We start from the raw sequence: 144,179 nt of genomic DNA on the forward strand, positions 1-144,179 counted from the left end.
ACTCTGTATGCCCATAGTGTTGAGTGTAGCTATTGATCCCAATCTATTCTTGACTCTGACACTATTTTAGTAAGAACCGTGCATAGTGTTTTATTTGTGGCCTCAGCTTGTCCATTTGCTTGTGGATGGTATGGAGCAGATTTCCTATGTATGACCATGAATTCCTCTAGCAGATGTTCAATGAATTCATTAAGAAAATGTGTCCCACGGTCGCTGACAATTTCTATAGGTAACCCGTACCGTACAAAAACATTCTCATACAAAAATTGTGCAGAGGTCCGTGCATCTGCTTTTTGCGTTGCCTTGGCTTCCACCCATTTTGTGAGATAGTCCGTAGCCACAATGATATATTGGGTATGGGTACGATATGCAGGGGGTGAGATAAGTCCCACAAAATCAATGTCCCATTTTGCAAATGCTCTTGCTCCCATCATTGGCCGTAGTGCACCTCATCTCTCTTTATCGGCACCTTGGTGCGATGACATGCGTCACAAATCTTTACAAACTCTTCAGCACATGTGCAATGTAGGATACCATATACCTGCGATTAAGACTATTTTTGTCGTCTTATCGCCTGTAAAACGGCCTCCACTTATTTCTCTATGTGAATGTTCTAGAATCAGCAGGTATTCGCTTTCACTTGCACAGATTCTAAGTTGATTGTCCTTTCCTCGCTTATAGAGTTGGTTCCCAATTATCTGAAAGTCACGAGCTTCTGGCTCTATAGCTTTTTTCTGTGCTCTTGTGATGTTCTCAGGGAACGTCCTGGTGGTTAAGAAATCAATGATATATTGACTCCATGCAGGTGAAATGTTTACTTGAAACAATGTTGCGTGATCCACTGGTCGTTTGGCACTACATATAGTACAATTGGTAACATAAGAATGTGTGTCCGCATACATAGTTGGCCAATAAACCCCTAACTATTTTAGTCGCCGGTATGTTTTCACTGTTGAACAATGAAATGCACAGTCCTGGACATGTGCTTCTGCAAGGTAGCACTCGAATTCTTCCAGATTTATACATAATCGTAGGATTTGATCCGATCCTAGATGATACAGCCGTCCTGCTATCAACTGGAAGTTTTTTGTTTGTCAAATTGTTTGTTGTTTGGATCTGTATTCAGTATTATTAAACTCACTTCCAAAGGAAAGAATGCTAAAAAATTCCTGAGACTATTTGGGTACCATTTCAACATTGAAAAGATAAGCATCTGGTATGTCATCATCTACTCCTTCAGGAGCTTCAGTATAGGTGCCTTCAGTATAGGTGCTGATATAAGGTTTTCCTTTAGCTTTTGGAATGAAGTTTCACACTCCTTGGTCCAATCGAAACGATACAGAGGTTGTGCGATAACCGCATACATGTATATGAATTTTCGATAATATCCGCAGTGTCCCATGAAGGATTGCACTTGTTTAGTATTAGTAGGCCTAGGTAGGTCCACTATGACTTTGACTTTGTCTAGGTCAGTGGTTATGCCATTTCTTGAGACAATGTGTCCTAAGATGCGGCCTTGCTTAACCATGAATATACACTTTTCCGGGTTAAGACAGATTCGATATGTCCTGCATTTTTCAAAGACCTTTTGCAAATGGTCAATATGTTCCTCTCGTAGAAGAGAGTGTACACAAAGATCATCCATGTAAATTTCTAAGAATATTCTTAGGTATTCTTTGAACGCGTGCGTCATTAACCTTTGGAAGGTAGCTAGGGCATTAGTTAAGCCAAACGGCATAACTCGATACGCATAAATTCCCCATTTTGTGACAAACGCTATTTTGTGTTGATCCTCCCTTGCTATTGCCACTTGGTTGTATCCTGAAAACCCATCCAAAAAAGAATAAGCCCGTTTCCCGGCCACCCGCTCAAGTACATTTTCTATGATTGGCAAGGGATAATTATCCCTTATGGTGGCTGCGTTTACCTTTTTGAGGTTTACACACACTCGTAGTTTTCCATTCTTTTTGGGAACTACCACAATGGGTGACACCCAATCTGTATGTTCGATTTCATAGATGAATTCAGATTCCATCAGTTTATCAATCTCTTCTTTGATTCGTTTAGCAAATGTGTCATTATATGTATAAGGACGTTGTTTGGTAGGTTTTGCATCTTATTTCAAAGGAATTGTATGTTGGCATATCGATGGATCAACTCCTTTGAGGTCTTTATAGGACTATGAAAACACATCCTTATACTTCTTGAGAAGTTGTGTTAGCCGTTCTTCTTCTTCAGGCTCTAAATCGTTTGCTATATAGACCGGCTGAGGCTTTTCACCTAGTTCTGCAAGGTCTATCCTTTTTACATTTTCTGGCCCATCGTAAGATTCTTGGTTGGTTCTTTCCCTGACTGGTGGTGTCATGATGATTTTTCTGTCCTGGATGATAAATTTCCGATAGTGTGATGGTATATTCATGTTTCCCTTTTTGGACTCCCTTTTACCACCCATCACTATCTTCTTCAGTAGTCCATATCTCACGTAAAGACCGTTTTAGTTCTTGGTATTTCTGTTTACGCTCCAATTTGGTCCACTCTTGGTCTTTTGTTGTTTCTTTTTTTTATTTTTGAGATTTTTGTGATTTTGTTTTTGTTTTAGCTTTTCGTTCTTGCTTTATTTCCTCTCGCGTTCTTTCCCTTCGATCTTTTGAGAATCTTCCTGATATTTGATCTTTTACACAATCCTCTGCTTTTACAAGCATCAAATAGTGAGTTTTACCTTTTATGCTGGGCATCAGGTTCTCTCTCACTTTGTTTCCTGCGCGTTTCCTCCTATAGAGTTCCTGGTGTCTAGGGTGTTGATTAGCAAAATCATAAAACTTGATATTCTCGGTTTCCCTTTCACGCTCACTTGAGGTGTCTGAACACTCATTATCTGCATCATCATTTACTTCCAGATGTTCAGAGGAGTTATAAAAATCTTCTTGTTCTGGTGGTTCTATAGTCTCATCTTCTCCTGGTATAATGTTTCCCATGTAGTAGGGTAGCACATCATAGCCATCCTTATCGCAAAATTTTGTTGTTGGACTATCTGTAATGGTACAAACATCCAATGTTGCTAGTATGTGTTTCCATTCTAGAGGTTCCAAGGCATCTTCAGGAATCAAAGCATTTATCTGCTAGAGGTTATCTTAGTAATGATTGGTATAACTGGAGAGTTAATCTCAACCACTACTGTATTTTATAAAATGCTGATGTTCTGGATTAGGTCTACTAATCTGAAACTGTACTTCCCTCGGATGTTGGTCAATTTACGCGAAAAAGTCTGAATTCAGTCTTTGCTCTGTCAATTGGACAAACAAGGTCCAAATTCACTCTGAAAGAAGTTCTGGAACCCTTAAGTCAAATGGAATCTCAATGTCTAAGCCCAGTTAAATTTTCTCTTCAGTAAGCCCCTATAGACATCCTACGCGTAGGATGTCTCCTACTTTGTTTTGCCTGGAGTTTTGCACTATTGTGTCCTCTTGATGTGCTGAGCCCACAACTATTTTTACTTTTTGATTTGGACACCTATAAGCTGATCAATGAGTCAGAAATCTGTTCCGACAGCCTGTTGCTGATCTTGATCACTCTAATCAACTCCAATTTGGACTAAAATTGACTAGGAGGCTTGCCTTAGGCTATACAACACCTTGCTATGCCCACTGTCAATGTCTAGCTTCAATTTCTTGCTTTAGACATCCTACGCGTAGGATGTCTTTTTCATCAGAATGACTTCAAACTCAAAGCACAGGCTCCCCTTGAGTTGCTGATCACTTTGGTATACTCAAAATTTGGTTTGGAGTCCAAAATCACATAGAAGACATCCTACGTGTAGGATGTCTTATTGGCTTGTTTGACCCCAGACTTGACCCACAGCTTCCCCTTGATGTCAGTAACCCAGTGTTATGCTTAGATTTTAGTTTGGATTTCAAAAGTCCCCAATTTTAGATGTTATTACCTTTTTTAGTCAAAAGTGCTAAAGTCCGCTTTGAACCCAATTTTCTCACCCAAATGAGGTGAAATCCCTCTCAGTCACTCAATATATCATGCAAGACATGCTCATGCAGCCATCTTATGGTTTTGGTCTCAAAATAATGTTTTGGCACAATTTGGATAGGATGTCTGGCAATTTCAGTCTATCTGGCCTTATCCTGTCAAGATATGGTCAAATTTCCACTTTCCAGTTGAAATTAGGGTAAACCCCACCTTCTGAACACACTGGTCAACTCAAAATCCCAAAATTCCCACTAGATTAGCCTGTAGACATCCTACCCGTAGGATGTCTCCTGGCTTGAAATTAATTTTTTTTTTTTGACAGAAATGCTCCTGATGCTCTGTAGCTCTATCAGAAACACTCACAGTAACTTTTGGACTTCTCTTAGGCTTCAAACACACTTTTGCGTCCTTTTGCATCCTTTTGCGTCTTTTACAAACTTGTGATGACTTTACCAAGCAAGTATACATGCATGAAGTGCTCTAGATCCTGAATCATGATGTCCTACTTACTCTACTCCCACTCATCATGTGAAATGGTGATAATGGTGTTTTGGTTGCTTTCTGGCCTCTCCGGACTCTCAAGCTCTCCTCTCATCGCTTCTACCACTCCAATTCCTACTTAAGAACTCGACTACTACCTAAAACTATCTTGGTCTACCTAGTCTACCTAAGTCGAAGGATCTAAGCCAGACACACGCTTCCTACACTCCCTCTAAGACCTAGAGAGTCCTCCACCCTCTGATCCTATCTAAATGTAAAACAAGATTTTTGGCAAGCCAAAAATCCCTATCCTCAAGGATTAGTCTCGGTTACCTAAGGTTTTCGTCCCCCGCACCGGCGCCAATGTTGGACGGATACGCCGCGACAGACGTCAGCATAGCGAGAACTCACCTAACATATAAGCTAAGGACGAAGCTCAACCCGCATGCGTGAGCATAAGGTGTCAACCTACACTCGACCGACTAATGAATACTTCCTACAGAGGTCTCTACCAATTTTCTAAGTCACAGCCTTCAAGAGTGCATAAGAGGAAACTTCCTACAACGCTGTCTAGAGCTGAACACCCATCAAACAATCTCGAAACACCATAGAACTTGAAGGAGACCCTACTAACACCAATAGGTCGCTCTCCCTAAGGTCTATGGACCAAAACCCCAACCCAAAACACCCGGTGCAAAATCACGTAGGATGTTTGGCCGAAATCTGCAGGTCTTTGTTTCTGAAGTCTAAAGTGGCTAATGTGTAGTTCTACTCAATGTGAACCTGTGGATATGCTGCAATGCAAAATCGGACAACGTATGCTCACCCAATCACCAGATGAAGCTCGCAAAAGAAGCTCGCAAAATCGGACCCTACGCGCACAATGTAGGTATCGGCGCGTAGCTCTTGTCGTGGGCAACACGCTGCACTTCTCCGCACTCGATTCCGACCACCGGTGCACATGTAGCGTCAAGATGAACTTCACACTCTCTCTCGTACACAGTACGCTCACTCACAGACTTCAAAACTTGTTTTTCAAAAATGACAAAAGGTCCTTCATTAAGGTCAAAAAGTGGTATATATACCTTACAATTCTCAAACCCTAAAGTTCCAAAATCAACCAACTACTCCATCTATCTATCAAAACTGGGATACAATCTGGAAACTTCTGTAAGTCCCAATATTTACAAGGTGAAAAATCAGGTTTCCTCAATAAATGAATAATTACAAAAAATGATAATCCTCCAATTAGTTAATCTCCGTGGGGTGTGTCCAGCTTCTAACAATAGTCCATTTCTGTTACATGGGTATCTGTTGAGCCAGCAGAGGATCACACCCACATTTTTGCTCACACTCATCATTTTTGTAACCATTGATTGTAATAAATGTCTTTCCGACATTGATTTTGAATTGAGCCATTCATTAAGTAACGGGACTCAATTGAGTTTCCAACTTGTAATCCCGAAGTAATTTCACTCGCTGATGTAATTAGTTAGAGATGTTCTCACCTCCAAGGCTGAGGTATATAAGCCAAAGTTTTTGTAACCTAAAGGAGGATTTAGTTTTATTAATTAAAGTGAGTTTTTGGAGCGCCGTGACTGTGTCTGCGAGAGAGAGAGAGAGAGAGAGAGAGAGAGAGAGAGAGAGAGAGAGAGAGAGAGAGAGTCTTATCTACTTGCTACGCGAGCTACGGAGCCGCCATTGGAGAAGCGACACCGCCATTGTGTTAGCAACGGCGAGAGCTACGCACAGATACCAAGAGTGCGCGCTATCGGCTTCTATGTGTGGTAAGTTCCTACGAGCTTCGGTGTGAGTTTTCTTCCAACTCGTGTGTCGGAATGGAGCGTGCAACATATCCATCGAACCACAACGAGTAGAGCTACGCATTAGTACCATTGGGGTCAAGTTTTGGTCACCTGTATTTTTCGGCCTGTCTTCATACGCGTTTAACGCACGGAGTGATTATAGGTTGATTTTGCAGTTCAAGTTTTTAGGGTGTTGTTCTTACCTAGTGTATAGACTTCCCCTTGAGTTTGAGATCGATTCAATGATTCTAGATCCTGTTTCGTATAGCATTCGTTCGTAGTACGGATTTCAGTCACTTGCGTATTTTAGAACTTAGATTTGATTTCCTTAGTAGTGATTGTCATTAGAAGGTCGAGTAGGTGATTTGACACCCACCTAGTTGTTTCCATGCGCCTGCGGGTCAAGCTCCGTCCTCGTCTGACAAATTCTGTTGTTGGTTGAGTTCTCGCTATTTAGCTTCCGCTAGCGGCGTAACCGCCTTAACATTTGGCGCCCTTGCCGGGGACGAGAGCCCTAAGTAGGTGACCTTAGACTAATCCTACGAGGTGAGTCGTATAAACTACTTTGTATACTTTAGTTAGAAAAGATCTAGGAGTGGTGGACTCCGAAGATCTCGAGAGATACTAGGAAGTGGGGTATTCCTGGGTCTTCCGTGTTGACAGTATTTTTAGATTAGCTTAGATTTGTTTGTTGTTTTGTTGGTGTTGAGTAGTTGTTGATAGAAGAAGAATTTGCTAGTCCGTGAGTGGCAGTGGATCTCTTTAAAATCACAATTACCAAACCCATTTTATGATTAGGAATAGCTTAGGTAGGACTTCATTTGATCCTGATCTAGAGCTAGCAATCATTGGAGTATTTTCTTGATATGGTTGATTGCATGTTAGATCACTAAACCGTCAAGTTAGTAGTGAAACTTGCAATAAACAAAAGTCAGAGAAATTTTCTGTGTATCTGGGAGTTGCTGAGCACTTGAGAAAGCTTTAGGAAGGATTCTGTGCCAAAAAATTGGAAATCTGCAACTTTAGACATCATACGCGTATGATGTCTAAATGACCAAACAGAGACCAAAACAGAAATTTTGACTTTACCAGAGTGTTCAAAAGGGGGGTTATACCCTAATTTCAACTTAAAACAAGAGCATTAACACTCAAAGAAACCCAAAAAGACAAGTCGGAGTCCAAGAAACACAAAGAATAGGAAATTTTGGATTCAGATTTTGGAACCGACAAGGGTAACCCATGAAGTCCATGATGCTAGAGAAAGCTTTAGCCAGGACACAGGAGAAATGATATTGGTAGCAGACCATAGACGTATGAGACCATCTCAAGTAGCCAAGTGTATGCCAAAGAAGTATGGTGGTTCAGGAGATCCGTATGCACATGTGTCACTCTTTAAGCAAGTCTTAAGAGCTGAGCAGATAACAGATTTCCATACACAATACGAGGGATTTGGTCTTACTCTAGAAGGTACGGAATTGACATGGTTTCAACCACTGAACATAGGGGGATTCCAGGACATTGACCATTTGCTAAGAGAGTTTGCTGAGGAATTCTCAAAACGAGGGATTAAGCACAATACGGTCTCACAAATATATGCTTTTAAACAGAGAGAACACGAAAAAGTGAAGGAAGCTTCACTTCGCTTCAAACAATACATTGAGAGATGTCCAGTACGTGAACGACCACAAGATGACAGACTATCTGTTCTTTTTATTGAGGGACTGAGAAAGGACACTCTCAAGAAGGACTTGCACTTGAAAGCTTGTACAAGTTTCGAGCAAGTAACGAGAGAGGCATTGTACTTAGTGGATAACTGTACGGTTTATGGAGAGGTGTCAGCGGATACAGATTTTGCATCCAGTAGCTCCTCCTCCGTAGCGAGCGAGACTACCACTAAAAAGAATGTTCAAACAACAACCATGCCAAATGTAGAGCAAATGATAGAAGATGCTCTAAAAAGGATGGCACCATACCAAAAACCATTGCCCAAAACACTGAAATGGTGTGCTATTGAACAAAAATGGACAAACCATCCAACAAAGGAGTGCTATTACAACAAAGGGTATGTAAGGGAGCGTCAGTATGCACCTCCTGCTCAATTAGCACCACCTCAAGTACATCCAGTACCTCGATACCCAACGAGAAATGTACCAAGACCTATGGGGATAGAAAGACCGCAACCGGTATTGGGACAACAACCACCTTTACCAGGAGCAAGACCTGTGGGCATTAGATATGCACCAACCTTAGAGAATCAGGAAGAACAAGCCCTAGTGCCTGTTCAAGCCTATTATGAAGAATCTGGTGCACACATGTCTCCAACTGTGTATTACCCACCAGAAGAACCCAAATAACCAGAACCATGGGGCATGATTGGGAATGTTGGAATACCAACAGTTATAAGTGCTTCTGATGAAGAGAGATACAATTTGGACGCAAGAACATTGATGTTCATAGCTCATGGAGGGTTAACAGGACAAAGACCATCCTATCCACAAAGGACAAATCAAGTGGGACCAAGACCAGCACTAGGACCCTGTTACAAGTGTGGAGGTGACCATCTGATGAATGTTTATCCACATACGGAAATCATTAGAATTAACGCTTATTGCACTGAGTGTGGGGTTACTCACTTCATTGAGGATTGTTCAAAGAATCCAAACAAAGTGCAAAAGACGACATTGAATATGCTAGAAACTATTCCTACCAGCAGTGGGTCTGAAAATGAAACTCTGATACCAACGCAAGTTGTTACTAGAGCTCAAGCTAAGAAAACGACTAGAGAACCTGAGAATGGAAAGTTAGCGACTGAAGTGGTTAGTCAAGGACCGCGGAGTCAGAGAAACACATGGAAAGCTAGAAAAGCATGCATGAAGTTGAGAAAAGAACGTGAAGACACTATTCTAGCTGAGGAACTAAAGCAAACTAAAGATAGATTAGAAAAACTTGAGAGTCAAAATGGGAAACGAGAGATGAGCCCGGAAAGAACGAAACAAAAGAGTATCAAATAAACAACAAGCTTAAGCTCAGGGGGATCAGTGCTAGTCGACAAAGTACACGAACCATTGGACGCACTAATGAAAGCTTACGAAGCTAGGCTAAAGAACAACCAAACACAAGAACAGAGGTGGATGACATACCCAAACACGGAATTGGAAAAGCAGAGACTTGAAATGTGCCAGAGAATGATTGAGACTGCACAAGCCTTATTAGAACCACCAAAAGAAACAGTGAATTGTGGAACGGAAAACCCAATTCAGCAAGAGACTATCGTTTCACGGGTAGCTGAAAAGACTTCCAGTGCACAAAAGCCTGAAAATACACACCAGGATGACTGCATAGTATTGAACACAACCGATCAGGAGATAGAGAGTTTTCATCCAGTCATACAGAGGTCTTACGTAAAAGATGAGGATTACAATGAATTTTGGAAACAAGTGAGAGAGGCAAACTTTGCAAACGAGCTAAGTTGCCAAGCTAATCAGACAAATTGGGAAAAGGACATCAGGAATCCTCCCATAGTGGAATTTGAGGCAGGATCTCAAGTGGACTTGGATCTGCAATCTTACTGGGGAGATGAGGGATCTGTTAGAACAATGGAGAGCAAACCTCACTCACTGAATACCTTACCTTCATACTTAGGAGAGTATGAAGCAAAATCCGAGACTAGAGCACTTCCCTCACGAAGAATCTCATCAGAAAAAGTCATGGACTCACAAGGATTGATAGAGATCTTATCAACACCAGTGACATGCACTATCACTCTAGCTGAGCTTTTGAGGCTAAGACCACATATGTGGACCACTGTAGGAAAATGCTTGGAGAAATTTGGGATAAAAGACCCAACATCGAGACTGCAAGAGGGTATACAAGAGCTGAGTAAGCCACAAAAGAACGCTAAGCCTGTACCCTCAAACAAGGTCGGAGAGTATTGCGAAGGTGAAGAGGGGAATACAACCTTACCAGTTGAATTCCAAGGAGTGAACACGATGGCAATACTGGACATCGGAGCTGGGGTAGCCATTGCTACCAAAGAAATCTGGAAAAAATGGGGGAAACCAGCAATAAGGAAGACTAGGTTGAAACTCCAATTAGCAGATGGACACATGGAGAAACCTATGGGGTTATTAGAGAAAGTCGTAGTGACTTCTTGCAGCATTGAATACGAACATACTTTTGCTATTGTCGATTTTGGCAAGGAGAATAACTATGATATCATATTGGGAAGACCATTCATGAGACAGTTGAAAATGGTCCAAGATTGGGGCTACGATCACATATACCTGAGAAATATGGAAACCACTACACGTGTGAACCTGAGAGAACATAGCTACAAAGATGTGAACCGAACACCGGTAGAGGAGTTTAATTCAGCTACTTTGGCGGGATCCGAATTTCCAGCTTGGTTAGGTAAGCCCAAGGAGTTATGGATGTGTGGAGCCTCGAAATGTGGAAGTCTGAGGCGAGAAGAATATGTTTTAGAAAGGGCCATCGAAGACGAAACTTATATAGGAGAACCCTTTCCAGAGGACACACTTGAACCATTAGAATGGACACACATTCTAGCAACCCTAGATGTTTGTGCAATTCCGGATGGTCCCACAACGAAATTTTGCGACAAGGACGGGTACGACGTGGTTCCGTACTTCATGTTGAGAATTGTACTCGAAAAAGAAACTGAAAAGAACGATACATTGGAAAAGAAAGATGAAGAGGAGGTGTTTCAGGACATTCCCGATCATCCTGAGTGGGGAAATGAAGCAGACAACGAGTCAACGGACAATTCAAGCGGAAACGAAGAAACTATAACGGATGTCCGATTTTATGATTTTCCGAACCAAACTAAACAACGCCAGAAACGCTATAGAGAAAAGAGAAAAACAAAGGGGGTTAGTACCAATCCGATGCTTAGAATAAGAGGAAAAAATCAATTCCTAATGCTAGTAAAGGCGGAAGATTGTGTTAAGGACAAGGTTTCTGGAAGAATGAGAGGCAATGATCAAAAGAGCTTACGAAAAAACAAAAGAGGCTCAAGAAATCGAGTTCAAAGGAATGGATCGAAAACTGAAACTGAAAAATCAGAAACAAACAAGCGCAACAGAGAACACACGGAGTCCAAGCTAGAACGTAGAAACAAGTACAGAGAGCTCAAGAAAACTCTGAAAGAAGTTTGGACGACAGAAATTGAGAGTGGAGAGGACCAAAACGCCAAAATCAAGGAAAACATGGATGTTCCCTCTCACTATAGGAAATTCACAATAGAGGATAGGAAGGTGGTATTAACCCCACCTATTCAAAAGAGAAAGGAGAACGAATCTTATGACGGACCGGAGGATGCAAAAAAAGTTGATTTAGCAGCTCCAGGTGAGCCACCTAGACCGGTGTACACAGCCACAGATTTGTCTCCAGGCGAGGAAGAGAGACTTTTGAGTCTTCTCAGAGAGTATAGGGATGTGTTTGCATGGTCTTATAAGGACTTAAAGGGAGTTGACCCATCGATATGCCAACACACAATCCCACTGAAACAAGACGCAAAGCCTAGCAGACAGAGACCATACATATATAATGATACATTTGCTAAGCGAATCAAAGAAGAGATAGATAAGCTAATGGAAGCTGAATTCATATACGAGATTGAACACACCGATTGGGTATCTCCGATTGTGGTAGTACCCAAGAAGAACGAAAAACTCCGAGTGTGTGTCAAATTAAAGAAAGTGAATGCTGCAACAATCAGGGACAATTATCCCCTGCCGATAACTGATCATGTTCTAGAGCGTGTATCAGGGAAAACAGCATACTCTTTTCTTGATGGTTTTTCAGGATATAACCAGCTAGCCATAACACTGGAAGATAAACATAAAACAGCTTTTGCAACGGAGTGGAGAATTTATGCTTATCTGGTTATGCCTTTTGGTCTAACCAATGCTCCCGCAACCTTCCAGAGGCTGATGACACATGCTTTCAAAGAATACTTAAGGTTGTTTCTAGAAATATACATGGATGACTTATGTGTACATTCTCTTCTGAGAGATGAGCATCTAGAACACCTAAGAAAAGTATTTGAGAAATGTAGGACATATCGCATTTGTCTCAATCTTGAGAAATGTGTGTTTATGGTCCGACAGGGCAGAATTCTGGGACATATTGTCTCACAAAACGGAATATCCGCGGATTAAGAGAAGATAAAAGTTATAGTGGATATGCCTAGACCAACCAATGCGAAACAAGTACAGAGCTTTATGGGACATTGCGGATATTATACACGATTCATTTACATGTACGCTATAATAGGCCAACCACTTTACAGGCTAATAGTGAACTTTGAATGGACAGAGGAGTGTGAGGAATCGTTCCAGAAATTGAAAGAGGCACTCATTAATGCTCCAGTCCTGAAATCACCAGATTGGGAGAAGATATTCCATGTGTATATAGATGCTTCGGCATATGCAATAGGATGCATTCTGGCTCAGCCAGAAGAAGGAAACATGGATTTTCCTATCTGTTACGCCAGTCGACAGCTCAACAATGCAGAGAAGAATTACACCACAACAGAGCGAGAAGGATTAGGAATGATATATGCTGTGAAGAAATTTCGGCATTATCTTCTAGCCAACAAGTTTGTGTTTTTTACGGATCACCAAGCCTTGCTCTACCTAGTGAATAAACCATGCAATACCGGGAGAATAGTGAGATGGTTCATTATCTTACTGGAATTCGACTTCACGGTAGTAGTAAAGAAAGGAAAAACAAATCTTAGAGCTGATCATCTTTCGCGATTGACGAATGGAGAAGACCCTATAGGAGTAGATGACGACATGCCAGACGCGTACTTGTTCAACATAGAAATGATACCGAAGTGGTCTCAAAATGTCGTTAACCTATTAACCTATGGAGGAGAGTTCGATAGAAGAGAATACAACCAGAAACATATTGCTATTCAGCAATCCAAGAATCTTCAATTGGTTGCAGGAAGGTTGTATCAATTGGGAAATGATCATGTTTTACGACTATGCATCAATCCTGAGGAATATAATATGTATCTGCGCGAAGCACATGTTCAGGAATGTGCATTTCATTGTTCAAGAAGGAACACATATAGGAATTTGTTACAATTGGGAGTCTATTGGCCAGGAATGAAAGAAAGCGTACATGAATATGTCACTGTATGTATTGTATGTTCATCAAAACCGCTAGCAGAGTATTCGACATTATATCAGATAATGATCTCTCCGGAATGGAGTCAGTATATTGTTGAATATCTCACAAATAGAACTTTCCCAGAAGGAACGTCAAAAGCTCGTCAGAAATCTGTAGAGACAGAAGCTAGAGATTACGCTTTAATAGGAGATCAACTCTATAAGAGAGGTAAAGACAACCAGCTTAGGATTTGCGCATCAGAGACTGAGTATGTGATAATACTAGAGCAAGCTCATGGAGGAGTAGGTGGAGGCCATTTCTCAGGTGATAAGACAACAAAACTTGTCTTAGGCGCAGGAATATGGTGGCCAACATTACATATGGACGTTGAGGAATACGTTAAACGGTGCAATGACTGTCAGCGGACCAAAGTACCACTTAAAAGAGATGATATGCCGCTTAGACCAATGATGGGGGCAAGAGATTTTGCAAAATGGGGGATTGATTATGTCGGACCCATTTCACCTCCTGCATATAAGACTCATGCACAATACATCGTTGTGGCTATAGACTATCTAACAAAGTGGGTCGAAGCAAAGGCAACTCAAAAAGCAGATGCCAGGACCACGGCACAATTTCTATATGAATACGTCTTTGTACGATATGGATTGCCAATAGAAATTGTGAGTGATCGAGGCACACATTTTATAAATGAAGTGATAGAGATCCTTCTAGATGAATTCATGGTAATCCATAGGAAATCAGCCCCGTATCATCCACAAGCAAACGGACAAGCTGAAGCAACAAACAAAACCATATGCACGGTCCTCAGGAAGATTGTATCTGAGTCGAGAACTGACTGGGACCAGAAGTTGCATTCAACATTATGGGCATATAGGGTAGCATATAAAACATCAATAGGAACGACCCCATATAACATGGTTTTTGGGCTAAATGCTACCTTACCAATAGAATTCTTGATTTCAACCTTAAGGGTGGCTAAGGATCTAGAGTGGACAGGGCACGAGCTTTCTGATAGAATAGATGACCTGGAAAAGCTAGACGAGCTTCGCCTAAAAGCAGTAGCTTCTATCTACGCTCAAAAAAGGCGACAAAAGGAATTTTTTGATAAGCATGTGCGGACTAAAGAGTTTAAGGTTGGGGACTATGTCCTAGTTTACACTCTGAAACAACATGCTAAGAAGCTTAAAAAGCGAGGGATGGGACCTCTGGTGATTAAAGATCTATCACCAAGTGGAGCCGTCAAGCTTGCTACATTAGACGGAGAAGAAATGCCCAATTGGATTAGTGGATGCAGAGTGAAAAAGTATCTTTTGCCGCTAACCCAAGACATGCTTCTCAAAATACATCAAGAAAAGCTACGTGTCCAGAAAAAGAAAAAGATTGTGGAGGAAGCGCAAGCCGAGGCGAAGGAAAGAATGGAGAAAAGAAGACTACTGCGTCAGAAACAGCGCAATGAAGGAGCAATACGAATAAACGCAGTCAGTATAACAAAAATGGATAATGACAAAGAAGAACCCATCATTGAATGCAAAGTAGGAACCAACCAAATCAAAGCTAGAGCACTATTGGATTCAGGAGCTCAAGCTAACCTACTTTCGCTCAGTTTGTATAGACAATTGACAAATGACACTAAACTACAAACTGCGAAGCAAGAGTTAAAGAGTTACTCTGAGAATTCAATCAAAACTGTCGGATGCACAGTTTTACATATACAGATTAACCATTATGTGTATCCTCATATGTTTTACGTGGTTGAAGACCAAGCTACACAACATCCATTATTGCTAGGACAACCATGGCAGAAGCAATACAATGCAATGATTGACTGGAGTTCTGAATCAGTGCTTATCAAATACGAAGGTGAAAGTCAATCAATTAAGTTCACCAAAGGAGCAGAGCCAACTCCAAAGGAAGAATCCACGAACAAGGGCAAACAACAACCAGAGAAAAAGAAGAAGCAATGGCAACCAAAAGTTTCTACACAACTGGATTGCTCTTCGACGAGGAACTCTCAACATTGGATAAGGAATACAAGCAATAATATAACAGCTCAACCTTGGAAAAAAAAGGAATCAAAGTTGATATGGAGACCAAAAAAGGTGGTGCCAGAGAAAACAAAGGTGGAAAATAGAGTCTTCAATACCAGACAACAGAGTGATTCCAGACAATCAAGGACAGTGAAACAGATCTGGATTCCAAAGAAATTCATGACGGCACAAAGCCATAGCAAGCAAATTTCGATCCCAAAGATTTGTAAACAGGAACTCCCTTCAGTACAATCAATGGAAACTCCTAGGTATTTCAAGGCGAGGAAATCAACACAAAAAACAAAGCAGGTTTGGGTCGCAAAGAGTTTGTGGCAAGCACAAGCGAAGCGGAAGCAGATTTGGATTCTAAAAAAAACAACAAGTAAAGAAGAATCCGTATACTGATTCTACTACCGCAGTGCCAAAACCAACCCAAAACCCGACCACCAATCCTTCAATCAAACAAAGAGCAGCTTTATTGGAAAGACTGTTGTATCATCGCTCTACAATTGCATTGGGAACTTATGACCAAAACGACTACAATGCTTCGCCCACAGACACTTCATTGTCATCCGGGAGGACTCAGACTAGGAGGGGGGGAGGTATACAGGTATACAGGAGCTACAAAGCAGCTACAAGCGACAAAAACAAAGAAAAACAGAAATTATATTACAAGGGCAGTGTCTTACATGATTTTTCAATTTTTATGTTTGATTGCGGATATCGATAATATTTATGCCCTTATATACCTTGTTTTGCAACAAGAAGAGATCAAATGATGAATTTGGGTCTCTAGACGTGTAAATATCACTAAATAAGAGTGTGTTTGGAGCTGAAAAGTGGAAAAAAGTGGTAATCCAAGTCCAAAAATCACAAATAAGTGTATATTCATATACACAGGGTTACCAGCTATTTATTGTGTATGTTTGGAATTTTTTGGCTTCAATTTGCTATTTTTCTTTATTTTTTGTGATTTTCTTAATAATAGTAAACGAAAAATAAAAAAAGCAGGTGAAACGAGATCAGAAAAAAGAAAAGAATAGATGGTGACGATCCTAATGACAAGGGCAACCCATGGTAAAAATTGAGTACAATTCGGAAAAAGTTGCGGGAAGCCCGAAATGACAGAATTTTGGCAAAGTGGACAGATTTCTCAGAAACAGGTCAAACGGAGTCCAAATTGAGAAGTTTCAAATCCTAAAGTGCATTTCACGACAAGATAGGAGCACATGTCAAATTTGGTAACAAGTGATCCGGGAAGTCCGAAGTTAAGTATTTTTGACTTCACTTACAGGCTCATTTGCACTATTACCCACTTGGAGAGAGCAAAGAGCACACAGGAGCATCCAACCTTCTACAGCCTTCTACGACTGCTACGAGAGCTCAGAGGACACCAGACATGAGAGGTAGACTCGTTGCCATAAGCTTTTGATGCTTATCATTAACTTTTGTCGTGAAAACTGAGCAAAACCAAGAAACAAGAGCAGACGGGGAATGCGGTAGAATGCTAGGTAGTGGCACAACCGCCTAACCAAACCTTGCAAGAACTTATAGGTGGGTTACCCTAGTATAGAAGATGGGTTTCTAACACTCAAAGCTCGAGAAAGAACGACTGGAAAAACCCTAGGTCAACAAAGCCTACAAGAGGCAAACAGGAAAAAGTTGTCGAAATGACACAAAACTTCTCAGGAAGCTTAACAACATTGAGGGCAATGCAACCATGGAGTATCTCCAGGTTTGGACCACCAAAAGTGGGTCAAAACAACCGATTCGACGACAGACACACAAAGCGTCATTTTGGCATAACGGCTGAAATTGCCGACCGAATGAAATGAAACTTCACAAGCAGCTTCAAGTAACTATTGATGACTTATGTGTGCAAGCAAAACCCAAAAGAAAGCTGATTCACTTACCGATGGTGAAAAAGACGCTTTCGGGCAACCAAAGGGAGAAAGATGGAGAACGGGGAGCCAAAGTCAAGTTCAACCAAATAGATGGCTTCACAACATATCCAATGAGCTGGAAATGCAACTCTCGAGAAGAAAAGTTGAAGAAATTCAACTCCAAGGCAAAAAGACGACTTCGGAGATTGAAATGCCTATAAGGGGGCTTTTTAGCTAAATTGATGACTTTTTAAGTTGAAAACTAGTTAGCAGGGCTTAGGGCACTAGCACAAAGCATTCTTTGCACAAAAGGACCAACATTTCAAGAAAAGACATCATACGCGTATGATGTCTCACAGCATGAATTTCACATACATTTCAACATTTGAGTGCATAGCCTCATTCCACATGTTAATCACATCCTATGAACCAAGTATCATGAGAATCGGAGTTAGAAAACCCAAGGAAAACCAAAAAGACGCAAAGTAGGCCATAAAATTGATTTTTGGTCCTAATTTTGTCAAAATAACTCCAAACTCATTGAAACTTTGTAGGATTGTTGATTAACACATCTACAAGCTATCTGGAACCAAAAAGCACCATTTTGACACAAAAGACATCATACGCGTATGATGTCTATTTGCACTTACAGAGCCAAAACTGCTCATTTGTCATCATACATCCATTATATATATCTAATACATGCTACATATGAAATTTGGAACCATTTGGTCAAGAGGATCACCCCATTAGCCCAATTGAGGGAAAATCCTTCACCTAAAGCCTATTTTTGGCCCAAATCCAACATACTCAAGTCCAAACCAAGATTTGAGTAGATATAGTCCTTCACTAGTACATGGGGAGTCCACAGAACCAATCCCATGCAAAATTGACACAAAAGACATCATACGCGTATAATGTCTCCAGATCCATTTTTAGCCCAAAATCTATCTAAACTTCATAAATCCACTGAATAAGCCTATCTAAAGCCAAATCCAAGCTTATAGAGAAATTTGGTCCAAAAATACACTAAAAGACATCATACGCGTATGATGTCTCACTATGTGATTTTGGCACCTCAGGGCTTCAACCACCAAACAGAAGTGATCTACATGCCATTTGAAGGTGAACCACCAAGTTTTATCCAATTTGGATCATAAAATCCAATTCCCTTTCAAAATTTTTCCAAGAGCCTGAACTGGACTAAACTGGCCAAAACTTGACCAAATGGGATCCAAACTCAAATCCAAGCATATGATACTCATGTATACACTATCAGCTACAAGCACAACCAATATGAAGTCATTTTGACACAAAAGACATCATACGCGTATGATGTCTCTAGCATGATTTTGAGCCCAGTTTGCATATTTTTTCACCTACCCTGCATCCTTAGGCCCTGAATAGCTCATGTTTCATTTTCAAGTCATTTGAATAGTTAAAAGCTTCATTTCGGCTTTCAGTACTAAAAAGACGCTAACTTTTGAAATTGGAGTTACAGGATCCATGGATTCCGCCAAGTCATCAGCAACAAAGAGAAAAACACCGACAATTAAAGATGCTCTTGCACAAGCAGAACCCTTTGAGATTCCAGCAGAAACCCTCAAGCCAACCAAAACATGGGTGGAGGAAGCAGTATTGGAGAAAGAGGGAATAAAGATCTACTAGGGGAATTTCAGAGATCCTCAAGGGAAAGCGGTGGATATACCGATGATCCCACAAGAATTGGTGGATTATAGCAGGTCAGAGAACATCAGCAGGTACCTGGAAAGGGCAGACTTGCACAGATTCTTCACCTCGAAACCATCAGGTGTAGATACAAGAAGAGTGTATGAGTTGGCAACCTCCATTCAGAAGGATGGGAAAGCCACATTGACAGCAATAGATGGAGAGAAAGTAGAGGTACAGATCACTCCACAGCTCATTGCAGATGCATTGAAGCTGCAAAACAAAGGGAGCTCTGTCAGGGAAAGAAGGGAGGCTATAGAGGTTTATGGGTCCAAGAAACAGAATGCAACCTATGGAGATATGGCAGACCAAAGAGCGGCAACCCTTTGCCGACTGTACAACCAGTTTCTCCATATTTGCAGTAAAAGACCGCAAAAGTATACGACACCACCCCATGCCATTGCAACTACCATCACATGGGCATTGAAGAGCAATATGCCAAAAGAGGTGAATTACGCTCAACACATCCACGAGCAAGTAATTGCCATGCACAACGAGAAGCCAAAGTATATAGGAGGAGCTGAAGTTCTGACAAGAATAGCTTATGAAGATATTGGAGCCAGAGATCAATGGCCAAAGGTTCCCTCCCAGAATGAGTGGCTTAGAGAAGCCGATGAGGAGGAAGAACAGCCTAAAGTATCCAAGAGGGCGTCCACAAGAGCACGTAGGAAACTAGAAATAGTTTCAAAACCTGAAGAGGATGTGGATGAGCCGCTTATGAAGAAAGCAAAGAAGAAGGTTGCTCCCAAGCAAACCAAAAGTCAGAAAGCGGCAACAATGGAAAGACTGGTGGAGAAGTTTAGAGCGGAAAGAGCTCTAAAGGGGGACTTTGAAGAAAAGTGGGTGCCAAACCCCACTAAAGTCGGAACTAGCTCAGCCAGGCCACATGTTGATCAATATGATCAATATATTAGAGCTTATGAGGAGTCAGAGGCTATACTGGAGCAGCAACCTGTCGAGCCATACACTGAAGAAGAAGTACAGCTTTTAAAAGCTGAGCTGAAAAAGGACGACAAGGGGAAGAAGAAAGTAGATGAGTCTATTGAACCTCAAGAGAAAGACGGGCAAGCAAACAAAAGAAAGCCAAGATGACTAAGGAAAATCAGCCCTCCTTTATTGATGTACCAAGCCCGAAGAAGACGGAAATCATTGTGGAAGAGACCACAGTAGAGATGGACACGGCTGGTATGGAAAAGCCGGAGGCTGGGACCAAGGAAAAGGAGATAGATCCAATTCAGCAAAAGAAAAACGATTATGAGGATCTGGTAGCGATAGGGTACACTGAAGAAGAGGCCCTTGAGGCAGTCTATGGGATCCCCCTACAAAAACAAGATGATCAGAGAGGGACAGAGGAAAAAATAAAGAGTACAAAAGAGAGTGAAGAGAAACTGGACAAGCAGAACGTACTAGAAGAGCCGAAGCCAGTGGAGGTGGTGGCAGAAAGAGCTTTAGAGTTGACAGATGAAGATGAAAAAGACATGCACATGGTGCATGAACTGCTAGGCAAGATCAAAGAAAGATCCAGGGCAAAGGAAGTAGAGATTGAGACAGCCAAACAAAGGGAAGCAGATTTGCAGAGGAAATTAGAGAATGCTATGACTGAATCTGAAAGTCATAAAGCATCACTCTACGACACGGAAAACAAGAGAGACGGCTTGATACTCCAGCTAGCCGAGGCTTCAAGAGAAGTAACAAGTGCACAGGAAGCAAGGGAGCGGATGGAAGACGACTTGGAGGCGGCTAAAGATGAGCTCATTGAGCTAAGGGAAAGAGTCGAGCTCCAAGAAAGAACAATCACTAGACTCAGGACTACCCCTAGAGCTAGCAGAGCAAGAACCGAACAAGAGGGAGCTCTTGTACCAGCTCTGGAAGACCAGGTCCGAAGCTTACAAAGAGAGCTAAGATTAGAGCAAGTGCAAAGGTTGCACATTGCGGAGGGATCATTGGCAGCAGAGGAGAGGCTCACTTTAGAAAATCAAACACTAAGAACAGAGAATGAGACCCTCCGCAAACAGCTCCAAGATCTACAAGAGCAACAAAGAAGAGAGACAGAGACACCACAAGAAGAATCAGGTGGAGCAGCCATAGAGCTACCAGAAACTGGAGAGGCAACCACAATTGAAGATCCCGCCCCAGTTCAAGAGGTGGCCTCAAATTCAGGAATCTCTGAAGAAGAAGAACAAAGGCTCCATGACCAAATAGAAAAGTCAACAGAGGAGAGTGCCAAGGCGGAAATGGAATGGGAGAGGAGACTCCTAATCTCCATTAGACTTCAAGGACTAGACACAAAAGTGATCCATGAAGAGTGGATGCAACCCAGCCTGCCTTTCCCTTTGATGAAGTTTGAAGTGATAAAAACGAAAAAGAGAATAGAGGAGGAGCAGTATGTCGCTCTTTACGAAGGCGACATCACAAAAGAGGAACAATCAAAGAAGATTGTAGTTTCGCAGCCTAGATGGAGGAAAGGTTGGCTGACAAATACCCAGCCTACCTCATCTACTTGGTAGAGGCACCAAAGGAGATTCGGGAGGATGCAACCTTCTGCCCGGTGCCAAGAGTCAAAAGCTGGAAAGAGCATGGCAGGATTGCAGAAAAGAAGCCAAATTGGCTTAATTACCCCAGGATGCCAGGACCAAAGGCAGGAGAGAGAATAGGTAAAGTCTACATGGTGAAAACCCTAACGGGCACCATCAAGCTCTTTACTGGCTCTCCTGACCTTTCGTGTCAGATGCTCAAGAAAGTTTGCAGGACTCTCTTAGCTTGCATTGAAGTGTTCGCGCCAGATAAAGCCACGACCTTGAGTCTACTATCGACGGCCGACACAGTGACTGATATGATGTATGATCTTTCATTGCAGCCTTCTCCAAAAGTGTTGCACCTCCTATACCAGAGGATTATGTTTTTGCCTAGCTTCCACATGCAAACATTCGAAGAAGCTTTCTACACCGGCTTTTTCACCCACGAAAGTAAAATATTCGGCCCAACCTTGACCATCGGCAACCTACGATACGAATCACATTTGCAGATGCTCAAGACGACAAGACTTTATTGACCAAGCATAAAAGTCATGTCAGGGACGACATGAACGCGGAGGGGGGGGAGTGTTGAGCCAGCAGAGGATCGCACCCACATTTTTGCTCACACTCATCATTTTTGTAACCATTGATTGTAATAAATGTGTTTCCAACATTGATTTTGAATTGAGCCATTCATTAAGTAACGGGACTCAATTGAGTTTCCAACTTGTAATCCCGAAGTAATTTCACTCGCTGATGTAATTAGTTAGAGATGTTCTCACCTCCAAGGCTGAGGTATATAAGCCAAAGTTTTTGTAACCTAAAGGAGGATTCAGTTTTATTAATCAAAGTGAGTTTTTGGAGCGCCGTGACTGTGTCTGCGAGAGAGAGAGAGAGAGAGAGAGAGAGAGAGAGAGAGAGAGAGAGAGAGAGAGAGAGAGAGAGAGAGAGAGAGAGAGAGAGAGAGAGTCTTATCTACTTGCTACGCGAGCTACGGAGCCGCCATTGGAGAAGCGACACCGCCATTGTGTTAGCAACGGCGAGAGCTACGCACAGATACCAAGAGTGCGCGCTATCGGCTTCTATGTGTGGTAAGTTCTTACGAGCTTTGGTGTGAGTTTTCTTCCAACTCGTGTGTCGGAATGGAGCATGCAGCATATCCATAGAACCACAACGAGTAGAGCTACGCATTAGTACCATCGGGGTCAAGTTTTGGTCACCTGTATTTTTCGGCCTGTCTTCATACGCGTTTACCGCACGGAGTGATTATAGGTTGATTTTGCAGTTCAAGTCTTTAGGGTGTTGTTCTTACCTAGTGTATAGACTTCCCCTTGAGTTTGAGATCAATTCAATGATTCTAGATCCTGTTTCGTATAGCATTCGTTCGTAGTACGGATTTCAGTCACTTGCGTATTTTAGAACTTAGATTTGATTTCCTTAGTAGTGATTGTCATTAGAAGGTCGAGTAGGTGATTTGACACCCACCTAGTTGTTTCCATGCGCCTGCGGGTCAAGCTCCGTCCTCGTCTGACAAATTCTGTTGTTGGTTGAGTTCTCGCTATTTAGCTTCCGCTAGCGGCGTAACCGCCTTAAGAGTATCAGAGCTATTGGTTTCTCTTTTCTTGCTTAAGAAGAGAGGTCCTTAAGTTGTCCATGAAAGGTTGGACCTGTTTATTGCAAGAGGGTAAGTAGGACAGGGATCTATTATCTTGGTGGAAAAGGACTTAGTTTGAGGTACACCATTGGGAACTATAGACTTAATAATGGAGTCTCTCGGGGATTGCCTTTGGCTTTATTATTATTAAGCTACTAGCAAACTCAACAGGAACCATAATCAACCGAGCAATATTAGACCCTCTCCACTACTCTTTGCAATCAACAATCTCTAAACCATGGGTGTGGCTGCTTGAGAGCTAATTTTCAAAGGTAAAGAAGAGTAGCAGTTGAGGTTTTTGAGAGTACCAAAGCACAAAGTAGCATATACATAAGTTTAATTAGCATGGATGACAATAATAAAGAGGGTAAGAAGAGAGGTCCTTAAGTCATCCATGAAAGGTTGGACCTGTTTATTGGAAGAGGGTAAGTGGGACAGGGATCTATATTATCTTGGTTGAAAAGGACTTAGTTTGAGGTACACCATTGGAAACTATAGACTTAAGTCTCTCGGGGATTGCCTTTGGCTTTATTATTATTGAGCTACTAGCAAACTCAACAGGAACCATAATCAACCGAGCAATGTTAGACCCTCTCCACTACTCTTTGCAATCAACAATCTCTAAACCATGGGTGTGGCTGCTTGAGAGCTACTTTTCAAAGGTAAAGAAGAGTAGCAGTTGAGGTTTTTGAGAGTACCAAATCACAAAGTAGCATATACATAAGTTTAGTTAGCATGGATGACAATAATAAAGAGAGTAGAATGAATATTTACAACTTTGATTTTGCACATGAAGGTGCTACTGATGATGCCCCAATGTTTGTGAATTATCTTGTTACTAGGTTGCAACAAGCTATGGGCAACCCTGCCCTGCAAGCCAAAGTTACCCAACAACTTCATGCTTATGGGATTTTCCTACTTCTCCAAGAAGAGAGAGAGGTTAGGATGCCTCTTGTTGAGACTTCCAAAAGAAGACTCTCTCTGATAAGAGAAGAGGGGGAATCCAATGAACAAAAAAGAAGTGAATATCCAAATTCCTATGAAGATGTGGCTCCACAAAGATGGAGGTCTCGACGATCCCCAACTCCCCCCAAGAGGAAAAGATCATCGTATAGACCTTCTCCTTGTCACTCCAAAAGGGAAGAGAGGAAACAAAGGAAGAAAAAGGCAAGAAAGAGGTCACCTTCTTCTCCTTCTTCTTCACCTTCCTCCTCTTCGGACAAAAGCAGTGGTTATTCTCCTAGAGAATATAAGAGGAGAGGACATTGCAAATCCTACCCTTCTTGGAGAAGGTCCCACAAGCTATACTCCAAGCTATGTCATGTAGCTATGCAATTTAAAATATATGCTCGTCAATGGTGGGCTAGCCTTCATGGCATTGGCGATGCTCCAAAGACATGGAAAACTCTATGAGTTTCCATCATAAAGAAATTTCTTGCAAGTGATGCTAAAGATGAAGTGCTCACCAAATGGCGGAGTTTGAAGTTACTTTCCAATGAATCTATCCACAAATATGTAGACAAGTTTTGCTATTTACACTCAAAGCTACAATCTTTTAGAAGATAGACATCACCGAGCAAAAGCAACAATTTTGTGCTTGATTAACTGAGAAAATGGTTGAGTGTGTCAACTCCCAACGGACCAATTCTATCACCGAAGTGATCCACTACACTATAGTTGCATCTTGTATCAATTTCCAACAAGGTGCTAAAAGGAACGCCAAGCCCATGGAAAACAAAGATCAAAATGATGCAAAGGGGAAGAACAATGCTTAGAGTTCTTCCCAAGGTAATTCCAACAACAACAACAACAAGACCAAGGAGAAAGGAGTTTACAAAGGTAAAACAAGCTCTCTCCTGAAGAGCTAGAGGATTTTTGTAAAGAACACAAATGATTTAAGTGCGGGAGCAAGGACATGGTTATCGTTCTTACCCCAAAAGAAATGCCCACAATGAGACTCCTAGAGATTCCATGGTTGAAGCTCCAAAAGAGGATGCTCATTGCAAAGGATCATCCCTCTCCTATTTGATCCTGGCTCTAGTCAAAACTTCATATCAACGGAGTTGGACACTAAGTTGGGCATTCAATCTTTTGAGATGGGAGATACTGTAACTACTGATGGAGCTTTCAAGGGACAAAAAGCCTCCGTTACTCCCTTGATTGGGAGGTTGAGGCTTCATGTCCAAAGCTACGTCAACAAAGAATACTTTTTCATCTCTCCTCTCTACCAACACGAGGATGTTGTCCTAGGGGCATGATGGCTCAACCGCATGGCTGCCAATATGAAGTTCCCTAAAAGGAGAATCTACTTCACGTACAGGGAAAAGAGCATGTATATATATGCTAATGAGTCCGGTCATACTATACCACTTGTAAATTCACCTGCTTTTGATAAGTCAATGAAAAGCTTAGTTTCCTCGTACATGATTTTTGTCAAAGAGTCTCTAAATGAGGCTAATATTCTAACAAAACAAAGTGGTAGGAATCAAGAAGAATTAGACTTGTCTAATTTCCTAAATAGATTCCAAGGTGTGTTTATTGATGAAATCCTATGGAGCTACCTCCAAAACGATGGGATGATGCCCATAAGATAGAGCTTCTACCTGGGAACTCACCGCCTAATAAACCTCATTATAGAGTTTCTGAAGCTCAACAAGAGGAGATTATGAGGCAAGTGCATGAGCTGGTAGACAAGGGGATGTGAGTCCTGGCTCCTCTCCCTTTTGTTTATTAGTCCTTTTAGGTCAAAAGAAAGATGACACATACCGAATGTGTGTGGACTATCGAGCACTAAATCGTATTACTATCAAAAATATATTTTCCATACCATAGGTAGAAGATCTGTTTGATAAGCTACAAGGTTAGACCTACTTCAATAGGATTGACTTTAAAAGTGGCTATCATCAAATAAGGATAGTGAATGAAGATATCATAAAGACTGCGTTCCGTACAACGTTTGGACTTTATGAATATCTTGTTATGCCTTTTGTTTTGACAAATGCTCCAGCCATGTTCAACCATCTAATGGAGAAAATATTTAGACCCTACTACAAGTTCAATGGAGTGTTCTTTGACAAAATTATCATCTACTCCAAATCTTTGGAGGAGCATAAGCAACACCTCCAGGCAGTTTTTCAAGCTATGAGGGAGAATAAACTTTTCATTAACCAAAAGAAGAGTGAATTTTTCCTCCAAGCGATTCAATAATTAGGTCATATTATCTCTCAAAATGGTATCAATGTGGATCCAACCATAAATGGACTAAACCCTGTAGTCACATGATTTGAACTATTATAAGCAAATTCCAATATAGACAAGTAGTCTTCCCAATTGGTTTGCTTCTTGCTAACATATGCACGTATCATATAACACTTGATTAACCCTTTTGGTTTGACCATCTGTTTTTGGATGATCAGCCGTACTAAGATTAAGTGTACTTTTCAACTTTTGAAACACAGCTCGCCAGAAGCGATTATCGTACTTTCGATCTCTATCACTAATGATATTAGCTAGAAGACCATAGAGTCTATATATATTCTCTATAAATAGTCGTGCTAATTTTGATGTCTTAATCGTAGTTTTAGTGGGAATGAATCGACACATCTTTGTTAGACGGTCTACAATTACCCATATGGCATCATGGCCACAATTTGTATAGAGAGTCCTACTACAAAATCCATAGAGATACTCTCCCACTTACCTTGTGGAATCTCTAAAGGATGTAAAAGGCCACCTACCTTGAGGCACTTTACCTTATTAACTTGGCACTGCTGGCAGTTTAGTATATACTCTTGAACATCATGATGTAAGCCTCGCCAATAAAATTGATTTCAAACTAAGGCATACGTCTTACGAATACCTGGATGACCAACACTTGAACTATCATGACACTCAAATAATATTTGGCGCCTAGTATTTGAGTCCTTTGGCACACATATTCTACCCTTGTGGAGTAAGTAGCCATCATCAATGGAAAAATTCTTCCATCACTTAAGCTCGTCTTGAGTAGGGGTGGAGCTCTGTGTGTTGGAGTTTTTATCTACGCGTGAAAAAACATGTTGATCTGGCCATGCAGAGACATGTGAGTGTGAGGGATCCCGTCTTAAAACTGCACTCCACACTTTGGCATATAATTGATCTTGTGCACACTTGCCACGTAATGACTCCAAAAAATCACTCTTTATTTTCATGAAAGCAAGTGAATCAATCTGAGGCATCCGACTTGGTGCATCCGCTACTACATTATATCGCCCCTTGCGATATCATAGCTTATTATTGTAATCTTGAAGGATATCTGCCCATCTAGCTTTACGACCATTCAATTCTGTTTGAGTAGTAAACCATTTTATACTCTCATGGTCAAAAACTACTTCAACTTGGCATCATATAAATAGTGTCGCCACTTTCCTAAAGTGTGAACTATGGCATAGAGCTCCCTCTCATAGATAGAATAACTTTGTTGAGATCTATCCAACTTTTTACTTTCAAAGGCTATAGGTCTTCCCTCTTGGAGAAGTACCACACCAATTGCTTCATCACTAGCATCAGTCTCTACCACGAACGGCTTAAGTGGGTCAATGATTGCTAGGATGGGAGCAGTGGCTACAACTACCTTGAGCCGTTCAAAACTGCGTTGTTGGGCTTCTTCCCAAAAAAAGGGCTTACCTTTTGCTTTAAGTTGATCCGTCATAAGAACAACGATTTTGGCATAATCACGGATACATTGTCGATAAAATATATCCATGCCTAAGAAAATTTGAAGCTCCTCAACCATGTTGGGATGTGGCCATCGGAGAATGGCAACGACCTTGTCGGTGTCCATCTTGATGCCAGAATAAGAGATCACATGACAGAGGTAATGTATCTCTATTTTAAAGAAATCACACTTGCTTGGCTTAGCATACCGAGCGTGAGTTCGTAGTTGCTTGAACACTAATTGTAAGTGTTCTATGTATTCATCTTCAGTCTTACTGTAGATGAGAATGTCTGTTGAGCCAGCAGAGGATCACACCCACATTTTTGCTCACACTCATCATTTTGTAACCATTGATTGTAATAAATGTCTTTCCGACATTTATTTTCATTTGAGCCATTCATTAAGTAACGGGACTCAATTGAGTTTCCAGCTTGTAATCCCGAAGTAATTTCACTTGCTGATGTAATTAGTTAGAGATGTTCTCACCTCCAAGGCTGAGGTATATAAGCCAAAGTTTTTGTAACCTAGGGATAATTATTAATCAAAGTGAGTTTTTTGAGCGCCGTGACTGTGTCTGAGAGAGAGAGAGAGAGAGAGAGAGAGAGAGAGAGAGAGTCTTATCTACTTGCTACGCGAGCTACGGAGCCGCCATTGGAGAAGCGACACCGCCATTGTGTTAGCAACGGCGAGAGCTACACACAGATACCAAGAGTGTGCGCTGTCGGCTTCTATGTGTGGTAAGTTCCTACGAGCTTCGGTGTGAGTTTTCTTCGAACTCGTGTGTCGGAATGGAGCGTGCAGCATATCTATAGAACCACAACGAGTAGAGCTACACATTAGTACCATCGGGGTCAAGTTTCGATCACTTGTATTTTTCGGCCTGTCTTCGTACGCGTTTACCGCACGGAGTGGTTACAGGTTGATTTTGCAGTTCATGTCTTTAGGGTGTTGTTCTTACCTAGTGTATAGACTTTCCCTTGAGTTTGAGATCGATTCAATGATTCTAGATCGTGTTTCGTATAGCATTCGTTCGTAGTACGGATTTCAGTCACTTGCGTATTTTAGAACATAGATTTGATTTCCTTAGTAGTGATTGTCATTAGAAGGTCGAGTAGGTGATTTGACACCCACCTAGTTTTTTCCATGCGCCTGCGGGTGAAGCTCCGTCCTCGTCTGACAATTTCTGTTGTTGGTTGAGTTCTCGCTATTTAGCTTCCGCTAGCGGCGTAACCGCCTTAACATTTGGCGCCGCTGCCGGGGACGAGAGCCCTAAGTAGGTGACCTTAGACTAATCCTACGAGGTGAGTCGTATAGACTACTTTGTATACTTTAGTTAGAAAAGATCTAGGAGTGGTGGACTCCGAAGATCTCGAGAGATACTAGGAAGTGGGGTATTCCTGGGTCTTCCGTGTTGACAGTATTTTTAGTTTAGCTTAGATTTGTTTGTTGTTTTGTTGGTGTGAGTAGTTGTTGATAGAAGAAGAATTTGCTAGTCCGTGAGTGGCAGTGGATCTCTTTAAAATCATAATTACCAAACCCATTTTATGATTAGGAATAGCTTAGGTAGGACTTCATTTGATCCTGATCTAGAGCTAGTAATCATTGGAGTATTTGCTTGATATGGTTGATTGCATGTTAGATCACTAAACCGTCGAGTTAGTAGTGAAACTTGCAATAAACAAAAGTCAGAGAAATTTTCTGTGTATCTGGGAGTTGCTGAGCACTTGAGAAAGCTTTAGGAAGGATTCTGTGCCAAAAAATTGGAAATCTGCAACTTTAGACATCATACGCGTATGATGTCTAAATGACCAAACAGAGACCAAAACAGAAATTTTGACTTTACCAGAGTGTTCAAAAGGGGGGTTATACCATAATTTCAACTTAAAACAAGAGCATTAACACTCAAAGAAACCCAAAAAGACAAGTCGGAGTCCAAGAAACACAAAGAATAGGAAATTTTGGATTCAGATTTTGTTTTTACATTCAAACCTGACAAAAACACTTGAAACTCAATTATAAACATTGGAGAAGGCTTAAAACCAAGAATAGTCAAAATCTGGGACAAAAGACATCATACGCGTATAATGTCTTTTAGCACATCCACTGCTTATTTTTGATATCTGACCTGACAAGATTGTTACAAACACTGTAGAAAGCATAAATATCAAGTCTTGACCCAAATTGATGAAAAAGACATCATACGCGTATGATGTCTTTGACCTAATTTTGGACATATTTTGATACTTTGCCAACACAGATCCATTGTAATAGCTGTCTAGAGGTTATATTTCAAGTTTCATCCCATTTGGATCACAATTGACCCAAAACAAGTCAAAAGCGGGAAATTGCCAAGAAAAGCCTAAATTAGCCATAACTTGCTCAAACAGAGTTCAAACTGAATTTTGTGAGTGGACAGAGCATAAGGGGGCTACTGAGAGTGAGCATAACCAAAATAGTCCAAATCTGTGAAAAAAGACATCATACGCGTATAATGTCTTTTTCAACATAACTGCAACAAAATTCTCACTTGATGAAACAGAAGTTGTCCAACTGACAAGATTAAACAATTGACCAAGTATCAATCAGTTTGGATCAATTTTGACCACAAAAACTTGGGAAAACAAATTGCCGAGACGGAAAAGTTAAAGTCCTTTAGGGGAATTGATGAATTTGAGATCGGGAAGGAATCTCCAGAATAACCAACCAAAACAAGGGGAACAAGCAAGTGTCATATCAACCGAGGGAAGTGTAAACCAAAGTTGGGTGCAACCATTAGAGCCGATCTTTGAAGGAAGTGTTTGTGATACTTCTTCAGAGAGATCTTACGAGATTTTCACCGAACACTTGGAACACTTGAACCTGAACAACAGAAAAAATATGGCAGCAGGATCATCAAACCCTTCCGCCACAATGAAGCTATTGTTCATAAAATACCAGTACGACAATGAGCAAGGTGCCAAGATCTACAAAGATGGAATGGACCGCTATTGTGTAAAGATAGAAGATAGACCTAGTGAGTTCAAGGACTTAGTGCCTGTGAGCTATAGCGGAGATAGATATCTAGATGACGAGGGTACCATGTACTTGGTAGTCCTGAACCCTAACATTGTGGACAAGTGGGGATTGATGGGCACCAAAGCCAAAGTAGATGAAGAACTTGAGGAGAAAGCACCAATAATGAACTTCCCTGATGCGAGGTTAAGAAGAGAGAATGAAACTACAAGGATCAACACTGATAACATCTATGTGGGGCAATACAAATATAATAATGGGGAGCAAGATCTCTATTATAGATGTGAAGAACCCTACACTGGAGAGTTGACAGACCAAAAAAGACTTTATGTCTTTACCTACACAGAGGGATCGGAAGTGAAAATTGCCGCTTACGACAAGTATGGGAGGCAATACTCAACAATGGGCAAGAAAGAATTAGAAGGATATACATACTTTGGGGGACCACTACATCAGTATTATGTTACTTCTAGCTCACAAAGACCAGCACTAACAAATGGAGTGCAAAATCCAATGACAATAGGAGGACAAAGAACTCAGGCTGCTGACTCTTTCAGTCAACCTCAGTACTCGAAGCCCGGACCAATGGGATCATTACATTCCAGAGAGTCAATGGATACGAATCGAGGTAGTGTAGTTCCAATCCCCACGTATACCACTCCAGATCCAAGGTTCGAAGCGGAACCATCACATTTACCTCCTAGTAGTAGACTCAGGGCAGGGGAACCGACAAGGGTAACCCATGAAGTCCATGATGCTAGAGAAAGCTTTAGCCAGGACACAGGAGAAATGATATTGGTAGCAGACCATAGACGTATGAGACCATCTCAAGTAGCCAAGTGTATGCCAAAGAAGTATGGTGGTTCAGGAGATCCGTATGCACATGTGTCACTCTTTAAGCAAGTCTTAAGAGCTGAGCAGATAACAGATTTCCATACACAATACGAGGGATTTGGTCTTACTCTAGAAGGTACGGCATTGACATGGTTTCAACCATTGAACAGAGGGGGATTCCATGACATTGACCATTTGCTAAGAGAGTTTGCTGAGGAATTCTCAAAACGAGGGATTAAGCACAATACAGTCTCACAAATATATGCTTTTAAACAGAGAGAACACGAAAAAGGAGGAAGCTTCACTTCGCTTCAAACAATACATTGAGAGATGTCCAGTACATGAACGACCATAAGATGAAAGACTATCTGTTCTCTTTATTGAAGGATTGAGAAACGACACTCTCAAGAAGGACTTGCACTTGAAAGCTTGTACAAGTTTCGAGCAAGTAACGAGAGAAGCATTGTACTTAGTGGATAACTGTACAGTTTATGGAGAGGTGTCAGCGGATACACATTTTCCATCCAACAGCTCTTCCTCCATAGCTAGCGAGACTACCACTAAAAGGAATGTTCAAACAACAACCATGCCAAATCTAGAGAAAATGATAGAAGATGCTCTAAAAAGGATGGCACCATACCAAAAACCATTGCCAAAACCACTAAAATGGTGTGCTATTGAACAAAAATGGACAAACCATCCAACAGAGGAGTGCTATTACAACAAAGGGTATGTAAGGGAGCGTCAGTATGCACCTCCTGCTCAATTATCACCACCTCAGGTACATCCAGTACCTCGATACCCAACGGGAAATGTACCAGGACCTATGGGGATAGAAAAACCGCAACCGGTATTGGGACAACAACCACCTTTACCAGGCCCGCAAGACTAGTGGGCATTAGATATGCACCAACCTTAGAGAATCAGGAAGAACAAGCCTTAGTGCCTGTTCAAGCCTATTATGAAGAATCTGGTGCACACATGTCTCCAACTGTGTATTACCCACTAGAAGAACCCAAACAACCAGAACCATGGGGCATGATTGGGAATGTTGGAACACCAACAGTTACAAGTGCTTCTGATGAAGAGAGATACAATTTGGACGCAAGAACATTGATGTTCATAGCTCATGGAGGGTTAACAGGACAAAGACCATCCTATCCACAAAGGACGAATCAAGTGGGACCAAGACCAGCACTAGGACCCTGTTACAAGTGTAGAGGTGACCATCTGATGAATGTTTGTCCACATACGGAAATCATTAGAATTAACGCTTATTGCACTGAGTGTGAGGTTACTCACTTCATTGAGGATTGTTCAAAGAATCCAAACAAAGTGCAAAAGACGACATTGAATATGCTAGAAACTATTCCTACCAGCAGTGGGTCTGAAAATGAAACTCTGATACCAACGCAAGTTGTTACTAGAGCTCAAGCTAAGAAAACCACTAGAGAACCTGAGAATGGAAAGTTAGTGACTGAAGTGGTTAGTCAAGGACTGCGGAGTCAGAGAAACACATGGAAAGCTAGAAAAGCACGCATGAAGTTGAGAAAAGAACGTGAAGACACTATTCTAGCTGAGGAACTAAAGCAAACTAAAGATAGATTAGAAAAACTTGAGAGTCAAAACGGGAAACGAGAGATGAGCCCGGAAAGAACGAAACAAAAGAGTATCAAAGAGACAACGAGCTTAAGCTCAGGGGGATCAATGCTAGTCGACAAAGTACACGAACCATTGGACGCACTGATGAGAGCTTACGAAGCTAGGTTAAAGAACAACCAAACACAAGAACAGAGGTGGATGACATACCCAAACACGGAATTGGAAAAGCAGAGACTTGAAATGTGCTAGAGAATGATCGAGACTGCACAAGCCTTATTAGAACCACCAAGAGAAACAATGAATTGTGGAACGGAAAACCCAATTCAGCAAGAGACTATCATTTCACGGGTAGCTGAAAAGACTCCCAGTGCACAAAAGCCTGAAAATACACACAAGGATGACCGCATAGTATTGAACACAACCGATCAGGAGATAGAGAGTTTTCACATGTGCTACATTTATTCCTCGAAACACCCATCATCTCTTCTTTCACATTGCATGCTTTTGATGACAAATTTCTCATATGCATATAGAGTGTCCCATAATTGGCACTTGCATCAGGCACTCTTTCCGTGTTTCACCCAAGCACTCACCTTTCATGAACATGTACTTCACGTTCAACTGCTCAACTCCAATAAGAGCGTATACCAAAGGCATTTTTTTCCCACTGGGTTTTTTTCCCTTTGGTCATCTAGGTTTTAGACCCTAATCTAAAGACACGTATCACCATCCTCTTGTACATATTCCTTCTACATCAAAAATAAGGAAATGATACTCAAATCAATTGAAAAATGAATCAGAGCACCAATTTCAGATCATAGCATACTTCTCCTCAATGGCGAGTCGAAGAATGGCCTACAATGACAAAGCTGCAGATAACACTAACAACATGATTGCATAGGAACAAAGAAGTTCCTAATGAAGAAGAGCATACATAAAAGTAATCAAAGGATCTCAAAAGATGAATGGTTATGATGATAGATGTCCGCTCTAATGGATCATAGTTCTTGTTGTGGTTCGACAAATTTACAAGCAGTGCAACAGATGAAGCCAAAACGACATCAAAGACCACATCGCCATCGACAATCCGATCATGTCGGGGACGACATGAACGGGGAAGGGGGGGGTGTTGACCGCTGGGTCAACAACACAACATAACTCAAGCTTCGTACCAAAGTCTTATCTTTTGTGAGTTATGAAATGCTGCGGATTATGGCTATAAACGTCATTTGTAATGAGTAGTTATTCTAGTTTCAGAAGCCGGGGTGAATGGCACTTCCAGATTGTAAATACAAAGCCATTTGACCCTTTCAACCCCATTTTTGGTTAAACCTAAGGTGGCCTTAGTATATAAGGTACCTAGGTCATTTTGTAGAGAGACTTTTATCATAATCAAAACTTTAGCACTGCCGTTTACTGTGTGTGAGAGAGAAAGAGAGTGAGCGTGAGCTTTACCCTTTCGCTACACCCGGCTCGTTCAACACATTGGAGATCTGACTGCACCATTGTTGTAGGCTCGAGGAGAGCTACGCGACAACGCCAAGCATTCCACGCGAGACGAAGCGCACACGCCAACGCATCTACGAGCTATTTGTGGCCGTAAGTGTATCAAACGATGTCTGTTTTCTGCGTGCTAGTAGTCTATAGAATCGTGGCGACATAAGCTATGCATAGGTACTCATAAATTTCAGTTTCGGGCACTTTCAAAATTCTGCTCTGTCATCCTACGCGTTTTCCGCATATCGGTTTAGAGTGAGGGTTTTGAGTGTAGAAGCTTAGGGACATGTGTATCCTAGTGAGGGGATGGTGTTCCTTAAGTTTCCTACGAATCTGGCATGATTAGGTGAGTTACCTTCCGTGTGTGTGTATGTGTCTAGGTGGTGTAGTTGAGAGCAGTGAGGGTCTTGTTTGTGGTTTAGTTGTCCTTCGAGAGTGTTGTATGTGTAGGATGGTCTCAGCCTGACAAGCTAAAGATATTTCCTCCGTGTGCCTATCATGTCATCTGTGTCCTCGATTGACATTATGTTGATCTAGGTAGTGTTTGCATGCACTTCATGGGTGTGTGAGTCGCTCCAAAGATATTTCCTCCGTGTGCCTATCGTGTCATCTGTGTCCTCTATTGACATCATGTTGATCTAGGTAGTGTTTGCATGCACTTCATGGGTGTGTGAGTCGGAGCGACTCACACACCCATGAAGTGCATGCAAACACTACCTAGATCAACATAATGTCAATCGAGGACACAGATGACATGATAGGCACACGGAGGAAATATCTTTAGCTTGTCAGGCAGAGACCATCCTACACATACAACACTTTGGAAGGCCAACTATACCACAATCAAAAACCTCACTGCTCTCAACTACACCACCTAGCCACATACACACATACGGAAGGTAACTCACCTAATCATGCCAGATTCGTAGGAAACTTAAGGAACACCATCCCCTCACTAGGATACACATGTCCCTAAGCTTCTACACTCAAAACCCTCACTCTAAACCGATATGCGGAAAACGCGTAGGATGACAGAGCAGAATTTTGAAAGTGCCCGAAACTGAAATTTATGAGCACCTATGCGTAGCTTATGTCGCCACGATTCTATAGACTACTAGCACGCAAAAAACAGAATCGTTTGATACACTTACGGCCACAAATAGCTCGTAGATGCATTGGCGTGTGCGCTTCGTCTCGCGTGGAATGCTTGGCGTTGTCGCGTAGCTCTCCTCGAGCCTACAACAATGGTGCAGTCAGATCTCCAATGTGTTGAGTGAGCCGGGTGTAGCGAAAGGATAAAGCTCACGCTCACTCTCTTTCTCTCTCACACACAGTAAACGGCAGCGCTAAAGTTTTTATTATGATAAAAAGTCTTCTTTTACAAAATGACCTAGGTACCTTATATACTAAGGCTACCTTAGGTTTAACCAAAAATGGGGTTGAAAGGGTCAAATGGATTTGTATTTACAATCTGGAAGTGCCATTGCACCCCGGCTTCTGAAACTAGAATAACTACTCATTACAAATGACATTTATAGCCATAATCCGCAGCATTTCATAACTCGCAAAAGATAAGACTTTGGTACGAAACTTGAGTTATGTTGTGGTGTTGACCCAGCGGTCAACAATGATCAAGCATGAATACCATCTCAAATAACTATATCGGAAGCTGGGTACTACTGCAAAATAGGAGGAGGAAGAGGAGGCAACACAATGATTTCGTGGAGGCTATTAAGGGACAAGTTAAAGAGTTTAAAGTGTGTGCACAAAGCAAGCGGGTGAAAGAGGTCCTCATACAACATGCTTTCCAGCATGCAGACTTAAGGTTGCAAACATCTCCTCCAAGTTTTCCACGACATCGACCCAACTGTAAGTTATTTTGAGCATCTCACTTAGTGCATGATTATATTTGAAGGTTAAGTGGTGGATATCATCTTTGGTATGTTTCAAATATTTATCCATCGAATAGGACGGATTGGCAACCAGTTGAGAGAATAGTTGGGATTTTTGATGCATTTATTGGTGAGCAAATGTACCGAGGAAGACAACACAAGGAACTTGCAGATAATGGAATATTCTTTTATGATAGGTCATATTTGGAACCGAGAACTTCCTTTGGTTGGGATCGTGTAGCTCCTTTGTCACTTCCATCCTTTGACAGCAAGGATTGGTCTCTGCAAGCTTCGCAAACTAGTGAAAGCTTTAGGAATAGGTTGTTTCAGGATATAAAAAAGTCTCTCAAGTATTCAATTGCCACAAAAATAGTTTTTCTCGCACTATATATGCCTCTTGAAGTGTTTGTAGACTTCTTCTTCGATGAGCAAATAAGAACTACCGCAACAATGTTCATTGCAAGTCTGAGAGCTGTTTGGACTTTTCAGATGATAATTGGGATAGGAAACAGTCACATGGAAAAAATTGTATTTTGCAAAAAAAGTCCATAATTTGCAAGTTCATTATAAGCTCTCAAAATTTCATAGTGTTGTTTTACTATTTTAGATATCATCTTCTTAGTGGGCAGCTTATTCCACTCGACCAAGATACAGAGTTTAGCCTTGAGAACAAACCTTTATCAATGGAGCTCTACTTTCGAGACAACCTACTTACTATGATGGAGGCAATGTCAAGCACAAATCTTGCATAGCTCAGGGTAGATCTTACATGTGAAGAACTTCCACTGGAATTGTATGCATTCAGTCTCAACAATAGAAATGTGCTTACTAAATGGATGAATTTTGATTGTCTTTAATACATTAAGACATAGAATCTAACTCTTTCTTCTCAAATTCCAAGACGCAAGGAGAAAACAACATTGTGCAAGGAGTCCCTCTCAAATACACTTCACTTAATTGCTTCCATCGGAAGCTAGGTCACATACCTTGTGCACGCAATGATCTTTGATGCCATGCAAACCATGATGCACTCTTCAAAATGACTAATACAGAGACATTTTGTGCCGCTCAAAGAATGTTTAAAAAATGTACACTTTTCATTGTCTCAAAACTTTACAAATTGTGTTGTTTCTATCAAGATGTATACAAAGAGAGGTAGTTATTTCTCCCTTCCCCTACTACTGCTCCCCTGTCCTCTCCCCCGGTTGGTGCTACTAGTCCCTGTCCTCTCCTCTGGTTGCTGTCAATGGTCCCCTGTCCTCTCCCCCGGTTGTTGCCACTGCTCTCCTGCCCTCTTCCTCGGTTGCTACTTCTGCCTCAGGGGACGCTGGTCTCGGGCATCCTTTCGTGTCGTTCGAAATCATGGGCCTCTTCCATGGCTTCCCATGCATCTTGCACTATGAAGCTTCCCTCTATTCTTGCTCTTGCTGCTAACGTGTAGCTCATTCCTCTCCTTCTGCTACATCCACATAATATTGATTTATTGATTCTTGCATATTTTGAACCTCCTCTTGAGTTTGATTGTAGCGCTGCATCATTTCGTCAATGCGAGCCTGTTCAAACTCCTCAGCTCTCACCCATTCCTCTCTTGTACGTCTGTTTACCGAGATTATAATATGCTGGATGACCATGACAAAAAAATGTCTCACATTGTTGGGGGTGTAGTTATGTAATTGAAGTTCTTGTAGAAGCGTGATAATAGGAAAGTAAGTAAAGATGTTGCTTCTTTTAATACAAATGTTGTAACAAACAAACAATGAAACAACACGATTACTTACATTTGGTACATCCAAAATTTGAATGAGGAGCAACAAGGCATTCAAACAAGTTCGCTAGCCAAAGCTATAGTCATCAACCTGCGTGGGCACGGTGACTCGTTCGTGCCGGATGGTAGTCCCTAGATCATGTTCTAACAAAACATGCTCTACACAGCATACATTAGGAAAAGTTTGGACTAAAAAATGGGCCTTGTAAGAATTGTTGATGTGGCATAGCTTTCAAAAAGTGGGGATCGGTAATTTTTTTGCAAATAAGATCCAAACTTGTCGGAGATTGGATATTTAGAATCTACTCTTCAAATGCTATCTATTGATATATACCATGCATGTATCGGACATTGCCTTCATGTAGATCTAGAAAAAGGTGATTTTAGATTACCGTAACGGTAACAAAACCTGGCTGATTGAAAAAAAATGGCATAACTTTCATAGAAGTCATCCAAACTTTTCGGACCTTGGCTCTTTAGAATCCATTTTTCAAGAAATTTCCAATGATAGGTCATATCATGGGGTTCTAAGCAATATGTAGAGGGGTCTACTGGGTTGCTTTCTTTTGTACAAATTTGATGATGTGGCACTCTTAAAAGGCCCAAAAATGAGTTCAAAATTTTCCTAATGCAATTTTTTTGCGGCACTACATACGTAACCACTTGATTGAGTAACACATTACAAAGAGATACTACTTCCAAATGTACCCAGATGTGCCTTACGTTTTTACATGACCGTGAAACAATCTGCTTTGCCCGGAGTTTGCGTAGTAGACAATCTTAACAAGGTCAAATAACAACAGACTCCAATGATCACTACACCAAAACTATCAAGTTTGAGGAGAAAGAAGATCCAAAATCCAACGTGGTTTTTACAAGGCAAGAAGAAACTCACAATTGATTGTATGCAGTGACCAGAAAACGCGCTAGATCAAAATTGACTCTGCTAAACCAGCCCAACAGAGCCAAAAAAAAAACTCCGTTGTTCTGAAGCATAGGGGAGATTATCAAATCTATTACGTATATTTTGTTTTGAACATCAGGGGGCAAAAGCGAGATAGCATGCCTAACATGAATCAATGGTAGAGGGTATAATTAAAATGTTTGGCGAGGGTACTGCCTCTAAACTGAGAATGCTTACCTCGGCAAGGATGACAACTTCACTTATGTACATAATTACACCCAAGATTGTGGTTGGTAGATCATACCGCATGGGAATCTGAGCCCATTTATTACTCCCAAACGAGTTTTTCTTGTGAGCACAACCCACGTGCCTTTTTCAAATGACCGTTTAAAGTCAGACGCCGATCGCCATTGCAGTCACCATCTCCATGTCCATCTCCAAGTAGAACAAACAGATCACCCTTGCCTTCGCTTTTTCTGCGCTATTCTCCTTGGCCACCTCTCACAGTCCTGCGTTGAGCGACCTCCACTAGTTTGATTCCTTTGCTCGCGTCACCATCACCCTTGCCTTCGCCTTTACGTCCTCTTCCTCCTGGCCACCTTCAGGTTCTTGCTCTCGCGACCTGCGACATCACCATCCAACTCGGCGCCATTGGATATTGAAGAGACAGATTCTCTCTCTCTCTCTCTCTCTCTCTCTCTCTCTCTCTCTCTCTCTCTCTCTCTCTCTCTCTCTCTCTCTCTCTCTCACCCCCCCCCCGCCTGCTTATGTGTTGTTAACTGTGTGCAAAGCCACTGCGTTATGGGGTTAGAGCACAAGGAGAACAACAATCCAAGGGACAAAAGTGGTTGTTATGGTAAGATAAGAAGTTTTGCACCACATGGTTGGAATAATTACTCCTTATGTGACCGTGCTAACGGGAGCTAAGCGAACCCTGAACCCCGACAGCCTCTAAAACACCGGGGACCGAATGGCGCGCCTCGAGCCTGTCATGGTAAAGCAAACAGGGGGCACCACCTAGCTTCAGCGGCTAGGACGCAAACAACACACCACCATAACAAAGTTTTCATCCAAGAGAGATGGATGCTTGGGAGTAATGATGAAGAGGAAAGGGAATGAGATCAAGTGAGAGAGAGAGAGAGAGAGAGAGAGAGAGAGAGAGAGAGAGAGAGAGAGAGAGAGAGAGAGTGAGGGAGGGGGTATAGCGGCTTAGTACTTAGGCACCACAAAAGGATGGCGAATCCGCACACCCTTTACACATACACAAGCTCACTCCAAACACAAGACTAGGTGGCGATTCCGCACACCTCACATGGGCAAAACATTGCAAGAAAACATACTCACAAAACCTCAAGCTTTATTTAGAGAATAAGGCGATTAAATAGGGAGCATAGGGTAGGGGAATGAGAAGGGAGAGTGTGGTAGAGCACATGGCGGATAGGTGGGAGTTGATGGCGAAGACTCGCACGAGGGTTATGGCCATCATCCTTCATTTAGTTTCCCTTCATCTTCCATAGCCCAAGGGTGTAGAGGTCATGCTCAAGACGAGCATGGTGATTGCGGTGATGGTGATGGTGTGGGTGTGTGTGTGTGCACTAGGCACACACAGTGCATAGTGTACTCTTTGGTGATGGTGTGTGTCCTTAGTGTGATGGTGACCCCTCTTTATATAGTGGAGGAGGGGGGAGAAATTCTAGAATTTAGAAATGAAGAAATCGTTATCTACATAGGCCATGTGACTGTGGGCCCCACTTGTCTGGCTGTGTGTATATGTGCCAGAACAGCAGTCTCATGAGAGAGAGACTAAGAGAGAGGTGGGTTGATGAAAAAAAGTGAGAGGTGACATGGAGAATAAAGTAATTACAAGAGGGGAGAGAGGGGAGTGTGTTCAGAGGTGAATCTGTGTGCAGATGTGTGTGAACACAAGAAAAATCAGGTAACCACCCGGTGGGGATGGGTCTGTGGGCACCTTTTTCAGTGAAACTGAGTGTGTGTGAGTGTGGGGGAGGTTATTTAGCTACAAGAAAAGAGACATGGCGCCCTTTAGAGAGAGAGGGGGGTATTTGGGTCATGGGATATGATAGGAGAGAGAAAGAGGGGGTGGGGTATACTATTTTGGAAGATAGGGTAAGTTGCATGTGAGTTAGGGTGCATTATTGGTGAGTTATAATGCATTATTGGTGAGAGGTGGGGTAGCTTGAGGGGAGAGAGAAAGGAGAAAGGACAAGGGGAAGAGAGAGGGGGTTGACCTTTTGAGTGGAGGAGAGGAAAAGGGACACCCGGCGGGGCAACAGTGAAGAAAAAGGAGGCAAGGTGGGGATGGGCTACCCCGCAAGCATGAGGTGGCCTATTTTACCTTTCTTATATATTTACATAATCATACTTTATTTTTTTCTTACTTTTTCCAATGCCTTTTATCACTTCCTCCATAAGAGGGGGTTTTCATGGGGTGGGGACGAGAGAAGAGGGGTATGGGAGCTTGGCTTGTGAAAAGCCCCCATCATTAGCCCTCCCCTTTTGGCTAGAGGCATTCATGTCTCTAGCTCATCTGTTTGATCATTATTGTCGGAGGTGGCGGCTGATGGTGTGTCCTCATCTAGAATGTCAATTGGTGGAGCCTGGTCAAATCGAAGAAAATAAGGTTTAAGTCGCCAACCATTTACCCTGGTTTTATGAAGTTTTCCATCAGCCTCCATAAGCTGGTAGCTTCCATTGGCATACTTTTTCCAGATGATGAAAGGGATTTCCCATCGGAGCAGGAGTTTCTTATCCTTGCGCGTGTCGAAGCGATTGTCGTAGCGGAGCACCAACATTCCTTTCTTCAATTCTTTTTTCCGGAGATGCTCATTAAAGCTAAGCCGTCTATGCTCTGCTTGTGCTGCATAATAATTTATTGCTTCTTCTCTGTCCAGCTGCAGTCTTTCCAAGTTGATGATGTTATCTCTCAAATGCATGTTGGGCTGTTGAAGCTGGCTTGCCATTACTCTGAGACTTTTTAGTTGCACTTCAATGGGCAAGATTGCTTCCTTACCAAATACTAGATGATACGGTGTGAATCCCAAGGATGTACGAAATGAAGTTCTGTGGGCCCATAAAGCTGGTAGTAGATACTTATCCCAGTCTCCAAGATGATTGTTTACCTGCTTGGTAATCATTTTAGAAACCATTCCATTTACCTTTTCAACTAGGCCATTACATTGAGGGTAATATGGTGAAGAGTGCCTCCTTGTAATGCCCAGTTTCTGCATTAATTGTCCTACCAAGTCTGCTCTGAAACCTGGCCCTCTATCATAGATGATCTCTAAAGGTGTGCCAAACCTACAGCATATGTGCTCGTAGATAAATTTAGCTACCTCTACCGTTGTGATTCTAGTGGTGTTTGTAGCCTCTGCCCATCTAGTCATATAGTCGACCCCCATGATAATATAGAATTTTCGTGAGTTGGCCCTAGGTAATGGCCCAATGGCATCGATACCCCATTTTTCAAATGGGCCATATGAGAGAATAGGTGTCTGTGGTTCAGGCATAAGTGACCTAGTGCCGGCCTTTTGACACAACTTACATGTTTTGCACCAGTGGTGTACATCACGGTTGAGGCTAGGCCATATGAAGCCTGCCTGCAAGATTTTCCTACTTGTTATGTCTAGGGCAAAGTGACCACCACAAACCCCGTCGTGACAGCTAGCAATTACTCCCGTGATTTCGTGAGAGAGAGGGACCTTCCTGAGTATTTGGTCCTTACCCTTACTGTACAAACCATCATTGATGAGTCGATACCTTGTGGCCTTCCACATCAGCCATTGCTTCTGTCCCTTTGTTAAATCTGATGGGCATTCCCCTATTTCCAAAAAATGCATGATGTCAGGCAAGGCATCACTGCCTTGAAATAGAGGGAGCTTTAGTTTTATTGCTCCAACTACCACTTCCTGTAGTCTTTCACTTGCTAGGGCATCTTCTTCTTGGTTTTTAGCCCTTGGGATATGGTGTATTTGAGCTTCTTCAAACTTACCCAACAAGGTTTTTACACCACTTAAGTGAGTCCTTAAACTAGGATTCTTGCATGTCCATGCTCCATTTACTTGCCTTACCAGAAGTAGAGCATCCCCAAATACATTAAGGCATTGTACACCTTGCAAGACGCACCATTGTAGACCCTTGGTTAGTGCTGCATACTCAGCTTCATTGTTAGAATGTGAATCTAACAATTGGCCCAACGAAAATACCTTTGTCCCTTTGTCATCAAAGACCACTATGCCTGCAGCTGCTTTGTCGGATGCTCGCTTGTAGGCTCCATCAAAGTAGAGAGAGTATGCTCCTTCTACCATCGGTGGTACTGGAGGTAATCGGACTTCTCCTTCCTTAGATTGCTTCTCCTTCCTTTCAAAGACTTGGTAGGTCATGAGTCCCCCCAAACTTGCCCTTGTCGTGCTTTCTACTTGTACCGTGTAGTCAAACTCTTGCAGACGAACTAGCCATTTAGTAATTCTAGCAGACACATCCATGTGTTGTACAACATAGGAAAATATTTCATCCGTGGTTATAATCACAAATTGCTTAGGTAGCAAATATGACCTAAACTTTGTAGTTGCAAATCTAAGAGCTAGGACTAAGTGTTCCACATGGGTGAAACCTTTCTCTCCTTCCGTCATCATTCGACTAGAGAAGTAGATTGGCCTCATGAAAGATGTCGTCGTATCCTTTTGGAGTAGCACAGCCCCCAATGAGTCATCACCAACACTTGAGGTGACATAGAATTTTTCATCCCACTTAGGTGGTGAGATAGTTGGCAGAGTGGCTAAGACCTCCTTTACCTTGTTGTAGTGATGTTCACTTTCCTCGTCCCAAGTGAAAGTTGATCTTTGAGTGAGTTGTTGCAGTGGTAGAACAAGTTGTGATAGTAGATGTATGAATCTACTTAAGTACCTCACCTTCTGTAGAAAAGAGACCAGTTGACGTGCGGTCGTTGGTGAAGGTAGGGCTATGAGTGCGGACACCTTACTTGGGTCGGCGTTGATACCTTTTGCTGAAATTTCATGGCCTAGTAGAATGACTTTACTCTCCCCAATGTGGCATTTATCCACATTTAATTGCCCACCTAGGCTCTGCAACCTGGCCAAACCTTCAGTTACCTTTTCTAAATGTGAAATACGGGAGCTATATATACAAAAATCATCAATGAACACTCTTATGGATGTTCCAAAGAACGGTTGAAAAACATATGTGACATATCTTTGGAATGTGGCAGGTGCATTTGTGAGACCAAATGGCATAACCCTGTATGCAAAACAACCCCATGGCATGATAAAAGTGGTTTTTAGCTGATCTTCCAAGGCTATGCGTATTTGAAAGTATCCAGAATAACCATCACAGACGGTATAGCATTCAAAACCCGCTACTTCATTCAGAATTTCATCCAAGAAAGGGAGAGGAAAGTGGTCTCTCTTTGTATCTGCATTTAGTGGTTTGTAGTCAACATAGACCCTCCACTTACCATTCTTTTTAGGCGTCACCACTACGGGTGACACCCATTCTAAGTTTTCTACAGGATAGATGAATCTTGCCTCTAGCAGTTTCCTTACCTCGGCCAAGAGTGCCTTTTCTTGTATGACCCCCAGTCGTCGTAGCTTTTGCACAACTGGTTTTACCCCTTCCTTCAACTTAATATGATGTTCCACCACTGTAATGCCTATGGTTCTTTCATAGTTGTCAATGAACAGGTTAGGAAATCCCATCAACATTTGCAAAAAACTATCTTTCTCCTCAAGTGTTAATTCCGTAGACAACATACCCTTCAACCTACTTCCTCCTAGGCCAGGTGATTTGCTCTCCTCTTCATTGGGTTGCCCTTTTGGTGATGGATCACCAATTGTGCTTACCCTTTGTGGATCCTTCATAATGATACCCATCACATCAATGGAACTGTCACTTTCGTCGGTGGATGTGGTCTCCTCCTCAGAACTGGAAGATTTGCTAGTGGTTTCATCTGCCGATGTTTCCAGATTCATTTGCTTCTGCTTGCCAATCCTCATGTCGTAGTAGATTGTCTCCCCTTTCTTACCGTTCATGCGTAGAAGGCCAGTACCCCAGTCCTGTTTTGCCTTCATGGCCATCAACCATGGCCTTCCCAAAATTAGTGGATAGCCCTCCCCCTTAGTAGGCATTACAAAAACATCTACCTCTACCTCAGTGTTGAAAGCTTTGATTTTCACGGCACTTACCACACCCACACACTTTACTTTTGCGTTGTTTGCCATCTTTGCCTTGCATGGAGAAGGCTTGTCAACCTCGAGCCCTAATCGAAGCATCATAGCTTTGCTCATTACACAGATTTGTGCACCTCCATCAATGTAGGTGTTTCCAACCCTCTTTCCTTTTATGTTTACGTCGACAATTGGAAGGATGTCATCCATGTTGCATCTCGAAATTGCTCCAGCTACCTTTGTTTTGGAGCGTCTTGTACTTACCATTTTAGACCATTGTCGCCTTACTTTAGGTACAAGATGTAGCAGCTGTGGCCATGTAATCTTCGGTCCTTGCTCTGCCACATCCAATGTTAGATCATAGGGCTTTGAACTTTCCCCTAGCTAGAAGTCGGTGATGCCCAATTTCCGTCGTGGCCTGGATGGCCTCTTGCTAGTTTCTCCTCTCATGCTTCTCTCAACATCTAATTGTGTAGCCTTCTCCCTCCTAGCTCTTTTCACAGTCATGGCCTCAAGTGGTTCTAAAAAGGTTACCTTCTCCTTACCCTTGTCCCTCTCCTTTTCTCTGGGTGGATCCACTACTATGGATTTTCCTTTCTCTTCTAGCCTTATGATGTTTACAGGGTGATCGGGTGGTGGGGCTGGTGGAAGAGGTGGAATGGATGCTTGTAGTGGTGTCTGGGGTGGACGTAGAATTTGTGTTGGTGGGGTTGGTGCTCGGGGTGGGGGTGTTCTTTCTCTAGGGGGTGACAATTGGTTCCTCCTACCTCCTCTATTATAGTTTTGTCGTGGTTTGGGACAATAGTACATACCGTGACCATCTTCTCCGCAGTTGTAGCAATGATACTCCCTGTTTTGTCGTCGTGCTCTTCCAGGGTCTTGATCTCTTTCATACTTCTATGGGAAAAGCACCTTTTGAGATCATTAAGGGAAGACCTAAAAGTCCATTGCTACTCAAAGTACAGTATTATTGTAGGCATACTCTACAAGAGGTAAGTACTTTTCCCATTGTGAGCATTGATCTACTTCGGTAACATAAGTCTTGAGTAGATCGAGTATCGTAAGATTAGCTATCTCACTTTGGCCATCCGTTTGTGGGTGATAGGCCGAAGAGAAATTCAATCTTGTTCCTAGATTTTCAAAGAGACCTATCCATAAATTACTGGTCATTCTAGGATCTCTATTTGACACGATGGATGTGGGTAATCCATGGTGCTTGAAAATCTGAGATATGAAGAGAGTTGCCATTTGATGTGCCTTAATAGTCTTTTTGACAGGAATAAAATGTTCTTGCTTGCTAAACCTGTCAACTATTGTCCATATTCCTGTATTCCCATGGATAGACTTGGGTAATCCAAAGATGAAATCCATGGATATACTCTCCCATGGTGAATTTGGGATAGGCAATGGCTGGAGTAATCCAGGTTGCTTCCCTCTATCATACTTGGTCTAAATTACTACACATTTTGAAACATACTCTTGTATGTCCACTTTCATGGTAGGCCAATAGAAGTACGTCTCTACTCCTCGGAGAGTAGATTGAATACCTCTATGCCCCGCATATGGAGGAGCATGGGATTCATACATAACTTTCTCACGAAGGGAATGGGTAACACATAGCCTATTTCCATGGAGAAGATAACCATCCTGCAAGGTGAATGGTTCCTCTTTCTTCCCCAAAGCAAGGGCTGACATTATGTCTCTAAAGTCAGGGTCAGTGGAATACTCATCTATCATAGAGGATAGATCACTGTGAGTAGCTATAGACACCGCATTAACGTTGGGTCATCGTGAAAGTGCATCGGCCACTTGATTGTGCTTACTAGCTATGTGAGCAATATGGAAATTAAATTGCGAAAGAAAATTTGCCCACCTCATTTGTTTGTCGGAAGCGGCTTGGTTTGCGTCATGAAATACTTGAGACTTTGGTGGTCGGTTCGTAGGATAAATGGAGTCCCCAATAGGTAGTGCTTCCATGTGTCTAGGGCATGTAGAACATCTAAAAGCTCTTTCTCATAAATGCCCAAGACTCGTTCATCAATATTGAGCCTTCGGCTCTCATATGCTATGGCATGCCCTTCTTGAATTAAAACTGCTCCAAGGCAATCACCACAAGCATCACATTGGACCTCAAATGGCTTTGAGAGATCCGGAAGCACGAAGAATGGTTGGGAAGTAAGCTTTTCTTTGAGATTTTCAAAAGAATTTTTCTCCTTGGTAGTCCATACAAACTTAACATTCTTCTTAGTTAAGGAGTTGCATGTGAGTTAGGGTGCATTATTGGTGAGTTATAATGCATTATTGGTGAGAGGTGGGGTAGCTTGAGGGGAGAGAGAAAGGAGAAAGGGACAAGGGGAAGAGAGAGGGGGTTGACTTTTTGAGTGGAGGAGAGGAAAAGGGACACCCGGCAGGGCAACAGTGAAGAAAAAGGAGGCAAGGTGGAGATGGGCTACCCCGCAGGCATGAGGTGGCCTATTTTACCTTTCTTATATATTTACATAATCATACTTTATTTTTTTCTTACTTTTTCCAATGCATTTTATCACTTCCTCCATAAGAGGGGGTTTTCATGGGGTGGGGACGAGAGAAGAGGGGTATGGGAGCTTGGCTTGTGAAAAGCCCCCATCAGTGCCTAAGTTGTTATTCAATGCTATGTATGGGCATAGTGAGTGAGTAGGCCTATATACCTTTTACTGATAACATTAAATGATCTGTTCCAATCCACTTGTTCTAAATGGACGTGGGTACAACATAAATTCAACTTGGGTCAGAACCAAGCGAATAGGGCCCTTCAAAGATTATTGGGGCCCTTATTCACCTGGTTCTGACTCTAGTCACGTCACCTATTATGACATTAGCGCATGGGACAGAACCAAGCGAATAGAGACCTTGAGGGATACTCCAGGCCCAATATTCGCTTGGTTATGACACCAAATATAGACCAATTTTGAATAGTAGTTTTGGCTTGCTTTTTCTTTCAGACATGGGAATCATAGTCCTAGAGACAGACGATGTGGGTGAGGATACAGAGCATGTACTAATAACATTAAATGCTCTATTCCAATCCACCTATTCCCAATGGATGGTTCTGACTCAAGTGATATACATATTATGACATTAGTGCACGGGACATAACCAAGCAAATAGAGACCTTGAGGGATACTCCAGGCTCAATATTCGCTTGGTTATGACACCAAATACAGACCAATTTTAAATAGTAGTTTTGGATTTGTTTTTCTTTTAGCCATGGGGATCATAGTCCTGGAGACAGATGATGTGGTCAAGGATACATGTGAAGAAAAACTATTCACGTTCTTATACAACGCCCGTGCTCATCACCGTGCACCAGAACTATCAGGAATGTTTAATGTAGATTTTTCTTTATAGAGGATCATAGATTGCTCATTTGAGTACCTACAATCTCATTTGCAACAGTATGAGGCAGTCATTTGTGACAATTCCATGACAATTGATGGCATGAGATATGTGCACCCAACTGACCTTGACCCTGACAAGAGTGCGGCAAGGAGATTGAATCGTTGTCTAGAAAAGTGTCCCTCCAATGCACTGCTTGTACAAGACAGGTGTATGAAGCACTTAAAAAAGTATTGCTTAGTGGAATTCTACCACAATTTTGTGTGTTACTTGTACTTGCAGATGGATGGTGAGTCAGAGACTTCCCAGTCAACAACTTTTGGTAGTTGTCCATTGGCGCTGGAGGAAGCGGTAGAGGATGTGGAGGTGCAGTTTGACCCAGAAGAAGAGCTAGTAGAGGTATTAAAGGAAACATTTGATGCAGGCTTAAATCTTGCTTCTCTTGCGGATGCAGCATTAGGGTGCAAGCAATAAAGCCCAAATAAGGAAGTGACTTTGCCTCTAAATTGCGCTCCCAGCTTTCCTATGGCGGGCGACACCCACTACATTCTGCTCACAAATATCATGCATGAGCTGAATATACGGGAGGACGACTGCCAAGCTGCAATTGTAAATTTTTATGAGGCAGATATGGGATTTATGGATGATGATGCAGTGGATTAACATCTTAATGCTGACATAGCTGTCCACGACTCACAGTTCTTTTCACGGTGGCAACTGATCAAAGATACAATCAATGAAGCGAAGTCCGAAGAGGCCAATTTACCAATAGATGAGCAGTTTCAATCGACAACAAAACAACTCGGCTTGGAAAACATGGGTAGGCCCGTGGCACCCAGAGCTTAGGTAATGAATAGTCAGTCTATTCACTTGTGGGGAAGGTCAATGCTGGAAATGGACGAGAATCAGATGGTAATTTTTAAGGCATTCATATGGTATTGGAGATGGCCCAATGATAAAATATCATGATCAATCTTTTTGTTGACAGGTGCTAGTGTATGACGGTAGTTTCTTTAGAAGAGTGGGAGGCTCACGGCAAGGGCTTGTCACTGGAGTACAAGGCAAGGATGCGGTGTTGTCTCACTACATCGGGTGTTTCAACCACAAAAAGGTTTGTAGAAACAATTCAAGTACTTGGCAATTGTACTCATCTCACTTACGGCCCATAAATGTTTTACTATTGTTTTGTAGATCATAATATACCACAAGGGATACTTCGAGGACAATGCAAAGTTCCCATTGTTTGCAATGAAAGTTATTACAAGATTGTGTTGTGGGCACCCCCTCCCACTAAATGCAGAAAGACTAATTCTGATTGAGAAACAGTTTGCTCTACGCGTCTTTGGCATTGGGTATGGGTGCCAAGCACTCAGAGCCCCCTATTTCATGTTCTACACAGCTCTGGCTGCAGGGATTGAAGACCCGAAGAGATTAGATCCACACAACAAGCGACTGTCTTTGAGGGAAAGAAGACGCCTGATGCCCGTGGGGATGTTGCCATCAACAGAGGAACGAGCTCGTCTACAGAGCTTGCACATCAAAGAGGTACAAAGTGAGGAAGAAGGAGGTGCATCAAAGAGGATAAACGACGGGCTTAGGTCTATCTTCTCCCTCAGGTCCATCTTCTCCCGCTCTTGACTCGTGACTGTCAGCTCTCACGCATTTGAATTTATCCAAGCCATGTGTTTCTTCTCTTTCGGATGTGTTGTAAATACCGTGTAATTTCTGAACTTTTAAGAAGCTCCTTCTTTACGCTAGTGTAATTGTGGCATAATCAAATGTGTTCCCTCACTAGTTTCACTACTAGTTTTACTTGTGTGTTTATGTTTTTCTGGATTTTGGGTGCGTGTGCATGAAGAAATTTGTTCATAATTCCCTAATGTATCACCGTATCTTGCCAATTGTGTGTTTACACACTCTAATTTCACACTAACCCCTTGCTAATTTGACTAATTTTTGTTAACTTACTAATTTACTATGAAGGATTGGAGCATTCGACCATTCGATTGATCTTCAATGAAAAGGTAATTAATGTGATGTTCTCAACCTCCCTAGAATCTAAGGATGAGTAGAATTGTGTAGAAATCCCACCATGATGCAATGTAATGTTGTTGCAATGTAATGCTATGCTACGTTGATGCAATGCAATGTTGATGTTATGGATCGAAAATTTTGCGATTATTCATTTTCACGCCGTCGTAATGCCGAAAGTTTTAAGATTTGGTGGCGCATGAATTTGACAAGTTTCAATTGCTAATTGGTGATTGTAGGTTGCTAATTGGATGTCTGATTGAGCTAATTTTAGGTGTGTGTGCACTATTTTGCCCATGTTTGTGCACCTATGAATCAATGTGTGCGTTATGATTTTTCAATTGTGATAATTGATTTGTGTTGAGCTCATGCCCAACTATTGATTTGTGAAGTCATATTGCAAATTCCACAAGTTTAACCCTTTTGTGTCGCACCTAAAGATTGGTAAAAACTGCCAAGTGTTTAGTGTGTGTGTGCTTAATAATTTGCATGATTGATTCATATTTTGATTGCATAATTGATGTGTGTAATGATTAATTACTGCGTCTTTGTGCTCAAAACAGGGATTTACACACTCTAATTGCGTCAATTTTTAACCTAATTTTTTCGATAATTTTGCCGATTGAATTGCCTAGTCTTGATTTTATTGATGAAATTGTTTGGCAATTTAATTGACATGATTTTGGAAATTTTATTTGGCTACACTATTTACCCATGTGTGGAGAATTTGTAAAAAAAAAAAGGGTATTTTTCGGATAATTTTTGTAAATTTTTGGCAATGTTTTGCTAATTTTTGCATTAATTTTTGGTTAATTCCATAAATATTGATATTGTGGTGTACACAGGATGAAGACCAAACTAGGCTCGCCTCTTGCATCCGAGAGCAGCTCCTTATATTAAGATGAGCCGGACGGCCCGAGTGTGAACCTACTTGTAACTACCTCTCATCTTAATATAAGGAGCTGCTCTCGGATGCAAGAGGCGAGCCTAGTTTGGTCTTCATCCCGTGTACACCACAATATTTTGAGGTCTTTATGAGCCATTTTGTGTGTGCATATATCATTTTGTTTGCATTCGTGCCCTCCGTGGTCAAGTTTTGAGTGTTTTGCTATTTTCGGCGACCGGGTGGACAATTTTATCGAAATTGGCATTTTCAAAAAAATCTGCTATTTTAGGTGTGCTTTTGCGTGTCAAAAATGCTTGATTGTGAATGACAATGATTTTCTAAGGTTTCTAGAATTTTCATAGAATTTGTGGATTTTTCTGGCAATTTTTGGGATTTTTTGGCTAATTTTTGGAGTTCGGCTAATTTCCGGCCTAATTTTGGCATTTATGGATATTTGAAAATAAAAAATTAATAAAAAATGGGTTTTGGCCTTCGGTACCGTGCCTTATGGTGCATGAAAATTGTCATTGGTGGATATCTTTATGGTCTTGTGCGATAGTTTCCTTCGACATTAAAAACTCTTCTCTCTCTGTTTCTCGCTCCGGTGAACACACCCATCACACACACACACACACACACACACACACTACCATCCACTCACTCTCTCTCTCCCTTATTCTCTCTTTCCAGGGTCCAGAGTATTTTAACCGGCCGAAATCCTAAAATCCCGGTTAAATTTTGAGCTTGCCTTGAAGAAAACCGGAAAATTTTCACAAGTTTTAGTGCACTTACCGGCAAAAGCTTCAAATTTTGACCAAAAAAACTCGAGAGAATTTTGAGTTTGCCCTTATTTTCTTCGATTAGTTCTAGTGGTGATCTCTCTCTCCCATCTCTCCCTCCATCTCTCTCTAAACCTTCTCTCTAAACTCTCTCCCGGATAGTTTCCTAAGACATTAAAATTCTTCTTCTTCTTCTTCTCTCTCTCTCTCTCTCTCTCTCTCTCTCTCTCTCTCTCTCTCTCTCTCTCTCTCTCTCTCTCTCTCTCTCTCTCTCTCTCTCTCTCTCTCTCTCTTAACTCACTCTCCCAGACCCACGAGATCTGTTGTCGGGCCCGCCCTGCTACACGCAAAGCTCGAGACTGCTCTCTCCCCTGCTTGCGCGACACTGTCCCCGCTGCCAACCTACCTGTCTGTTACTCGCACGGAGCTCCAGGCCCGCTTTCAACGCACTGTTCCGTCTCTAGTGCGAATTCGCCAAGTCAACGCCCAGTTAGCTCTAGTTAGTTAGCTTTAGTTAGTTAGTTAGCTTCCTTAGGCTAGGTTAAGTTATTTTTTTAATTTATAAAAAATAAATAAAATAAAAAAGGCCTTTTAAAAATCACAAAAAAGAATAAAAAACCTCATAAAAAGAAATTTAAAAAAAACATAAAAAAACTCATAAAAAATTAAAAACTTCTGAGAAAATTCTAAAAGACATAAAAATAATTCACAAAATTAGGTAAAAAGTCAAAAAAATTCATAAAAATTTAAAAATGGATCTAGAAAAATCCCAATAATTCAAGAAAATCTTTAAAAATCCAATAACTCCACAAATAAATCAAAAATTGACCGAATCAAAAAAATTATAAAAAATTCATAACAACTCGAAAAAAATTCTTAAAAAAATAAAATTCACAAATATTTAAAAAAACTCATAGAAAATCTAAAAAAACCCAAAAATTCCACAGATAAATCACAAAAATAGTAAAAAACTCACAAAAAATCCAAAATGGTTCAAAAAAATTAAACAAAAACATAAATTTCAAAAAATCCTAGAAAATTTGAGAAAAAATCAAAACTTTCTAAAACAAAAATCGCAAAAAATCATTAAAAAACAAAAAAACAAAATTTAAAATTTCACAAAAATTTTAGAAAAATAAAAAGATATTCATCGGAAGTGCAAGAAAAAGAAAGAAAGAGCCTAAAAAATCCAGAACAAGCCCGAAAAGAAGACCTAGAAAAGGAAAAAGCAAAGCCAAAAATTTGTACCGCACATCGAGCGCACCGCAAAAAGAGCAGCAAACTGTGCCGAAGCTAATCCAAATAGCAGAAAAAAGTTGAAAACAGTCAACTAGAAGCCGTGAGGGGCAGACAAATTTTTAAATTTGTCAAAATCAAGCTGAAAATCAACAAATCACGGTGGATTATAGATTAATCTGTTAAAGGTCCAGTTTTTCATCGTTTTAAAAGGTTGCAATTAATTTTGACACAGCCGAGCTAGAGTTATAGCCGAGCTAGAGTTAATCAACTCTTGTGAGATTGAAGAGCAGTCAACTGCAAAAGTACTTTGCCACAGGCAGTTTTATCAAAACTAAGCAGGAGAAATTCTGATAATCAACACCAAATTCTGCCAGTTGACAAATTTTTTTGATTGAGCCAACATGGACTTAAATCAAGCTGAGAGTTCAAGTACAACTGCGCAAGCTAGTCGGAGAGGCAAAACATGTACAACTGCAACAAAGGAGATTTTACAGCTATATGGCTACAACGGAGACAAAGTCTTATATGCAGATACAGAAGGCCATAGATACTTGGTGAGCAGTAAAAGCAGCACAGGATCCAAGATCCTATTAATCAGGGTAAAGCCAGATTCAAGAAACTCCCAGATGTTCACAGACTTCAGTGGAGCCAGGTATTGCAAGATCAAAGATGAGGTGCAAAAAATCAACCCAAGTGTTTATCTAGAACTCTGCACAAGCTACCAAAACATCCATTTAGTGCATATGCAATCAGGGTCATTGTACATGGATTACAGTGGTCAGATCTATAATCGAGAGCCATAATTGCAAGATCCAATAGATCAACTAATAGAAGCCATTCTAATTGGAGAATCCGGTAAAAGACGGTACAAAGGTCAAGATGGAGCAATCTACAACTTGATGCTCAGTGTTTTAAAAAAAGATGCCAACAACTTGGCCAGCATAGAAGCAGAAACTTCTCAACTAGAGTTTGACATGACAGAACAAAATGAAATACCACCAGTCATGGCATATTGCTCATATTGTGGATGAAAAGGTGGACATCTTTTTGAAGATTGTCCAAGAAATCCAAACAACAGGGACATATCAACTTCCAAGCAAGGTACAGGGAAAATTGGAGATGCGAATCTCGATGTAAGTGCATTTAACTTGTCACTTTTAATGCAATCAGATGATTCTACATTACCATTAGAAGCACCAATAAAAGTATTGCATAGACACCCGAAAAGCTTAAAATTGATTCTTTGAGCAACAAATTCTTGCATGATTTTAGTAAAGGTGTCGAGATATCACCGAAGGTTGAAAAGACTGTTAAATTTGCAAATGATTTTGCATCCACTGTCACAAATGTGCAATCATTCACGAGTCAAAGGGACACATCAAACAGAATGATATTAGCATTGTATGGTACACCCATAATTCATACGCACACTATGTAGACCAAAAAGGGAAACTGTACAAAAAGGATCAATCAGTGTTTGAACGGCTCACATACCAGCTCATAGAAGTGCGTCCAGTGATAGATCAGAAAGGATGGTTCATTTCAGAGGAAAGAATCTACTATAGCTCATCCTCTCTAGAGCTAAAGGATATTACCCAAGTGAACCCAAAAATCTGTTCAGAGCCAAACTCTCCTCCATAAAAAATCAAACTTCGATGTTGTGACCAAACGAGCATATACTTTGACCAAAACAGTCGTAGATATAGACGAGAGTCTAACATCTATGATGCATTGGGTCCCAAAACCACGGAAGCTCATATCATAGAAGACCCATGGGATAGACAATATCAGGGCAAAGATAATGCTATTTACAGCTTGACTTGGGGAATAATTTGTCATGTTTCACGGATACATAGGAAACTATGCAGAAGATTTACAAATGCCAAATGCCAACAATGCTACCCAAAGTGTACCTTCACAGTCCCAAAAGGTGAGACTAAACGAGAGCCAAACAATTTTGAACTCTTACAATGAAGCAGGCTATAGTGATCACCCTAGGAAGGGGGAGCTGTGAATCCATCAAGCTCAGCTCTTATACCAGGAAATTCTACACCAGTTAGAAGCCCTAGAGCTTCTAGCCAGCAGAACTCTTCAGAGCAGAAACCATTGAAAGATCATATGGTTGTTGGAAGTTTCCAATTGGCCCATATTCCATCAGAGTCTACAGAAAAATGCTTATATGAAGATTATCACAGACAAAAGTTTCAACTGATCTCCACAAGTTAGAGGCAAAATCCGACAAAGCCCATAGTGTTCAAACAGTTACATGTGATCAAGCTCACATATGCATGTCAAGATGCACATGGTAACGAATATTAGCAAGATCATGACCTTGTACAAACCCATACGGATGGCCCGACTGAAGTCAAAGACTATATGAAGATGTTGCAAAGTCTCAAGATGCCAGAACAAGTAACACAAAAGTCAAAGTCAATGGGAGCTAAAGTCCAGAAAGCTATACAAAGGTCACCACCAAAATCTCCTCCAAAGAGACAGATTCTACCAGACAGTACAATGGATCTTCTAAGATCAAAGGTTACTCAGATGCAGGTAGACAATGCTCAACAATTGCAAAAAAGTGCAATATCACAGTCATACGAGTCAACATCAACTGAAGCAGGTGGTCACAGCAAAGAAAATGCAGATAAAGTTCAACCAAAGGATGTTGCCGTAGCAAAAGCAGTCAATTCACACATGAATCCCAATATGATCAAGTGCAACATTGTTGGTGAAAATGAAGAAAAGTTGTCAAGAGAATTAAAGCTAGATTTTCAACTAGACAAGAACCTCATGTCTTTTCGCACTTGGAGAAAATTTGGCCAACCACAACTAGAAGATGCTCCTAGATTTGTGAGCATATCTGGAGACAAACGAGCAGAATGCTGGGGAATCATCTCCACCACCATTGAAGTAGGTTCACAGATCATCAAAGCTCAATTCCATGTGATCACAACAAAAGATTTTCCAGACAACATCATAGTGGGAATGCCAATGGCCCAGAAAAATGTTAGAGATACAGAATGTAAACAGGATGATGCAGTCATCACAGACACCAAAGAATGAATACCAAGACTGGTCACCCGCGGACGATAGCACAAATTTCTTAAGCACAATTAGAATGGAGACTGATATCAAAGAAAATCTTATGGAAGATGATTCATCTCCATAGAACAACATTTCAGAAGAGTTTAAAGCAAATCAAGCCATAATAAGTGCATATCAAACAGAACAAAAAGCAACCACGAAAACTATTGAGCAGAGAATGCCATCAAAGCCAGAAGTTAAGAAGAACGGGGTTGCAGACAACCAAGAAGCAATAGGAAGTCCAAAGATCAATTACTCATTGCCAGCTAAGTCAGCTGATGTAAGTCAGATTGGAAAACAAAGTCTCAAATCACCCTCCTTGGAGACACAATTAGATCAAGATGAGACCATGGCAAAAGCAGGTCAGAGATCTTCAATAGAACCAACAATGATAATAGGTCAGATTGGAAAACAAAGTCTCAAATCACCCTCCATGGAGACAAAATTAGATCAAGATGAGACCATGGCAAAAGCAGATCAAAGATCTTCAATAGAACCAACAATGAGAATAGCTATAGTTCTCAGTAGTACAAAAGGATCAAGTGTCAGATGTAATGCTCTACTGGATAACAAAGCAAAGTGCAATATGGTTTCAGACAACATCCACAACATTCTAGAGCTTACCTAGGACAAGCCAGGTAACAGAGAAATCATGGGTAAGGCTACAAGTAAAAAAGAAATGGTTGCTACCATTAGCATCCAAAATCATGAAGAGCAAGTAAAGTTTCAGGTGAAGCCTTCAAAAGACATGCATGAAGATGTCATCCTTGGACATCAGTGGTTAGACCAACACAAGGCCTACAAAGAAGATAAAATGCTAATACTCTCTTTTCCAAGAGCTATCAAGCAGCATGTACAGGTACCGTTAATGCTAGATTTAGAGTTGCAAAAGTCACAGGAAGCAAAGAAAAATATTGTAGACAAAGGTAAAGCTAAAGTGGAACATCCACCAACTAACAAAGAAGGTGTGATAGCATATGCCTCTACATCAAAGAACCCTCATGGATCAGCTTCTTCAAGCAAGTCAGGCTTTCAAAAATTCAAGTCAATTGCTGACCCAATTGAAACCTCTAAGGACACCCCTAGAAAAGAAAAGGCATATAAGCCAAATTACTCAAGAAAGCAAAGGAAAGTCAAGCAAGTGTTTGTTCTGAGCAGTTTAGTCAAAGTAAAAGATCCAATTTGGATTAAGGACAAGAAATCAACACAGAAAGACAAACACATGGGATGGATAGCATCACAATAAAGCTTAAAGGAACAGGAATACTATGAAGGTAACATACATATACGGGTGCCAAAACCACAAGTTAGTACATATGAAGTGAAGTCAGGACCCTCCCAAGAAAGAAGGCCCACAAGGTATCAACCTCGACAATATTCTAGGATATCTAATAAGTAGGTATACAACAGAACAACATCAAAAGATGATGAAGTCTAGCACAACTCTCAAGAGGATACAGAACAAAGATGGATCTCAAAGAATGTTCCTCTTCGACAAGGATTTTACACAGGGTATACAAAGATTGGCTACCAATCAATTGCAAGCCAACTAAAACTACACCAGACCTGCATGAAGCTCTCAAGAACTCAACAAGACCTAAAGCTCAACAAAGTCAACAAAGGAGTTACAAAGGTTCTCAAAAAAATTGGATTCCTAAGTCTTCCAATGCTCCTAGTCAAAATCCAAATGCCGACATTGAACAAAGGCCTACAACAACATCAAAGAATCCTATCAACAGGCCCAATTTAAGAATCAAACAGATAATGGAGTCTTCACAGTCAAAGAAGGACAACCCAACCAACGTGAATGCAGACTCGAAGATGATAAAACAGGTATGGCAAAAGAAACCTTCAATGCCAACTTGGTCCTTCACTAATCCTCTTTTTGAGGATTCAAGCTTACGTTTACCTGAAGAAATATTTGTAAGTAAGCATGTAAAAAATCAAGTCTCCAGGGTGCAAAAAACACTCTTTGGCATAGTCAGAGTCGGGTTGTTGTGCCATAAAATGAGCAAAGTATTAGTCCCAAAGCTTCAACTCATATTAAACTCTGTGCTAAGAGTTGTAGTTATTAGGCTTACGCTCAAGCTGGAAGATTTGAGCATATCTAAATTCATTTCACTTATGTTGGATGAGAGGAGCATAAGAGTCAAAGTCTATTAACTTACAATTGGTGGAGTGTCGTAGAGTCCAACACTCACGCACAGTGCACAGTAAGATGAGAGCACATATCCTCATCAAGAAAAACCATTCTTAAAGGGGTGCCAGCTTGCAAAGACATGTCATATGCTTTTATAGCTACACCATCTTTCTGAAGAACCCCTCAAAATATTTCTTGCACAACATATTGTTTTCCATGCATTTTTGTGTATGCATAAATAGGATGTCCCACCATTGGACATATGCATTAGACACTCTTTTTTTCTTCCACCTATGCGCCTTGAGTGGACTACAACAGGCAAACCAATGTTCCATCATGCTACCGTGTCATATTTGCTGCCTATATAATTTCATATCTATCAACAAATAATCCCCTGAGTACTTTATTAATATTTTCCATGCAAATAAGTACTCCAATAATGCGTGTATCCCAAAGTCACTTTTTTCCCACTGGGTTTTTTCCCTTTGGTCATCCAGGTATTAGACCCTAATTTAGGACCTCATCATTCTACTTCGCTTGTACATACCTTTCATAAATAAGCATCAGCCTCATCATTATGCTGGTACAACAGACAAATGCAACATCATCTCTCACATCAGACATATTCGGACCAATGAAGAGGCTGCAAGAAATTGAACCTTATCAACATATCCAACGACAAATGAAGACGATCAGCCCATCAACAACTAATCATAAACCTTCCACAGCCTCCAAGGACACTTTTCAACAGTGCCCGAGGACAGGCACTAAAATCGGAAGGGGGGAATGTTAACTGAGTCAACGCCATTTAACAAAAGCTGCTAAAGACCAAAGATGTACGAATGTACATCAAGGATGAATACAAAGAAGAGGTAAAGATTGGAGTTACACATTTTTCATGTTTTCCCAAAATAGTCACGTATTGTAAATTCCTGATTTTAGTGTGCCTAGGTAGCAGATTCAGTAAGTGGTGGAGCCCTAAAGGCCTTGTGCGCCCGGACATTGCATATTTTTACTCTATGTACATAAGGCAGTGTGTAAATGAAATTAGGGTTCTCAAACTCATTTATTGAGAGCACTCTTTGGTGAGAGATCTTAAGGTGTGTGGCTATGGAGTCCTTGAGCTTCTCCTTGCTCATGAGACTTGATTAACACTAAGCAATGATTCATTCTATGAGATCCCAACCCGCCAATACCAAGATCGGGATGGGATCCTTGACAGATCTCTAGGTCTGATAAAAATTAGAGTCTCTGAACAAGAACAATCCAAGGAATAGACCTTTACAATTGACAATGGCTTGGGTCTATAGCCTTAGAAGAAGACCTAGTCCTGTCTCGCAGCGAAAACAGGATAACGTATTAAAAGTCCAAAAAAACTATTTCAGCCCTATAACTGCCACAAATTGGGCTAAGGTATCCTCAACCAACGCTTTTTTCTCCCTAACAGATGTGAGGGCAAAGCCGCTAGTGGACTCCTCTTCCAAGTGAAGAAGTTTTCTAAATGTTTTAGTGCGTAGGGATAGATAATTACTTGACTAATCAGGTGCACCCGTCCATGATTGACAACCTTAGTTGATCCCCACTTACCACCCCGCACTCACACATGATTCATTTATTTTCTAATTACTATCACATTGTTTTAACATTTAAAATAACGGTTTCTTTTAACGCTCCATCACAGTAATTCCTTCAATCAAGTATTAAAGATAGTATTGAAAAGAATTCTCTTAACAAAGAGACATCTTTAAACTTAAGACAGGGTACTGCCAATCAAAACATTATCCATAATAACCATGACCAATGCTCTTCTTGTCTCAAGATCACCTAAGGGTGAAAAAAAACCACACCCATTCCTTATTCACAATTCGAAGTGGATAAATTCCCACCCAAGGTTCCGGGTGCTCATACACCAAACCAGTTGCCCATACAACTGGGTGGCTCCCCTAGGATAAAAACGGTATCCTAACTTATGTAGAAACATCAAGACATGACACGGAGTACAAACTCATCGTTCATAGGGGTAACCGACTTATCCCTGGTGGCTAGAAAGCCATCATTATCATCAATTTATACCAAGGAGTCGGAGGTGTCTTGAGACAAGCTGTCTTAAGTATGATCAATCATATCTTTCTTAATTCAACCAGTTTTAACCCAAAGAATTCTTTCCTACATTATAAACAAATGCATGTTGGAATTTACCTTTCGTTTTTGGTCAATTATTCCTTTTTTGTCTCTCTCACTCCTTACGTATGCAATGCTAACTTATAATAGAACTTAAACTATTTAAAGACTTAATTGAATAATGGGAAATCCACCTGGGATTGATCAGCCATCTGCTGCTACACTGGCGCCCGAAGACTCTCCTCCGTAGGCCTACTATTAGGCCCAACTTCATCATTGTGTGATGCTCTAGTTCTTTTTAGAGTTTTTCCCTCATCATCAGATGTAGGATTAGGTCGGGTCCTTTTAGGTGGAATAACTTCTTATTCCTTATAAAGGTCAGCGTTTGACAAGTATCATGTATTCGAGCTTTGCCAATCTGAATGCGCTTGGCGTGTTCTTGCCATCTTGAACAATCTGCATTCGGCACAAGCTTCCACTATTGCACCAGAGGTACCCCCTCTGTGCTCTAACCTGGTTGACCAACAATATGTAAAGGGTTTTAAGAAGTATCATACCAAGAGTTCTTTTTGGCTTACTATTAGTTTCATATATTAATACTTTCATATCTAGGTCATTTTTCAAGGAAGGCTATCGTGTGCACAAAGAATGTGAGTTGGTTTCTTAATAACTACCTCAATCTCAAGATTCAAATTCTTTTCATACTATCAAGAACCTCCGTCTCATTTGCTAGATCAACCCTTAATTTCTTGATTGAATGCTAGTTTAACTTTAGATTCCTTAAGTAATTTGGGAAAGAAAATAATGTATACCATTATATACGAAACTCAAAGTTTTACATTATCGACTTATAGTGGTTTACAAAATTGCCTGTTGTTGCTGAGCTCTAGGATTACTAACTGTAGCCAAGGAAGTGGCTCTTTCGTCTTCCTCGTTCATTAAGATTGGTTCTCCCATGATTGCATAATCGCTGGCTCCTCTTGATCTTCCTGTACCTCGTCCTCCATTTCTACCTCCTCTTAGATTATCTCCTTGATTTTGAGGAATGGCTCTAGCAGTAGTTCGAGGGTTTTGCTCTTCAGGACATTTATTTCTATAGTGCCCCATTTGATTGCATCCATAACACCTAACGTTTGGGAAGGTCTGCTCCAAGTTCACTGTTGCAGCTACTCCACGTTGTTGATATCCTTGGTTGAAAGTTCCTCTGGCTCTTCCCCTAAAGTTATTAAATCCATTATAGTTCCTTGTACAGTTGGTTCCTTCGGCTACAAGAGGCTTAGCCCTGAGAAGGGCATCCTATATTGATGTAGGCCTCATGGCTTCGAGACGTGTACTCAGGGGTTTGTTGAGGCCTTGACAGAAATGAGCAATTTGTTGCTCCATGGTCATCTGAGGAGCTTAGCATCGTAAAGACACAAACATGGTGTAGTACTCCTCTAATGAAAGTCCTAGTTGGTGTAGACCAAATAATTCATTCATCTTGATAGCTTGATGTGCAGGAGGGAGATAGCATTCTTTGATTGCCTGCTTCATTTTCTCCCAAGATGGACTACTCGTGGGATTATTTCTACAGTGTTTCTTCCACCAAAGTTTGGCATCTCCGCCGCTGAGACGGAACATACCCAACATTGTTTGGTTTATCTGAGCAGTTCCTGTAGTTTTAAAATAGTTGTCCATAGAATCTAACCATGCTTCGGCATCTCACTCTAAATTGGGTCCCTCTCCCTTGAAAGTAGGGAGTTGAACTTGCTTTAGTAGTAATTTTTTCTCTTGAGCAACAATGTAAAGTCTATTTACACCAGTATTTCCCTGAGATTAAATTAGTGAAATTTAGTACCAAATGAAATCTCTCTTACTTATGCTTTTAACTTATTTGCACACAGGATGAAGACAATTGCCAAGCCATAAACAAAACTTCTTATAGCATACCCATGAGAACCATAGTATGTACAAGAGTTAATACAATCCATGAAGGTCCTACTATGTACAAGGGTGATGAAAATCCTATACTAGAATCTTGTGGACTTTGGGTGGATCAGAAATAGGATCAAAATATACAACATCTTTTGGTCCATTAAAATTAGGGCCTACACCTATGGGTCTAATTCTACCTAGGTAGGTTACTTTAGACACCTGATCAAACACCCACTGCTTTTGTGATACTTGGACATCACCTGTTACAAGGGTTTCCTATGGATTCTCCGTTCCAATGAAAAAGTATACTTCAATCACTTGAAGATCTTCGTCCCATTTGAGTCTCTTCATATTTAGTTCTAAACCTTCTAACTCTCTCTCATCAATGAAGAAAATTCCACCAGATCCTGACCAGCTGATCCTCCAAGTGGAAGGAAAAAATCTCTTATCTAGCCATTTCATCACGCTTTTTCACATTGAATAGTGTCGGGATAGGCAAGCTCTCATGAACCTAATGTTGAAATCCATGGATTTGTAGTACGCATGATGGAAATCTTCCTGCATTCAATTAAATACATCTTTAATTTGAATTTGTCAGAGATCACTTATTTCAACCTTATACCTTAAACTTTTCTCTAGGTCCAAGACTTTAATTAACACACGCTCTGATATCACTTGTGAGATCCCCAACCCGCCAATACCAAGATTGGGATGTGATCTGACAGGTCTCTAGGTCTGATAAAAATCAGAGTCTCTGCACAAGAACAATCCAAGGAATAGACCTTTACCATTGACAATGGCTTGGGTCTATAACCTTAGAAGAAGAACTAGTCCTGTCTCGCAGCGAAAATGGGACGACGTATTAAAAGTCCAAAAAAACTATTTCCGCCCTATAATTACCACAAATTGGGCTAAGGTATCCTCAACCACCAACGCTTTTTTCCCCTAACAGATGTGAGGGCAAAGCCGCTGGTGGACTGCTCTTCCAAGTGAAGAAGTTTTCTAAATGTTTTAGTGCGTAGGGATAGATAATTACTTGACTAATCAGGTCCACCCGTCCATGATTGACAACCTTAGTCGATCCCCACTTACCACCCCGCACTCACACATGATTCATTTATTTTCTAATTACTATCACATTGTTTTAACATTTAAATAACGGTTTCTTTTAACGTTCCATCACAGTAATTCCTTCAATCAAGTATTAAAGATAGTATTGAAAAGCATTCTTTTAACAAAGAGACATCTTTAAACTTAAGACAGGGTACAGCCAATCAAAACATTATCCATAATAACCATGACCAATGCTCTTCTTGTCTCAAGATCACCTAAGGGTGAAAAAAAACCACACCCATTCCTTATTCACAATTAGAAGTGGATAAATTCCCACCCAAGGTTCCGGGTGCTCATACACCAAACCAGTTGCCCATACAACTGGGTGGCTCCCCTAGGATAAAAACGGTATCCTAACTTATGTAGAAACATCAAGACATGACACGGAGTACAAACTCATCGTTCATGGGGGTAACCGACTTATCCCTGGTGGCTAGAAAGCCATCATTATCATCAATTTATACCAAGGAGTCGGAGGTGTTTTGGAGACAAGCTATCTTAAGGATGATCAATCATATCTTTCCTAATTCAACCAGTTTTAACCCAAACAATTCTTTCCTACATTATAAACAAATGCACGTTAGAATTTACCTTCCATTTTTGGTCAATTATTCCTTTTCTGACTCTCTCACTCCTTACGTATGTAATGCTAACTTATAATAGAACTTAAACTATTCAAAGACTTAATTGAATAATAGGAAACCCACCTGGGACTGATCGGCCATCTGCTGCTGCACTGGCGCCTGAAGACTCTCCTACGTAGGCCTACTACTAGGCCCAGCTTCATCGTCGTGTGATGCTCTAGTTCTTTTTAGAGTTCTGCCCTCATCATCAGATGTAGGATTGGCTCGGGTCCTTTTAGGTGCCATAACTTCTTATTCCTTATAAAAAGGACATCTAATCATCAGGTAAATTATCCGAAAGTGAGACTTAACCTTTGTATCCAATTTTACCAAAATCTAAGTTAAATTTATAGTCTTGATTGGTAAATTCTTGACCTAGTAATTTCTTATTTGTCTATATAGGCATGATAACGTTTTCCACAGGTTCCCTAAGGTTTTCTAAGCTATCCTGATTTCCTTATAATTTTTTATCTTTTCCCTAATTTTCCCATCGAAATTTAAGTTTGGAATCTGCTTATTTTGAGCTTAATATATATTCTATTTATTTTCTCTTAGAGATTTCATTTCCTCAACTTTGTATCACAGGTTTACACTTACTATAAGTTTCCTAAAACTTTTGACCGCAAAGTCTATTTATTTTAATTAATCTTTTGCTAAAAATAGGACTTTTGGTCAATTATAACTTTCTAAACTCACTAATTAACTATGGTATAATTATCACGAGTAGATAAGGATGTTTATGACCTCTAGTAATTATCTTCTCATTTTTCAACTCAATTATCTAATTTTTATCTTTAAGTTTTCGCTCAAATTAGTATAGTTTGACTTAGATAAATATCTATACTAATTTTCTAACCTTGACATAATTATCACGGCCTTTTTATCATGTAGTCTAACTCTAATAAATAGCATGTAATCATATAAGATGGTTAACTAATTTTCCCCTTTAGTTTCTAGCTAGAATTAGTATAATTTGACTAAACTAAATATCTATACTAAGTTTCTAACCTTGACATAATTATCACAAATCCTTTATGATGTAATATAGCTCTACAAAAATAGCATGTAATCATCTAACATGATTTAATAATTTTCCCCTTTACGTTTTAACTAAAATTAGTATAATTTGACTTAGATAAATATCTATACTAATTTTCTAACCTTGAAATAATTTTCACGGTCTCTTGATCATATAATCTAACTTTGATAAATAGCATATAATCATCTAGCATGATTTACTAATTTCTCCCTTTACGTTTTATCTAAAATTAGTATAATTTGACTCAAATAAATATCTACACTAAATTTCTAACCTTGACATAATTATCATCATGTATTATAATATTGGTAAATAGCATGTAATCATATAACATGATTTACTAATTTCTCCCTTTAGTTTTTATCTAAAATTAGTATAATTTGACTCAAATACATATCTACACTAATTTTCTAACCTTGACATAATTATCACGGCCTTTTTATCATGTATTCTAACATTGATAAATAGCATGTAATCATATAACACGATTTATGAATTTTCCTCTTTAATTTTCCCTTAAAAACAGTGTTTTTCTACTATGATAATTATCTATTAATAAGAGCAATGGTAATCACCCATTTCCTTCTCCTAAATGTATGAATCTGTTATAAAACTTCTTTTTGGTTAAAAAATTAGATGTTAAAGGTTTGGCACTGTTTTTCCCATGTCCACATTTCATTAGTTTTATTACATTGAATGCATAGTTTTACATGGCGGTGGAAGTGTTTTGACTAATCCCCTTCCCTTTGAATTATTGTGCTCAATAGTAGCATCTTGGAAGGCTCAATATTCCCAGCAGACCAGATTCTGCTTTACCTAACATGACCTATAGGAGGAGTACGATTTAAGTTTGGAAGGAAAGCTGTATCAACGTTTGTTTGATGAGGATGTGACAGATGAGGATTGGATGGCAGTCTTCACAAATAAAAGGGAGAAGGGTTCTAGGATCTTCTTGCATATGGTGTGGCTTGAATATGCAAAAGAATGTAGGTTATTGTTTCACAAAGTATATCACGCCATACCAACCAACAAAGAAATCACGCACAAGTTTTCAACCTTGTTTGTATATGAGAGATGCCAAGCTGCCATGCAAAGTCCGACGGGTCAGCAGAAGGTTGCAAGGGCTGTTTTTGGTGAACAGGTCCTAGATCACTGCAAGAAGCTCCCGAGCAAAATGGACAAGAAGCTCAAGAACTGGACTGGCTGCAATGAGAATGATCAGCATGTGACTCGAACCACACAATCCACTACGAAGGCTCTCTTTGACCATGGGGGGATAAATTTTATTTCTTGCAGTTTGGGCCCTCACTCATTTTTGAATTTTAGCTCTGTTAATCTCCAAATCGTGGCAGAAGTGGAGTATATGTTGGCTGCAAGAAAGAGTACACTAGAGAGTGTGAAAAGCACACTAAATGCAGCCCAAGTGCAACTACAAGAGAAAAGTCAGATCATGTGGAAGATAGAGGGAACATCTTCAATTGCAGCAGTGCTTCAAGGGCAATTAACTGAGCTTCAAACATTGAAGACAACATGGAGGGAGGAGCATGTGGTGCATCTAATTATGTGCTGATGGTAATTGATGCAAAGATCATTGCTCTCTGAAGTGCATTGATAGCTCTAGGGACTGATGCAAACAACTCAAAGATTAGAGACGACATTGACTGTATAGAGGTATGCATCAAGATTGATACATTGTGTATTAAAACTAAACCTTGCATTTAGGCTTTTAAGTGCAATGTAAGTACCATGTGAACTTTCTAAGTGGTTCAAAGAGTTTTGGGATATTACCTGACAAGTACAACTCTCAAGATTCAACACCTAACTCTGACTATGTTTTGCATGGTACTTCCCACAAGTCCCAATGGAGTCTTTTGGTACTTAACAAGGAACAAGTAGATAGAACTACACAAAATCCACCATATAACAAGGATTGAATATGTCATGGTACTTTATATAAATACCAATGGATCCATATGGGTCCTTCTCACAAAGCCCAGGGATGGTAGAAACAAGGCAGAACTCTCAGATTCCACCATGTGATTGTAATTATATACACCATGGTACCTTTTTTAGTTACCAATGAGACATTGTTTGTGCTTCATAGAGCTTATAAATGGTAGCAAATAGGTAGAACTCTCAAAATCCAACATTTGATTATGAATGAGTAGATCATGGTACTTTTTGTAAGTACCAATGCAAGTTTATTGACCAATGGTTCAAAAATCTTAGTGATGGTGGTGGAAATCACAAAGTCCTCCATTAGACTAGGATTAAGGGTACTTTGTGAAGCTAAGTAATATGGTAGCTTTTTATATGGTAGTTCAAATTCAAGGTACAACCAAGAGTACCCACGTAGGCACTTTATACATATTTTTGTATTACTTGGTAGAGTTTATAGTACCTATTATAGGTACATTGATAAAATATATACCTTTATCTTTTAAAGTACCTTTCATAGGGCGATACTTTGACAGTACATATGCCCTGTTTCCAAAGAACCATGCACGTGTTTGTATATTGTGAAAGTACATGTCTTTTTTATGCTAAGTACCATGTATGTGTTTGTACCATGGGAAAGAGGAATCCCAAGCTCCGAGCAAACTTTTTTTAATAAAATTGAGCGAGTTGATGAGAGACACTTATCGAAACACACATAGCCAAGAGTTATTCTAAGTCGCTCATTTATGTAAGTCACTGATTTCTTCACTTGAGAGACTAAATAAATTGGCCCTATACCTTCCTAAAGATGGCGGTAAATATAAGAATGGATATGTTAAGTAGGAGTTAGGTGCTAGCAAGCCTAGCATTGGATAATTTTTTAGCTTGTTCTTTCTTTTATTGTTTGCTAGCAAGTAAAAGAAACCTCCTAGCTTTTCCATTACCCAAAGGAATTTTGTAAATTTATGAAAATCATTTTTCCTGAACACTGGTCTAGAATTACTGACATGCTATCTGCAGGCCTTCCTGTGCATCAACACTCTTAACCCCCCCCCCTCTGCCCCCTCCCCTTTACTTTTGCACTATATTTGAGTATCCTTAAACTATTTGCTTAATTACACCAAACTTTAGTATTTTTCAACTCTTTGCTCATGGGGCAACCTTATTAGCCAACTATCGTGAATATTTTAGGGTGCTGCAAATTGATACTGTCACCTATTTGTTGTTATTTGTTGACCAGTATTAGTATCCTTGTTGAGTTTATCTATCAAGATCCCAGAAGGCAAAATTGAAGGTGGACTGTTTTGCAGGCAAGAAATTTGTGTTGTTGCATCGACTATGGTATGCTTGTCTCCCTGCCTTTCTTGAAAGGGAGAATCTTTAAAAAATATATTAAGATTTTTTCCCCCACTTTTTCTGATCCCCCCCCCCCCCCCCCCCCCCCCCCCCCTCTCTCTCTCTCTCTCTCTCTCTCTCTCTCTCTCTCTCTCTCTCTCTCTCTCTCTCTCTCTCTCTCTCTCTCTCTCTCTCTCTCTCTCAGCGAGCACGCAATCAAACACTCCAGAGTCTAGACCCTCTGTTTGCATCGGCGACCACAGTCCTCAAGTGCAAAGATTGTTGGGGGCAAGGGCTATATATTTTAAGAGGCAACTCTCTCTCTCTCTCTCTCAGCTTGCTTCTAGAAAACCTGTGATGAGTAGGTGGTGGAAAGTGTTCCACCCAACTATGTGTGGCCTTACTAGAGAGGTAAGGCAAGATTGTTGCTCTGTGTGTAACACTATTAGGCCTTGCTAGTCGTGGGCTACTATTGGTGAAAGACCATGTGAGAATCAAAATTTATAATCACAAATTTTTATTGACAATAGATACAATCATTTAGTCTAAATCTCTCTCTCTCTCTCTCTCTCTCTCTCTCTCTCTCTCACACACACACACACACACACACACACACACACACACACACATTGTATAGTAAAAAAAATTCCCTTGAAGGATTCATAACCGACGCAGACTCTTTGAGGGAACTAATTTTTAACAAACGGAAGAGCTTTAAAAAAGAAAAGTGTACTCTTTTTTGCATTTTAGTACAAAGAGAGAGAGATAGTAAAAAGAAAATCTACTCTCTCTACTCGCTCCACTCACTCTTGCTACACAAAATCTCACCAGATTACTTCTAGCACTAGTCTCTCTCAGAGCTACATCAAAACTCCCATACATGCACGGCGATTTGAGTTGAAGATGTCCCACTTAGACTCTAAGTTATTGCCATGAGCGAGCTCACCACAACGGGCTTTGCGTTGACTATATGATAAATTGCATTAAAAAATAAAAACTCATCGCGCTTTCAGCCATTTCATTTCCATTAGGTGGAATCTCCACCAGATTCCATCTCTATTTCTCGTGATGGAGCGCAAATCCTTAATGAATAACTTAAATACTGAATTCAAACCCTCCTCCATTGATAGAATGGCTCTATCCTCTAACCAAATCGCCAATCGCTTCAATATCTCCACAAAATACAAGCAAATAGATGTTAAAAAAATTGCCCTCCCCTCTCACCTGTCTCGCATCCACATCTCGCGACCCTCCTGTGTCACTTGGTGTCTTTGCTTGCCTTATGACATCTAGCAAGGGTAGAAAAGCGAGTGCATGCACTTGATGTGCTTCCCCCTCATGCCTCGTGTAGCCACCTATACCTGTCACCCTCTCCCCTCCTCACATTACCCACCATCTGGTATCTCCTGAGATTCGCAGTAATGAAAACATTGTGTGACCCCTTACTTTGTATTCACTATACAAGAAAGGGAAGAGAGTTTTTTCCTAAAAGAAAGCCTCATTGAAGTCCTAAAGGACTTAAAAAGGAGAGCGTTTTTTTGTTGTGGAATCAATGAGAAGACATAGTTTTTCTTTAGGGGCGGCTTTCTTTTAGAGAGGTTGAGAGGCTTGTTAGGAAATAAGACGTAGCTAAATAGATATTTGAGTAGATTACTTAATGGAGAGAGATAGATTTCACACACAAGAGATTATAGAGTAGAGAGAGAGAGAGTACACACGATATACGTGGTTCACCCAATGTGGGCTACGTCCACGGGAAAGCAGCCACTCAATGGCTTTAGCACTTCAAAAGAAGAAGTAGTTTACAAAGGGATTAAACCCTTAATAGAGCTCCCACCTTGCTTTACTCTCACCACCTCACACTCACCTTGTTTCATCAACTTCACACTATGAAATGTGTGTAAAAATGGCCTCCTTTTATAGGCCAAAAGGGCTGCCCTCTCTTATGAGAGGCGGCCATGTGTAGCCTCCCTTGTGCGAATAAGTCCAAATCGGACCCTCCAATCCGCCCATGTGTGGCCGCCCTTGAGAAGACAAGTCTGCTTTTGAATTCGACCACCGACCACTGGCCATTGACTTCCGACCACCGGCCACCGGCCATTGACTACCGGCGAAAAGGAATATTCCAATGAGGGAAAAAAAAGGTCTCGGGGGCTTCTGCCTCCGAGGCCCCTAATGTTGCCCCTGATTCTTGGCCGTGAAAATTTTGGTTTCCGGTGAGTGATTTTCCTTCACACACGATGGCTTCTCCTCATAATGGGGGCCTTACAAATGTGCACTTTTACCACAGAAAATTACAAGGGTAAATCAGGCTCCATACTTAACAATCTCCCACTTGGAGACTGATCTCCAAACCAAACCTGTGACTGCTTTCCATTCTGGCTTCTTATCCTTGAATGCCGATTGAAGATGAGAAAAAGCTCAACTTCTCCTTGTTGAACACCTTTGTAAACATGTCTGCAGGATTTTCACTTGTATGCACCTTTCCTAGCTTTAGTTGTCCCTCTTCCAAAAGAGTGCGTATGAAGTGATATCTCACCTCAATGTGCTTTGTCCTTGAATGAAAGGCTGAGTTCTTCGCAAGATGGATAGCGCTTTGGCTATCACTGTACAAGACACAATTGTCTTGTTTGAATCCAAGCTCTTCTAAGAATCTGTGAAGCCACAAAATTTCTTTGCTTGCCTCCGTCATTGCTACATACTCTGCTTCCGTGGTAGAAAGTGAAACCACTTTCTGCAGCTTTGAAGCCCAGCTTACTACTGTGCCTCCAACCGTGAACACATAGCCAGTAGTGCTCCTTCGAGTATCTTTGTCACCTGCCATATCTGCATCAGCATACCCTTCTAGAAAAATATCAGTTCCTCCAAAATACAAAGAATTTGTTGTTGTCCCTTTTAGATACCTAAGTATCCACTTAACAGCTTGCCAATGCTCTTTACCCCGCTGCCGATGAGTATAGCCGTGACCTACAAGAATCTTTTCAAAAGATTAAGGAGGCTATATCCGTCTCTCAACAAAGGCAAAAAGTTGTTGCTGATAAGCATTGAAGAGCCTTAATGTTCAAAGAAAATGATTGGGTCTTACTCAAGTTTCCTAAGGCTCGATTAAGGCAAACGACGGGCAAAAATCCTACGGGCCATTAAAAGTATTATGCTAAACTAGCAAAAAGATACTATGGTCCTTTCCAAATCTTGAAGCCCATCAATGAGACGGCTTATCAACTCAAGTTTCCCAACCATTGGCTCATACACAATTGAACCTACTCACAACTCCCACTGCATGTGCAATGTCTGGCCTTGTCCAGACCATAGCATACATTAGAGAACCTACCGCTACAGCATATGGAACTTAGACATATAGGCTATCTCCTCTTGTGTCTTTGGACACATATCCTTCGTTAGTTTAAAATGACCAGCCAAAGGTATAGAAACTGGTTTTGCATTTTGCATTGCAAACCTTTCTAGTACCTTCTTGATGTAATCTTCTTGAGATAGCTTTATTGTCTTCTTCATCCTGTCCCTTGATATTTTCATACCAAGTATCCTCTTTGCAGCACCTAAATCTTTCATTGAAAAAGATTTAGAACAGCTCCTCTTTTAGGTCTTTGATTCCCTGCATGTTAGCACTTGCAATCAGCATGTCATCAACATACAACATTAGGATGATGAACATCCCATCTCCCAAATTCTTCGTGTATATGCAGTGATCCTAGTTGCATCTTGTGAATCCATGATCCAACATCCATCAATCAAACTTCAAGTACCATTGTCTTGATGCTTGATTTAAACCATACAAGCTCTTCTTTAATCTGCAAACCATTTTCTCCTTACCTTTTACTTCATACCCCTTTGGTTGAAGCATGTAGATTTCTTCCTCTAAGTCACCGTGAGGGAATGCCGTATTTACATCCATTTTCTCGAGATTTAGATCATGAGCAGCCACAAGGCTTAAGACAAGCCTAATTGAGTTCATTTTTACAACAGGAGAAAATACTTCATCGAAGTCAATACCTTTCTTTTGAGAAAACCCTTTTACCACAAGCTTAGACTTGTACCTTTTCTTCCCACCTTCTTCTTCCTTCAACTTGTACACCCATTTGTTTTGAAGTGCCCGCTTACCTTTAGGCAACTCAACCAACTCCCATGTTTGGTTGCGATGTAGTGAGTCCATCTCCACTTGCATGCTTTTCGTCCATTCTTCTTTGGATTCATGTTGCATAGCTTCTTCATATGATTCCGGCTCTCCAGAATCTGAGATCAAGAGATGGTTGAAGGAAGGAACAAACCTTTCTGGAGGTCTACTTTCTCTTGTAGATCTTCGGGGAATAGGTTGAGGCTCCTCATTTTGTTGACGTTGTTGCACATTGTCACCGTTTGCAGTCCTTGAGTCTTCACCGTCCTCAAGCTCCATGTACTCATCACCTGTTTCTTTTGTTTGTTTTCTTTCCAAGTAATTTTTGTACATATTTTGTTCGTTAAAAATTACATCCCTACTCCTTAAGATTTTACCATCTTCAGGATTCCATAGGCGATACCCAAAGTCACCTTCTCCATAGCCAATGAAGAAACACTTTTTGGACTTTGCATCTAGCTTTGATCTTAGGCTTCTATCTATGTGCATGAAAGCCTCACACCCAAACACTTTGAGAAATGCATAATTCACCGGTTTACTTGTCTATGCCTCTTCTGGAACTCCCCCATCCAATGCCGTTGAGGGTGACCGATTGATTAAGTACACAGACGTACTTACAGCTTCCGCCCAAAGCTCAAGCGGTAGGCCTGCATGTAGCCGCATGCTTCGTGCTCCCTCCATGATTGTCCTGTTCATCCTTTCCGAAATTCCATTTTGTTGAGGTGTCCTTGGGGTTGTCCTTTGCCTCCGAATGCCATTGCTATCACAAAAGCTTTCAAAAGCTTGGTTGCAATATTCGCCTCCATTGTCGGATCTGAGGCATTTAACCTTGGTACCTGTTTCATTCTCCACAAAGGCTTTCCACCTTTGAAATATGGAAAATACATTGGATTTATTCTTCATGACATAAACCCATGTTTTTCTAGTCGCATCGTCTATGAATGTTACATAGTACAATGAGCCACCAAGTGATGGTGTACTTGCAGGACCCCAAACATCAGAATGAACCAACTCAAGTTTTTTATTTTTTCTTTCATTTCCAAATTTTTGAAATTTTACCCTCTTTTGTTTACCATAAACACAATCTTCACAGAACTCTAAGTCCACTTCTTTCAAACCTGGTAGAAGCTTCTTTGTTTGAAGGATTTGCATTCCTTTGGCACTCATATGCCCAAGTCGGTAGTGCTACACCGCACTGTCAACTTCTGTAGTTGCTGCACAAGCTGAAGGTTGCGTGCTAATAGTACACAAGTAAAGTGTAGGGACTTTTTCTCCCTTGGCAACCACCAAAGATCCCTTTGAGATCTTCCACCTTTTGTTTCCGAATGCAATGTTGTGACCTTCATCATCCAATTGTCCTGTAGAGATCAAATTTTTGCGAAGAGAAGGAACATGCCTAACATCTTTAAGCTTGCACTCATTTCCATTAGCAGTTTTAACAAAAATTGTATCTTTGCCGACAATCTCACAAGCTTCATCATCTCCCAAGTATACATACCCAAAATTACCTTTGGTGTAGTCTTGAAAATGTTGCTTGTGTGGTGTCGCATGGAATGAAGCCCCGGAATCTACTATCCAAGAATTAGACACATTGTCTAATGAGAGAATTAGAGCATCTTGCTCTACTTTACCTGCCACATTGGCCTCCGATGTTGGCTGTTGTCTTGAGACTCTGCCTCCTTCTTCTTCTTGGACCATCAATCCTTCTTGACGTGGCCCTTCTTGCCGCAGTTCCAACATTCATGAACTGACTTTGTGCGTGACTTGCTCTGCCTTGAGCGATCACGACCCTTTTGGTTTTTGAACCTTTCCTTAGGCGTTCCTCTTGTTTCCACTGACAATGCAGCACTTGATGATTCTCTTGTGCTTCTCCTTCGTATTTACTCGCTTAGGAGAACACCCACAACATCATCAAACTTAAGAGTATTTGTGCCAGAAATAGAATTACTTACAGCCATCACAAGGCTGTCCCAACTATCCGATAGAGATGATAGTATAAGGAGAGCTCGCACTTCGTCATCAAAATTGATTTTCACCAATCGAAGTTGACTTATATTTGTGTTAAAGTCATTTAGGTGTTCTGCAACTGAACCATTCTCTGCCATCTTTAGATTGAACAAGCGCTTCATAAGAAATACCTTATTGGATGCTGATGGTTTCTCGTAGAAGTCGTCAAGTGACTTCATCAAGTCCTCCGTGGTCTTCATCTCCGAAACATTGAAGGCCACCGTTGATGCCAAGCTTAACTGGATTGTTCCCAGTGCCTTTCGATCAAGGACAATCGATGCTTCATCTGCCATTGTTGCGGGCTTCTTCACAAGACCGCCTAGTGGCGAATAGAGATCCTTCTGGTAGAGATAGTCTTCAATCTGCATCTTCCAATTTTGGTAGTTTTTGCCGTTGAACTTCTCAATCTTGAACTTCCCTTCCTCCGCCATAACTCCCACTCAATTCAAGGAATCCTTTCCTTGAGATGATTTAGCTACGAGCAAACCTTGCTCTGATACCAGTTGTTAGGAAATAAGACGTAGCTAAATAGATACTTGAGTAGATTACTTAATGGAGAGAGATACATTTCACACACAAGAGATTATAGAGTAGAGAGAGAGAGAGAGAGAGAGAGAGAGAGAGAGAGTGTACACACGATATACGTGGTTCACCCAATGTGGGCTACGTCCACGGGAAAGCAGTTACTCAATGGCTTTAGCACTTCAAAAGAATAAGTAGTTTACAAAGGGATTAAAACCTTAATAGAGCTCCCGCCTTGCTTTACTCTCACCACCTCACACTCACCTTGTTGCATCAACTTCACACTATGAAATGTGTGTAGAAATGGCCTCCTTTTATAGGCCAAAAGGGCTGCCCTCTCTTATGAGAGGCAGCCATGATAAGAGAGGGCAGCCATGTGTAGCCGCCCTTGTGCGAATAAGTCCAAATCGGACCCTCCAATCCGCCCATGTGTGGCCGCCCTTGAGAAGACAAGTCCGCTTTTGAATTCGGCCACCGGCCACTGGCCATTGACTTCCGACCACCGGCCACCGGCCAACCGATGGTTGTTTTCCGACCACTTTTCGGCCGCCGTCCGGCCATAATATTCCGACGAAAAGGAATATTCTGACGAGGGAAAAAAAAAGTCTCGGGGGCCTCCGCCCCCGAGGCCCCTAAAGTTGCCCTTGATTCTTGGCCGTGAACATTTTGGTTTTCGGTGAGTGATTTTCCTTCACGCACGATAGCTTCTCCTCATAATGGGGGCCTTACAAATGTGCGCTTTTACCACAGAAAATTACAAGGGTAAATCAGGCTCCATACTTAACAAGGCTCCATACTTAACAAGGCTTTCTTAGGCTTTCTTTTAGAGAGTCTGAGAAGCTTTCTTTTATAAAGAAAAACTATGTCTTCTCATTGAGTACACAAAAAAAAAAAAATCAACCTCTCTATGGTCGTCCCCCTTTCTCTTTCCTCGTTGTGCATACCCGCCGCCCTTCACTCCTATTTGTAGCTCTTGCAAGGCAAGACACCATGCAACTCTAGCTGATAGCACACCATCATCATTACTAGAAGAGAATTGCCATCTTGGAGGCGGCTTCGATCCTCTTGAGCTTTTCAATGATGTCATCACTAGTGCTCGTAATGAACAATAATGCGAACCAAAGTTGCATCGTGCTAGCTCTAACGATCATCAACTAGTAGCCATGCACACTTTGAGCTTCGACAGCTATCCTCACTGACCATTTCACACAACCCTCGAGCCCCCCTTGTCTTGCCCACTTCATCATCGCCTCCTTTTCGTGTGAATTATCTACGGGCAAGCCAAAACACACATACGTGTGATCCAAGCTTTGGTAAATCCCTCTCGCGTGCAGTAGATACAAAGATCTGCGAGTCCAAATATTCTTCAAAATCAAATACTTCAATTTCTCTCCCACGGCTGCACTAAACAGAACAAAAAGAACTTGCCTTTTACTTTTCCCTCTACTTCCTTTCCCTGCTACACGTGCCCAATCCCTCCTTTTTCCCTTCAAAGCTATGGAAGCATCTCCCAAGATTTTGGTTGAAATAAAATGAATGCAAAATTGGCACCACCTATATTTTCTATAGTGAAGTAGGTGTGCCAAACGAGCTCATGAAGGGTATCTTAATCGATACCATTTGGAAACAAAAGTAAAAGCAAAGGGATGAATCGAAACCAAAATGTATCAGGTGGAGGCATTTGACGCATGGAAGGGCTTATGGGGTTGGAGCGGTAGGGTTGGATGTGCGGTGGGGACAGTGGAGACGCTAGCGTGCCATAGCGTGCCAGGTGTTACCATAGGTGATGGGGGAGCAATAAAACCTTTCTTGTTGTATGGAGGGGTTGGCAAAGACAACATAACATCCTAAAGGTGGCCTAGCTTAACTCGTCACCTTGTTTCTGACTGTGACATCCTGGGTTCAATGGTGAAGGACTACATGTCCAATTCAATGCTTGATGCGAGGCTTTGAACGAGCCTAGAGAGATTCCATGAATACGAAGTGAATAGAGTTTTCTTTTATTTGTCTCTTTTTGTACTAAATACAAAAATGAATACACTTTTCTTTTTGAAAGCTCTTCAATGTGCGTGAAAAAAAATTCTCCCTCAACGATGGCATGGCACGTCAGGCACACCCTTTGAGGAAGATTTTTTTTTTTTACCACAAAAAGAGAGAGGGAGAGAGTAGGGCAAGAAAAATTCATTTTCCCTAATAACCAATCGGTGAAGATGGTGAACGTGGATTTCTCTCGAGTTTTAGGTCAAAATTTGAAGCTTTTGCTGGTACTTACACTAAACTTGTGCAAATTTCTCATTTTTCTTAAAGGCTAGCTCAAAATCTACCCGTGGGAATTTATAATTTCAATCGATTAAAATACATTGGACCCCTGTTAGAGTCTCACTTCTTTATTTTTGGTTTCTATACAAATCCAAGAGTTTTAGAAAAAAGGGTCCATCCACTTTCGTATTTAGAATGGTTTCTACGTCCCTTGTCACACTAGGGCACCTATCCCACCCTCCTTTTGCAAATGGCCATTAACACTATTGTCACACTGGACTTGAAAACAAACGCTATGCATTTTTTGCGGTGAATGGGATTAGCTGAGGTGGTTAAACCTACAGCTTAGACGCGGTCTGTCACGGTTCGATGCCTCTGAATGAACTCCTACATGCACTTTTTGTAGTTGGATGTTGTTGGAGAACTTGTCCGAGGATGCAAGGCCGTCCCTTTAACAAGGGGTGGAAGCAAACTTTTTGACAATTAGGCTTTTGACAAGTTTAAGATTCTTAGAGATGGATAGACACCATCTCAAGGAACATTACCTTTTGTGAATTTTAAAATATAATATTGCTCAACAATTAGGAATCTGACACATGGTGCTTCTCAAACCCTCATTCTCCCTTTTCTCAACGCCCTCATTATCTGTCTCTCTCAATTACAAGAGCTAGATACTATACAAATCATAAAGATTATCTCTCCCTCATTTTTTTGCCTAACTAATAACCCTCACCCACATGTACGCCATCTAGCCTGTGCTTCACTACACCCTGGGGCTTTCCCTACTCCTCTATTAGCTTCCACCTTAGCCTACATTCATGAGCACATGTATAGTATGACACAGAGAGAGAGAGAGAGAGAGAGAGAGAGAGAGAGAGAGAGAGAGAGAGAGAGAGAGAGAGAGAGAGTCTTGTGTGCTATGGTCAAAGAGAGAATAGAGCACATTTGTAGCAAGAGAGAAAGAGTGAGGGGATGCAAGAAGAGAGACACAGAGTATGTGGCATGTCTGTGCCCTAAAACTCTAAGAGTTCAGTGTTGTGTTTCTTGATCATTGCTCTATCAGGCTTTGAAGGTGGTTCTCCATATGTTATGGGGGGGGGGGGGGGGGGGGGGGGGGGGGGGGGGGGGGGGGGGGGGGGGAGAGAGAGAGAGAGAGAGAGAGAGAGAGAGAGAGAGAGAGAGAGAGAGAGAGAATATAGAACAAAATTATAGGCATGGTTCCTAGGTGGATTGCCCCCCTCAGCTTCGTCCTTGATGTTTGAGGATGGGGTTCAAATCGCACCACATAGGACAACATGGGCCCATGTTGTCCTTGATGTTTGAGGATGGGGTTCAAATTACACCACATAGGACAACATGGGCCCATGCTATATAAATATTCGCTCGGATTTTGATTTGCTCGTAAAATGTCGCTCGGTGTATGGTAAGACTCCATGGGAAAGTACATATGCCTTTTTTGCAAAGTGCTTTTTTGACATCTACTAATATTTACTTGTCAAATGTGGTGCAGAAAGAACTAATTAAGCTAGCATCATCAGAAGCTACATGTGATGCTCAAGTCACATTTGGTGAGAGCTTGTTGGATCAAGTGAAGGGAGGTGACTCAATGTTACTACGTCTAACAGTTGGCAAGCATAGGAGTCATCGACAAGCCAAAGTGGCTATTCTAGAAGCATGTGATGCATGTGTTTTAGGTTTTGTGGCTTCCAAAGTTGTGTGTGTGTACACACTAGCATGTGGTGATGCATACCATGCTTTGTGTTTTCCTGGATGGGCCGGGTCAGAGAAAGATTGTGCCAACCCTTCCTATAAGCAGAGTGTTCCGAAATCGGCAAAATTGATGTGTGTTGTGCATAGTGGTTGGTATTCTATTCTCCATGTCTATTGAGATTAATAGAGTTTGTTAAGAATGTAAAAAAAAAAAATTTGATTACACAAGCTACAACTTTTGTGGTGTAGTTGCGGGTTCCAGTCATATGCCATATGTGGAAACATTAACAACCGAGGTGCCAAACCTGAATGTTGATCCAACTCCGAACGCCCACACCATAGACAAAGACTTGCAATTTAATGATCGATCGATCAACTCTAGGTGGTAGGGAACGCTCATCCTTGGCAAGTGATAGAACTCTGGCTTGCACGTGGCAATTGACAAAACCCCAGCTGCTGAGGTGGAGCCCCGGGGCGGTCACTTTCTAGAATGTGTATGCTATCACGTGAGTTAACCGGAGAGGATTATTAAAAGATCAAAATGTATACATATAGAGGGGGGTGAGGGTTTTTTAAATGGGCAGTAGTGTAAATATAGTATATATATTGAGGTATTATCAATAACCTCTTGAACGCACGTGATATAGGAAGCTTTTGATAAGTGACCGCCCCGGGGGTGGAACTCTCTCAGCAGACAGTAGGTGAACCAGAACCACAGGAAATTGAACCAATGGGAGATGTTGATGTTAAGATGAAAAATTTTGTAGCGCAAGAGGGTGGAAGCGGTGCAACACATGGTTCATGGTGATGCAGATCCAAATTCCCCTGTCTTCCTTAGTGATATGGTGAAGAAGTCAAGGAAGAAAAAGAAACATGCTGATGCTAAGTTGTTTTGGCTATCTAGGACTTGGCTCCCTACAGGCATTGAATGATTTTTATTGATGTGTCTCTTTATGGTGCAGTTGGATAGTCCAAAAATACGCAAGCATCAGAGATGAACCATGCAAAGCAGTAAAGTAGCAAGGCTGAGGAAGAGAATGAAAGTGAGACCTCTTTTACTCATGTCTTGTTAAGGAAAAGCATCTCAGCACGTAGATGAATTTTGTAGGGCCAACTTTATTGATAGTTTATCTCTATAGCTCACGTAGATAAAGTTTGTAGGGCCAACCTTATTGATAGTTTTATCTCTATAGCTCATGTTCATGCTCATCAGCGTGTAAGTCACTTGGGTTTTGGTTTTAGGCAGAGATGGAAAAGCGATGAGCGAGGAATTTGCGAAGTCACCACCTCCTGCAAAGAAGTCCCCCAAAAAAAGTACTCCCCTCCAACATCCCAAGGGGGGCTTTGTGACTACTTCAATGACGGATGGGCTGGACAATAGATGTGTGACATAGCCACATTCAAAGTGGTAGGTGGAAAACTAGTCTTTTTCAAGAATTTACAAAATTTTCTAAAGCTGGTACCGCGATATGGTACGAGAAATGTGCTATTGATTGACAACAGTTTTTATAAATGCCATTATAATTTGCATGGTTCCTACATCATTGTACCTAGCCTAGAGGATTGGAGTAGTGAATTCTTGTCTAGGGATTTGTAAAAGGTCCTTGTCAAGTGGCGTGATGCTATAGATCGATCAGCCGAAGCTTTCACCTTCAATGTGAAGCCTACATCGGAGGACAACTATGTTAAAGCTGCACTCAAGCGAGGTGGAAAGATGACCAGTTATGGAGAATACTTGATGGGGCCACATTTGATTCCAATGATCTTTTAGCCCTAGTATCTCATCCTTAAAGAGCTCATGTAATTTTAGGAAGCCAAGCTTTGTAGCAAACCCTTGTACTACAATGTTTTGTCATTACAGCTTAATGCTCTCTACTAACCCATGTATATGCCTACTTCCCATGAGGGATGGTTTTTTTGGATAACACTTTGAATGCCTCTATACTGAGTGATTAACATGTAACTTATCGGCAAAAGGAAATTTGAATTCATAGTTATTCCATTAGGTCAGTTTAACATGCTTTGGACTCTAGTTTTTGTGCTTTGGACTCAATTTATGTTGTGGGTTGTGTATGTTTGGTTGTGGATGTGGGTGGTGATGATGTCCAACATACATAGGAAAATATGGTCCTTCATCGCGACTAATCACTTTCTTCGTCACTGCTGTCCAAGGGTTCGATGGTGATATACTACTAGTTTTTGATATGTGTGTTGTTGAGGCATCACTTCCAACATTGTGACATACAAAATTGACAAAAACATGAGAGAGCTTTGTAGCGAAGTGCACACTTGTCAGCCCTAGAGTGTCCATTAACACAATGCAAATACCGCGACCCTTCCACTCGCTTGCAATTCCATTTCCTCTCCCTCGTCACATTGGCCACTTTGACGTCCCAAAAAAATTGAGTCACCTCTGACCGGAAGTTTTCATCATGAAATTTATGTTTCAAGAAACTAACCACATCCTTGGCACACTTCATGTGCCATGCACCAAGTTTCAATTGCTCATGTGTCAGAGCCTTTTTGACAATTTGCACCGGCCCCATCAGGATCTCCTTTGCCATGACCCGATGCAAAGAAACTCTATAGCATCTCAATGCCAGTCAAAGATAGTACCTAGATCAATGAAACTTCTCAAAGACTAGGAGAAAACAAGAAACTGGATATCATGTTCAAGAGATCAAAGAAGCTAGAATACCTTGACATAAAGAAAAATGGCATGGATGCCTTGAATTGAGCAGCACACTTGTCTCAACAGACCCAATTCCGCTTCAAGGAGTTGAATCCTTTCTCTTGTAGCCACACACTATGCAACTGCATGTAATGCTGCACAAACAATGTGTCATGCTCTTTGTCATCAGAGATGTAAAAATGTATATACTTCAACACCCTATCAGCTTTGTCTCAAACATAGGTGATGTGCACCAAGATTGTGACATGTGAAGAGTACAAATGCATTGATTGGATTTCATTTTGCTCCTTGAAAGAGTAATTCTCAGCAAAGTCTATAACAAAGACTACCACATCTCTAGGAAACCTTTGAATTATTGAGATTTCCACCTAGAAATAATCTTGTGTCTGATGTAGGTGGTTAGATGCTTTTTAAGCAAGGATGTAAAATACATCCCATTTCCTTGACCAATAGATCCTTGTGTTTCTTGCCCTCTTGATAGGCTGATGCAATGTCTTCAAACACCTTTACTGAAATTTGGAATGCACTTTCAGATTCTTCTTTTGGATAGAGCACTACCCCTGTAATCCATATCGATTGCATTCTCCCTTCAAGCAAGAGAGCTTATGAAACATAGACTCATCTTGCTTCGGACATAATACCATCTCAGCCAATTGGTTGATGCTATTGTGCATGTACGCAGTAGCTCCACACTTTCCTAGATCCTTTTTTATGAAACATACTTGACACCTGCAGCCACACCCTTCACTGTGCACTCCTGTCTTGCTTTGTCTCATCTGGTTGAATGCATCCTTACGGTATATCATCTGTATGTGAGCAATGAAACAACAAGTGTACCTATCCTTCAACTTGCAAACAAACCAAGGCTTCAATACCTCAAAACATCTGAGAGAGATCTTGATGTGTGAATATTGCATCTAGAATCTCCTGTGAGGTCCCCAACCTCGGAAGATTGGGGCGACTTGATAGATAGTCTTACTGTATTCTCAAGTTCCGTTGATGACACCCTAATCCATTTCCACGAAGTAGAGATACAAGCAACAGAAGAGAGGAAGTCCTCTATCCATAGTGATCGTGATTGTAAGGGTCATACACCACAAGCTAGGTTGATAAATCAAGGATTCAAATGGAATCTATTTTCTATAACATAAAGATGAAATCCGATTGACATATTAAATTCATAAACAACGCCATTTTTCCCACATTTAAGAGGCACGACTGCCATTCATAAACCCTCACTATGATATGAGACATAGTATAAACTAACTAGTAATCTTGTGAAAGTACCCGACTAATCGGTCCATAGCTTTTAGGGGCACATATATTTGGGACTTCTCAACTCTTGGCACAATGAGTTTCTAATTTTGATTCTCTTAATAAGAGGGAGTGGAGAGTTTCTCGATTAATCGAGACCACCCATCCTTGATTGGCAACCTGAGACAGCTCCCACTTTCCACCCCACACTCACACTTTTTAGTTTGTTTTCTAATTACTACCACATTGTTTTACATATAAAGAAAGTGTTCCTTAGTTAATTTCAGATACAAATTCTTTTATATAAAACCTCTCAAACAAGGCCTAATGAAAACAGTCCTATATTTCAATAACTTTTCTAATTTCTTATGAGTTTGCCGCTACCCGCGGACTTTCTCTGTCTAACCAATAGAGCCTTTGCAAAGGATTTACTCGCTAACTGCGAATTGTGCAACCTTCCCATCCCACTACATGTGAGGTATCCTGCTAACCGTGTGGCATCTTGCTAACAGCCAGGCATCCCGCTACCCGCAAGGAACTAAAAGAAAGCCGATAACCTCAGCTTAATCTCCGCTGACCGTGGAATCATCTCGCTATCCACGAGGAGCAAAATATATTCTTTTGACACCTCTTCTCTTTAATTGATTCTTCAAACATGATCAACCAACTCTTCATATCGACCAGTAACAACTTATCAAACAATAAATAATTTATCAAGTAGTGACAATTTAACAAATAGATTGGCTTCCCAAGCCAACATGAATAGCAATGCAGAATTATAAGTTTGTCTTACTAGATTAGCGACATGCTCAATTACCTCCCGTGTTTGAGGCTGGACGATTTCACCTTCTTTCGGAGTCGATATCTCCGCTTGAGTTATGATTTGAATAGATGATACCTTTTTTTGTACTTTCCTTGGATGCGGAATGACAAGGACATGATTCGAGCTTCAAGTCACTCATTTTGGGGCTATCATATCGAGTAGAGAAAAGGGAAAGAGAACTCAAGAATCCAAAGGGCAACACGACGGTGGTAGAGAAAGAGTTGGAGATGGAGATGGCGTGAAGGTAAGAGCTTGAGGGAGAGAGGTTGAGAGAGAGAGGTTGAGAGAGAGAAGGTAACTCTGATGTTAAGGCAAGAGAGCTTCCGCTTTTAAGAGTGTGTGCACTCAAAGTGAAGGGAGAGGGGTCTTTATGTAAGCTCTCAAGGCCAAAATCACAAGCTAAGAATAGAGAAAAGCAAAGAGAGATAAGCTCGCGCACGTTCGTGACTGTAAAAAGTAAATAAATTTTTGGGCCATGAAGCATTCCGATACGCGATTTTGATTCTCTAATTTTAGAAGAAGCTTGGCTTCCAAAACAAGAACTCTAAATTTGACTCCCTCCTCTTTCTTTTCTAAAAAGACTCCTCCTTTCCTAAAAATACTCCTTCTACTCTTTCTCTTTAAAAAATACTCTTCCTTTCCTCTCTCCTTCTTAAAAATACTCCTTCTTTCTTGAGTGTCAACTCTTATCTTTAGAAATAGACTTGAAGCTTAAGTTTTCCCATTAACTTATTGTTTTCAAGTGAATAAGGGTCATAATTAGTAGTTCTAGAGTCTGATTTTCAATCCGATCGTCCCATTAGAATCCTCTTTGACTTAATAAAATGCGAACCTTAAATATTTGCAATAAAAATGAAATAATTTTATTGAAAAATGTTGGGTACATTACAATCTCCCCAACTTAGGGATTCAAGATGTCCTCATCTCGAGGAAAAGTGAGAGTACTCCTACTCTTATTACTAGCTTGATCATCACTACATCCAAAAGGGTGGTGTCCTTAGTCGGCTTCACTTGCTACTGTTGCTCCGTTACTCAATCGTGGACAAGTGTTTCGATAATATCCCAACTCTCCACATTCAAATCATCAAACATTCACACGTGGAGGATTTTGCACTTTAGCGGCATAAGCTCTTTGTGGTTGTGTATCTCTGAAGCTTTGATTTTGTTCAAATCTTCTTGTAATCCCTTGTTCCTTCATCAAAGGTTTAGCTCGTAAGTAAAACATCTTGTACAGTGGTAGGTTTTATAGCTTCTAATCACGAACTGATTGGTTCTCTTAAACCTTGACAAAAGAGAGCTATATGTTGCTCTATGGTCATTGACGGTGCGTAACGTCTAAGCCTTACAAACTTTGAGTAGTAGTCTTCCAAGGATAAGCTGTATTGTTTCAAGCTAAAGAACTCACTCATATTTATTGCTTCATGGACAGGGGATAAGTATATTTCCTTCATCGCTTGTTTAATTTCCCACCAACTCTGAGAGTTCTCCAACACTCCCATGTCACGACAATGTTGTTTCTACCATAATTTTGCTTCCCCTGAGAGGCGAAACATCCCTAGCATCACTTGATTTGCAGGTGTGGTCCTTACAACAGAGAAGTAATCATCCATAGCTTCAATCCATAATTCTGCATCTTCCTCAATATCAACACCCTCTCCTTTAAAAGAAGGCGGTTGCATTTGTTTGAGAAACAACTTCCTCTCCTAAATCTCCGTATAGATAACATCATTTTGAGGGTTTTCCATTATAGGAGTGATTTGAGGATTCTCCTGAGTGTACACATATATTAACATTAATGTTCATAATAACTCAAAACACTAAGGTAGTTTCCAAACTTAGACTTATCCACTCCACTAAAACTCAATAGTATGACTTAATGTTAGCAACGACTAACACAGGGCTTACCAAATATGCATTAAGCGGGAGATATGCTATGGATTGTGCACAATATTTTCCACTCACTTTGTATAAGGTCTTGGGCTCATTGGGAGTTCCAAAGTTGTATATGCTAGCAAGAGGGCTCAAACTTAAACCCATAGTAGAAGGGATTGTGGTGAAAGCCTTTATAAGGAAGCCTTTATGCAAGGAGGCTTCATTCTTGAGTATCCACTCTTGAGGATCCACTTTTGAGAGCTCTCTCTCTCTCTCTTGAGTGTTCACTCTATGGATGGACTAGCCTTGAGCTCAGCCTTGAGTTCAATGCCCATGCTTAAGAGGCTAGTGCTAATCCATTGTAATTAGAGATTCTTTCTTAATCTAATATCTACTTTCTCATTAGTCTCAATTCTTCTATTCCATTATGTCCTGAAGTAGTTTCACCTTTCTCATTATTCTAAATTTGAGTATGTGTGATGACTTCTTTCTATTAACCACTCTTATCCTTCTATGACCATTCAATTTGCGATATTTAACATCACTAATTAGGTTGATTAAGTTGGTTCTTAATCTTGTAATTAGTGTGTGTGCCCTATTGTTTGCTTGTGTGTGGAGAGATTTTATGAAACTCTAGCTCCATTCACCTTGTGTATAGCTTTTGATGAAGTGCCTTGATAGGCATGTGGTGATTGGAGAGGCCAACACCAATGCAATTAGTGTGTGCTTATCACTAGTGTGCTTTAGGTTTCTAGTCTATGGTAAATTGGAATTCGGTGGGCTTAATGTGTGTAGGAGATGCTTGGTTGATGATGTGATTATAGTTAGTGATTAATGGCTAATCTCTATTGCATTGGATGAGCATACTCTTGAATCCTCTCATTCTATTCATCCGATGCTTGTGCTTCCATGACCTAGCCGGGTTGCCGATCTTAGGATTGATAATTTTGGTGGTCTTGGGTTGATTAGGCTATGCTAAGATTTCCCCTAACATTTGGCGCCATTGTCGGGGATCGATAACCTAAGCTAGTGAGTATACGATGTTTAGAATAGAGTAATTTTCCTATTAATCAATTTTGGTTTGATTTGATGATGTTGTGCAAGAAATTGAAGCTAATTTTTGAGTTATGAATACCCCAAACCCCCAATTTCACTAATTTCATACTAACCCTTGCTAATTTTGCTCTATTTCCATGTTGATTGTACTAATTCCATGCTAATTTTAACTAATTTTTGACTAACTTTGCTAACCTAACCGCTAACATTGAAGTGTAATGTATGCTAAATTCCCTTTTGTAAGAGGTGGAATCATCACTCTAATCAAGTTAATTGTGCTAATTTATGCCTAATTTGATGATTTAAGTGTTTGATTTTTGACCTACAATGGTCAACTTTGGAGCCGATATAATGGTGGTTACACTTGTGTGTGCAATGATGCGTCTTCACGTGGAGCAAAGGAACTTCTTGGAGTGTGATTACAATGTAAGTGCACTCACTTTCTCATATCAATTCTTGATTGATTAATGTGGTTCAATGTGTGCTAATTATTTGCTAAAATTAGGTGTGTAACTCAATTGACCTACACTTTGTACCTAATTTGATTCACTTTTAATGAAATTTATGGTCAAATTTTGACTAATGAACTTTGTGTATGTCAAGATAATGCTTAGTTCTCATCAATAATTCATGTGTGTGCATAAAAATCACTGTGTGTGTGATGCACCAAAGAGGGAAAAAAATGCCAAAAAATTCAAGTGTGTTTGCACCTAATGTTGAGTGTGTGCATGCATAAACATTGATGGAATTGATGATATGTGAGTATGCAATCATGTAATTAATTGTATGCTATGCTAATTCAATCATTGGATAAGCCTAAATCAATCATTGGATAAGCCTAAATGCGAAAAAAATGGGCAAAATTTGAGTGTGTGCCCATTCAAGACCACTTGATTTTCAATGATTGATGGTCAATAGGGACACCCAAATGATTTCTAATTGTGAAATGTGCATGAAAAGTGTGTGCAATCATTAGGTGTAAGCCCTATATGTATTGCCAATTGAGCTAGTTTTTAATTTTTGTGCTTAATTTTTGAGTGTGTGCATTGCTTGATTGTGTCAAAATAGTGCTAATTTTTTTGAAATTGAGCATGCATGCATTCAATTATGCTTGATCGAGCTTGCAATTTGAGCATTACAATGTGAAATTGATGGATTATGTGCATACATTTTTGGCCTAAATTTGGGTGTGTGTGCCAATCAATGGCATGTGAAATCCAATGGGTGAATGAATAATTGGTATTTTTTAACAATTATGATGATTAATTTGGCCAAATAATTGATGTGTGGGTCACAATTGGCTTTGAGAATTGAGATAGATGACTCAATTGGTACTCAATTGTGTAGATTTTTAGTGAATTACCATGCTAATGATGAATCAATTTGATGAACATGGAAAAATGCATTATTGTGTGTGCCTACTCAATGGCATTCGGTATTCAAATTGGGGATGAATAATTGGTAGCAATTACCAATTATGATGATTAGTAGACCTAAATATTGGTGTGTGCATATTGATCGATTTAGGATTTGATATGAATGACTCAATTTGTGCGTAATTGGGGATGATTGAGGTGCAATACCATTACCACATATGCTGAATTGATTAGATATGGTGTACTTTTATTTTTTCATAATCACGTATGAATGACAAATATAAATCGGGTTGAGTGATTAAGGCTATTGGATATGAGAAACTCATGTTGCGATAATTGAAAATCGAGTTTGGAGTGGCCAATAGGAACTTCTTGACTCATTTTGCATGTAAACATTGACCAATTGATGTACTAGAAACCAATTTTTTGCATGAAATTTTCCAACTCAAAATGCAAGTCAAATGATCTTGAATTGGAAGCAATATTAGACAAAAATGAATTTATAATATGCACAAATTGATGAGAACTTAGCTTCATGTTTTTGCGTGTGAGATCTTACATGATGTGGGCATGTTCAAAGGAGCATAAATTGAATCAAAAGTCAAATGAAATGTAACTGATCCGATTTACCTCATATGGAGGAATTTGAGAAAAATTCGTGATATATGTTATATGTTGAGTGTGCCCAGTAATAGCGTGGGTAAAATAGACTCCTGACGGCATGAAGGCTAACATTAAGGAGTGTAAATGGCTTGCCATATTATTCAAATGTACACACTCCGTTTGTCTTGTCTTCACAAGCATGCCTACACGATTTCCTTTGGGGAAAGAACGGTCATCGATAGAATTCGTCCACACAAACACACACAAAATGCTATGTGTGGGAACAATATTTTTGTTTTTTCTATAAAAAATCTATTTCAAATTGGGCCCTCTCTGTCACAGTCATGCCCGGCTTCAATGCTGGGGCCCTACATTGATGCGCTTTGGCTTCACACACGCGCGCCCTTTCTGGCCTACCCGAGATTGACGCTCCTTGCAAGAAGTTACCCCTAGGTTGTCACAGTTTTTTTGAGAACACCAAACTGTTCATTGACCTGGCTCTTACCCACATATGCTCTCTGCACATCATGCCCACCTCAGCTACCCACAACCCTCGGGACCCACTATCTCGCTTGGGATTTCATCACACATACACCAAACCTCACCAAGGTTGATCGTCTGCAATTATGGCGCATCAATTCAACACACACACACACACACACACACACACTCTCTCTCTCTCTCTCTCAACACACATTCCTTGCTCCTGGCCACCCTTTCTTGCTGCTGCTAATATGATCCCGCCAGTGTTCGGAAAAAATGTGTCTCTGCTTAGTATCATGCCGTTTTCAATTTCCAAAATGCCGGTTGAGGGCAAGGGGAAAAGGAGAAACTCCGCCCCAAAATAGTGCAAAAACCGACAAAAACAACGTAATTTTTAAAAATTTCCTCTTGGCAAATTCAAGGAAAGGAATTTTGTATGATTGGTAAAATAAATTTTCCCGAACACTGGATCCCGCTCACCCTCCTCTACTCCTCCCGAGTCTCGTGGCGTGACAACCCCTAGCATCTCGCAGATGACAGAGATTATTTTAAAAATAAAATAAAAAATAAAAAATTAGAAAAACCACTCATAAGCCGTGGTTCCTACTGAGACCTCTCAAATTTGTGGTAAGTTGCCAAGTCTAGGATTGGGACAAGTGTCACCTAGCTTACCCACAAAACCAAGCAGTTTAGACAAAAATGGAATTGAGCTTAACATTGAGTCAAACCAAGTCGCATGGGAGGAATGCTTGGGCTTGGATTGAGCGGATCCGCAACTCAACTTAGGAAGAAAAAGTTTTTTTTTCAAAATTTGCAATATTTTTGAACTTGGAATGATTTGTGCTTCATGAAGCCTCCATATTTTTTGCATTTCCAAGCGGTTGAGTGTGACAATTTATGAACCTGAACCAATTAAGATCTTTCAAGTGTTACCGACTTATGTTTGTAAATGATCATTAAATTGTGGGTTTGCAATTGAGTCTAATGTGGTGTGTGGTTTGATCAAAACTAGGTCATGTATGTACGCTTAACTTTTGAAAGCCACCACCAAATGATGCATTGATGCATGGTCAAGAGTGTGCATTAAAATTTGAATTTGACATTGCTTGTGCTTGAACTGAATGCAGATACCTTCCATAGCGCTAAAATTGAGTTTTTTTAAAACCATGGGAGAGCATAATCATTTTGAGTTTGTGATTGAACAAAATTTTTTTGCTTGAATTAAATGCAAACCGTGCATAGAACCAAAATGGATCTTGTTTGATGGCCAAGAGAGCATTAAACTTTTGGGTTTGTGATTGAGCATGAGTTTTAGTGCTTGTGTTGAATTTTCAAATGCTTAAGAGTACTAATGATTTTAGTTGTTTTGAAGGGATGTGGGCAGGCATCTACTTTCATTGATCCAAGAAGGGGTCATTATTGCAAAATATTGCAAAACTTGGCTATTTAGAGCCATTCCAATTCTTTGGATTAAAAGTTGTATACATGCTTGGTCTAAAGTGAAAATGTTTTCATTTGAGATAGTGTTTACCCAAATTTTTGAGAGCTTTCAAGTACAAAATTTGGCTATTAAGAGTCGGTAACTTTCATTCCATTAAAAGTTGAAGTCATCTCTAGCTCATAGCTTGCTCTAAAAGTGTAAAATTTCATGAGCTAGTCGTTAGCCAACTTTTTTGGAGGGCTTCAAATTGTAAAATTTGGCTTTCAAGAGCCACTTCATTTCTTTAAGTTGCATTATTTCTAGCTCTTAGCTTGTTTTTAATTCCATATTTCATTGAGCTAGAAACTAATCAACTTTGAATCATGAATGAGAGATTGTAAAAGTTTTAAAATTTTCTTATTTAGAAGCATTTTATCTCTCATTGTTGATGTATGTATAAATTTTCTTGCAAAGAGCACAATGTGCATAACCAGAGGCACTTTTTTCCCTTGGGGTTTTTCCCTTTGGCAAATTCGGGTATGCAAGACCCTAGCTTTAGGTTTTCATTAATGTTTTTCTGTGTGTGTTTTTGGCTTTCAATAAAAGGGATTTGGAGCTTGTGTTTACACTTAGCTTCAATTAGCTTGGGTTGTAATAAAAAGATCAAGAGACTTCTCTACCAAGTGGATGATTGCTCAAGGATGCACAAAGAGCATGAATAGGTGTAATCCTTCCCTGACTTTTTTTTTCATCTCTCCATTCTCTATGCTTAGCTTAAGTAATTTTTGCTTCTGAGCTATGGTTCTATCATGTTCAAAAGCTAGACATACTAAAGTTTCAACACTTTGCTTTGTGAATATTAACTCATCAAAAAATTAGGTTTTATGTGTGCTAATCATAGGTAATTGGCCTTGAACTTAGGTTAATGTAGGTTCATTTCTCATTAGTCCTAGACTTTTAGTGATAGTCTTAATATTCCATTCATTTTTAACATGACCTAGGGCTATGATTAGTCTTTAGTCCTTTATTCCATTTGCCATTAGCATCTCATGTTGGAAGCAATAAAAAAGTGCTAAAAAATGAAACAATGAAGCAAAAAAAGAGTCAAGAAAAAGTAGCAAAACTGCTACCTACTAGACACATGAAAATAAAATTTCTATGTTATGTTGTGTCTATGTGAGGCCTAGTGCCTTATTGACACTTGGTAGGCGATGGGAATCATCTTGGTTTGCTTGGTCAAGGCCTTGAACCGATACCCTGGGCTGATAGGGGTTAGCCATTGCCTTGGTAGGCTAGTAGGCTTTTGGAACACCTTCTTGAGGGTTCAAGGAGCTGAAAGTTGTACCTAGACTTGCCTTGGGGTGGTAGCCTTGTATTGTGCTTTACTTTTTTCAATGAATGACAAAAACACAACTTCCATGAGCTTCAAAAAGCTGTGACAATGTACTAATACATTAAGAGCTTTTTTATAGCCCATAGACATGATAGACTTGAATGATTTATTAATATTGGTTACTTAGTTTTTAGGCTAGTAGGTTTATGAACTTGCATTAGCATAGGGTCATAATTGATTGCTTGTGTTTCGTGCATAAAACTAAAATTTCAAGTGGTTTATGTTCATGATAGTTTGAGTGTTTTTTTGCTTTATGTTGTTTAGTGTTTTATTATGATTCACCCATCTTTTAGAAGAAAAAAATTCACTTTGCATGATTGTTCATTGTACTTCATGTTTTGTATCCTTGTTGGCCTTTGATACTCGTTACTTGTTCTTATGATTTGCAGCTCAACATTTCTTCCATGGACTTGCTTTTTACCATGTCTTCGTGTTTTGCTTCACCGGCACGTGAGGACGTGCGCCAAATTAAGAAGGGGGGAATGTTAGCAGCGGAACACAAGCTACACCGAATATGCATCAAGCGGGAGATATGCTATGGATATGCACAATATTTCCCACTCACTTTGTATAAGGTCTTGGGCTCATTGGGAGTTCCAAAGTTATATATGGTAGCTAGAGGTCTCAAACTTAAACCCATAGTAGAAGGGATTGTGGTGAAAGCCTTTATGCAAGGAGGCTTCTGTAGACGGCTGGCGCATCACCGTGTGGGAACGTGTTCTTAGAAGATGGGTAGTGAATCACTTAGTTATTACTACGCTAAACCAGAAGCATATAAATAGGGCCCATTACTTTGATATCGGGTTGGCAATTGTTATCACTTGTATTAGCGCTTTGAGCTATAATTGCATTTGAGCATCAGTGGTAGTATTATCGGCTACATTTTCCCTCTCTATAATCATCAGTGGTAGCATCAGTGGTAGTATTATCGGCTACATTTTCCCTCTCTATAATCATATTCACTGTAATCTCAATCATGATATATATATTCCAGTGATACTGACTTCTCAACAGTCTTCTGAATCTGAATCTGAACTTTACTCCAGTCTTTAAGTCTGATTCTCATTTCAGTATTCATATTTCAGTCTAGTCACTGATTTGTGTCTAGTCTGCTGTCTGAACTCTTCCTACTCTAAGTAGCTGAAATCCTTCAACATTGGAATTAGCTGTCTTAAGAGATCAGCTCCAATTCCATTTTGGCGATCACGGTGGCTTGAGCTGAAGCTCGTTGACTGAAAGACTCTTCTCCCAGTTGAAGTTTTCAGCAATGGCACCAAAATCTAATCGTGGCCGGAAAGCTACCAATCGTATGGACCCCATTCCTGAGGAGTCGGGAAGAGAGTATGATCCCAAGCCAGAGAAATTGACTGACACTAAGGCTCAGGAGGAGCATAGTCAGGCTGATGAGGCGCAGGACTCACAGCATTCCAGTCATTCTCGACGCAGACGAGCAGAATGGGTAGCACGAAAGGCAAAGAGTTCCAAGAGTTCTCAGTCTCGCCAGAACGATGAGCATATCAAAGGCATAAAGGGAAGTCACCGAACTTTTAGCAGACAAAACAGAGAGGATACTGAGACTGAGACTGAAACAGAGGTTGATTGGGATGCTAACACTGACAACTGCAAGAAGGCTCCCAAGCGTCAATCTGAAGCCAACAAGCGAACTGGTGGAATTAGCAGCAATTGACATGATTACTCCGCTTCCCTGAAGATTTCCTTTCCCATGTTCAAAGGAGGGAAAAAGGATGATCTTGATGTTCACATACAAGCCTTTGAGAAGTATTCTGAACTAAAAAACATTGATGAAGATGATTGGGGGGAATACTTTCCACAAACCTTGAAGGAAGCAGCAAGGAAATGGTATTACCATTACCCTGCATGCCAACTAAGATCATATAATAAATTACTTAAGGCCTTCAAGTTGGAATATTCCGACAATCGAGGAGATGAGGATATTCTCTGTGAATTGGATCAGATCAAACAACGGAATTTTTCAATCCGCAGCTATGTAGAAAAGATCAAAGAACTGACCAGACAACTGAAAGAACCACCGTCTGAGAAAAGATTAAGGGCATGGTTTCTGAATGGGTTCAGAAGCAAGAAGCTGAGAGAATAAGAAGTACCAGCTCCTACAAAGAAATTCAATGACCTGGTCCAGTGAGCATTAAAACTGGAACAGCAGGCTAAGAAAGAAAAAAGCCACAAGAAGCGAAGGACCAGTAGCAGTAGTTCGGCTACTGAAGCTTCTGATTCCAGTGCAACGTCCAGTAGTTCCAAGAGCAGTTCCAATGAACGGACAAAGGAAAAATCAAAGAAAGGATCATGGACCAAGAAAATCGAAGAAATGGCTAGGCAAATTGCAGAGATTAGCCACAGAAGACAGCGGGTCCAAAAGATGGAGACTTGGTGTTCAAGATGTAAATCCAAGGACCACATCTCCACGGAATGCCCACAATGTACCTACTGCAAGGCCTTCGGTCACCTATGGAATAATTGGGGCATCCGAATTCACCATTTTAAGAAAGGAAAGGATCTATCAGTGGTTGCCTACACTGAACCTGTGAAGACATAGCCAATCAAAGTAGCCCAAGAAGAAGGACCAGGTACCAGTAGTACTGGTCAAGGACGCGGCAGATACCAACCAGGAATGGACAGAGGAAGAGGAAGAGGAAACTTCCAGACCAGAAGCATGAATTGCTATACCTGTGGAAAGTATGGTCATTTTGCAGTCCAATGTCCAGATGCACCGGTAACAACTGCTACTGAGGCTAAGGCACCAGAGCCAGTCCCAGTCAGAGTAGTTACTAGGAGCAAAGGATTGATCATTGAAGAGATTCCAAACATTTCAGAAGTACTAGCCAACTCTAACAGCAGCAAGTGGGCCCAACAAAGGGAAGTTTGGAAGGCCAAGGGTAAGGAAAAGGTGGTAGATGAGTGGCAAGAGTAGCGGGAACTAGCAGCTAAAATCACAGAGGATTTATCTAAGAAGTTGCCAGAGCAGCCAGAACGTTCCGAGGCTAGAGTCATTCAGAAGATACCAGCCCAATCGACTGATAAAGATCAGTCAGTACCGGCCATGAAAGAGACCTTGCTAGCTGTGGTACATAGACTAGCTGGTGAGATGGAAGAGGAAGGAAAGATTAGTACTGCTAAAGAAGAATGGCAGTCTGAGAACACTAGCTCTTCAAGCTCTGACAATCAGTCTGACCAGGAGCAAGAGGAAATTCAGGTGAAAATTTGTGATAGAATCCAGAAGCTGACTGTAGAGCTGGAGGATATAAGAAAGACCTTACCTGAGGTGGCCAACTTTATCAGGCAGCGTAGGAAGACTAAGGCAGATGCCAGAACAGTAGACCTGACGGCTGTCTGGGATGATGAAGTTCCACTTATTCAGGTAGATTACAAGATCAGGAAGCAATGGGAACCTCTCTCAAGTGTCATACTGGATGGAGGAGCAGGAGTCAATATAATGGGAACCCATCTTCAACAAAGAATGGGTATCACCAACATGAAACCAACACCATTCAAAGTAAGGATGGCAGATCATCAAGTCGTACAAGCGACGGGCATGATTGAAAACATGCAGAAAAGAGTGGGGAGGGAAAAATTCAAAACTAGTTTCCTAGTTTTGGATGTGCAAGGCGCATATGGAATGCTATTAGGCCGCCCATGGTTAAGAACAGCACATGCTGTTCATGACTACGCAAACCAGACTTTAACCATAGAAGGGGCCAGTGGCAGAATCAAAATCCAGACCAACAATACCAGGAGCTGGAAAAAGGAACTGAGGCCGAAGCAGTTGTGTCAGAAATACCGAGCTAAGAAAATTGAGCGAATGCTGGCAGCAATGAACATCTTTCCTTTGGCGGAAATTGATTTGAATGCAGTCCTACTAAACAAAGAGCAAGCTGACAAGCAAAAGAAACAATTCCCTGACCAATTCACTGAAGTCAATACAGGGGAAAGAACTGTTCAGCTAACTGGAAGAATGGAGGAACCAGCTGATACTGATATAATGGAAGAATCAGCATGTTCAGAAGAATATCCACCTGATCAGAATAATGATTCAGAAATGAATGGACCTTCTTGGAACTACGCTGAAGAGTCGACCAAACGAAAAGGAGGAGGACCCAACTGGTTGCTTTCAGATGATTAGGAAGTAGAGGAATGGAACCTGGGATCAGAGGAAAATCCCAGAATGATCAAAGTCAACAAGCACTTGAAACCGGCAATGAAGGAAAAATCACGGATAATGTTCCAGAACTATAGAGATGTATTTGCCTGGGAACATACAGATTTGAAGGGAGTAGATCCTGAAGTCTGTTAGCACCGAATCCCACTAAAACCGGACGCTAGGCCTGTCAGATTACAAAGATACCGGATGAACCCTAACTATGCAAAGAAGGTCAAGGAGGAGATTGATAATCTTCTCAAGGCTGGGTTCATTACGGAAGTAGCAAGGAGTGATTGGTTATTTCCAATAGTTGTCTTTCCTAAGAAGAATGGGAAATTAAGGGTTTGTGTCAACTATAGGAAACTAAATGCCCAGACCATTAAGGATCCATTTCCCTTACCTTTTACTGATATGTTGCTTGATGAGATTGCAGGATACGAGATGTATAGCTTCATGGATGGTTATAGCGGCTATAATCAGTTACAGATTGCTCTAGAAGATAGGACCAAGACCACTTTCATCACTGAGTGGGGAGCATTCATGTATTTGGTGATGCCTTTTGGCCTGTGCAATGCACCAGCTACTTTTCAGCGGTGTATGATGGAGATGTTTAATGAATTTCTTCATCAGTTCCTCGCCATTTTCATGGATGACTTCACTGTCTATTTAGATGAGGAACAGCATCTTCTATTCCTAGAGATGGTTTTGAAACGCTGTCAGGAGAAAAGGATTTGCTTGAATCCATTTAAATCAGTATTTCTGGTTTGGAAGGGATAGGTTTCCCGCAATGGAATAGAAATGGCCAATGACAAAATACAGTGTGTCCAGCAAGCTAAGGCACCCAGAACTGCTTCTGAGCTGAGTTCTTTTTTGGGATATGTAAATTTTTATAGAAGATTTGTACACAAATTTGCTTCTCAAGCAGTGCCACTATATGAGCTTACAAAGAAGACCAATAAGTTCAATTGGACTGTTGAGTGTGAGGAGAGTTTCCAGAATCTGAAAAAAGCCATTACCAGTAAACCAGTCCTCAGGCAGCCGAACTGGGATATCATTTTTCATGTACACGTCGATGCTTCAGGATTGGAAATGGGGGCAATATTAGCTCATCCAGATGGCAGAACAGACTATCCGGTCTATTTTGCTAGTCGGAGATTCAGTCAGGCTGAACAAGGCTATACGACTACTGAAAGAGAAGCCCTCGGAATGTTTTTTAGCGCTACAAAGTTCACGCATTACCTATTGGGGAAGTTATTCCATTTTTATGTGGATCATCAAGCTCTTCTGTTTCTGATTAACAAAGTCATTATTCAAGGCAGGCTGATAAGATGGATGATGTTCCTTATGGAATTTGAGTTTAGAATTTTCCATAAGCCTGGCTGAAACCACTGTGGAGCTGACTTTCTTTCCAGAAGTAAAGAAGGATTTTCAGAATCACCTCTGAGAGATGAACCAGTGGATGTTGATTTATTTCAGCTAGAAGCAGAAGAATCAGTGGATCCTGAATGGTATGATATTTATCAGTTCCTTTCCCAAGGTGCCTTTCCAGAAGATTGGAAACAGAATCAGAAGAAGGCTCTAATCATAAAAAGCCTGAAATTTACCATCATTGGGGGAGTACTTTATCGATTGGGTGTGGATGGTATACTTCGGAAATGTGTTCCAATGGAGGGAAGAATGCAAGTTATCTCGGAGGCACATAGTGGAGAGTCTGGTGGACACTTTTCCAACAAAGTAACCTACAAGAAGATTTTGCAAGCAGGTCTGTGGTGGCAAACAATGATTGTTGATGTCAGAAGCTTTTGTAAAATTTGTGATATATGCCAGAGAATGGGCCGACCAACAGCTGCAGACATGACTCCCTTAATGCCAATACAACCATTGGGAGTATTCATGAAATGGGGATTGGATTTTATGGGACCTTTTAAGAAGGTGACTCCCAGGAAGAAAAAGTACATCGTGATGGTTACTTGTTATGTTACCAAGTGGGTTGAAGCTAAAGCTCTTCCTGACAACACAGCCAAGTCAACTGCACGGTTTTTGTTTGAGAATATTGTCTGCCGATATGGATGTCCAGTGGAAATTGTGACCGATCAAGGGACACACTTTATCAATGATACTATGGAAATCCAATTAGATATGCTTTCAGTCAAGCATCGAAAATCTACTCCTTACTATCCCAGATGCAATGGACAGGCTGAAAGTAGCAATAAGACAATTAAGACTATTCTCACTAAGGTGGTGCAAAATAAACCAGACCAATGGGATTTGAAGCTTCAAACTGCTCTATGGGCTTATAGAACAGCTTATAAGGTAACTACTGGAATGACACCATTCAGAATGGTGTATGGTACTGAAGCAGTGGTTCCTATGGAGTTTGTAATCCCCAGTCTGAGAATGGCTATAAAGTATGGATTAGACTTCAACCATAACCTTAAGAAAAGACTGGATGAACTCATGCAGTTAGATGAACTCAGGCAAAGGGCTATATTAGAATAGGAAATTGTTCAACAAAGAAGGAATCACTGGCATGATCGCCGAATTAAAGTCCGAGAATTCCAGAAAGGAGACTTAGTGCTTCTATATCAGTCAAGAATGGGTCCAAAGAAGCCGAATTTGAAGATTGCCTGGGCAGGACCTTTTGAAGTTGATTGGGTCTTTTCCAATGGCACAGTCAGATTAAAAGACTTATCTGGATTAATGTTGCCAGGAGTATATAATGGAGCAAAGATCAAACTTTATTATTCAGAGACCAGAGAAATTGGATTAGAAGAAGTCACTAAGGAACTGGAGGTTGTTGATCAAGAGATACCAGAATCAGATATTTTTGGTCTTTTCCATGTGCAACCAGTTCCAACTTCAGAACCAGTACCTGAAGAATCAGATCAGGCTGATTTAAGAACCAGTACCAGTATGATCCAGCCAGAGTGGGAATCAGTTCAGAACCAGTATGAACACACTTCCCAAATTTTAAGTGGCCAACGGTCAAATGGTATGCCAGTGATAATTATTACAAGGATGGGTTGCAGTCCTGTCCAATGCATGTTTGCCACGCCAGCAACGGCGCACATAAGTCTAGGAGCGGTGAGTAGTGGAGCTTTTATGGCGCAAACACGTATAACAGTTAGGAGAGTTAACATTTTTCCTCATAAATCTCTTGCGCGACGCTTTCCTCCTGTCAACCATTCTCCATCGCCGAGCTCCGAGGTCTCTTCACTACAACCGCAAATTTCGACCTCCAATGAGACAGTTGACTGTCAGACAACCTTACCAACGACACCATGAAACGGATTTAACACAAGTAAGTCCTCTTCGCCTTCGCATGTTTCATCGTCGTTGACCTCACAGTGTATGGGTAGAAGGAAACGATCAGAGAAGATGGAGGAAACTCTTGCAGAAACCCATGCCTGCTATAGTTACTGAGGCAAAGGAAAGCCTTCCTGTTCTTCCATACAGTAAAATCCAACGATATGTCTTTACTGATCATGCAATGACTCTGCTACAACTCTGGGATCTGCGAGTTGTATTGCAGGCGACAAGGATTGCTTTTGATGCAGGGATCATCAAGCAAGTTCTTGATTCCTTTGATGCAGAAAACAACAGTGCTATGATAAATAATAGGAGGGTGTCAGTGACACCAGAAGCCATTGCATTTGCATTTCCGATGCCTAATGAGCCTAAACCATCGGTGGCAACTGCGCAGCAAATAAGTATGGCCCTTAAGCAGGATGAAGCAACTCAAAAGAAGCGCAAGGCAAGTGCTCAAGGAGTTCCAGTAGCAGGACTGGAAGCCTCTCCTGCTTACAGGTTTGTAGCCGAAGCAGTCAGTCTTAAGAATAACCCAACTTATGTGTCAGAAAAATTATTTGCTATGCTGTTGGCCAAGATACTGGATCCACAAGTCCATATCAACCTGTGCCAAATACTCTCGCATAATGTACTTCAACAGACTGCCAAGTTGAAATCTCAAACTGTTTTCAAGGCATGGTATGTCTGGCAATTTCTGTATTGGGCTACTGCTGCAGACATTAATGAGCAAGTGAAGCTGGCATGGAATGAGTAGCCCATTTCTGAACCGAAGAAAATTGAACTGTCCTCAGATGACGAGGAAAGGGATAGTCAAACAACTTCCAAGGACCTGAAAAGGAAAGCTACTGCAGAGGAAGCTAGTAGTTCAAAGAAACCAAGAATTACACTGACCAAAAGCAGTGAATTCTTGAAGCACATCGAAAGCCAGGTAAAGGCAGCGAGCACTGAGACAACTTTACCTAATCAGACAGTTGTTACTGGATCTGGGAAGGATCAGGTGAAGCCAGTCACTGAGGCGAAGGTACCAGACCAGTCAGGAGACAAAGGCAGGAATCAATTGGATAAAGGGAAAGGTCCAGCATCCTCAACTATGACTGAAACAGTTCCTGTCATTTCTCAAAACCCTCTGCAACTGGTTAAAAAGGATAAGCTACAGGAAATGCAAACTCAGAAATTGAGAGGGCATCTCTCACTCACCAAAACTGATTATGCATCTCTATCTTATGTGGCTCCTGTGGCAATATATGAACAAGTTGATTCTGATCCAACAACGGTCAAAGACAGATGTTCAGTACTAATACAGACCTCTTGGAATACCATTGTCAGCTGTATGGGACAATTGGTGGAAGCTGCTGGATCAGAAGATGAAGTTAAAAAGCTTAAAGCTCAATTGGCAGAAGCACAGCATCAGATTGCCACACTCCAAAAAGCCTAGGAAGCACAAAACATACAACACAGAGTATTGCAAGCTCAGTCAGAGAGAGCTCAGGAGTTGTTGAACAAAAAGTTAGCTAAAGCTGATTCTGAAATTATGATCATAAAAAGTCAAAGGAATGAAGCATCGAGAGCTGCAGAGCGAGCTGAAATGGGGCTCAGAACGAAGCGGGCAGAATTTAGGAAGCTGCTATTACACCATACAGCTCTGAAGCGTTCGCTGACGGACAGATACATCTACAACAGCTTGTCTGAAATTTTGAACCCCACAGGCAATGCTGTTTTTTATTTAGAAAATTTAAAATCCTTGATGGAAAGTCTGCAAAGTGATTTGCAGGACAAGGTGAGTGAATTCAACAATGCTCTGATGAACCAAGCCATCACGGATTAGATTGAGCAGCAGACATCCCCAGAGGAGGATGAAGAAGAAGAAGATGAAGCTGATAAGGAGGAGGATGATCAAGAAGCCGGGCATACACAGGATGATGATGATGCCCCACCACCATCTCCACCTCCAGGACCAAGCAATGATGGGACAGGACCAGATGAAGGAGGCCAGTCACAGCAAGACCAACCTGACCAGACTGAGGAACAACAAGAAAGACAGGAAATAGAACAACAGTCGGGTCATCAGCAGACTGAAGAACGGCAGACCAGCAACACTGGAAATGAGCCACCTGATCAGTCCCATCACAGCAGAGAGTCTAAAGGGAAAATGAAGGCTCAGTATGAAGGACCAGTGAAGGATCATCAGCATTCACTGCAACTCATTATCCTAAATAAGCAGCTGAGACATCAACAGGCCTCCATCACCAGACAGTATCTAGAGGATGATACTTTCTGGACTGATTTAGAAAGGTTCCAGAGGCTATATGTAGGATCCATAGAAATGGTAGAACATTGGAAATCTGTTGCTTTTCATGATAAGGAATCTTGTAGACTACTGGCGCATCCCAGTACAGTTCAGCTATTGGAACGAGTTCTAGAATGGATACTCAATGCTGATGAGAGAGTGGTAAACCCGCACTGGCAAAGACAGTCCACTGCAGATTGTCAGTCTTTGGCTTTAGAACTGGAACTTCTGCTGGGTAACAAACCAACTTACCGCTGTATGAAGGATGTTAGGGTCCAACTTAAGGATGACTTGGTTCAACTGCAAATTGCCAGAGGTGTTTTGGACCAGAGAATGAAATCCATCCTGGAGGACCAGACAGCCACTAGCAGAGGACCTCAAACTCGCATGTCAATCGGAGCACAGGCAACTGCTCTTCGTATCCTATTCTAGCTAGTCAGAATTACTAGGAAGATGATGCAACAAGAGAACCAGGCGGTTCTGAATTTCTTGGAATTTGTGCCTGATTCTCCAGTTCTCTTGTATGTTGTTCCAGCAAGAGAAACTGAGTTGCCAAGATTCTTTCCAGCACTGTATCCTCAATATCAAGAGCCAGTTGATCGACTCACATATTTCAAAATAATTGATGAGCTTCAGGATTGGTATGAGCGATCAACTGTAGAATGGAAGACTTGGCAGACATTGTTCAATGATGTTCTTCAAATCAATGATATCCAGGCAATAAAGGAAGAGCTATAGAGGATTCAGCTGTGTATGGGCCAGTGGAAGATTCAGGTGAGAGGATTGACTAGGATTACTAATCAGTTACTGTAGCTTACAGTCGAATCTTCCAAACTTACAGAGAAAGACATTGCAGCAAAGCCGGGTCTAGCACCGCAGTACAGGGAGATGGCTGAGATTCTGTTCGAAGCGCGCGTCAAAACAAATCAGCCTCTTCCACAAGGATGGATCCATACTGCTTCGCATTGTCATAAACTGGCCAGAACCAGACTGACTAAGGGCAGGCGTACACTCTATGATCCTGACACCAAAACCTATCATTCTCTCACACCTTATGAGGTAGAGATGACCATAGAACAGCGGGATCAGCTGGACCAGGAGGCCATTTACCGAGTGATTCAGAAGGAGGATGCTGATGCTGGAACTTCTCAGGCACCAACACGGTCAAAGAGAAAGGGCAAAAGGAAGACGGTCCAATGGAAGGATACTGAGTAGTGCTATCTCAGAATTCGGGGGCGACTTTCTTTTCAGCAGGCAGAGAGAGATAACCTTGACCTTTTCAGCTGCCTCTCGCAATTTGTGAGCTTTCTAGAGCTCTGCATCCTTCACCATCTTCTGGTGGATTGTCAGAGTCTGACATTCAGAAGATGGATTGTCAACATTAGAACCAGACGATGGATTTTTCAGTTCAACATCAGAACCAGACAATGGATTTTTCAAAAATTTTGGAATCTTTCCAAAATTCAAGAAAGAAGGGAAGGATGTAGACGGTTGGCGCATCACCATGTGGGAACGTGTTCTTAGAAGATGGGCAGTGAATCACTTAGTAATTACTACGGTAAACCCAAAGCATATAAATAGGGCCCATTACTTTGATATCGGGTTGGCAATTGTTATCACTTGTATTAGCGCTTTGAGCTATAATTTCATTTGAGCATCAGTGGTAGTATTATCAGCTATATTTTCCCTCTCTGTAATCATATTCACTGTAATCTCAATCATGATATATATATTCCAGTGATACTGACTTCTCAACAGTCTTCTGAATCTGAATCTGAACTTTACTCCAGTCTTTAAGTCTGATTCTCATTTCAGCATTCATATTTCAGTCTAGTCACTGATTTCTGTCTAGTCTGCTGTTTGAACTCTTCCTACTCTAAGTAGCTGAAATCCTTCAACACTGGAATTAGCTGTCTTAAGAGATCAGCTCCAATTCCAGCTTCATTCTTGAGTATCCACTCTTGAGGATCCACTTTTGAGAGCTCTCTCTCTCTTGAGTGTTCACTCTATGGATGGCCTGGCCTTGAGCTTAATGCTCAATGTGCTTAAGAGGCTAGTGCTAATCCATTGTAATTAGAGATTCTTTCTTAATCTAATATCTACTTTCTCATTAGTCTCAATTCTTCTATTCCATTATGTCCTGAAGTAGTTTCACCTTTCTCATTATTCTAGATTTGAGTATGTGTGATGACTTCTTGCTATTAACCACTCTTATCCTTCTATGACCATTCAATTTGCGATATTTAACATCACTAATTAGGTTGATTAAGTTGGTTCTTAATCTTGTAATTAGTGTGTGTGCCCTATTGTTTGCTTGTGTGTGGAGAGATTTTATGAAACTCTAGCTCCATTCACCTTGTGTATAGCTTTTGATGAAGTGCCTTGATAGGCATGTGGTGATTGGAGAGGCCAACACCAATGCAATTAGTGTGTGCTTATCACTAGTGTGCTTTAGGTTTCTAGTCTATGGTAAATTGGAATTCGGTGGGCTTAATGTGTGTAGGAGATGCTTGGTTGATGATGTGATTATAGTTAGTGATTAATGGCTAATCTCTATTGCATTGGATGAGCATACTCTTGAATCCTCTCATTCTATTCATCCGATGCTTGTGCTTCCATGACCTAGCCGGGTTGCCGATCTTAGGATTGATAATTTTGTTGGTCTTGGGTTGATTAGGCTATGCTAAGATTTCCCCTAACATTTGGCGTCATTGTCGGGGATCGATAACCTAAGCTAGTGAGTATAGGATGTTTAGAATACAGTAATTTTCCTATTAATCAATTTTGGTTTGATTTGATGATGTTGTGCAAGAAATTGAAGCTAATTTTTGAGTTATGAATACCCCAAACCCCCAATTTCACTAATTTCATACTAACCCTTGCTAATTTTGCTCTATTTCCATGTTGATTGTATTAATTTTAACTAATTTTTGACTAACTTTGCTAACCTAACGGCTAACATTGAAGTGTAATGTATGTTAAATTCCCTTTTGTAAGAGGTGGAATCATCACTCTAATCAAGTTAATTGTGCTAATTTATGCCTAATTTGATGATTTGTGCTAATTTATGCCTAATTTGATGATTTGAGTGTTTGATTTTTGGCCTACAATGGTCAACTTTGGAGCCGATCCGAGGATTGATAATTTTGTTTGTCTTGGGTTGATTAGGCTATGCTATGATTGCCCCCAACAGTTAAGCAATCATTACTTATCCAATCCATTAAAACTCAATCACATGACTTAACCAATCTTGACTTATCTAGTCCATCAAAACTTAGTCACATGAATTAACCAATTATGACTTATCTCAATCACATAACTTAACCAATCAAAAGTTATCTCATCACATGATTTAACCAGTCATGGCTCATTCAATCCACCAAAGAAACTCATTTTCATGACTTAACCAGCCAAACAATTTATTTGTAAAAAAACAACTCAATCTTCTATTTATAAAATCATCAAAATTTCATATAGAGGTTTATAAAATATCTCTCTATGAGAGAACATAATAGAGGTTTCAATCATAGCTATGGTACATGTCAATCGGCATAATGTAATATCTCTACGAGTCGGATAATGGGTATAGAAACCATACACATGAGGGAGCTTGAAGTAGCCAATTGAATCTTATTAACCTAGGCTCCGATACCAATTGTGAGGTCCCCAACCCCGAAAGATTGGGGCGACTTGATAGATGGTCTTCCTTTAATCTCAAGTTCCATTGAAGACACCCTACTCTGTTTCCACAAAGTAGAATACAAGCAGCAGAAGAAAGGAAGTCCTCTATCCATAGTAATCGTGGTTGTAAGGGTCATACGCCACTGGCCAGCTCAATAAATCAAGGAATCAAATGGAAGCTATTTTCTATAACATAAAGATAAAATCCCATTGACATATTTAGAATCCATAAACAACGCCTTTTTCTCCATGTTTAAGAGGCATGAACACCATTCATAAACCCTGAATATGATATGAGGCATATTATAAACTAAGTAGTAATCTTGTGAAAAGTACCCAACTAATTGGTCCATAGCTTTCAGGGGCACGTATATTTGGGACTTCTCAACTCTTGGCACAATGAGTTTCTAATTTTGCTTCTCTTAATAAGAGGGAGTGGAGAGTTTCTCGACTAATTGAGACCACCCATCCTTGACTGGCAACCTTAGCGAGCCCCCACTTTTTATCCCACACTCACATTGTTTTACATATACAGACAGTGTTCCTTAATTAATTTCAAATACAGCTTCTTTTCTAATTACTATCACACTGTTTTACATATACAGACAGTATTCCTTAATTAATTTCAAATACAGCTTCTTTTATACAGCCCTACAAACAATACCAAAAAAATTCAAACAAGTCCTAATGAAAATAGTCCTATATTTCAATAACTTTTCCATTTCTTAGGAGTTTGCCGCTACCCACGGACTTTCTCTATCTAACCAACAGAGCCTTTGCAAAGAATTTATTTGCTAACTGTGAAGCGCAACCTTCCCATCTCGCTAACCACGAGGCATCTTACTAACCGTGAGGCATCTTGCTAACCGCCAGGCATCCTGCCAACCGCGAGGCATCTTGCTAACTGAGAGGCATCCTGCTAACCGCAAGGCATCTTGCTAACCACTAGCATCCCACTACCGACGAGAAACCAAAAGAGAGCCAATAACCTCAGCTTAATCTCCGCTAAGCGTGGAATCATCTTGCTCCCTACAAGGAGAAAAAGATATTCTTTCAACAATTCTTCTCTTTAAATGATGCTTCAAACATTATCAACCAACTCTTCATATAGACTAGTAACAACTTATCAAACAAAAGCAATTTATCAAGCAGTGACAATTTAACAAATAGTGATAATTTATCAAACAGTTCTCTCACTAATCTATGAAAACATATGATTGTTTCTTGTGATAGAATCACATTTCTTGGACGGTTTAAGGGATTCCCTATGCTTGACTTCCTAGACCGACATGAATAGCAATGCACGATTATAAATTTGTCTTATCAAATTTTGATTACCTCCCGTGTTTGAGGCTGGACAATTTCACCTTCGTATACCTCCACTTGAGTTATAATTTGAATAGATGATACCTTCTTTTGCACCTTCCTTAGAGGTGAAATGACAGGAGCATGCTTTGAACTTTGAGTCACTCATTTTGGGGCCATCATATCGAGGTAGAGAAAAGGGAAAGAGAGAAAGAGAACTCAAAAATCCGAAGGGCAACACGATGACGGTAGAGAAAGAGTTGGAGATGGAGATGGCTTGAAGGTAAAAGCTTGAGGGTGAGAGGTTAGGGGAGAGAAGGTAACTCCGACGTCAAAGCAAGAGAGCTTCCGTGTTTGAGAGTGTGTGTATTCAAAGTGAAGGGAGAGAGGTCTTAATATAAGCTCTCAAGGACAAAATCACAAGCTAAGAATAAAGGGAAGCAAAGAGAGATAAGTTCGTGCATGTTCACGGATGTTTTTTTTAAAGGTCATGAAGCATTCCGATACGTGATTTTGATTCTCTAATTTTAGAAGAAGCTTGGCTTCCAAGATAATAACTCTAAACTTGACTCCCTCCTCTTTATTTTCTAAAAACACTCGTTCTTTCCTAGTACTTTATGAAGCACCAATTTTTGCAAAGTACCTAAGTCCTTGAAATTAATAATTTAATAAGTACCTCAGAGAGTACATTTAAATTACCTATATACCTAGAGTTTGTATTTAAAGTGTACATGCTCGTGGTCACATGCTAGATTCTACCTAATTTCAAGGTACTTTTGAAGCTTCTAGGTAGCCTAAGAGAGCCTATTGGTATGTACTATCATAGTTGTAAAGGACATATGAGTTCACAAAGGTGGTTTTAAACTACCATTAAATGTACACTCGTTGTCCAAGAGGACCCTAATAGAACTTATGAGTTTACATTGGTGCTTTTGAGCACCAACCCCTTTGACATGGTAGTATTACTAGCATCTACATGTAGGTACTCTAGGTAATCTTCAATGTGATATATTTCTACAAGGTACATGTAGAAAAATTGGTAGTGCTGAAGTACCTAGTCTATGCACTTTGGCCCAATGCACTTTTTTTTGCCTTCATGTATATTTGAAGTACTTGTTTGACCTCATGCTAAGTTCTACCCAGGGTGAAGGTATTCTTCATGGTTCTAAGTATTTTAGGAGATCCATGAGTATATATTGGTGGTTGAAGAGTTTGTATATACTATACATATGGTGCTTGCTATGGTGATAGTAAAATATATTTGAGTTTATATCGGTGCTCCAAGAGTACCAAAAGATTGCCTTTTGGAGCGTACATGCCTCTGGGGCTTCACAGAAACATTATACATGATGTAATACTACCTAAATGAAGTTACTACCTACACGCATGGTACCTATACTAGAGCATGCAAAAGAACAAAATAATTCAAACACTTTTAAAGCATACCTAGGACTTGTCAAGAAAATGTATTGCATGCTTTATGTAAGATTTTTGCCCCAAACACTTTTGACACACATCCTTTTTGTTTGGGGACACTCGCATCTTCGTCTACCAAAAAGAAAACACAATGCCTCTTATCTCTTGCATGATGCAATGAATTTGAGGCTGTTGACATCGATATAATTGCAATGGAAATGATCTTGCTTTAGCCTACTGTAATCATGAATTAGCTACTGCAAAATTTCATCAATGCAACCTTGTGAACTTTTCCATCTTTGAATTGCTTATAGACCTTGATGGATCCCCTTCGCTATTCACCAACATCATGCATAAATCTCTTTTTAGCTCCAGCTCCTCCTCAGACAAGGATGCTTTGTCTTTGGTGATTGTGTTTTGTATGTTGGAGAGTATAGACTTCTCTAATCCACACTGCAACTGTTGAAAATATGGATTCTTTAGAAGCAATCAAAAGGTGTCTTTCTTAGATTTGCAATTCATGCCTTTTGTAGCTTGTTGCTAGCAAAGCACCATTGTTTTGCAAGCTGTACTCATATCTTCAGGTGTTGACAAGCATGATGCATCCCATTCTCTTTCTTTTTTACGATTCTCTTATTTCATCATGGCCCAATACTGTCGCATCCTATGTGTGGAAGAGCTCCTGCAAAAGCTTCCTCATATGGAGGTGTTTTCATTCTTGGTGTAGCCCTCAATTATTCTCTCATATGTATATCTGGCCTTGACCTTTTGGTATGGTGTGGCTTGGATGACCATGTAATGGTCATATAACCACCTCTGATAGACTCTAGTTCTGATAAGCTACCCCTTCTCATCCATGGATTCAAAATTTTTGGTTTTTTTGATCCTATTCTACTAGTGCTCTCTACATGTGGTGGAATCTTAGTGCCCCATAAAACTCACCTCCTTTTCCATTATTTTCCATTGGCTTTTTGCGGGCCATCTGGTTTAAGAAGATAACTGAAAACAATTCTCCCCAATAGGAAAGCTTTTCGATGTCTGCCATGTATGTGTATCTATACTCATGTCCCTTAATATCCACCAAAATAGGTCATTTTTCCGTTTCAAACTGGTAGAGATACATGTACATATGTTTGATGTCTGTAAGCTTCATAGGAATCAGGTTTTCCTTGATGTGATAGTTCTCCTCTTCCTTAGTCATAAATTTGTACACTCCCATCATATGATCATCTACAAGCACACTTCCAATTCTTTCACGGAAATGAATCTAGCTCTTGGGTCATTTTCTTCAGGGGGTCTCTTGATTCCCTTGTAAATTTTATCTTTGGTTCTACTCATCCCATAGCATCAACAAGGTCAGGATTATCCATCCTAAGATAGAAAACCCCTCTCTCATCAATTTGGGACAACCTTTCATGAGAAAAATACAATTGATCCAAGACTAGCAAAATAATTACTTATATTTGAAACAAGTCAAATCAATTACATGAGCGAACCTAAAAGATCACTCTTACAAGGATGTCCTAAAAACACATATCCCAGAGTTTGACTCTGAAACATCAAAGCTAAAACTAAATAAGCATCTTGGTTGAATAAAGACACACCTATCTAGATGTGTGGAACTTTAGAGAATTTTAAGACCGGAAGATTGCATCTTTGATCGAGAAGTAAACGGTGTTGATTATGTACCTGAACCTTTTCTTGAACTGTTGTTCAATCTATTTGAGTGGACTCAAATTTTGGCTACAATGTATGTTTTTGTCAATGAGTCCACGCTTAGCTTATTTTGCAATCAAGAATGCTACAATATTATTCCCATTCAAAGGGTAACCATTGTAACATTGGATGACGAACAAGTTTTCTCTCATCACTATTATGATTCTACTGATGAGATAGAGGAGGAGACTCTTACTACAAAGTAATCTTACTAAAAAAAAATAGCATGTTAGAGCAAAATTATTGCTACAGCAAGGAAGGGAGAAAAAGTTCTTCAAATTTTTCAATCAGCATTGCAGAAAAAGTGAGAGACTAAACAAAAAAGAAACCAAGTTGTGCCAAAAATCAAGGATAAGACACAATTTTTAATAATGGATGATGCCAAGGATTGCATCAAAGGCAAAATCATTGGAAGATACCCCATCTCAAGAAAGAAAAAGAACATGAAATGACAAATTGAAATGAAATGAAGATTGCAAAAAGCCAACAAAACAAAAGAAAAAGAACCATCAATGATGAAAACGAAGGGAAAGGCTAAATACAAGGAGACAAAAAGAACTTTGAAAGGTATGGATCACTAAAATGGAATCCAACAATGACAAGCAAGGGATTATTAGTGTTCCATTTTCACTACAAAAAAGTACACTTTTCAAGATCGGAGGATCATTGTAGAGCAATCCATGAGACAACTTAGGGAACCAGGGAAATCATGTCAAGGCCTAGAAATTGCCAAAAAAAAACGACATAGTGGGTCCTAGGGAAGAATCAAAACCAGCTTACATAGTGACGGATCTGTCTCAAGAAGAAGAGAAATCCTTATCAAAACTTTAAAGGAATATAGGGATCTTTTTGCATGGTCATATAAAGATCTCAAAGGAGTAGATCTTGACATCTATCAACACACTATACCCATGTGAGATGATGCTAAGCCAAGCAGATAGAGACCCTATATCTATAATGAGACATTTGCCAAAAAGATCAAGGAAGAGATTGAAAAACTCAAGGAAGCAGAATTCATGTATGAAATTGAGCACACCAATTGGGTGTCCCAAATTGTGGTGGTACCCAAGAAAAATGGAAAGTTGAGAGTGTGTATGAATCTCAAGAAAGTGAATGTTGCAACTATACGAAGTGATTATCCTCCTCCCATTATTGATCATGTTTTATAGAGATTGGCTAAAAAAGAAGCTTACTCTCTGGTTACAATCGGCCAGTCATTGATCCTAAAGGTCAACCAAAAATGGCTTCTGCCAATATTTGCATATAGATTCATGCCTTTTGGGTTGACAAATTCTCTAGCAACATTGCTAAGGCTAATGAGCCATGCATTCAAAGAATATATGAGAAACTTCTTAGAAGTTTACATGGATGATCTATGTGTGCATTCACCCAAAAGAGAAGACCATTTTGAGCATCTCAAGTGTGTCTTTGAGAAATTCCATCTATATAGGATTTGTTTAAATCTTGAGAAATGTGCATTCATGGTTTGACAAGGAAAAATTCTTACACATATTGTTTCAAAAAATGGCATTGCTACAAATGTGGAAAAAGTGATAGTGATTGAGGAAATGGCTAGGCCTACAAATGTTAGGGAGGTTTAAGCATTCATGGGAATTGTGGATGTTATGAAAGATTTATCCGCATGTATGCTATCATTGCTAAGCCCATTTATAGCCTTATCACTTAATTTGAATGGACTGATGAGTACAAAGAGTCATTCCAAAAGCTCAAAAAATCTTTGTCTTTGGCACGTATCTTGAAGACTCCAGACTTGAATAAAATTTTTCATGTCTATATTGATGCTTTGAATTTTTCTATTGGTAGCATATTGGCACAACAAGAGAGAAAAACATGGACTTTCTTGTCTTTTATGCTAGCAAGAAATTGAATATAGCTGAAAAGAATTATACCACCACTGAGAGAGAAGGACTTGGAATGGTCTATGGCTATCAAAAAGTTGAGGCACTACTCATTGGAAAATAAGTTTTTCTTTGCGGACCACCAAGGTCTACTTTATCTTGTCAACAAACCATATGATAATGGGAGAATTGTAAGATGACTCTTCATCTTAATGGGGTTTGATTATGCAATGGTTGTTAAAAAGGGCACCACACATCAGAGAGCTAATCACTTATCCAAGATCACCTCACGAAAACTTCTGAAGGGAGTTGGTGATGATTTGCTAGATGCATATCTATTCTCAGTTGAGATGATTCCATCTAATTACTCTAATGACATAAGTACAAAAGTAGATTCACAAATCTCACTTCCTATAGCACCGTATTTGATCAAGCGATCCGATATGTATCAGTTGTGGGCACAAAGATTGTATCAAAAGAACAGAGACGGGATTTTACTTTTGTGTATAAGCTCAGAGGAACAAGCTTACTACTTGAATCAAACTCATACCACAAGAGTGGCGATCCATTTTGTAGTAGATCAACATTGAGATGGATTACATGGCTAGGGGTTTACTGGCCAATGAAATGATCTGGTCACTTGCGACAACTATTTGAAGTTGGGTGTTATAATTAGACAGATCAAATCAGATAGACTTTAGATAGCATACAGTTTGAAAAAGACTAAACTAGAAACAAAAGACAAGACTAGAACTAGAATTGATATGTATTTAGATATTGAAAGTGTACAACTGGCATCAATACAACCACAAGAGAGATAAATGATGCTCAAAGAAAATTCTTAGTGAATACAAAAGGGTAACACTAGAATTTAGAATGACTAGCCAAAGGGAGAGAGCCGTCTTGAAAAGAGTAACTTTGGGTCCTACTTATGGGTACCCAACTAGGCTTTGATTGACTATACATTGTGCAGTTTGTATGGACTCTATCTGATAATTGCCAATTTCTAACGACTGCACTAGAATCCAACTATGTTTTGTTCCCACCATCTACAACCAACCACGAAAAGAGATGTTCATTCCTATGTCAACAACTCATCCCATTGCACAAGGAGAGTAGACATACCACACGCTACTTTGTTCCAAATATCTATTGCACCTAGGGGGACCAGATATTTGTTGGAGTACTTGATAAACATAAAATTCCCTCAAGACATGAGTAAAAGTAGATGGTATTGGTCTATTTCTTGAAGCGACACATCCCCAAGTTCAAGGAAAAGGAGCACGATCCATTTGTAATCGAGTATGTTTCACCAAGTGGGGTGGTTAAATTATCCACCTTAGATGAAAAAATAATTGAAAACTAGATTAATGGATATTGTTTATGCAAGTATAACATGCCACTGATGAATGATCTTTGAGAAAAAATGCATGCAACAAAGGAACACAATATCAAGCAATAAAAATTCATTGAAGAAGCTCAAGAGTTATAACGAGAAAAGCGGCAATATGACCAGTCCCTAAAACGGCAATGTGACCAGTCCCTAAACGAGTCATAACGAGTCATTTGAGTTATAACGAGAAAAGAGGCAATGTGACCAGTCCCTAAATGTTACCATATACATGTGGTAGTGATGTGTGTGAACACACTAGGACCGCCGGGGCATTTTTTCCCTCTTTAGGAGGTTTTTTCCCCCATGCATTGTATATACGCCCATCACTCTAGGGCTATCTATCTTTCCATTGCACACTAAGTAACACACTCTCTATTGTGTGCCTTGAGCTTCCTTCGTCTTCTCTAAGCTGTGTGTGTTTCTCTGCAACCCTAATTCCAACAATTGGTATCAGAGCAGGTCACGTCCTCCCGGGCTTAGTCACCAGCTGCTCCAGCACACGCCTACTCATTTTCTCCGATTTCAGTGAGCTTTGGCGAGCATTCGCAAGTCGACAAAAATTTTGGACAAGCTCAAAGAGCTTGATCTGCTCAGAATTTTGATTTGGGCTCATTTCGGCCTCCGTTTCCACTACAAGCAGTACTGCACGGGCTATTTTGTCATTTTGTGCAGAATTTCTGTCAGTGCCGTTTTTTGCATAACAGGTGCTATATAGTCTTCTACGGTTTGTGCTATATAGCACAGGTTGTTCCCGCTCCGTTTCTCCTATTTTCGGGCAGTTTTCACATCAGGTGCAGCATTTACCATGGCTGACAATAACAACACAGATGTGTTCAAGATGTTTGCTACTGAGGACAGGTTGGATGGGGACAACTACCCTATGTGGGCTTATATGATGCAACATGTTCTTGTGTCAAAGGGTGTCTGGAACATTGTGCAGGGCATTGATGTACGTCTTGGTTCTGAGGATGTAGGCGATGTTGAGGATGTTGTAGGTCTTGCTACAAGGATTGCAGCTGTTAGAGTTGTTTTGCCTACGGCAGAACAAGCTCGTTGGGATGTTAAGGATGCGCAGGCTCATGCATTGATTGCGTTGTCTGTGAAGCGCACCATTGTTCCTCACATCCGTTCAGCAAAATCTGTAAAACAGGCTTGGGATATTTTAGCAGGTCTTTATGCAAGCCGCAATGAGGCTAAAATTGCTTTGCTGCATAAAGAGCTGGGGTCGAAGATTATGCATGAGGAAGATGATATGGAAACTTTCCTTGCTAGTGTCAAGGATATCAATGAGCATCTTATTTCTGCAGGTGAAGTCATTTCAGACAGTTCCCTTGTGCAGACTGTTCTTGATGCCTTACCTGATTCCTACCAAACTTTTGCTAGTACTTGGAGACTGATGACCCAAGGAAATCCTGAAGTTGTCAAGTTTGATGCATTATGCACATTGCTGTTGCAAGAGTCACTTTCTAGAAAAAATAGGACTAGGCAGCGTGCAGTTGAACAGGCTTTTATTGCTTCTCAAATAAAGGGTGGTAACAGTAATGCAGCCACTTCTTATGGTTCTGCTGCGAGTGGCAAAAATTCTGTTCCTAATGCTTCTGTTGGCAGTACTTCGTTTGGAAATTTTGGTGATAAGGGCAAAAAGAAGATGCGTTGCCATTATTGTAAAGCCAATGATCACTTGATCAAGTCGTGTCCTAAGTTGAAGGCCAAAGAGGCTAAGAAGAAAGAGGGCGGTTCCACTGCAAATGCTGGTTCCACTACAAATGCAGCCATTGTTGAGTCTTCTGTGAAAGGAGACTATGTTGCTAATGTTGATGCAGAATGGGCTTTTAGCGCAGAGTGCACTTACAATCCTGTTGTCCATGATGCATGCTTGTCAGTTGCTGCAGATTCACATGTGTGGTATTTCGACGTCAGTGACCTGTTTTTCCTCTCAGCAACACCATTTTGCTGAGGTGTATAAGGCACTGTACATTGGTGTTTTATCCCATGACTAGCCAGAACTCCATTAAATTCATGAGACATATACTCCCCCCCTCGATTAGAACGGAGGGTGCCCATAGTACATTTCGAGACATTTTCAGCCATAGCCAGAAATTGTTTGAAGCACATAAAAACTTCGGACTTCTCTTTAAGCGGAAATACCCATGCATGCCTGGAGTAATCATCAATGAAAGTCACGAAGTACATGTAATTGCCCAAGGACGGAGTTTGCATGGGCCCACAAACATCACTATGCACGAGCTGCAACCTGCATGTGGCCCGAACTAAACCATCCTTTGGAAACTTAGAACGCTGCATCTTACCCAAAATACAGCCTTCACAAACATGTTTGACAGGTGCTTCAAGAGGTGGCAAAGAAGCAACCATATCAGATTTCTGAAAACGCATCAAACTGGAAAAATTCAGATGACCAAAACGTGCATGCCAAAGTTTTGCATCTGAAATAGCCCTTGAATCTGCAACAGCATTTGTAAAATTTTGTCCAAACTTGTCATACAAAGTGAGCTTATACAACCCACGGCACAAAAGCGCAGATGCAACAATTTCATCACCAAAAATGAGATCATGAACTGTACATCTGTCATCCACAAATTTGACTACAAGTCTAAGTCTAGCAAGTGCGGATACAGACAAGAGATTCTTCTTGATCCCAGGTACATAAAGTGCATCAACAAGTGTGAAGGAACTGCCATTAGCAGCAGTGAGCACAATCTTTCCAACTCCCTGAACTGGATAAGATGCGTTGTTGGCACAAGTGACTGAATTCCCATGAGGGACAAACTCAAGAGAGGTAAACAATTCACAATGTGAGGTAATGTGCTTTGTAGCACCAGCACGATGTATGGTCAAAAGTCAAGCTTTTCCGCATTCTTTTTGGCTTGAGGCCATTATGTGTGCCACTTATGTACTTAATAGGTGTCCTACGAAAGCTTTGCAGTCTATTACTCCATATGAAGCATGGCATGATAGAAAGCCTTCTATTGAGCACATGCGTGTTTTTGGCTGTTTGGCATATGCTTTGGTGCCACAAGTGCAGCGCAGAAAATTGGATGATAAGGCTGTCAAATGTATTTTTGTTGGTTATAGTGCTGAAAGCAAAGGTTACAGGTTGTATCGTCCGCAAAAAAAACGTATTCTGGTTTCACGGGATGTAGTGTTTGTGGAAGATTCTGTTCAGTCCTTGCTGTCATGTACTAGAGATAGTAATGTAAGCTCACAAGACATTTATGACACTTTGTTGCCTCTTTTCAGTGGTGGAAATACGAATGTAAGTTCCAATGAGGCAAATGTACAGCCTATGGGGGTTTCTGAAAATGTTCTAGATCAGCCTATTATTGATGCAGATGTACATGATGTACTTGATGAGGAAAGGGCTGAAAATGAGCAGGCTAGAGGTATGCCAAAATGGCTGGTGCACACTTTGCGTGACAGTAAATTGGATGCACCTTTGTCTAGTCGTACTCGTTCAGGCTCTTGCCATGCATCTTATGCATCAGATTGTTATGCTTTGGCTGTGTCTAGCTTACATGATGTTGAGGAGCCTCTGACTTTTGATGAAGCACAAAATTCAGAAAATTGGATGGCTGCGATGCAATCAGAATATGATGCACTTATAGAAAATGACACATGGACATTATGTGATTTGCCTCCTGGCAAAAAGGCCATTGGTACGAAGTGGGTTTACAAGTTGAAACGCAAGCCGGATGGTGAGATCGATCGCCATAAGGCTCGACTTGTTGCAAAGGGTTATGCACAACAAAAAGGCATAGATTATGAAGAGACTTTTGCTCCCACTTGTCGTATGACTACTGTGCATTGGCAGCTCATTTTGGTTGGGATGTACATCAATCAGACATTGTTACTGCTTTCTTGAATGGTGACATATTTGAGGAAGTTTATGTAACGCAGCCTTGTGGTTTTGTCATAAAAGGACAAGAGGACAAAGTGTGAAAATGTAACAAGGCTTTGTATGGGTTGAAGCAATCTCCTCATGCTTGGTATGAGAAAGCTGACACTCATTTGGTCAAACAAGGCTTTTGTAACAGTCCAATAGAAAGCACATTGTATGTAAAGCGTGAGGGTGATGTATTTCTCATCGTGGTTCTTTATGTTGATGATTTGCTGATCACTGGACCAAATGAGAGACATATTGCTGAATTTAAGGCTGATTTGAATGCTACTTTCAAGATGAAAGATTTGGGGCTGTTGCATCATTATTTGGGTATACAGTTTAAGCAGTGTGATGGTGGTATTGCCTTGTGTCAGAAAAGTTACATAGAGACATTGCTATGTAAGTTTGGACTTGAGGGTTGCAAACCTATTGCCACTCCCATGGAAACAGGTTTGAAGTTGAGTCTACATGATGCTGGCAATCCTGCTGATGTCACTCTTTACCAAACCGCTATTGGCTGCCTCATTTATGTATGCAACACGAGGCCAGATATTCAGTTTGCAGTCTCACAGGTCAGCAGATTTATGCATAGCCCAGGGTCTAAGCATTGGCAGGCTGTCAAAAGGATTTTCTGCTACCTGAGTGGCACTTTACATCTTGGCTTGTTTTATCCCAAGGGGGGATCATTGCCGCCAGACTTACATGCTTTTTCGGACTCAGATTGGGCTGGTTGTTTTGACACGCGAGTGTCCACAAGTGGTTATTGTTTCATGCTTGGCAGTTCATGTATATCATGGTTGAGCAAGAAGCAACCTACTGTGGCCACTTTGAGTTGTGAGGCTGAGTACAGGGCAGTCTTCACAGCTACGGTTGAGTGTGTATGGCTCAGACGCCTTATGGTTGATTTGGGTGTTGGACAGGACACTGCCAACACTATCTACACTGACAGTTAGAGCGCATTGGCAGTTGCGAGGAACCCAGTTTTTCATGCTCGCACAAAGCACATTGAGGTGCATTACCACTATGTCAGGGAGAGGCTCTAAGCAGGAGAGATCAGCTTGGCTTATGTGCCAACACAGGACAACCTTGCAGATCTTTTCACAAAGGCATTATCTCGTGAGAAGCTTGAAGCTTTCCGCAAAGCTTTGGGCTTACTCCCCTTTGTGGACTGATCCTTTCCTCGCGGCATGGAACTTCCCTTTACTCATGTGCCAGCTCTCGTTCACCACATCACTCCAGGGGGGATTTATTACCATATACATGTGGTAGTGATGTGTGTGAACACACTAGGACCGCCGGGGCATTTTTTCCCTCTTTAGGAGGTTTTTCCCCCCGTGCATTGTATGTACGCCCATCACTCTAGGGCTATCTATCTTTCCATTTCACACTAAGTAACACACTCTCTATTGTGTGCCTTGAGCTTCCTTCGTCTTCTCTAAGCTGTGTGTGTTTCTCTGCAACCCTAATTCCAACACTAAAGTCATGCCAATTGATGCGCTTCAAGATGTCTAAGATTGGGGGGAAAGTTCTATGTTAGCACACAACTAACATCAGAGCCTATACATATCTAGCTTATGATGTAATTTTTCACCTTTTTTTTATATCATTTTGGACATACATAGCCCTATAACGTTTTGATTCTTTTATTTTCAAAATTAATTTGTAACCATTTTGTGATTATGAGCCAGACAGAGTGGGGCTATATGCTTCCAGATTGTATCAAATGGAATCCTAGGTTGCAAAAAGTTAAAATATTTTCTCATTTTTGAACCCTGAACATTTGGCTAAGGTATAAAAGACATTTTTTTGTAATACTTAAGAGACTTTTGGATAATAAGCGTTACAACTACTTCTTGTCAGATGCATACACATGCTATATTAAACAGTTTTTGGGATAGATAGTTATTTTTATGGAAATTCAAGACGGGGTAGATTTTGACGAGACGATCGCGTCGAGGTGAATGTAAGCACCTCAAAATTTTCTATTTTTGGACGAAAATGACAAAAAAGTAAAAATTTCATTTGTGAAAATCTTACAACAATATATTTATCATTAGCTCATCATAGGTGAAAGACTTCCAAAATTAGTAACTTTTTGTATATCACTAGAATGGTCTGATATGTATTCCTTTACATGGGAATCCCCTCTCCAAGGGTGGCAGGGACCTTACATTCTCCCCAACATGAAAGAATTGAGATGTCCTCATCTCAAAGGTAAGTACGGATGATCTTTAAGGAGATTCATTTCGTCTTCCCACGTTGCATCTTCTTCAGGAAAATCTTTCCATTTGACGAGGTGTTTGATGATGCTTCTATTCCTAAGCTTCCTTTCTCAAGTTTCAAGGGTGGAAAATTACTCTCTCATTATCTAGGTCTCCTAATGTTGGCTCTTCCATAATAATGACATGAGTTTGAGCCACAACTCCTCTTCCACGACCTCTTTTTACATTCCTTTTTCCATGACCAACCGATCTACCTATACCCTTTGGTGCTGTAGGAATTGCATTTGCAGTTGTTGCTAAATTTCTTCTAGGACAGTGACTCCTGTAATGACCCAACTCATTACAACCAAAGCAACAAACATTTGGATGATGTGGTTGAGTTATTATAGTTGTTTTTCTACTACAGGGTGAGGTTGATAAGCTTGATTAGCACGCCTAGGGCTCCAATTGTTTGTCATGGCCCTTTGGTTTCTAAAGTTTCCTCTTTCCTGATTCCTAGCCATCTCTTTAGCCAGAGGTGTTTCCCTTAAGAGAGCATCCTGAAGTGACGTGGGTTTCATTGCTTCAAGACGGGTATCCAAGGGATGATTCAATCCTTGACAGAATCTTGTTAGTTGTTGCTCAATGGAAATTTTTGGGGCATATCTTCACAAGGTTACAAATTTGGAGTAGTACTCTCCCACCGATAAGGATAGCTGTTTTAGAGCAAAGAACTCATTCATTTTGACGTCTCAATGAGCGGGTGAAAGATATCGTGTTGTAATCGCTTCTTTAATATCCTCCCAAGACTGAGAAGATCCTGAAACACCCAAGTCCTTGCAATGTTGTTTCCACCATATTTTTGCATCACCAGTAAGACAAAACATTGCAATCATAGTTTGCTTTGAAAGCTGGGTCCCTGCAGCTTCAAAATAGTTTTCCATTGCCTCAATATAGGCTTCAACATCGCGCTCGATATGGGTTTCCTCGCCTTTGAATGTGGGTGGTTGGGCTTGTTTCAGGAGAAGTTTTTTCCCTTGTACGACCGTGTATAAAGTATTTGACGGTACCTATGCAATAGTACGCTTGTCGATGGTTTGATTAAAACTTAACGCAATACCAAGTGCTTTAAACATCCACAAATCAAGACAAAATTTAGAAAACAACGATCTTTATTAATTCAAGATGCCATAAATCAAGATATGTACAAAGTTGAGATCTCATCAAGAAGCTAGATGGGCATCTTTTTATTCCATTATGATTTATACAAAAGCTAGCTTTGCAAAAAAGCTATATGATTCTTAGAGCTGGATTTCCAGGGACATAGTGGTACAATCGATAAGTATTTGTGGATAAGTTTTTACAACCCACTATTTCGTATGTGTAGTAGCTTTTATACACATCTTTGTGGGGCTCATAGAATACAAGACTCTTATTTTGACGAAAGGTATCAAGGATAGAAATGGGTTTAATCCTATAAGTAGGGATCACTTTCACCACTTGATTGAAAACTCATTCATTTGAGGTCATGTTAAGGCCATCTTCAGAGATAACAGTGTATTCATCCCTAGTAGTACCAACAAAATAGTAAAGATGGATAACTCGCACCTCTTTCCCTCACCGAAGCTTCTTTAGATCAGAGGAGAGGCATCTGAGCTTCCTCACATTGATATAGAAGATGCCACCTTCGTAGTCCCATGCAAGTTCCCATCCCCTTTGGATTCTTGTTGATGGAGGAGAGAAAGCCTTCATTAGAATCTTCATCATGCTGCATCAAAAAGCAAAACTTGAAGAACGATAAGCCTCGTAATACATTATCTCAAAGGTCTTGAACTTGCAATACTTAGTGTCAGCATCTTCCTGAAACATCTATGCTGGTAAGTTCTTGAACTTAAGTCTCCAATTAATTTTTCTAAATTTTCAAACAATAACAAGTGTTCCAGTTTCCTAACCTAGGCTCTGATACCACGTGTGAGGTCCCCACCTCGTTACCATATCCATTTGGCAAAAGGAGGGTCCTGACAGGTCGCTAGGCCTTAATCGATTGAGAAAAGCATAGTCAGATAGACAAGATTTCTAGTGGATAGACTCTTGTTACCAAGCAACTTGAGTCCAAGCGATTGAAAAGGGTTTCTAGCCCTGTCTTGCAGGGAAAGCATGAACTAACACAATAATCTAACGTTCCTAATTCTCACCTTCCAAAAGAGAGAAACCCCAAATGCCTTTTTTCCCATACTTTTCAGAGGCACGTAAAATTGGGACTTCTCAACTCTTGGCACAATGAGTCTCTAGTTTTTCTTCTTCTATCAATGAGGAGCAAAGAGTTTCTTGAATAATCGAGACCACCCATCCTTGACTGACAACCTGAGCCAGTCCCCACTTTCCACCCCCACACTCACACTTTGTTTTCCTTGTTATCTGATTACTACAAGATGATTGTTCATACACAAAGTTTCTTTTTAAGATTCCCATCACAAGCTCGTTAAGACAACCCTTCAACCATTATCAAATTGACACCAAGACCAAATTTCCTAGAAGTAAAACAACATATGACTCTTCTTCATTTAAATATCCAAACCACCCCAGAAATTCACTCCTCTTGGTGAGAGTTTATTGCTCCCAGAATCTTTAGTTGCCTATACAACTAAATTGTCTTGCAACCTGGGTACAAACCCATAGTGACTAACTTGCAACCTGGGCACCAACCCGCAAGTATTATCTTGCATTCTGGGCACCAACCCGCAAGATGTGTGCAACCATATGCACTGCTTTAGCGTTCACTCCGCTAAGCTCTCCTCCCTGGAAATCAAAGGGAGTTTTGACTATATCAGTATAGGATTTTTGAATGAAGAAGATTCGAATGTTCTTCTACTAGGCAAACATTTCTTTCCTATGAGCAAACAGACTACTTTTCAAACAATCCTTCCGTATTAATACAACTTAAGAAAATTAACAATTCCAATTGATACGGTTTCGAATTGGGAATGACCCAATGTTTAGGTAGTTTTTTCCCTCCTATTTATTTGTGATGCAAGGAAAAAAATGACATTTCCTACCTGTTCTTGAGCAATAACGTCACTTCGTGGGATAAAATGGCACATCCTCATTCATCGGGGCCTTTCCTTTGCCTTTACCATCACTGGTTCCAGCTTCGTGATCATGTGATCCACCATAGCGAGTTCTCTTGGGTGTCATTTCCACTACTAGATACTTAACTTTGTAATGTACCCAATATTTATCCATATAAGTCATTTCAGTTATTTTGCAAAGTAATTGAGATTCTCAATTTTGTGAGTCATCATGAGTTTATCAGAGCAACCGGATTGAAAATCGGGTTCAGAATCCATTTATTTATGATCTTTCTTTATGTGGGAACCTAATCTATGTGTGAAGAAAAAGCTTAGAGATAGTATTTTTAGGAAAGAAAGAGAGGTGAGTCAAAATTAGGATACTTTTTTCTTTCTCTCTTTCAAAATAGAATGAGAACTTGTAAGTATAGAGATTTTTTAAAATCGCGCATAGGATTCGCGTACCAAAAAAAATTAAAATTAAAATAAAAATAAAAAAAGAGCCGCGACGACGCGCGAGCTTTTTTCTTCTCCTATTCTTGAAACCTCTCAGTATTCTTAGCACCCCCTAAGGCCTATATAAAAGACCCTTCTCCTCTCACTTTGAGCGCACACATCTACGAAAGCGGAAGCTCTCTCGCAACGACGCGTCGGAGAAAGCCTCTCTCCCTTAACCTCTCACCTTCAAGCCATCTCCATCTCCAATCGTCGACGTGCCGTTCCCCTATTTCTGGACACACTCTTTCTCTCTCTCTCTCTCCAACAACACACTTTTCTTTTCTCCATTCCGAAGCTATGGCTCCCAAACGTGTAACGCGAAGTTCTAAGGATGCCCATGCCATTCCACCACCAAGGAAGGTGGAAAGAAAGGTGTCTACTCCGAACATATCTCATGCGGAAGCATCAACCGAAGAAGAAGCCGAAGCCGTCCAACCTCCAGCACAGGAGTTAGCTACATGTGCTCCAAATCCGATAAGACAAATTTATAATTCTGCATTGCTATTCGTGTTTAACTTGGGAAGCTAAGCGTAGGGAACCCCTTAAACTGTCCGAGAAACATGATCTTATCACAAGAAACAAGCATATATTTTCATAGATTAGTGACAGAACTGTTTGATAAATTGTCACTATTTGTTGAATTGTTATGACTTAATAAACTGTTATTATTTGATAAGTGGTTATTGATTGATATGAAGAATTGGTTGATCATGTTTGATGAATCATTTAATGAGAAGAATTGTTTTGTTCTCGCGGTAGTGAGATGATTCTACGGTTAGCGGAGATTAAGATGAGGTTATCGGCTCTCTTTTGTTCCTCGTAGTTAGCGAGATGCCTCGCGGGTAGCGGGATGCCTGACGGTTAACAAGATGCCTCACGGGTAGCGGGATGCCTCGCGGTTAGCAAGATGGGAAGGTTGCGCAATTCGCGGTCAGCGAATAAATCCTTTGCACTGAGGCTCTGTTGGTTAGACAGAGAAAGTCCGTGGGTAGAGGAAAAGTCATGACAAATTGGAAAAGTTGTTTTTGTTGAATAATAGGGTTGCCTTCATTAGCATTGTTTGAATTGTTTTGGTATTGTTTGAAGGGTTGTATAAAAGAACCTGTGTTTGGAATTAATTAAGGAACATTGTTTGTATATGTAAAACAGTGTGGAAAAAAGTGTGTGTGTGGGGTGGAAAGTGGGGACTCGCTAAGGTTGCCAGTCAAGGATGGGTGGACTCGATTAGTCGAGTACTTTTCCCTTTGTCTCAGTTAGTTAGAGATTTATCCCATGTCATATTTTGGATTTAAGGATGGTGGCCGTGCCTCTTAAACGCGGGGAAAAAGGCGTTGTTTTTGGATCCTTAATATGTGAAAGGGATTTTCTTCTCTTATAATGTAAGATCTAAAGTCCATAGAATCTTTAACCTCATCGACCTGGCTTGTGGCGTAGGGTCTTGCAACTACGAACACAATAGGTGAAAGCCTTCTTCTCTTTTGTTGCTCGTATCCTTGCTTCGCATTATGGGAGTAGAGTGTCGTCAACGGATTTAGAGGATAAAGAAGGCTATCTTCCAAGTCTCCCCAATCTTTTAGTAGGGGGACCTTACAAACTTAACGTGAGAAGTTGTAAGCTAAAGTATAAGTAGGATGAATGATTATAAGTGTTTTCATTCCAAAACATATAGGTTATTCCACACATCAAACCAAAAATTGCAGCAATTTTTTGTTGTTTGGTGTGGTTCTTCGAGTGGATCAGAGTTTTGTGATTCCATTTGAGCTATAGAGAGGCAGACTGTTTGTGTTTTGGGTGTGTATCCCTTTCTCCCTATACGTCGCTAGTGCCCCTAGGCAGTTGGAAAATTTTACTTTATTTCTCTCTTTCTCTCATACCCTCTCCCTTGGAGATTCTTGAAATCCTCATTCCCTTGCCTCTTTGACCGGCCTTGACTTGCCTTGGGCTCACACTTGACCTACCTCTTGGAGCTTCTCTCTCTTGCCCCTCCTTCAAACTCATCACCCCTCCCTTTTGCACTAATGACCTCGCTAGTGGGGGGGAGGTTTCCCTTTTTTCCTTCAAAAAAGATTTGGGGCCTTATGAGGCCATAGGAATACCCGACTATCAAGTATGCCATGTCACAACCATCCACCATTGTTGAATAGCCCCGTTGCTACCCCACCCATAAACCACCCCAAGCGTGCGTCAAGGCCACCCACAGTGCTGTGTCGAGCTTTGCCACAGCCAAGCTTGGGAGAGAGATCCCTCTCTCTCAACTTACGCCAACAAAAGGGTCACACCTCCATATAAATACCACAAACTCCTTCTTTATCCCCCTGCATATGGGACTATTTGGAGCCATGTGGCAGCACGTCAATGCTTGCCCTCCTTCGAGTGGTCAAAAAACATTCAAATTTTCTTTTTAATGAAAACCAATTTCCCTCCTCTACATCCAGAGTCTTGCCATCTTCTGCCCACACACCCAATGGTGGTTGAGCCGTGACATCTGACCAAATCTCCACCTTGCCAACTTCAAACTCCCTAGCTTCCTCTACATTCCAAAACTCTCTGGACCACAAATCAAGTCCGCCAAAATGAGCAAAAACCATCTAGAATCGCCCTTTGGGCAACTGTATCCAACTTCAACCTGACATATCTTGCTGCTCGTGATTTCTATTGATGAGCCGTCAAATCCTAATGACTCCACGTGATGCACACTACTTTTTGGAACCCTGGTGAGCTTAAAAAAACTCTGGATGATGGCATGCCTACCAAGGTGGTCAACCTAGCACATAACTAGCCATGGCAAATCTTTAACTAACCATAGGATGAAATCATGTTAACGTGTCACACTTTTTCATGTCCCAAACAATGCTAACTAGCACAATTTTGACATATGCTAACTAGTAAAATAATATGAGCTACATCTCCAAGATCTATAATGTATGATATATCAGTAGAAAGCTCTTGAAACAAGGAATCCAAATGTACAACCTGTGACAAATTTTGATATTATTTCTAAAAAATTTATTGGACGCCCAACTTTTTAAAGATGTGCTAACTTGAAAGTGCTAACTAGCACAAAAAGCACGACACTTTAAAATGCTTTCACCCCATAACTTGCTCGTCCAAGCTCTAATTGATGATCCAAAAAGACCAGCATGCTCCACAACTCGAGCACTTTGAGGCTATCCATTGACATTGGCTTTGACCATTTGTCTCCAATTGCCATGTCCATTGGGAATCTCCAAAGCCTTCACATCGTAGCTCCGTTTGATGAGCCGTCTAGACGGACTTGTAGAGCACTTAAAACACCACATCTCTAAGGTATAATTTGTGTACTTTGGACACTTGGATCCACCAACCTAATTATGCCTTCTTGGAGCCCTTTGAGCCTAGAAAACCACATTGAACATGCATTTTTGCTATCACCTGCCTACTGAGGACCTTCACACCTGCTTAAGCACTTTCCCATGCACCTATATGCACCCTTAGCACTACCTAAAACCGCTCTTAGCCTTGAACAACTTTGGTCGTACCATCATTGCCCAACCTCCTTGTTGAATATTTCTATTCAACCACTTACATACTTATAGAACTTAAAAATTTCCACACCAAACCCACAACCAAACATACTCACAAACCACACATCTCCTCTACACTTCATGTTTCAAGTGGGTTGCCACCCCCCTTGGTTACAATATGATGCACATCAGGCACTAGATTCTTGTCAAATTATAGCTTGAGCCGCACATCGTTCACCCTGTGCATAAGAAGCTTACCATTTGCCCGCACTGGCGGTACACTTCTTCTTGATGTTCTTCTAGAAAGTAAAATCCAAATAACTTTCATACTTCATCATTAGGTCTCCTTCAAGTATCTTCTTGTCCAGCAGGTTTTGATTGAACTTTGCAACCCACTTCTCTCATTGTTTCACATAATTGTTTGCTGCTACCTCCTTGTCCATCTGCAAGGCTTCAAGATTAACAAACTAGTCCTACAAAACCTCTTGTTGAGTGGCATTGACTTGCCACATACCCTTAACATCTCCTAATTTTGCATGCACTGGTAGCACTTCTTCCTTACCATAGACCAACTCAAATAGATCTAGTTTACTTTCTCCTTTTGCACGGCAAAAGCTGACTCGCTTACTCACGGAGTATAGTGATGTATTCTCGAGTGATTTACCATCGGGTTTACCCCCTACACATGATGTGCAACATGGCATAGATGTCCTCTTGGGCACTAAATCAGCGAGTAAACCACCTTATTGTATGAGTGCTAGTGAGGCCAAGGAAGTTGAGCGTCAGTTGGCTAACTACCTTGCCCATGATTTCATTAGACCTAGCACTTTGCCTTGGGCATTGCCAATTCTATTGGTAAAAAATAAAGATGGTACTATGCGCATGTGTGTAGATTATTATGGATTAAACACCATAACCATCAAGAACAAGTATCCTCTATCTCGAGTGGATGAGTTGTTTGATCAACTCCATGGGGCAAGATACTATACAAAGATAGATATTCATTCAGGATACCACCAGATGCATATCGTTTTGAAAGATATCTCTAAGACTTCCTTTAGAACATGGTTGGGGCATTTTGAATTTTTGGTTATTCCTTTTGGTTTAAACAATGCTCCAGCAAAATTTTTTCCTCTCATGGATAGTGTCTTACGTCCCTATCTTGGAAAATTTGTTGTAGTTTTCCTTGATGACATTGTTAAGGCGGTTACGCCGCTAGCGGAAGCTAAATAGCGAGAACTCAACCAACAACAGAATTTGTCAGACGAGGACGGAGCTTGACCCGCAGGCGCATGGAAACAACTAGGTGGGTGTCAAATCACCTACTCGACCTTCTAATGACAATCACTACTAAGGAAATCAAATCTAAGTTCTAAAATATGCAAGTGACTGAAATCCGTACTACGAACGAATGCTATACGAAATAGGATCTAGAATCATTGAATCGATCTCAAACTCAAGGGGAAGTCTATACACTAGGTAAGAACAACACCCTAAAGACTTGAACTGCAAAATCAACCTATAACCACTCCGTGTGGTAAACGCGTATGAAGACAGGCCGAAAAATACAGGTGATCGAAACTTGACCCCGATGGTACTAATGTGTAGCTCTACTCGTTGTGGTTCTATAGATATGTTGAACGCTCCATTCCGACACACGAGTTGGAAGAAAACTCACACCGAAGCTCGTAGGAACTTACCACACATAGAAGCCGATAGCGCGCACTCTTGGTATCTGTGCGTAGCTCTCGCCGTTGCTAACACAATGGCAGTGTCGCTTCTCCAATGGCGGCTCCGTAGCTCGCGTAGCAAGTAGATAAGACTCTCACTCTCTCTCTCTCTCTCTCTCTCTCTCAGACACAGTCACGGCGCTCAAAAAACTCACTTTGATTAATAATCTGTCCTAGGTTACAAAAACTTTGGCTTATATACCTCAGCCTTGGAGGTGAGAACATCTCTAACTAATTACATCAGCAAGTGAAATTACTTCAGGATTACAAGCTGGAAACTCAATTGAGTCCCGTTACTTAATGAATGGCTCAAATCAAAATAAATGCTGGAAAGACATTTATTACAATCAATGGTTACAAAATGATGAGTGTGAGCAAAAATGTGGGTGTGATCCTCTGCTGGCTCAACACTCCCCCCCTCTGCGTTCATGTCGTCCCTGACATGAATTTTATGCTTGGTCAATAAAGTCCTGTCGTCTTGAGCATCTGCAAATGTGATTCGTATCGTAGGTTGCCGATGGTCAAGGTTGGGCCGAATATTTCTCTTTCGTGGGTGAAAAAGCCGGTGTAGAAAGCTTCTTCGAATATTTGCATGTGGAAGCTAGGCAAAAACATAATCCTTTGGTATAGGAGGTGTAACACTTTTGGAGAAGGGTGCAATGAAAGATCGTACATCATATCAGTCACCGTGTCGGCCGTCGATAGTAGACTCGAGGTCGTGGCTTTATCTGGCGCGAACACTTCAATGCAAGCTAAGAGAGTCCTGCAGATTTTCTTGAGCATCTGACATGAAAGGTCAGGAGAGCCAGTAAAGAGCTTGATGGTTCCCGTTAGGGTTTTCACCATGTAGGCTTTACCTATTCTCTCTCCTGCCTTTGGTCCTGGCATCCTAGGATAATTAAGCCAATTTGGCTTCTTTTCTGCAATCCTGCCATGCTCTTTCCAGTTTCTGACTCTTGGCACCGGGCAGAAGGTTGCATCCTCTCGAATCTCCTTTGGTGCCTCCACCAAGTAGATGAGGTAGGCTGGGTATTTGTTTAGCCAACCTTTCCTCCATCTAGGTTGTGAATCTACTATCTTCTTTGATTGTTCCTCCTTTGTGATGTCGCCTTCGTAAAGAGCGACATACTACTCCTCCTCTATTCTCTTTTTCGTCTTTAGCACTTCAAATTTCATCAAAGGGAAAGGCAGGCTGGGTTGCATCCACTATTCATGGAGCACTTTTGTGTCTAGTCCCTGAAGTCTAAATCCTCTCCCATTCCATTTCCGCCTTGGCACTCTCCTCTGCTGACTTTTCTATTTGGTCATGGAGCCTTTGTTCTTCTTCTTCAAAGATTCTTGAAGTCGAGGCCACCTCTTGAGCTGGGGATGGATCTTCAATTGTGGTTGCCTCTCCAGTTTCTGGTAGCTCTATGGCTGCTCCACCTGATTCTTCTTGTGGTGTCTCTGTCTCTCTCCTTTGTTGCTCTTGTAGATCTTGGAGCTGTTTGTGGAGGGCCTCATTCTCTGTCCATAGTGTTTGATTTTCTAATGTGAGCCTCTCCTCTGCGTCCAATGATCCCTCCGCAATGTGCAACCTTTGCACTTGCTCTAATCTTAGCTCTCTTTGTAAGCTTCGGACCTGGTCTTCCAAAACTGGTACGATAGCTCCCTCTTGTTCGGTTCCTGCTCTGCTAGCTGTTAACCCTCACGGATCACGGACACCCATCACCTACGATGGACGCGTATTATGTATTTGGTAGAGTCAGGTACCGGGCTTGTCGGTCCAATAGGGAAAGGTAGAGTGATCGCCGATGAGAGGCGCACTTTAACTTGGACATTCAAGGGATTAGTTGGTTAAGCATGGGCGCCCAAGTGTGAATGGGGTGAGCTCCTATAAAAGCCAACTAAACCTAATTTTTACTCATTCTCTCATTTGTGCAATAGAAGAGTGCTCTTGCTCCATCTCCATCTTCTTCTTCTTCACCTCCTTGTGTGTGTGTGTGTGAGAGAGAGAGAGAGAGAGAGAGAGAGAGAGAGGGAGAGTGTGTGTGCGATCCAGCATTACGAAGGCACGGCGGCGGCGAGGCGGTTGAACGCGGCACGACTGCAGCTTCTTCTTCATCGCGGCGAGGAATCCACCACGAAGGCGAGCGTAGAGCGGTGAGTGACACACCCTTTGTTCTCTTGAGCTTGCTAGTTTAGGCTTGTTGTGTGCTTGGAGCCGTTTGTGGCTCGCACACGGTGTATCGGCAAGTCCCTTGCTTCGACAGTGCGGCAAGGAGCGCACATTTTTGGCGCCGCTGCCGGGGATATGCCCTACACTAAGCTCGGTTAGCACTTTACGCTTCCTTGTGGTGCAATTTCTATCATAGGAAAGGCAAGGAAGGAGTGTGTGGAGATTTCTGTTTTTTGCGTTTTCTGCATTTGCTGTCAAGTTTCAATTTCTGCTATTGTCTGCGTTTTTTCAATTTCCGCAATTTCTGCATTTTCAAGTTCGGCGTTTTCAATTTCTGCAATTTTTTGCATTTCTGCGTTTTTTTAATTTTCTGCAATTTCTGCATTTTCTGCAATTTCTGCGTTTTTTTCTGCAATTTCTGCAATTTCTGCAATTTTCTGCATTTCTGCGTTTTTCAATTTTCTGCATATCTACGTTTTTTCAATTTCTGCGTTTTCTGAAATTTTTGCATATCTGCGTTTTCAATTTCTGTATTTTCTGCACCAAACAGAAAAAGAAAAAAAAAATTCTGGAAAAAAACATGTAAAAAAAAAAAATCGGAAATTAAAAACGCGAGCGAGCGGGCGGCTAAATTTTTCGAAAATAAAAAACGTGACTCTTAAACTCTTAAAACGGACGGGTTGGTTTGTATAAAAGATAGATCGGGATCGTTTTCCCAAGCCCAAGCCCAAGCCCAGGCCCAGGCTTCAGTCCTCAGTCTTATGATATATACTAGACTCACTCTTATATATATACCCTACTCCCTCAAGAGAGAATGAGAGCATGTGGGACAAGTCCTCCACTCTCCTCCTTTCTCTTCCCACTTGCACCCTTAGACTTTCTAGTTTGGGCCTAGTTCCCTACTGGAAATTGACAGTTTTAGGGATTCCGAGGGCATAGAGTGACCAAACGGAGGGCTGTAAAGCACGGCACGACCCTCTGACCGATACGCTCGTTTCGAGCTATCACACGGCCCATTCCACGACACGCTCTAAAAAATCTAGCAAAAAAACAAACAAAAAACACGCTAAAAACTAGTCACAAGGCCTCCTAGAGCAGCTTTTTGACACCTTAGGGTATCAAAAGCACATGCACTTACGCTCTGGGCGGGTGCTAGAACACGAGCATATTGAGGGTGCCTCTGTTCATACGGACACCCATTACCCATCCACGATAAGCTCTAGACCCTCAGCGGGGACACAAGGTAGCACCACCCAAGACCCTAAAATAGCCACTAGTGATTCCTCCTCCGACTCAGAAATCATGGAAGCATACCCTACCCAAAACACTGAGAGAGAAGGCCATGCACCTCCCGAAGCTCCACAGCCTAGTACTAGTATGTTTAGCCGTTTCATGGAAACATTAGGTAGAGCTACTCGCTCGGAACCTGATGCAAATGAAGCACACGAAGGGGGTGGGGAAGTGGAATCTCCTTTCACATCGCACGTGGACCCCACACCCCCAAAGAGTGTCCATGTGGATATCCTACCAACTTCTTACCAAGAAGGCCCTGTTGAGCTGCCTCCTTCAGAAGTTCCCTCTAGAGTACCGTTGGTGACAAGTAAAACCACGGGGAGCAACATTGCTTCTACCTCACAAGAAACCATTAACACGTCGACTCTAGAAGGATTGTTCATTAATGATCATTGGACATACGACCTCCACACTGAGGTGTTGACGGATCTACACTCTGGCCACGCCTACCATGTAGGATGGATAGAGATTGTACAATCCACCTCTAGTGCCACGAGCATCGAAGATCAACAGAAAATGATCTGTAATGTTATCCATGGCATTATTCAATTAGAAAGGCAAAACCGAGGGGTAAATATACTCTCAATTGGCCCCATGAGATTTCTGGATACGAGCAAGGCTCAACAGCCTACTCTATCACAAATGGAGACTCCTCTAATGAGCCCCATGGACCCATCTTACGTCATTTCACCTGGGGTCTCTATGCAATCTGAGCCTCCGAGCGAAAACTTTAGCTTTCCTAACTTGGCTCAACCCTCTATTAAGGAAAACACAGTGCTCACTCAAGGGATAAGCCTGACAGAGAATGTACCGATGACATCTACGGTTAGCGCAGTGCCACTACCTAGTGTCGTAGTACCTAATATGGGGCCTCGACCATATGTGCCTCTAGGCCCTTATGCACACATGGCCCCCACACCTCCAATTGTACCACTTGCTTATGCTCCTCGAGTGCCGCTCCCTAGCCCTTATCCGAGTGGACCTATGCCCGGTTATGTTCCATATCCTGCATCATCCACACATATGCCAAGACCGGTACCCGTCCCTCTCCCACATATGATTCCAAGAGTACCTCCACCGGCCCTGCCTCCTCACATAGGTGACTTGGCAGCGTTTGCTCAAACCATAGGTCAATCTATCGCGGAAAATATGTGTCACGCATCTGATAGAGAGCCTAGAAGTAAGGCAGTACAAATTGCCAAACTCATGCAAAAATTCAATGGGGACGAAGATGCTAGAAAACACATTGAAGTGTTTGAACAAGTATGTGATTCCTTAGGGGAACGCAACGAACTACATAAGTGCAATGCCTTAAGCTTGACATTAAGTGGGAAGGCTGGAGATTGGTATAGGACCCTAAGGGTGGACGAGAAAACAATCTACCCTACCCTTTGAAGGTTGTTTCTAAAGGAGTACATACGAGAAGGTGTGCTTTGGGGTGTAGCATCTCAGCTACAGAAGGCCGAACGTAAGGAAGGAGAGTCAGTAAGGGACTTCATTAGTCGTCTAAAGCACTTAAACTCTCGCTGCCCTGTAAATGAGCGCTTCAACAATAACCAACTGCTTGATCGATTCATTCGAGGGTTGAGGAATGAAGGAATCTATAATGGACTAGTGATTAGAGGTATCACAACCTGGGAAGATGTCACTGCCAATGCAATCCAACTAGAGGACAACTTGATGATAGCAGGCATGAGGGTGTCTACTGACACGAGATCCACTAGCTCACAAGCCATTGAGTATGAACCCATGACTGCAAAGCCCATTGCCAATGAGCCAAAGGTATTTGAGACATTCTTGACAGACCTCACCAAGGCAATCCAAGAGTCTCTTAAGGATAATCGACCCCCTCAAAATAGTCACATGTATCCAAGAAGGGAGCAACAATGGTGTTCCATTTGCTTAGGTCCACATAGCACTAGTGAGTGCCCTACGTTTAGAGTAAAATTTAATGGAACTTGCAACGCATGTGGTAGGTATGGTCACCAAGCTAAGGATTGTTTAATGATCAAACGTATGATGGCAAATAGACCACCTGTAGCCTGGACGGATGCGCCTCGAGCTCCTGTATTGATGCCTACTCCACCTGTTGAGCAACTACCGCAACACATGGTCCCTAGATCTCAAAATGTTGTACAAGCTACACCGCTACCACCTCCTGTGCTAGGACCGCAGCCCCCGCATCCAAGAGTCGCCCCTATGAACCAAGTGGGTTGCGAGCCATCAAATGCTTATGCAGATGGCTGTGAGGAGGAAATAGACACTAGTATTGCCTACGGACTTGATACATTGGAAGAATGTCCTATATACTACATGGAAGATTGTTGGGGACAAGTCAAGCCGGTTTATCAAGCTGCTGCTCTCGCATCCAGAGGTCAAAATATCAACACCCAGGCTAGGAGGCCACCTCTTCAATGCTACGAGTGTAGTGGACCACATCGAGTAGCGGAGTGCCCTATTAGGCTGCAAAAGAATGCTGCACAGATGCAAATGAATCAAGGGAGCACGTCTGCAATGCCAATACTCACATGTAATCGTTGTGGCATAGATCACTTGATTGCCCAATGCCCCTATAACCCAAATGCGCCTAAAATCACACCCCTGAATTTGGTCGAAATTGCTAGTGTGACATCGCCAATACCACCCGTCGCACCTGCTTATGCGATTACACGGTCCATGCTTCAAGGGCTAGGCCATATCCTCGAAGAGAGAGATACCGCGTCAGTTATCCAAGCAAAGAAAAAGAAGACATGAAGGAAGAAGTCGCAGAATACGGAAAATTCAAAGCCAAGTTCCAAAACAAACATAGGAACAGGAGATGACCCCGTGTATATGAATGACCTCGAGGATGATTCAGATTCAATCGAGACAATGGAGACTAGAACCAATACCACAAAGGGAAAGACCGACAAAGAAAACCGTAACATGGAACCAAATGAAAACCGAATAAGAGAAAACCATAAGGAGCCTCTGAAAACACCACAAGTGTTTCCAAATCCAATCCAAGACCCCCAAGATAAACCGCAGGGGCAAAAAGGGAAGAATCGTAAAAAGAAGATTGGGAGGTACCCAAACCCTGTAGACGAGATTAAGCAGGTGAAACATCTAAGAGATTTAGTGGAGGAGACTCAAAGGACACTAGAACCAGAACCCATGCAGGTCAAAATTCATGACACAGTGTTTCCCACGCAAGTTCATCCACCCCACATGAACCATAGACCGTTATCCATATCTAGTATCATCCAAGAAGGGAGTGAGGACAGGACATCAGAAAGTGATCATACACCCTTCTTGTTGGAAAGGATGTTTAACGAAGAAATACCTGATCCCATTGAGGAATATGAGATTCCATCCTCACCAGTTCCTAGTCAAGGACCTACACCCTGCAAAACGCCAATGAATGTTGTCTTCTGAGGTCCGAACCACGATCATAGCAAAGCTGTATGGAGATCCTGAGTTATTCCTTGCACTTCGAGCATTCCTTAACGGAGAGCTACGAACGGGATTACCGCAATTTGCGCAACCAAATAGGCCTGACTCGATTATGATTGATGAGGAAAATCATGTGCAATCACTTGACTTAGATGGACACGAGTCTGTGATCGAGGTACCCATTAACGAATTAGGGCAGTATTTTGAAGGCGACGAGTCTAATGCGACCCTACCCATCACTACCAAGGGATTAACTATAAAGGGAATTCTTGATGGTGGTGCGGGAGTTAGCATCGTTACAAAAGATTGTTGGGAATCCATGGGAAAACCCCGCCTCAGTGGTACTAACATTGTGGTAAAGATGGCAAATGGTACCATAGCCAAACCTATGGGGATGCTCAAGGATCTTAAGATCAAAGTTCTAGGACGCAAGGTACGACATACGTTCATTGTAATGGATTTCTCTAAACACCTTATGTCATATGAAATGATTTTAGGACGACCATTCATGAGGGAAGCACAAATGGTTCACGATTGGTCTAAAAATCATGTCTATTTGCAATTCCAAGACTCTGTCCTTAGAGTGGATTTGGTGACTGGTAAGGTACACCCCTTAGGGAGTAAAACCATTATTGATCATCGCTCTGACACCACAGTTCACTCGGCCCCACTACAATATTGTTACACTTGTAAGAAGGATACAAACATTGGCCAAGATTCTCCTTATATGGATGTGTTACCGGGTATGACTGAGTCGGACAATGTGGATTGGGTCCACCTAGCATCAACCATAGACACTTGGGGAAATAGGGGGACGACCTGGGTAACACCTGAGGGGGATGAAATGCCTATACCCTTAAATATGCTACAAGCAATGCATATCGCTTCCGACAAGACTCATCCTAAGGTAACAAAGAAAACATACAAGTGGGTCCCTAAAACTTCTTTAGCGACCATAGCTAGTGCTAAAAAACAGAAGCCTTGTAAGAAACGTACCACTCGCTCCAATAAAAGTAAGAAAATGTTGCGATGGATCCCTAAACGACTATTGGAAGCCCAAGGCTACTATCAAGGAAATGATCAAATCTGGGTGCCGAAACGTAGATTGTTCTCTTACCTATCACATGACCCAAGTGAGCCCAATCCCGTATCTCCAAAACGAATCAATGATCGTGGAAAGGAAAAAATCACAGAATGCTACACACCCGCTCCCGAGCTGGTTTGGGTACCAAAGAAAGAACGATTTGTTCCACCTAGCTCAGGAAGGGGGGAGTCCCATGAAGCTTCTAGCTCCTCATGTAATACATCCATAGAGGTAAAAGCTTCTACACAACCTCCATCTATAGTAGTGGACCTCCATGAAGCTACAAAAGAATCCACACCTCCCAGTGTTCAAGAATCACCTGATGAACCACTTCAAGTTCGATCCTGGGAGAGTACCTTACCACCCTTGCAACTTGACGAGGCACCTAGGGTAATAGAAAACTACTGGAAAAAATCCTCACCTATTACCAACTGGAACAATTGGTTTCAAAGGGTGACAAGCTCATTTCAAACGGTATGATCTACCCAAGGAAGGGGGGAGTGTTTGTGGACAATCCATTATTCACTTGTTTCCCTCTCAACCTTTTTCCCTGACCTCTTAATCTCCAATCTTAGGGAATGTAAATATAAAGCTTTATACTCACAAAAAAAAACAAAAAAAAAGAGCAAGAGCAATTAGCAAACGAGTATGCACATTAAAGTCAAAACATTGACTCAGACCTACACATGTCACATTTGGTACAGTGAAACAGAAACCTATGCCATAAAACACCTTTGATCCTCATCACTTGAGTGATGGAGGGTAGGTAAGATTAGTACGATAGGAGTGCTTCTGTTTTAGAGTTGAGAGATTAGCAAAGTTCTCTTTTCCCACTAATGTGCCTCCTGGAGGTAGTCCTTTTGTTTTCTAGTGTGTACAGGAGCGTGTTGCTATTGATAGGATTTGGACCTTCATGGAACCTTTCTCTCGTTCACACTTCAAATCAAGTGCGACCATCAACACAAACAGGTGTTTCTTGTCCATTAGCATTGCCGTTATGTTTTTGCATCTATGTTTGTCTGCCTTGATTGTGATTGGTAGCATAATATTCTGTGTATTTGCTTAGTATCAAACATTTAATTCAATGTAATGTTTTGTCATAATCACTTGTCTAGGTTTAAAAATCAAGCAGTCCGACTAAGCTAGTTTGACCAAGTTAGGTGTTAGAGATCTTCTCTTAATACCATGGGGAATGCCTTCCTAATAAGCAATGGTTACTTAGGTTCTTAATCCGATTTAGGCAGCATTGTATGAAATGTACTAGGGCTTTCTAGTGGGCTTGACCCTATTGACCTTTAGCTTAAGTATTATAAAGGGAGTTTACTAATGTGATGAGCCTGGGGAGTGTAACAATGTTATTTGACCCCCCAAAGTTACAAAATTTAAATGCTGAAAATGAACAAGCAAAAAATCAAAGTGCCACAATGTAAAATTTTAAGGTGGAAGAGAAATCTCAGCTTGATTTGGTACTTCACTCACATGTATTGCCTATGGTACTAGAGCCCTAGAGGTTCCCAGTGTGGGCGCTTTTCCTTGAAAAGCAAAAAACCCAAGGCATACAAAATAAGCACCCACTTCAAAATTGAATCAGTGTGAAAAGACTTTGGGGGGTCAAAGAAAAAGTAATCAGTCAGGCGATGATTTCATGAGAAATTCCTTTTATGGTAGCTTAACTACAAGGTTTTCTAGATATAGCCTCTAGTCAGCCCTCGAACATGAATACTTGGCTCTCGCGATTAAACAACTTAATTGACCACAGAAAATTAAGAAGCTTACCCATGGTATTAATATTCGATCTCTAGTGCCTTTCGACCGTCAAATTAGTGACCCCAGACTTGTTTAATTTTTTACCTTTACATCTGTTTATGCATTTGATTACATTGCAATTTAATGTTCATTGCTAACAAATTGTTTGAAATTCTTTTACCAATCAATGTGTCTACCTAAAACTGCATATGCTTTTTAAGAGAATGCAATTACTGTGCCAATGTTGTTTGATTTTGCAGTGACTGAAGAAGGCTAAGGACATTCATCTCAAATGCTCTTCCACCTCGACGAACCAGCTTCAACTCAATAGCTTCCGAGGACGGAATCTACATCAGGAAGGGGGGCATGTTAACCCTCACGGCTCACGGACACCCATCACCTACGATGGACGCGTATTATGTATTTGGTAGAGTCAGGTACCGGGCTTGTCGGTCCAATAGGGAAAGGTAGAGTGATCGCCGATGAGAGGCGCACTTTAACTTGGACATTCAAGGGATTAGTTGGTTAAGCATGGGCGCCCAAGTGTGAATGGGGTGAGCTCCTATAAAAGCCAACTAAACCTAATTTTTACTCATTCTCTCATTTGTGCAATAGAAGAGTGCTCTTGCTCCATCTCCATCTTCTTCTTCTTCACCTCCTTGTGTGTGTGTGTGTGAGAGAGAGAGAGAGGGAGAGTGTGTGTGCGATCGAGCATTACGAAGGCACGGCGGCGGCGAGGCGGTTGAGCGCGGCACGACTACAGCTTCTTCTTCATCGCGGCGAGGAATCCACCACGAAGGCGAGCGTAGAGCGGTGAGTGACACACCCTTTGTTCTCTTGAGCTTGCTAGTTTAGGCTTGTTGTGTGCTTGGAGCCGTTTGTGGCTCGCACACGGTGTATCGGCAAGTCCCTTGCTTCGACAGTGCGGCAAGGAGCGCACATTTTTGGCGCACATCACCTACGATGGACGCGTATTATGTATTTGGTAGAGTCAGGTACCGGGCTTGTCGGTCCAATAGGGAAAGGTAGAGTGATCGTCGATGAGAGGCGCACTTTAACTTGGACATTCAAGGGATTAGTTGGTTAAGCATGGGCGCCCAAGTGTGAATGGGGTGAGCTCCTATAAAAGCCAACTAAACCTAATTTTTACTCATTCTCTCATTTGTGCAATAGAAGAGTGCTCTTGCTCCATCTCCATCTTCTTCTTCTTCACCTCCTTGTGTGTGTGTGTGTGAGAGAGAGAGAGAGGGAGAGTGTGTGTGCGATCGAGCATTACGAAGGCACGGCGGCGGCGAGGCGGTTGAGCGCGGCACGACTGCAGCTTCTTCTTTATCGCGGCGAGGAATCCACCACGAAGGCGAGCGTAGAGCGGTGAGTGACACACCCTTTGTTCTCTTGAGCTTGCTAGTTTAGGCTTGTTGTGTGCTTGGAGCCGTTTGTGGCTCGCACACGGTGTATCGGCAAGTCCCTTGCTTCGACAGTGCAGCAAGGAGCGCACACTAGCTCTAGGGGTAGACCTGAGTCTAGTGATTGTTCTTTCTTGGAGCTCGACTCTTTCCCTTAGCTCAATGAGCTCATCCTTAGCCGCCTCCAACTCATCCTCTATCCGCTCCCTTGCTTCCTGTGCACTTGTTACTTCTCTTGAAGCCTCGGCTAGTTGGAGTATCAAGCCGTCTCTCTCATTTTCCGCGTCATAGAGTGATGCTTTATGACTTTCAAATTCAGTCATAGCATTCTCTAGATTTCTCTGCAACTCCGCTTCCCTTTGTTTGGCTGTCTCAATCTCTACTTCCTTTGCCTTGGACCTTTCTTTTATCTTGCTGAGCAGTTCATGCACCATGTGCATGTCTCTTTCATCATCATCTGTCAACTCTAAAGCTCTTTCCGCCACCATCTCCACTGGCTTTCGCTCTTCTAGTATTTTCGGTTCGTCCAGTTTCTCTTCACTTTCTTTTTTACTCTTTGTCTTTTTCTCCGTCCCTCTCCGTTCATCTTGTTTTTGTAGGGTGATCCCATAAACTGCCTCAAGGGCCTCTTCTTCGGTGTATCCTATCTCTACCAGATCCTCATAATCATTTCTCTTTTGCTGAACTGGATCTATCTTCTTTTCTTTGGTCTCGGCTTCTGGCTTTTCCAAAACATCTGTGTCCACCTCTACTGTGGTCTCTTCCACAATTTTTTCCGTCTTCTTCGGGCTTGGTACATCAGTCATAGAGGGATGTTTGTCCTCAGCTTCCTTGGCTTTCCCCTTGTCGGCTTGCCCATCTTTCTCTTGAGGCTTTTAATTGTTGTACCTCCTCTTCAGTGTATGGCTCGACAGGTTGCTGCTCCAAAATAGCCTCTGACTCCTCATAAGCTTTAATATATTGATCGTATTGATCAATATGTGTCCTGGCCGAGCTAGTTCCGACTTTAGTGGGGTCTGGCACCCACTTTTCTTCAAAGTCACCCTTTAGAGCTCTTTCCGCTCTAAACTGCTCCACTAATCTTTCCATTCTTGCCGCTTTCTGACTTTTGGTTTACTTGGGAGCAACCTTCTTCTTTACTTTCTTCTTAAGTGGCTCGTCCACATCCTCTTCAGGTTCTGAAACTACTTCTAGTTTCCAGCGTGCTCTTGTGGATGCCCTCTTGGGTACTTCGGGCTGTTCTTCCTCCTCGTCGGCTTCTCTAAGCCACTCATTCTGGGAGGGAGCCTTTGGCCACTGATCTCTAGCTCCAATAGCTTCATATGCTATTCTTGTCAGAATTTCCGCTCCTCCTATGTATTTTGGCTTCTCGTTGTACATGGCAATTACTTATTCGTGGATGTGTTGAGCGTAATTCACCTCTTTTGGCATATTGCTCTTTAATGCCCATGTGATGGTGGTCGCAATGGCATGGGGTGGTGTCGTATACTTTTGCGGTCTTTTACTGCAAACATGAAGAAATTGGTTGTACAGTCGGCAAAGGGTTGCCGCTCTTGGGTCCGCCATATCTCCATAGGTCGCATTCTGTTTCTTAGGCCCATAGACCTCTATGGCCTCTCTTCTTTCCCTGACCGAGCTCCCTTTGTTGTGCAACTTCAATGCGTCTGCAATTAGCTGTGGAGTGATCTGTACTTCTACCTTCTCTCCATCCATGGCTGTCAATGTGGCTTTTCCATCCTTCTAAATGGATGTTGCCAACTCGTACACTCTTCTTGTATCCACACCTGATGGTCTCGAGGTGAAGAAACTGTGCAAGTCTGCCCTTTCTAGGTACCTGCTGATGTCTCCTGGCCTGCTATAATCTACCAATTCCTGTGGGATCATCGGTACATCCACCGCTTGCCCTTGAGGATCTCTGAAAGTCCCCTAGTAGATCTTTATTCCCTCTTTCTCCAATACTGCTTCCTCCACCCAAGTTTTGGTTGGCTTGAGGGTTTCTGCTGGAATGTCAAAGGGTTCTGCTTCTGCAATAGCATCTTTGATTGTCAGTCTTTTTCTCTTCGTTGCCGATGACTTGGTGGAATCCATGGATCCTGTAACTCCAATTTCAGAAGTTAGCGTCTTTTTAGTACTGAAAGCCGAAATGAAGCTTTTAACTATCCAAATAACTTGAAAATTGAAACATGAGCTATTCAAGGCCTAAGGATACAAGGTAGGTGAAAAAATATGCAAAATGGGCTCAAAATCATGCTGGAGACATCATACGCGTATGATGTCTTTTGTGTCAAAATGACTTCATATTGGTTGTGCTTGTAGCTGATAGTGTATACATGATTATCATATGCTTGGATTTGAGTTTGGATCCCATTTGGTCAAGTTTTGGCCAATTTAGTCCAGTTCCAGCTCTTGGCAAAATTTTGAAAGGGAATTGGATTTTATGATCCAAATTGGATAAAACTTGGTGGTTCGCTTTCAAATGGCATGTAGATCACTTCTGTTTGGTGGTTGAAGCCCTGAGGTGCCAAAATCACATAGTGACACATTATACGCGTATGATGTCTTTTAGTGTATTTTTGGACCAAATTTCTCTATAAGCTTGGATTTGGCTTTAGATAGGCTTATTCAGTGGATTTATGAAGTTTGGATAGATTTTGGGCTAAAAATGGCTCTGTAGACATCATACGCGTATGATGTCTTTTTCATCAATTTTGCATGGGATTGGTTCTGTGGACTCCCCATGTACTAGTGAAGGTCTGTTCCTACTCAAATCTTGGTTTGGACTTGAGTATGTTGGATTTGGGCCAAAAATAGGCTTTAGGTGAAGGATTTTCCCTCAATTGGGCTAATGGGGTGATCCTCTTGACCAAATGGTTCCAAATTTCATATGTAGTATGTATTAGATATATATAATGGATGTATGATGACAAATGAGCAGTTTTGGCTCTGTAAGTGCAAATAGACATCATACGCGTATGATGTCTTTTGTGTCAAAATGGTGCTTTTTGGTTCCAGATAGCTTGTAGATGTGTTTAACAACAATCCTACAAAGTTTCAATGAGTTTGGAGTTATTTTGACAAAATTAGGACCAAAAATAAATTTTATGGCCTACTTTGCGTCTTTTTGGTTTTCCTTGGGTTTTCTAACTCCAATTCTCATGATACTTGGTTCATAGGATGTGATTAACATGTAGAATGAGGCTATGCACTCAAATGTTGAAATGGATGTGAAATTCATGCTGTGAGACATCATACGCGTATGATGTCTTTTCTTGAAATGTTGGTCCTTTTGTGCAAAGAATGCTTTGTGCTAGTGCCCTAAGCCCTGCTAACTAGTTTTCAACTTAAAAAGTCACCAGTTTAGCTAAAAAGCCCCCTTATAGGCATTTCAGTCTCCGAAGTCGTCTTTTTGCCTTGGAGTTGAATTTCTTCAACTTTTCTTCTCGAGAGTTGCATTTCCAGCTCATTGGATATGTTGTGAAGCCATCTATTTGGTTGAACTTGACTTTGGCTCCCCGTTCTCCATCTTTCTCCCTTTGGTTGCCCGAAAGCGTCTTTTTCACCATCGGTAAGTGAATCAACTTTCTTTTGGGTTTTGCTTGCAAACATAAGTCATCAATAGTTACTTGAAGCTGCTTGTGAAGTTTCATTTCATTCGGTCGGCAATTTCAGCCGTTATGCCAAAATGACGCTTTGTGTGTCTGTCGTCGAATCGGTTGTTTTGACCCACTTTTGGTGGTCCAAACCTGGAGATACTCCATGGTTGCATTGCCCTCGATGTTGTTAAGCTTCCTGAGAAGTTTTGTGTCATTTCGACAACTTTTTCCTGTTTGCCTCTTGTAGGCTTTGTTGACCTAGGGTTTTTCCAGTCGTTCTTTCTCGAGCTTTGAGTGTTAGAAACCCATCTTCTATACTAGGGTAACCCACCTATAAGTTCTTGCAAGGTTTGGTTAGGCGGTTGTGCCACTACCTAGCATTCTACCGCATTCCCCGTCTGCTCTTGTTTCTTGGTTTTGCTCAGTTTTCGCGACAAAAGTTAATGATAAGCATCAAAAGCTTATGGAAATGAGTCTACCTCTCATGTCTGGTGTCCTCTGAGATCTCATAGCAGTCGTAGAAGGCTGTAGAAGGTTGGATGCTCCTGTGTGCTCTTTGCTCTCTCCAAGTGG

The sequence above is a fragment of the Adiantum capillus-veneris genome, chromosome 26, assembly GCF_014529385.1.
Source record: "Adiantum capillus-veneris isolate H3 chromosome 26, ASM1452938v2, whole genome shotgun sequence".
Taxonomy (NCBI): Eukaryota; Viridiplantae; Streptophyta; class Polypodiopsida; order Polypodiales; family Pteridaceae; genus Adiantum; species Adiantum capillus-veneris.